General features: G+C 37.9%; 1 protein-coding gene and 1 long non-coding RNA gene across 14 annotated transcripts in view; one reads left to right on the top strand and one right to left on the bottom strand.

The window, feature by feature from the left end:
- The window catches only part of LOC138926863 (uncharacterized), an 11,696-nt gene extending 1,504 nt beyond the window's left edge, over positions 1–10,192 (top strand). For both annotated transcript variants that reach the window (XR_011443545.1, XR_011443544.1), the window contains one exon: positions 10,076–10,192. This is a non-coding gene — a long non-coding RNA (uncharacterized lncRNA). The remainder of the gene's footprint in view (positions 1–10,075) is intronic.
- Positions 10,193–48,609: 38,417 nt separating this feature from the next.
- On the bottom strand, positions 48,610–112,148 carry pan (transcription factor pangolin). 12 transcript variants are annotated; one of them, XM_043213391.2, is made up of 12 exons: positions 111,546–112,145; positions 106,079–106,401; positions 103,146–103,191; positions 100,610–100,707; positions 97,218–97,329; positions 90,557–90,644; positions 90,388–90,468; positions 86,473–86,619; positions 75,549–75,741; positions 75,210–75,375; positions 72,807–72,876; positions 48,610–54,141 (listed from the first exon to the last, which is right to left on the bottom strand). In XM_043213391.2, the coding sequence occupies exons 2-12, from the start codon at positions 106,241–106,243 to the stop codon at positions 53,076–53,078; spliced, it is 2,232 nt and encodes a 743-aa protein (XP_043069326.1). In that variant the 5' UTR covers positions 106,244–106,401; positions 111,546–112,145; the 3' UTR covers positions 48,610–53,075. The 12 variants fall into 12 exon arrangements, 11 of the variants coding, with proteins under 11 accessions (XP_043069326.1, XP_070138581.1, XP_043069327.1 ...); XM_070282480.1 differs by lacking the exon at positions 111,546–112,145 and adding an exon at positions 106,462–106,477; XM_043213397.2 differs by lacking the exons at positions 48,610–54,141; positions 75,210–75,375 and adding exons at positions 57,825–58,265; positions 73,424–73,574 and having other exon boundaries at positions 111,546–112,148.
- Positions 112,149–144,179: the final 32,031 nt, after the last annotated feature.

Here is a 144,179-nt window from a genome sequence, read left to right as displayed (position 1 = left end):
TATAGCTGCCATATAACTGAACGATCAGAAGTGACCCAACTTTCGTGTTTTTGAAGATAGAAAGCTGGAACTTGGTACAGATTCTATTCTATATTCCGGTTTTAACTGCAAGGGTATATCAACTTCGGCTCCGCCCGAAGTTAGCTTTCCTTTCTTGTTTAGTATATATTTAGGTTCTCAAGACTGAAAAGAGATGTTCTGAATGGAAACGCTTGCCGCAGTTTTATATCTTCGTATAAAAAAAAAAAACTATGTCGATACAGTTATAGTAGCCGCCAAATGCAAAATGATCGTTGATAAAACTACCATTAATCAATGCTGTTTTAAAACAAAAGAAAACATAGCAGACTAAAGGGTCTTCGAAACTTTTTTTAAAAAGCTCCAGAGGCTGCTCGATGGACTTCAGGACCCGGCTTTCCTATCCAGTCGTAGGGTGAATGGGCAGAAGCGTACGTGTCCATCAATGAACGAACGAATAAGATTGAATTCCAGAACGAACAAGATTCCAGTTTTTTGGACTGGAAGCGCTTATACAGAGCTGTGGCTAATTTCCTCTTATATATCGAGAAGCTACGTGCCAAATGCGGTGGCAAGCGCAGATTGAATTACCTCCAAGTTCAAGACTCAAAAAATCCTGTCTGCTTATCGCCCTAAACGTCTATTTGGATGCATCAAGTGTCATCCGCGTAAAAGGAGGAATGGATCAATTGAACCCAGCAGGTGATGTCATCGACTTATATCGAAGGGTATATAAACTTTGTCTCCGTCCGAAGTTAGCTTTCCTTTCTTGTTGAAGATTAAAGCTTGGGACATTTTAAAATTTTCATTAGTACCACAACTATCACATTTACCACAAACTAATTCCTGAATCATGCCTGACAAATGGGCTGATCCGAGCTGGTGGTTGGTTGTTGTCGGATGTCTCGGGTCGCCACTGCCAGATTTTCTTCAGGAAAATCTCTTGGCAGCAGTAATGACAGGAAGTATAAAGACTAAGGGATCGTAGAGGCGATCACCTACTGAAAGAAGGAACGTTTAGTAAAGGAGGCCGGAAAGTCAAATCAAACCTTGAAGCTATAGAAGTCCTCGTGTGGATCCAATACCGATTTAAGTGTATCGCTACGCTTAAAGTTGATTTCGTATTTCCAATACTCCATGAATAGTATTGTGACCATTTTGGACGTCGTTGACATATACTTCGTTTAATAAGACTGAAGTTGCTAATGGGTACCGATGTTCCTCGTCGTAAGCGAGTTGACGGAGCACGCATATGGCTGTAGCACGCACTGATGAAGCAGTGCCAATAGTGACGGTATTAAGGCTGTACTCGGCAATTTCGTTTCGATCAAATCTCCATAGAATGCGTTGAAATTAAACATCATCCTGGTGCATGCGATACAGCGATACATTTGTTGGATATCTTTGGTCGTCGTGCTGTCCTTCTTTACCAAAGCGTGGTGCAGGAGAGCACATGCTGAGAAATGCTGTTGACCTCTGAGTGATCCTGTGATGTCGAGCTTCTGCGGTGGTGACTTCGGAGAGTTGCCTAAGGTCAAAATATTCCTTATTTGTGGAGAGATATTGTTTTTTACTTATAACAATACAAGGACTTGTTCCTTGTCAAATTCAGTTGTTAACAGAAGCCGGACCAGAAATTTTCCATTGGGTTGTCTGGTGCAGGTACGCTGGAAATAATCTTTACACCATGGTTTAGTTCCATCAGTTTAGTCTGATAGCATCGAATGCGTACCACAACTCGAGGCTATCGCTTCGACCAGATGAATCCGGTAATCTGAGCTGCGACTCGGAGAAGTGGAAGTCCCAGTATTTGAGTGGCTCGTTTTGTGATTAACGTGCCCTTAAAGTAGTTGTGGGAAAACTCTCATTTTACATAGCACGCGTGTATAGGGTAGGAAGTTCTGCCGCAGCGCTGCCGGCACACTGAGCACTCTCAAATTTTTTTTAGAAGCTCCCTCATTTTGATTCATTCGACAGCCCAAATTAAGAATCAAAATTTTTCCACTGAGAAAAATTTTCTCAGAAATTGGTTTGGAAAAAGTTTTCTTAAAGACATGATCGATCAAGGCTCGACTAACTGCAGTTTGTTCGGTGTTATTATGTATTTGTACTAGAGCTGTGGCCAGCAAAATGGATCGATTTGCCTGCACGGCAGTGGTCATAAGCACTGTAGTGAAATCGGAAGGTTGAGTAGGATCGGAGCCTTTCATTAATGCGTTCTGAGCAGTCGGTTGACGGCTGGCATACATCGTGGGGAAGTGAAGCAGGGTATGGGAACGTTGTCCGCATTGGATGAGTGTTGCTGAGGCATTTTAGGTTTGCCTTTGTATGTTCGAAAATTTATTGGCGGCAAAGCAATTCTTGGACAAAAAGTTAGGGGATCGCCGAAAAATGTTGTGACCCTTACAAATTATGCAAGAGATGGGACCGCTGGTTCCTGTCGTGGTGTGGAAATTTATCGACTTGTTGATCGCAGAGTTGAGGCAATCGTTGAGGAAAATTTCCAAATCTATGAAACTCGGAACGTCGTTGATAGTCTAGCTATTAAATGATGAACTATCAGAATATAGTTTGAGGAGTTTGCTGCGGAGCCCCCTAGTGTTCTGATAGGTAAGTGTTAGTGACGATACTAGTTTTTTGGGTAAGTGGACGAAGAAGAGGTGGAATGTTGATCAGTTGCTCTAATGTGGGGGAGTTTCACTCCCACTGGTTTTAAAACTTTTTTCTTTACGGTACTGAGCTCATGTTCTTGGACGAAAATGTTCTCTGACCAAAAACTGTGTGAACAAATCGTCTTGAACATCAAAAAAAAACAAGAAAGCAAAGCTAACTTCGGGCGGAGCCGAAGTTGATATACCCTTGCAGTTAAAACCGGATATATATCGCAAACATCGGATATAGTTGGCCGATCCTTATGAGAATAGGAATATATAATCCAATTTATTACAATACAAAATCTAAAAAAAGTCCCAAACTTCTATCTTCAAAAATACGAAAGTTGATATTTCTACCAAATACCATTTCCGATCGTTCAGTTATATGGCAGCTATAGGATATAGTCGGCCGATCCTAATGAAATTTGGTAGGTCGGATCAACTGACCAAATATATAATCTGTACCAAGTTCCAGCTTTCTATCTTCAAAAACACGAAAGTTGGGTCATTTCCGATCGTTACATCGTTAGTTAGGATATAGTCGGCCGATCCGGGCCGTTCCGACTTATATACTGCGTGCAAAGGAAAGAAGGGTGTGTGCAAAGTTTCAAGACGATAGCTTTAAAACTGAGAGACTAGTTCGCGTAGAAACAGACAGACGGACAGACAGACGGACAGACGGACAGACGGACATGCTCATATCAACTCAGGAGGTGATCCTGATCAAGAATATATATACTTTATAGGGTCGGAGATGTCTCCTTCACTGCGTTGCACACTTTTGACCAAAATTATAATACCCTCTGCAAGGGTATAAAAAAACAAGAAAGCAAAGCTAACTTCGGGCGGAGCCGAAGTTGATATACCCTTGCAGTTAAAACTGGATATATATCGCAAACATCGGATATAGTTGGCCGAGCCTTATGAAATTTGGCATGTAATGTGTTGCCAAAAATAGCTCTCGTGTCAAATTTGAACTCTCTAACTTTAAAAACACCAAAGTTATACCATTTCCGATCAATCAGTTATATGGCAGCTATAGGATATAGTCGGCCGATCCCGTCTGTTCCGACTCATATACTGCGTGCAAACGAAAGAAGGGTGTGTGCAAAGTTTCAAAACTGAGAGACTAGTTTGCGTAGAAACAGACGGACGGACAGACAGACATGCTCATATCAACTCAGGAGGTGATCCTGATCAAGAATATATATACTTTATAGGGTCGGAGATGTCTCCTTCACTGCGTTGCACGCTTTTGGACAAAATTATAATACTCTCTGCAAGGGTATAAAAATGGTGGAATCACCTGTAAGGGGTGCCAGAGATATGAGCCGCTGCGTTAATTTCGGCTGAGCAGGCTGAGGCGGTTCACAAACAGCGGATTTCTTACGCTTACGCTTACTGAGGGTCAAGCGCACAGAGCTGGTCATTGATTTTACGAAAACCAGTGATAAAGTCTTTAAATCCATTCTTAGCCTGCCTCATGAACGATCTCATTTCGTCCTGAACAGCACGACAATAATAGCAACAATACTTTAGACCAGACCTATGGGAAATGGCATCAGAAACTGAGGCAGTGTACGACACTTGGCGTGTACGACGTTTTCAGATAGCCAGCAATGGATGGTAGGCTGGGACGAGGAGATTGTCTTGTTACAAGACTTCATTGAACAGACGAGCTTAAATTTCATTTTTAAAATGAAGAATTTAAAAATATATATATTAAAAGTTAAAAAACACTATACCTTGAACCACCAAGCAACAGCCAAAGCTGGAGTTTTGGAGAGAGCAAAGGAAAATTGCAGAAATAGAGATAAAACATCATTCCACACAAAAGAAAAGAACAAAAGACGGGAAAGAAGCAGAGCTGAGCTATGCTTGGAATTGAATTTAAACAAATTATTAATTCGCCTCAAATATACCACAGCACACGCAGCACAAAAAATTCGATTCTCAAGTAAGTAAATCGGTTTACCAATATTTATCATAAACGCAGTGCGCACGAGAAAAATCCCGGACGATCGCTTAAGAGGAAGAGAGAGAAGTGTCGTATTCGACATGATAAACAATTCCTACTATGCCACTTTATAAGTTCCTTCAATTTTTTTGGCACTGTGTAAATAGCGGTTTTGTAAATAAATGGAGCTTAATGCATTAACTCAGGCTAGTCGTTTGGATTTGAAAGTCCCCCGAGCAGAATTGTGCTCAACTATGACCATCCGCTCATTTTTGGTGGTCCATGAAGGGAACAATCCATACACGATACCAGAATCAATGGTCATCTCCGACAGTTTCATCGAAGTCTGTAATTGAAACCTTACCTCATCATTGATCCATTGTTCTCCATCTCAACTCTTTTCGACACAGAGGAAGCAAAAAGAACGCTATCCCATTGTCGCTCACTTTAAAAGACCATGCTTACATAAATATTAGTGCATACGGAAAATGAGCAAGCCCAAGCCAGCAAGCACTGCCAGTGCAGAATCTGGAACAATGGCAAAGGGTGACAACGCCAACAGTTTATTTTCCCTCCAGAAAGATCCACAATCAGCTCAACCAACTCCAAGTAAACTTCAAGAAAGACAGCACGTCTCGGAAAACTAAGCCCTATTTCAAACTGCGCCTTCCCAAACTCTACTTAATCAGCCAGCAATTCAAGAAAAATGATAAAAAGTACGTCAGCGCTGGCTACCCCCCACACAATTTATCTCAGCGTTCTGTTTGATATCCACTGATTCCGAAACACTTTTCCCTAGCCAGCTGCCAGCGCCGATCAACAAGCGGAGCGTGTTCCTAAAATACTCGGCCCTGGTGCGGCAGTCTAACTTCCAAAGTCGCCAGTACCAAACTTTTCTGTATAGTATACAGATGGGCAAGCTTTCCATGATCTGTTTATGCAGCTGTTTATGCAGGCATTGTCAAAAATTCAGCGGTTTCATTTCCTCAAGCAAGCACTGCCTAAGGCTTTGGCCACGCATCGAGCGATGAGCGACAGAGCGATCGCTTTGATTGAGGTGGCCACGCACTGGGCGACATTACTCGACAATAATTGTAAAAATGCCTTATCCTAAAAAGGTTATACGGTTAAATTTGTTGGCCGTTAGCAATTAAAAACAAGAAAGCAAAGCTAACTTCGGGCGGTGCCGAAGTTGATATACCCTTGCAGTTAAAACCGGATATGTCGGGCGGTGCCGAAGTTGATATACCCTTGCAGTTAAAACCGGATATATATCGCAAACATCGGATATAGTTGTCCGATCCTTATGAGAATATGATAATATAACCCAATTTATTATAATACAAAATTTAAAACAAGTCCCAAACTTCTATCTTTAACAATACCAATGTTGGTATTTCTTCCAAAAACCATTTCCGATCGTTCAGTTATATGACAGCTATAAATATAGTCGGCCGATCCTAATGAAATTTGGTTGGATCAACTGACCAAAAATATAATCTGTACCAAGTTCCAGCTTTCTATCTTCAAAAACACGAAAGTTGGGTCATTTCCGATCGTATTTTCGGTATTTCTTCCAAAAACCATTTCCGATCGTTCAGTTATATGGCAGCTATAGGATATAGTCGGCTGATCCTTATGAAATCTGGCATGTCGTAATGATTTGCCAAAAATAGCTGTCATGTCAAATTTGAACTCTCTAACTCTAAAAACACCAAAGTTATACCATTTCCGATCATTCAATTATATGGCAGCTATAGGATAAGTCGGCCGATCCGGGCCGTTCCGACTTATATACTGTGTGCAAAGGAAAGAAGAGTGTGTGCAAAGTTTCAAGACGATAGCTTTAAAACTGAGAGACTAGTTCGCGTAGAAACGGACAGACAGACGGACAGACGAACATGCTCATATCAACTCAGGAGGTGATCCTGATCAAGAATATATATACTTTATAGGGTCGGAGATGTCTCCTTCACTGCGTTGCACACTTTTGGACAAAATTATAATACCCTCTGCAAGGGTATAAAAATACAAAGGAGTCGGTTTGGCGTTCATCCAATAAATCGATTGGGAAATGAGTATGTCGAGTTTCATCACCTATACAGAAATCTTCAGAAACCGTCCAGATCGATTATGGCAATACTTACGCATGTCAATCGATTCATTTGATTTGCTGTTAAGAACAGTTGTAAATGAAATAAGTAAACCAAGATCAACAATTTCTGCTGAAAAACGATTGGTTTTATTATTAAGGTAGGTGAATGTAAGTGTTTGTAAATAAGCTTATTATAATACTAAGTTTATTATGATATACTAATGATAATGATTATAATATTAATGATATAAAATATATATGTAAGTAGTAGTTTAATGTAATATTTATTCCTTATTTTTATACCCTTGCAGAGGGTATTATAATTTTGTCCAAAAGTGTGCAACGCAGTGAAGGAGACATCTCCGACCCTATAAAGTATATATATTCTTGATCAGGATCACCTCCTGAGTTGATATGAGCATGTCCGTCTGTCCGTCTGTCCGTCTGTCCGTCTGTCTGTCTGTCTGTTTCTACGCGAACTAGTCTCTCAGTTTTAAAGCTATCGTCTTGAAACTTTGCACACACCCTTCTTTCCTTTGCACGCAGTATATAAGTCGGAACGACCGGGATCGGCCGACTATATCCTATAGCTGCCATATAACTGATTGATCGGAAATGGTATAACTTTGGTGTTTTTAGAGTTAGAGAGTTCAAATTTGACATGAGTGCTATATTTGGCAAAACATTACGACATGCCAAATTTCATAAGGATCGGCCGACTATATCTTATAGCTGCCATATAACTGAACGATCGGAAATGACCCAACTTTCGTTTTTTTGAAGATAGAAAGCTGAAATTTAATACAGATTCTATTTTTGGTCAGTTGATCCAACGTACCAAATTTCATAAGGATCGGCCGACTATATCCTATAGCTGGCATATAACTGAACGATCGGAAATGACCCAACTTTCGTGTTTTTGAAGATAGAAAGCTGGAACTTGGTACAGATTAAATTTTGATCCATCCTACCAAATTTCATAAGGATCGGCCAACTATATCCGATGTTTGCGATATATATCCGGTTTTAGCTGCAAGGGTATATAAACTTCGGCTCCGCCCGAAGTTAGCTTTCCTTTCTTGTTAATCTTAGCAATTATTATATTTTGTATATCATTTCTAATCTCCAACTTTTCTATGTCAGTAAATTTTTCAAAAAAAGCAAAAGTGATTTAAAAAATAATAAATCTTCATTTTGATTTTCTTCATCTATTTTTTTGTTCTTTTCCTAAGATTTCTAAACATTTCTAGTCGCTCATTTTCTATTTCCAAAAATTCGGTTTCAATATCAATTTTTCTTTTTCTTTGCGTAGATTTTCTGAAGCATATCTGAAAGCATTTCATTCATGCTTTCATTGTCCTGGAGCAACTGTCTTTTTTAAAGAAGACATCAGCTCCAAGTATGGCCATTTAACTTGAACAGTTTTAGCTTCGAATCCCGATGGTAGGCGTGGTAGTTTTATGCAATGTCCTTCTATATGTATCCTTTAAATTTTTCCATTAGGCCTTCGCTGCAGCTCCTAAAAATTTGATTATATATACATATGTATTTTGTTCATAACAATTAGTTTTTATACCCTTGCAGAGGGTATTATAATTTTGTCCAAAAGTGTGCAACGCAGTGAAGGAGACATCTCCAACCCTATAAAGTATATATATTCTTGATCAGGATCACCTCCGGAGTTGATATGAGCATGTCCGTCTGTCCGTCTGTCTGTCTGTCTGTTTCTACGCGAACTAGTCTCTCAGTTTTAAAGCTATCGTCTTGAAACTTTGCACACACCCTTCTTTCCTTTGCACGCAGTATATAAGTCGGAACGGGATCGGCCGACTATATCCTATAGCTGCCATATAACTGATTGATCGGAAATGGTATAACTTTGGTGTTTTTAGAGTTAGAGAGTTCAAATTTGACATGAGAGCTATTTTTGCAAAATATTACGACATGCCAAATATCATAAGGATCGGCTGACTATATCCTATAGCTGCCATATAACTGAACGATCGGAAATGACCCAACTTTCGTGTTTTTGAAGATAGAAAGCTGGAACTTGGTACAGATTCTATTTTTGGTCAGTTAATCCGACCTACATTAGGATCGGCCGACTATATCCTATAGCTGCCATATAACTGAACGATCGGAAATGACCCAACTTTCGTGTTTTTGATGATAGACAGCTGGCACTTGGTACACATTATATTTTTGGTCAGATAATCCGATCTACCAAATTTCATAAAGATCGGTTGACTATATCTTATAGCTGACATATAACTGTACGATCGGAAATGGTTTTTGGTAGAAATATCAACTTTCGTATTTTTGAAGATAGAAGCTTGGGACTTTTTTTTATACCCTTGCAGAGGGTATTATAATTTTGTCCAAAAGTGTGCAACGCAGTGAAGGAGACATCTCCGACCCTATAAAGTATATATATTCTTGATCAGGATCACCTCCTGAGTTGATATGAGCATGTCCGTCTGTCCGTCTGTCCGTCTGTCTGTTTCTACGCAAACTAGTCTCTCAGTTTTAAAGCTATCGACTTGAAACTTTGCACACACCCTTCTTTCCTTTGCACGCAGTATATAAGTCGGAACGGCCGGGATCGGCCGACTATATCCTATAGCTGCCATATAACTGATTGATCGGAAATGGTATAACTTTGGTGTTTTTAGAGTTAGAGAGTTCTATTTTGACATGAGAGCTATTTTTGGCAAAATATTACGACATGCCAAATTTCATAAGGATCGGCCGACTATATCCTATAGCTGCCATATAACTGAACGATCGGAAATGACCCAACTTTCGTGTTTTTGAAGATAGAAAACTGGAACTTGGTACACATTCTATTTTTAGTCAGTTAATCCGATCTACCAAATTTCATAACGATCGGTTGACTATATCTTATAGCTGACATATAACTGTACGATCGGAAATGGTTTTTGGTAGAAATATGAACTTTCATATTTTTGAAGATAGAAGCTTGGCACTTTTTTTTAGATTTTTTATTGTAATTAATTGGTTTTATTATGATGTAATCATAAGGATCGGCCAACTATATCCGATGTTTGCGATATATATCCGGTTTTAGCTGCAAGGGTATATCAACTTCGGCTCCGCCCGAAGTTAGCTTTGCTTTCTTGTTAGATTTTTTATTGTAATTAATTGGTTTTATTATGATGTAATCATAAGGATCGGCCAACTATATCCGATGTTTGCGATATATATCCGGTTTTAGCTGCAAGGGTATATCAACTTCGGCTCCGCCCGAAGTTAGCTTTGCTTTCTTGTTATTAATAATTTCATTTTTTTATATTAGTTTTATTTTGTTAGGCACTAATTTTTATTTTTAAGTACCTTGCTACAGGTCATTCATTTCGTGACTTGGAATTTGCTTATCAATTGGGAAGATGCACTGTTAGCAAGATTATATGCAAAACAAGCATTATAATTTGGAAATCATTCGTAAAGGAATATATGTCAACACCAACAACTGATATACTTCAAAAAGTTACGGAACATTATTATAGGCATTGCAAGTTTCCAAACTGTCTGGGTAGCATTGACAGAAAACATAGTCAAATTAAATGCCCAGATCATACTGGATCACATTATTTCAATTGTTTGCGATATTTTTCAATTGTTTTGCTGACAAGTACAATAAAAGATTACACAGTGCGACAGTGATTTGGAACTTTTGAAGAGACCTAGTAGGAATTGTTCATCAGGTCGAATATAGTATGAAGCCGTGTTTGAAATTTTTCTAACACCCTCAAAATCTTGATTTATTTAGAAAAAACGGGTTTTTGGGACTTTTTTGCTCTTAAAAATTCCTAAGCGCGTAATTCTAAACCGATTTAAAAATTATTTACGTTTTTCAATGGTTAAATGTTGTAGCTTTTAAAAAAAAATAGATCTTTAATTTATTTAAACAAAAAGGATACAATTTTTACGCAAGAAACTGACATTTTTGAATTTTTGTCGTGTTTTTCGGACTTTGACGCCATTTTTTCGGTACAACTTCCAAGAAATGGTATCATTTTTGACACATCAATATTGTCTCGTTAATTCTGAATAAAAAAAGACCAATTTCCAAGACCAAGTTGTAACGCTTTTCCCAAAACAAGTCTGTCCAATCTTGCTAGCATTCCCGAGCAATAGTGTTTCCTTTGTAGTATGAACATATATTGAATACCCACTGTACCGAGAGTACTTAAAGGGTGCGCACTGAAACACTTTGTTGCAGTGTTTACATAATCCAAAGTCCCGGTCATAAACCCTAAGTGGCCGAAATATGAACCGATCGTTATGGCTTAGCCCGCACACAGAAAGTGTTAGTGTCAGCATAATCGTAACAAACGGTCAGCATATGCATACCCCTCGCGCCTCCACTTGAGAGCGCATAACAACGTATATTATTATATTCCTTTATACATAAGTACATAGCCGTCCCTCTGCCGCCGCCTGCGAGCAGCGCTGCTACGAGACTTAGCCTTACTTAGACTTAAGAAATATTGTAAAAGAACAGAGACACTTTGATCGTTGGAGCGGCACCTCAGCTGCTCCTTCTAAATAAAAATCCAACTAAAACTTAACCCCTGGAGTTATCTTATGACACCTTCCATTTCGCTTATTCTTTTCTTTTTCACACTTTTACAAATCGGTTTTTAAAGTGGATAGTCTATCATTTAATCGCCAGACTATCAACAACGTTCCGAGTTCTTTTCTTTTACACACTTTTACAAATCGGTTTTAAAAGTGGATAGTCTATCATTTAATCGCTAGACTATCAACAACGTTCCGAGTTTTATAGATTTGGAAATTTTCCTCAACAATTGCCTCAACTCTGCGATCAACAATAATAAATAAATTATAAATTATCAACGGCAAAATGTGAAGCAAAAGGGATCCGTCTTTTACGTTCAGGGCAGCACGTTCCATACCACGACAGGATCCAGTGGTCCCATCTCTTGCATAATTTTTAAGGGTCCCCACATTTTGCGGCGATGCCCTAACTTTTTAACGCCCTAACCTATCTCAACATCGTCTTTGAACTCTATTATTTTGCTTTTATATTTTCTATTGAGCCCTTCAATATTTTTCAAATCGGACACTGTTTCAAGGTTTCATTTTTCCTTTTCAGAATTTCTATGTCATACGTAATCCTTGAGGTGCGTTATAGCCTCTTCAAGACTAGAGAAAAACTTATCCTGGCCAATATTTTTTTTAATTTTGTTCTTGACGGACTTAAATTTTGATAGCTTGCTATCGCTATAGCTTTTTATAAATAATAAACTTATAAAAGTTTTACAATCCCAAGTTGAACCAAATGATTTTGGTGCCTACTGGCTCTTTGCTTAATATTTTTCAATAATTCCCTATCCTCCTCTTAAGAGGAATTTTTTGCTAGCGCATTGATTTGCCAGGTGAGACGCACCGGGTCTTCAATAATAGCAAATTTTTTCCTTAATCGACATTTCGTAATAGTTTTTATACCCTTGCAGAGGGTATTATATTTTGGTCAAAAGTGTGCAACGCAGTGAAGGAGACATCTCCGACCCTATAAAGTATATAACTGTATGTCCGTCTGTCTGTTTTTCTTCGCAAACTAGTCGCTCAGTTTTAGAGCTATCGACTTGCACTCACCCTTTTTTCCTTTGCACGCAGTATATAATTCGGAACGGCCAAGATCGGCCGACTATATCCAATAGCTGCCATATAACTGATTGATCGGAAATGCTGTAGCTTTGTTGTTTTATGAGTTAGATATTTAGCAATCCTATAGCTATCATGTAACTGAACAATCGAAAATGACCCAACTTTCGTGTTTTTGAAGATGGAATGTTGTCCGTCCGATTTCTAGTTCTCTGCTAGATCAGTTCCGAAAAAATTTGAAAAAAATAGTTGCCAGAATATAATACAAAATTGAACTAGAGCGAACGCTCAAGCATTCATTGGCTGTCAAAGAACACGAGGCCTAGAAGTTCTTTTAGCCCATCGTCCGATCAGACCGTCAATGCCGCTCATAAATAAAGAGCATCGATTTATAAGCATTAGTTTTAATTCAAATAAGCACGGTAATGCAAGCCACAAATTCGAAAACAAACACTACGATCCCTGTGGATGGTTCCTTTTCTCAAATGAACAATAGTCATAGGGCGTGTTGTGTTTAATGCCTGAACACAGATCAACCAAAACTGTTTTGAAGCGTTGGGAGGGAGCAAAAGGCAAAAAGGTGAAAAACGGTTTTTGGCAGGGTCTTTTTGCCACCCCGTACTCAGATAAAAAAAAAACAACACAAAATTTGTGGAACATGGGGATGCCAAAACGCCCCAAAGATCGTTTTACAGGTTTTTTGACACATTTCAGTATCTTCTAGCCTTATAGGAACAAAATATTTTGATGCTTTTCTTGCTCGCAAAATTTCCGCAGCTAGCTCCCTGAGTTTGTGGGAGCGTTGTACCGAATTCATAGTTCGATGAGTTTGCCCGAGCCCAGAAATAACAAAAATAGCTTAGCTATGCTAGCTCTGGTACAAAAAAGAAAAATTCACTTTTATTGACTTTTTTAAAAAGGGCAACCTAGGGAACCTTTGAAGGGTCAAGGAATAAATCATTTTTGTCTGGATATTACCTAGCTTAGCTATATATTCAGAAATCCTATACTCCGTAGATCAATCAATGAAAAAATTGATCGAGTGACGACTTTACTGTGTGAGTTTGTGAAAAGTATTTTTGCAAGTGAAAAAATTCAAAGAGAGCAGAAGTATTTTTTAATAGTCCCAAATTTAAAGTGTGAGAAAGTAATTTTTACCAGTGGAAAGAAATTAAAGTGTGCCAAATTATTTTTACATATGAAGTGAAATTAAAAGTACGTTAATAACATGCTGAACATTGTTTTCAAGTGTGATTTTATATGCTATCATTCCTAAATTTTCTTTTTTTTTCATACAGCACTATAAAAAATGCCCGTATCACGGTTGAGCAATGCCGCCAAGCTGCTTAAGCCGAAGCAGAGCCCAACGGAATGCGTCCCAAATAAGACCTCGGAACTCTCAAAATATCGTCAATGTTCGAGACATCCTCCCTAACTTACGTGAGGAAAGTCGTGTTCAGGATTCCACAGAACGCGCGCAGCGGAGAAGAAGCGAAAGAGTTCGCAACCTTTAATGGATTAAACTCGTCGGGAGGAGCGCTGACAAGAGCAGTTTCGAAACACTGCTGATCATGCGTCTCGGAGAACTTATCCAGAAATCCGTTCTGTAGAGTGTATTCAGGATGCTGCAAGACACTCGAATCGTCGACAGGACCTAGACTATCGTTTCGAGTTCCTGAACGGATTGGGGATATGGATGCACGCGCGATCCGTCGAGAGGACCCCGAGGAGAGACGACGAGAGCAGTTGTGAAACACTGCTGAACACTTTACTCGGAGGGCTATTCGGGAGTACCAAAATCCTGAACGGGTTCGGGACGCCGCAGCGCGTGCTATTTGTCGAGAGGACACAGAGGAGCGGCGACAAGAGCAGGTGCAAAATACTGCTGACCATGCCTCTCGGAGAAACAATCCCGAATTTCGAATTTCAGAGCGGATTCGGGACGCTGCTGCGCGAGCTGCTCATCGCGAAGACTCAGAGGAACGAGCCAGAGAACAGGAAAGGAATACTAAAGAGCATCGAGAGCGACGAAGGGATTCTGAGGACTGACAGCTAGAACGGGAGAGGGACGCCAATAACCGGAGAGCAGCCAAAAGAAATCCAATCGAAAGAACACTGGAGCAACGGATAAACACATCACAACGCTGGGTAACACGACAACAGCGGAGGACTGGGAAGAACAAATTCGGCAAATGGAAGAGGATCGACTGTTAAACTTTAAGATGGACCCCCAAAATCGACTATATGCCTCCGACTGGATCGACGCAAGAGCTCAACTTTCGGAGGATGAACTGGAACAGGAACGAGAAAAATAGCGAAATAGGATTCGAGTATTAGCGAGGGATCTGTATCAGAGAGACATATGTAAAGGAAGGCCCAACGACTATTTTTATTTGCTGTGAAGGAACATGGTTCTGTTCGCAGGTAAGTGGTTTATACATCGTGTCTATCTCCTATAAATTTCCCCTCCTAGACGTTGGCAACGCTTTTTATTTGTCAAGGAAATTTCCTAGTCCGTCCGGTAAATATAACCTTTGCAACACTGTTCGTCGTGCCATTTTTTCTTGGCAAAATCCCATCACTCTGTCTTTCTAATGGGTTCGGCTTCCCAGAAATCCCTGAGTGCTTAAATGGAGTCACCTGCCTCAAAGAACGTCTATTTCGCCGAGAATCCCTTTTATAAGGATTATTTCCCTCTGCTTTGAAAGACAATGCGGAATCAGAAGGGCAGTGGAGAATGTTCACTTCCCGATATTGTGACTGCGCTTCCGCGCTCTTTCGACTGTACCCATGTCATCCAAGTCCATTTAAAAAGGAGACTATTGCACGCACACAATTTCTTTCGACCCATACTTAGTGAATACCGAACTCAAGGAATTAATGAAATTATTTTTATTGCGGATGAATCTGACCACGAAGCAGTAGAGCAACTTCTTCAGCAGCAACACCTATCCCAAAATGCTGTAGAGCTCGAAGAAAACTTTCCGGAAATCCCGGAGGCCATAAAATTGGAAAAATAATGATACTGCTATTCGGCGTATTGCGTTGGCACCGGAAAGGCCGTCGCCTAATTGGCATAACGCTTGACGAAGACGCAGAAAAACTTTCCTTTCCAACAATTTCTTGCGGGGAAATATTTAATAACCTATGCGAAAAAACTAGATCCCAAATCCGGTTTTACGACCGTTGTTGCGCTGTAGTTCCCAAAGTTTTATACATGTATAAAATATACATGTTTTTATACACGTATAAATAAATATTATACATGTTTTTATACACGTATAAATAAATATAAATTTTCCCATTTTAATTTTTTTTTTTTTTTTTTTTTTTGTAAAAACAGGGTAACGTTTATTTAAAACTGTCCATTAGGGACAACCATTAAATGTTAGCACATAAACTTCACTTATGGATAATTTTAAATATTAATATGGTAGAAATAAATTAGAGTAGTAAGGGGAGGTCCAGCGGTTGTGTCCTTTTTAATCTTCTGGGCTGCTCGCTGTTGTCCAGCAGGGAGCTGGCCAACCGGTTCGGGTGATTATGAAGCCTCTTCATGTAACGTGCGCTGCTTCTTTGTATCTCGTCCTTGACCCAAGGGAAATTGAGAACCTCGTGGATGGTGCGATTGTCATGATAGACGTGGGCCCCAGTGGCGATTCGAAGGGCTCTATTTTCGAAAGCTTGTATAGTTCGGACATTCGTCTTGCTCGCAGTGCCCCAGAGCTGTATGCCGTACGTCCAGATTGGGCGTATTATTGCCTTGTAAATGAGGAGTTTAGTGGAAGTTATCAGCTTCGATCTCCTACCCATAAGCCAGTAGAAGGATCGAAGTCTTTGATTAGCCTGTTTCCTCTTCTTAATCAGATGGGACTTCCAGGTGAGCCTTCTGTCTAGGGTGAATCCCAGGAACTTGGGATTGTCTTCCTGTGGGATTGGAGAGCCGTTAAGGTTAACTGGAGGGCAGTTGCCTTTGCAGAGAGAAAATGTGGTGGCAGTGCACTTCTAATTATTGACGGCAATGTTCCATCGCTTTTGCCAGTCGATAAGCAAGTCAAGCTGCAATTGCATCGTTTTGGCTGCCCTCAATGCGCTATCGGCGGTGGTAAGGAAGGCGGTGTCGTCTGCATAGGTTGCTGCGAGCAAGTCAGGCCTCTGAAGAACAAGGAGGTCGGTCGTGTAAGCATTGTACATCAACGGGCCAAGAATGCTGCCTTGGGGTACACCAGCGTGAGCTTCTCTTATACCGGAGATGGCCTCGCCACATCGAACAGCAAATTTACGGTCTTCCAAGAACGTCTTTAAGAACTGGAAGTATGGTCGGGGTAGGCCAGTCTTTAATTGATATAGAAGACCGGGATGCCAGACTCGGTGAAACGCCTGCTTCACGTCCAGCATGACGGCCATGCAGTACTTCTTGGTTTCATGCGCGTCCAGGATGCACTGCACTACCCAATGGTACTGCTCTGGCGTACCGTGTCGCCGCCTGAAGCCAAACTGGTGGTGAGGGATGAGTCCAGCCTCGTCAAATACTGGCAGTGCTCTGCTCAAAAACACTCGTTCCAGTATTTAAGAATGAAGTGGTAACAAACTTATTGGTCGGTAAAACGAAAGGTTCGCTTCAGGTTTCCCGGGCTTAGGTATCATACGTTACTTCCATGTGGACGGAAAGTACCCTATCTCCAAGCATCTATTATAGATCCTCGTAATTAGCTGAATGCTTGGAGGTGGTAACATTTTTAATGCAATTGCATTGATACCATCATCGCCCGGGGCCTTGTTGTTGCTCATGATGGTTATGAGCTCAGCTGTTTCCTCCTCAGTCACTGGTGGTATGGATCGGCGTCCCAGAAAGGCTCGGCTATCAGACGGGCAGTTTCAGCAGCATCCTCCGGTGAGCAGCGATCGAAAGGCGTAAAGACACCTTCGAGGTGTTCGGCGAAAGCGTTGGCCCTGTCCATCTCCGATCTGCACCAGCTGCCGTCGGTTCTTTGTACAGGTGGGATCCTTTTCAGCGGCTGTCTGATAGATTTGGTGACTCGCCATAAGTTATGTTGAGGGTCGCCTAGCTCAAGTTGTTCTTAGTCTTGCCAGCGTTTCTGTTAGACATTTGATCGCTCTATTGAAGGCGGTTTTGTCCAAAGGATTCCTCGAGAGTATCCACACTCTTCGGAGTCGTCGCTTTTCAAGTTTAAGTTCTTCGACTTCTGGGCTCCAAAAATGGATGTCCCTGTCAGTGGCTCTTGGGCGGTTGGAGGGCCTTGGTGCTGCTTCAGAAGCTGCCGCCTGAATATGGGCTGTTAACTCTTCTACAACGGTGTCGATGTCAACCGGGGAGTCAAGTGTCGGGCTGGGGTCGGTAACGTTGTTCAGGTAAGATTGGTACTTGTCAACGTCTGTTGTCTTGTAGATCAGCTTTTTGCGGGCTGACCTGAGAAAGGCTGGGGTGAAAAGTGACACGGCAAAGGCGCTGTGGTCCGAGAAGAGGTCTTCTACTTCTCTCGCTTGAATTCCGGCAGAATCCAGTCCTACGGAGATGCCGAAGTCTAGGACATCTGGGATTTTGTGGGGATCCGTAGGCCAGTATGTGGGTGCACCGGTTGCGTGACAGCTCAAGTTTCGGGACTGAATCTGCCTGTATAGGGCGGAGCCTTTGGGTTCGTAATCGTGGAGCCCCACCAGGGGTGTTTAGCATTAAAGTCCCCTCCGATTATGAACTTGGTGCCGAAGCAATCCAGTAGCAAGCCGAATTCCTGTTCGTGAATGTTGTGCCTGGGGGGGCAATATGCTGCAGCGATTGTTATGTCACCGTCGGTAGTGGAGATTTTAAATTGGGCACATTGCACCCAGTCTTCGCATATGGCTGGAAGTGCATTAGAATTGATGCAGCTCCGAATTAGGATGGTCGCGCCCCCGCGACCTCTCCCGTTCGGGTGAATAGTGGCAATGAGGTCGTATCCTCTAATAGTCAAGTATGATCTTTTGGTAAAATGCGTTTCTAATATGAGGAGAACGTCTGCTTGGTGGGTCCTGCAATACAGCTCGACCTCTGGCCTTCTTTTTACCAGGCCGTTAGCGTTCCATATGGTTATATCCAATCGCGTATGCATAAGGATTTACAAACGGTGGCCATCATTTGGGCTATTTGGCTCAAGACCTTCTCCATCATGCGCTCAAACATAGATTTCATCCTAGCCATTAGGGCGTCCATTGGATTACTTGGAAGACTGGGATCGGGATTGGGGTTGGAGTCAAACAGTGCTGCTCCGTTTTTGACTGCGCTAGCATATCTGATGTTAGGGTTAATTTTGCTGAATTGAGGTTGCTGGCGTCTTGGGGCAGTCTGCTTGGGGGCGAACGTGCTCTTTGCCTTTTTGTAGGCTGGACAGCCCTTGTAAGAGGCCGCGTGTGGTCCTCGCAGTGGAGGCAGACGTCTGGTTCACTGGCGATTTTGGTGCATTCGGACGATGGGTGCCTATCTCCACACTTTACGCATCTGTACTCCAGATGGCAGTACCGTTTCGTGTGACCGAAGCCCTGGCAGCGATGGCATTGGGGCACATCGTCGAATTGACACTCCCCCAGGAGGGTTGAAAGTGCGGGTCGAAGAAAGCGGACGTGCCGCGCGGGCGCTCCCCAGTGACGCGCCCAAGCAGTGCAGAATCTGGAAAAGGAGTGGGTAATGGGTGACTGGACAGCTGGGGACGGACTCACCTGCCGAGCGAACCATAACACTCCCTGGATAGGTCACTAGATGGCCTCCGTGAAGATTCGGATAGCCGCCAACCGCCGAGGTAAGATGCGCGAAGAGAGCTTTCTCTTATAGGAACTCTCTTTGCGACACCTTTCTCCTGAGTTGTAGCAAACGTGGCTGCCCCCACCAGAATTGCGCAGGTCATGGCAGCTGATCGTAATTAGCTGGCGGGCAGTGTTGGGTAACGCCCTAACAGTGTCTGCCGGTAGAGGGCGCTAGACCCGGATCAAGGGCACCAGGGGTGCCGAACGTCGCAATGACGCGACTACAGGAGCCCGCTAGAGGTCGCCAGCGACCCAAGGAAAAGGGTAGCATACTGCTGCCACAGGTCCTTTGACCAACATAAAGCGGAAGGGGCTAGAAAACTCTGGCCTGCCATGAGGTGACAAAGGTCATGGAGCTGACCAACTGCCAACCCCTCCGTTACGGCGGTTCACCCACAAAAGGGGCTCTGCCGACCGAGCAGGAGCGGTATAACTCCCATCCGTCCCGCCAGGAGGAAATTCCAGGCGCACCGATGGAAGGCAGTGCTGAAACCCCCTAACCACAGCATGCATTAGCCATGCTCTATCCACTTTCCCCATCCCCCCAACCCCCCCTATCGAAGAAGGCTAGCGCTCAGCTGAGCCCGAGAAAAAACCCTCGCAGCGTCTGTCCCACATTGGGCGGCTGCGAGGTCTGCGTCTGTACCAAAGTGGTCGGCAGCTTAGACAACTGGCAGTAGGTATAAAATGCGCAACCCCCCCCCCCCCCCCCCCCCCCCCTGGAATGTCGTCGAAAAACGAAATTACTCCAGGTGGCAGCCACAGAAGTGGAAATCCACCCGTGGGAGAGACCACGGCTAGGGCAAGGATTCTGGAGGCCCTAAACAACATCCCAATCATACCTGACAAGGCGGTGCCTCACTTGGCCGCCCTGGAAAGGAACACTACAAGTGCAGAAGAGCTAAAGAGTGCCAAAACGAGTGACCCGTTCAAAAAAAACAATAAAATGCGGCGCTCGCCGCTATTCGCGCCACAGGCTGGCAGCTCAGCCGGCACCGGCAGCCCAGCAGCGGTAGAGAAGGAAACGCCAAAGAGGCCACGGGAGATGCTTAGCCCGGACAAGGACTAGAGGGCAAAAAGCGAAGAATGCCTGACGGAGCTGGGCACGATAGTAAACGAGCTGCTATCGTGGGTCACGGAAAAAAATAAGAGGCATATTTCCGCAATGCAAAGGAGCCTGATAACCAGATTGAAGGACATCCACTCCATTCTGGTCGGAAGTGTTCTAGAGGAGCATGCGCGACCGGCCATCATGCCCAAGCCAGTGTGCCCCAGATGCGAGAGAGTCGGCATCGATACCGCGGAGAAGGAGCAGCAGACCCCTCCGACGGAGGTCTGGACCCAGGACCAGGCTGTGCAGACCGGCAGCATCCCGAACAGCACGGGCCCCAGGAGTGCACACCGGGACTCGGGGGCCAAAGTAGCAACGGCCAACACGGCGGCAAGGCCCAAGCCAGCTGTTGCAAACCCGGCTGCCGACAAAGGAAGCGACGGCGAAACAAGCAGGAGAACGTCTGAATGGACGAAGGCCAAGCCTAGAAATCCTGAGAGGAGACAAGCCAGACCCGACACCATAGTGATCCAAGCAGCAGGCATGACGTACAGTCAGATCCTAAGCATGGTAACTCGCAGGGAGGACAGGAAGCTAGACGACCTTGGCCCTTGCGTCAAGAAAGTGAGGAAGACAGCCAAGGGCGGGCTGCTACTGGAATTGGCCAGGAAGAAGGAGAACTCCACACAGGCCCTTAAAGGTTGCATCGAGGAGGTCCTAGGGAGCAAGGCAGAGGTGCGGGCGTACTCGGAGGAGACCAAGGAGTCACTCGTCGAGCTACGAGGACTCGACGCACTAGCTACTTCAGAGGACATCATCGGGGCTATCGCGCAGCAGGCAGCGGTGGACCAAGGCGCCTTGAAAGTAAAGAAGCTGAGAAGCAGTTATGGCGAGACGCAGACCGCTGTCGTGGCTTTCCCCGCGAGCCTTGCCAAGGCCATCATTGCTGTGGGCAAGGTGAAGGTTGGGTGGTCAGTATGCCATATGAGGGAAAAGGAGGCCGTGGCTCGCTGCTACAGGTGTCTTGGGATGGGGCACATCGCAAGCGCTTGCAAGAGCTCGGATGTGAGGCATCAGACTGGAAGCAGAAGTTGCCCCATGTCAGCGAAAGGAGGTGGACTTAGGACGACAGGATGTTAGTGCTTCAGCTGAACCTGAACCACTGTAGGGCGGCCCAAGATGTGCTGTCGCAGACTGCGAGGGAGACGAAGGCGGACATAGCGCTCCTAAGCGAGCCCCATAGGACTGGCTCAGACAACCGCTGGGCAGCTGACCTATCGGGGAAGGCTGCCATCTGGAGCTGCGGCGCAACCGGCGCGACAATGCACTCAGTGCACAGTGCGGAGCGATTTGTAAGGGCTCGGATAGGTGGGGCATGGCTGTACAGCTGCTACATGGCACCTAGCCTAACCACTAACGAGTTTGAGCGCATGATGGACTGCCTAGGAAATGACATCAGAGGCCGTTCTGACGTCCTTGTAGCAGGGGACTTCAACGCATGGACGCAGCACTGGGGCTGCCCGAGGACGAATGCGAGAGGGAGAGTGGTCAGAGAAACCTTCGCCTCACTCGATCGATCACCTTCAGCAGAGCCGGAGCAGGATCCATCATTGACCTGACGTTCGCGAGCCCCTCGCTAGCGACGGGCGCTAACTGGAGGATAAGCGGCAGCTTTACGGCCAGCGACCACGAAGCAATATTGTGCTCAATTGGTAGCCCTCAAGAACGACCGAGGGAACCGAACAGAGGGAACCAAGGCTACAGAGTCGGTACGCTCCAGGCGAGGAACTTCACCGAGGCAGCACGTGACATCGGCAGTGTCCCACCAAGCGGAGCCAACGAAATGGCTGACACCCTTGCAGCTAAGCTTGAGGCAGCGTGCATGGCGAGCATGCAGCGGAGAAGCCGCTACCGCAGAAACCACGCTCCTGTTTACTGGTGGAGCGAGGAGATTGGCTCCATCCGAGCTGAGTGCATGAGAGCAAGGAGGCTTATGCAGCGAGCGAGAGGCAGCGACGCCTTTGAGGAGCGGCACCAAGCCTTCAAGGACCGGCGCAAAGCACTGAAGGTGGCCATCAGAGACAGTAAAAGGAGATGCTTCCTGGAGTTGTGTGACTCGGCGGAGGAAAATCCATGGGGCAACGCGTACCGGATAGTGGTGAAGAGGCTGCGCGCAGGAAACCAGTCCCCCACGGACCCGAATGTGCTAAGGACCATAGTGCAAGCACTGTTCCCAGCCGTCAACCAGGCCACCCAGCTTCCCACCCCCCCAGCAGACAATGAAGCGACTGAGGAGGTAACGGAAGAGGAAGTACTGGCCATAGGGAGAGGCCTGGCCCCGAACAAAGCACCCGGCCCGGACTCGGTTCCTAACCGAGCCCTGAAGCTGGCTCTAGCTCTGCAGCCGGGCAGCTTTGCGAAGCTCTACAATAAATGTATCCGCGAAGGTACTTTTCCCACCAGGTGGAAGGTACAGAAGCTCCTGCTGCTCCTCAAACCAGGGAAACCAAGGGAGGAGGCCTCGTCCTATAGGCCAATCTGCCTGCTGGACACAACGGGCAAGGTCTTCGAGAGGGTGATCGCGGCGAGGCTCGAAGCTGCCATAGAAGAGGCGGGAGGGCTGTCTCCCAAGCAGTATGGGTTCCGGAAGGGAAGGTCTGTGGTGGATGCCATAGCAGAGGTGGTCGGCATTGCTCGCAACGCAATAGCGGGAACCAGGTGGAAAGGTGGCTCCAAGCAATACTGCCTGATAGTCACCCTGGACATCAGGAACGCCTTCAACACGATGGACTGGAGCAAAACACTGGCAGCCCTAAGGCGGTTCAACGTTCCTAGTCCCATAATGAACGTCGTCAGTAGCTACTTTAGCTGCAGAGTGCTACTGGTCGACACGGCGGGTGTGCCCCAAGGATCGGTCCTAGGACCGCTGCTGTGGAACGCCATGTATGATGGAATCCTGAGGCTGCAGCTCCCAGCGGGATGCGACGTCGTCGGCTTCGCAGACGACGTAGCGTTGGTGATTGTGGCCAAGCACAGGGAGGAAGCGGAGAGAGCGGCGAACAAGGCTATCGAGACAATGGAGATGTGGCTCCAAAATGCCGCTCTAAGCCTAGCCCCGCAAAAGACCGAAGCGGTGCTGGTCAGCAGCCGCAAGGTGCTGGAAACGGCGACAATCCGGGTTGGTGGTATGGCCATAACCTCCCAGCGGGCCATAAAATACCTGGGCGTGATGATCGACGCCCGGCTCTCCTTCCGCGAGCACCTAGATTATATCCAGGGCAAGGCTGCTGCCACTACCAGGGCCCTTGCCAGGATTCCTCTAAACACCACAGGCCCCAAGCAGAACAGGAGAAGGCTCCTCGTAAGCGTTGCCTCGGCGCAAATTTTATATGCAGCACCCATCTGGGCGGAGGCGATGAATACGCCCAGCTACAGGAGAGGGGTAGATGCAGTCTACAGGCTGGGTGCTATAAGAGTCGCGTCCGGCTTCAGGACAGTCTCCGACGACGCCATTCTGGTCATTGCGGGGATGGTCCCGCGCCGGCGGCACCCCCAATACAGCTGCAAAGAAGGACGCCAAGGAGAGGTCGCTCACAGCCTGGCAGGATTGCTGGGACGCGTCGACGAAGGGACGATGGACACACACCCTCATTCCTAACCTTAGAAGGTGGGTGCTGCGAAGCCACGGGCAGGTCGACTTTTACTTGACCCAGGTCTTGAGTGGACATGGCTGCTTCCGGCAATACCTGAAGCGTTTTGGCCACACGGAGGATGAATGGTGCCCGGAGTGCGGGAGTTCCATAATCGAGGACGCCAGGCACGTTGTCTTTGAGTGCCGCCGGTTTGCACGAGAGCGCCACCGACTGGAGACGACGGCGGGCCGATCAATCCACCCGGGAAACCTAGTGGATGTAATGCTGGAGAACCAGATGCTCTGGGACGCAGTAGCAAATTTTGCTGCAGCTTTAATGCAGAGGCTCAGGAGCATCGAGCAGGAGAGGCGGTAGGGTGGAGAGTTGGGGCCTGTGGCGGGCGAAGCAATGGCTAGCGGTCGTCCCGCCCGCTCTCAAGCCCTCACTATCCATCATCCATAAACAACCACCTTCCCCCCCCCTGATGATTTTCGCCGATTTGAAATATAAATTGATGATTTGAAAATATAAATTTTCCTATTTTAATTGCTTTACGCAAAAAGTCAGGAGCGGTTACCGCTGCGGGTTGACAGACTTCTGCAACATGATTGTTAACGGATTGTTACAATTTTAAATTTTTTGTTGAAATTGAATTGTATTTTTGAATTGTTAGTTTATAGTTAAATTTTTAGTTATTTAAATTTAGTATAAGATAGTTTAGGGCGGAGCGGGAGCGAAAGCTCATATTCGCTTTTATGCAAACTCACACCGCTTCGCCGCAAAAGATAATTTAGGCTTAAGATTAGAGCGAAATATAGACCGATTCCTAACGGATTCGTTATTTTTTAATATTTAGCAGCCACCATTATTTTAAATCTTTTTTTTGTGACAGATAAAATAATATCGTTAAACATTTTAGCGTCCTTGGGTAGACACTAGTGGTAAATTAAAAAAAAAAATTAGTTTTTAAAAACACAAAGTGACAGTGACACGGTGTTATTACACATATACATACAACATACATATACCAAAATTGTACATACTAAACTAAAGCAAAACAAACCCATTTAAATACACTAACCGCGTCATGAAAGCCAAGGATCATTGCATCACCGCCAGGAATACCATTGAGCCCATGTCCTGGACCTGCACGAGGAAAGTGAAAGCGGAATTAAAGGATCCTAACACAGAACCGCAGTTATTTGTGCAACAATTTGTTGAGAAAAAAGTGTTTATTTATTTACATTTATTTAATTATTTATTATAAATAAATAACATTTATTTTATTTATATAAAAATATATGTACATACATATTTAAGTGCATAAATAATTTGACGTTTTCGCTTCAATCGCTGCTATATATGTACGTATACGCATAAGTTTGGCGCATTTTATTTTAACGGAACGCCAAGTGACGCACTACCCTACAAATTAGTTGGGTATACTTCTTTTTCGGTGTCATTGGGAAACCAATAATTTTTTTGGATACTCAGTGGATTTTAATTATCAATATTATTCGACTACTAGTTAATTAATTATTTATTTTCATTTTTTCGCTAGATTATTATTTTTTTGTTTTTCACCAGATATTAAACTAAATATCGTTTTTCGTTTTTAATTTATTAATTGATTATTATTTAATTAATTAAATTATTAAAAATTATCTAAATAAAAAAGATCTTATATATTAAAAAATGTTTATTTTTTACTAATTAATACAATAAAATAAAAAATTGTATTTTATTGTATTAATTTTAAAAATAATACATTTAAAAAATTTGTATCGTTGTCTGTTTAATAATAAATAAATAAAATCAGAAAACAAAATCTGAAATTAAATAAGAAAATTAAATTAACGACTAAATTAACTATTAACGACTAAGGCAAGGGTTATGTCTTTATTAAATGCCTTCACTGTAGCTAAAGATTCCACACCAGCTTCTGCATATCTGCAGCCCTAACTCACGCTCGACTTCCCAGTTGGCATAGCCAAAATTCAATAAAAATTATTCGGAGTTTAAAAATTTTATAAGTCTCTTCGAGACATTAGTAAGCAAGGATGTGAACATTCCTGTTATCGAGAAATTTAATCATTTAATTTTTTGCCTCTCTGGTGAAGCCTTAGGAACTATCAAGGCATTCCAAGTCACCGAGAGTAATTATGACAAAGCTATTGCTGGTCTAAAATGAGTTTACGAATGTATCATCTTTGCGAACCAAATAAGCAAATTATTCAGCCTTCCGAAAGTTCCCCAGACATCTGCGTCGTCGTTGAGAGGTCTTATCGACACAGTGATTTACTGTGATCATCGATTTACGGTATTATGCATAGGAGATGACACTAAAATTGCAAACTCAATTATTATTTATTTAGTTTTGAATAGAGTAGATCCAGTGACTAGAGAAAAATGGGAAAAATCTGTGGATTATGAGGAATTGCCGCTTGTTCAAGCAATGAACACGATTGTATAGGTTAACTGAAGTTATCCGAGCAGTGGCAATGTCCGCTTATTTAAGAGCTCGCTCTGGCCAAACTGCTGACACAGCGTCTGGCCGGATGCCCATGCATAGCGGCAAGCACTGCACATTTGCGTGGCCGCTATGAAATACTTTTTGTTAACTTTAAGTTTCAGTTTGTGTCAGAGTCTCAATGAATAAAGAGCACTTGTAAAACCAAATTTCCGGCACAGCCGTTAAACAGTAAATTCATTTTGTTGACCGATTGGTCACCGCGCCTCAAGGCCCGTGACAACGGAGCAAGTGCTCCCATCGCAACTCCCGTCATAGAAGGGATTTCCCTCGGCAACCGCCAGAGATCTAAACATCGCTCGTCACCTGCAAGGAAGACCGCCAGGGGTAACCAACCTAACATATCTCCAACGTCTGCGACATCACTGACTGCAGCGAGGGATAATCAACTAAAACATAACATACCAAACCCATTTATATTTACTGACGCCCATCATAAAAAACCATGTAAGTGAGCACTTTTATTTACACAATACCCTCTAAGTCTGCATGAATATTTTTGCATACAAAAAAAAGACAAGAATAGTGAAATATTGTGCCTTACGCTAACAGCTAAAAAACTGCAGCCCCATCAACTTTTTCAATTTAATTAATTTCCATTGATTGGCTGACGGTTTAGCATTAACATTTTTTATCTATTATAAAATTTATAAACTATTTTTTTATAAACCAATTATTGTCCCAATATTGTTTTCATTTCTGTTTTTTATGAATAAATAAATGAATATTTCTATACAACACAAAAAGTGCGGAATACAAATTCCTAACCAAAACAAAAAATCGCTGGCAGAAAATTTTAAATTTCAATTGGAAATAATTTATATAATCGCTTTATTTAATTCAGCTTAATTAATTTATGTCTTTTTTGTTAGACAAGAATTCTTGGTATTAGCCGCGCAGTTTCGGTTATTTATTTTTCTTTTCCGCTTTGTTTCCCCACTCCATTTTCAAGAACAGGATACGGCCGCACATGCAGTGTGTGGCACTTTGTTGTTGTATTTTTTTTCTTTGTTTATAATAAGCGGAGGCTCAGTCCCCGCGCCCTCACCTTGTCTCTACTTGGCAAGGCAACAGCGCAGTTCGACGAGCTCGCACATATAACTGAAGCGGCGGCTCAGCCCCCCACCATACGGGCGGCTGTTCAACATGCTGTTCAAGAAGCCAATATCGAACACCAGCGTAGAGAAAACGAAATGCGCCTGGCTCTTCAAGAAGCCAAAACTGAAAACCAGGCAATACGCCTAGCAATACACCGGCTGACCGAACGGGTCGACGCAAAAGAAATCGCTCCCGCCCAAGCGGAGGCTCCCCAAATAAAAAAAATATGAACCTATAGATTTTAGGGACGACGTCAATGTGACGAGCCCCTAGCCCCTAGATTATTAGGAATAAAATAAGGGGCCCTGCCGATGCCGTACTGTCTTCGTTTGGCACTGTACTGAATTTCGACGCGATTATAAATCGACTCGACTTTACGTACAGTGATAAGCGTCAGATTCACGTTATCGAGCAAGAATTGGGTACTCTCAGGCAGGGAAATCTAACCCTCCTGCAATACTACGACGAGGTCGAGAAAAAACTCACCTTGCTCACCAACAAAGCTACCATGTCGTACGAAGCCTCGGCGGCAAAAGTTTTGTGTGACAAATTCCGGGATGACGCACTCCGAGTATTTATCTCGGGGCTTAAGCGCAGCCTCACGGATGTCCTTTTTTCGGCAAAGCCTAAAGATATGCCTTTAGCTTTCGCTTTGGCACAAGAAGTGGAATCTAACCGCGAAAGGTACTCCTTCGCGGCTTCATTTGCCAAAAGTCAGGAGAAAAAAGACAAAAAACAGCATCCAAAAGCGCAAGAATACCGACAGGCTTATGCGCAGGCAAATGCACAGACAAACGCTGACAAAAACCCGTACTACGCCAAACAACACAAGGCGCAGTTACACTCTGCTCCACGCAGTGCAAATACCCATGAACCCATGGACATCGACCCATCGCTGTCCAAGATTCTTAATCCATCTCAGGCCCCGTCATACCAAAACAGGGAGCCAACCGAGTCCGATCGATCGGGCCTAAACAACAAGCAGAAGGTTAACCACGTCGCGCAGAGCGCATACGGAACCGGGGAGAAAGATACAGCCGCAGCTTCAAGCACGGCTCAGGAAATTGACTACGACGTCATTCAAGATTATGATTCGGACGTCATTAACTTTTTAAAGGAATATCCCTGCTACACATCGGCCAACGACAAGAGGCCAGCCGACGGTGTTCAAACGGAATCGAATGACCCGAAATACGCGATACAGGATACGATTAAACACGCCCAGAATAAGTTCCGCGACAGAAAAAAACGCTTCCCGGCAAAACAGGGTTTTCGAAATTGGCGAAAAGATCCTAGTGTAGTCTAGCAGGCGACTGAGCAACAAACTGTCACCTTTGTTCGAGAAAGAACCCGTGGAAACGGACATGGGGACCACAGTCCTCAACAAGGGGAGGGTGGTCCACAAAGACAACCTTAGGTAGGCCGAGCGTGACTCAACCATCGCCCGCCTGATAATTTTTCCTTTTTTTATTGTCTTTTTTCCTAGCCACTTGGCATAAGTTGTTGCTTCCATTATTATTTTAATCATGCTTTAGTGGTGGGCTACCCAGTTTCAATTAAATTCACAGCACATCCAAATAACAGGTTTTCAACCATAACCCTGATTTTCCTTTTGGCTGCAACATCGGCACGCGTCTTGGACTATTCCAAAGCCAAATACATTTCCATCATTGATGGTCGAATCCTGATATGGGAGGAATTCGCCTTTATAAAGCACTCAGCGAATCTCTCGGAATATACCCGCGTCATTAAAGAAACTAATGGGATGACCGCCATGTTCCCGCAATCCCACATGCAGAAACTCCTAGTTTAGACTTCTTAGGGACTGCTCTAAAAGTGGTGGCAGGAACGCCGGACGCAGAAGATTTTGAAAGAATTAAATTTAAAGAATTCCAATTAACGAATGCATACAATAGGCAGGTTAACATTAACAACAAAGTACAAATTCAAATCAATAAAATTTCCGCTACCGTCAACCAACTTCTGAGGTCAGCAAAAAAGTCCCAAATTGATATTGGCACCTATTCGAGATGCTTTTAATTCGAGCGATTTACACCCCATCACTTATGTTGATGAAGGAATAGTAATTGTGAATGATCGCTCGGCCCACGTGTGTGTGGACAATGGCACCTGTGCCCATATAAAAGGCACATATCTCATCACGTTTGAGAAGAGTGTCATGGTCAACGAAACCCGATTGGTCAATCATGACACAGCCCAGAAGAAGGCTCCAGGAGTGGCCAGCTCACCTTCCCTGAACGTCACCATGGAACGTAACGTTCTCAGCCTTCCTTACGTTCACCGGCTGGGTGAACGTAATCTGGAGCACACTAAAGAGTTCGGGAAGAAGATTAACCACCATCAGTTACATCAGTTGGTGTTCATAGCGAGAGAAATATGCTGCGCTTTAATTTGCATCGGCTTGACCTATCGGCGAGTCACTCAGGCTCGAAGAACCGCGGCCCAACTGAAGGAGAGATTGCCCAAATAGGGTCGGCCGAGGGCGGCTTCATTCTTGAAGGGGGAGTAGTTAACTGAAGTTAACCGAGCAGCGGCAATGTCCGATTATTTAAGAGCTCGCTCTGGCCAAACTGCTGACACAGCGTCTGGCCGGGTGCCCATACATATCGACAAGCACTGCACATTTGCGTGACCGCTATGAAATACTTTTTGTTAGCTTTAAGTTTCAGTTTGTGTCAGAGTCTCAATGAATAAAGAGCACTTGTAAAACCAAATTTCCGGCACAGCCGTTAAACAGTAAATTCATTTTGTTGACCGATTGGTCACCGCGCCTCAAGGCCCGTGACAACGGAGCAAGTGCTCCCATCGTAACTTCCGTCACAGAAGGGATTTCCCTCGGCAACCGCCAGGGATCTAAACATCGCTCGTCACCTGCAAGGAAGAGCAACACCACGCTCGGCAACCGCCAGGGATCCAAACCACTACCTACAAGTAGTAGCAACCCCCTCCCGGCAACCGCCAGGGGTAACCAACCTCCAGCGTCTGCGACATCACTGACTGCAGCGAGGGATAATCAGCTAAAACATAACATCCCAAACCCATTTATATTTACTTATATACAAATTCTAAAGATAGAGTTTCAAGGGATCGGACCCATGGAAATACGAGACAAACAGCATGGTCTAAAACCGATCCCCTGCAGCCTAACACATATACATACATAAGTGGTGCGCTTATCGCACTTAAGAAAGGGTCGCATAGCAGGTCAGCGTGCAGTGCGTTGATCAGTAGTTTTAAATAGATTTAAGATTTTCATGTATATTTCTTATAAGAGAATTTTACAAAATAAAAACTGTTATCCAAAAGGAACTCATTGGAGTAAGACCAATTATTTGGGGCTCCTCTTAACACCGCTGTGGTCCGATTTTGAGAAAATATTAAATCCTAGGTACCAGCAACTGTCCACTGAAGAGACTGGAAAGCCAAAACAGGAGAAAACTGGGTTCGGGAAGCAGCACAATAGGAGTTCGTTGGCTTGCTCCGCTTTCAACAAACAAACTTGGTTAAAAAAAAAGATCGACACTGAGGTGAAGTCAACAATTAATGGTATTTTCGTTTGAGTTTCCGTTTGACTTTTGGATTTTGAGAAAAATTTCGGGTTATCTGATCAGTCAGTGAACGTAAAAGATTGGAAGCTAAGAACTTGCCTTTAGCAGACCCGTATTTTTACAAACCTCAGCGGATAGACATGTTAATTGAAGCTGAGTCATTTTTCGAACTATTGTCCTTTGCACAAATAAAACAAGGTCCGAACTATCCCATCCTCCAAAAAACTCTCCTTGGATGCAGCTACCGGGAAAATATAAGGCAAGAATACCTCAACTCCTCAACAGCCTGTCTCTAGCCTGAATTGCCAAGAAGAATTACTCGAGTCAATAGATGGCAATTTGAAAAAATTCTGGTCGTTGGAAAAAGTACCAACTTCTAAAAAGATTTTATCACCTGAACAAGAGTTATGTCGATTTAAACAGTACTGTTCTACTGCCTTCAGGTCGATTTAAAGTCCGGCTTCCATTTAAATCGGATCCAAGTATTTTGGAAAATTCGTTCGAGGTAGCCAAACGCCGCTTTTTGTCGCTCGAAATAAGATTATCTCGAGATTCGAATTTAAATAAAATGTATTTGGAATTTATGGAAAAATACGAATCCTTAGGTCATATGTCTCCTACAAGCAATGAAGTTCTTGCTACTCCACACTACGTTATACCCCATCAGTGTGTCTTACGGCCTCAAAGCACATCGACCAAATTACGAGTCGTGTTGGATGCGTCTTATAAGACATCAACAGAGTAATCAGCAGAGTAATAGTACATGAAGCCGATAGCCGATACCAGTTAATAGTGTGGAGGAAAGACCCATCAGAGTCCTTTGCAAGCTCATCATCTTTACATATGACACTGCGCCAGCCCCATTCCTGGCCATAAGGTGTTTGAAGAGGTTGAAAAATGTGAAAAATACATTCCCTCGAGCTGCCTCGCCCCAAGTTATTGGATCCGACTTTTACGTCGACGACATGTTAACGGGTGCTGGTTGCATTGAGGTGCTAAATACAATTAAATCTGAAGTAACTCAGATTCTTCAAAACGCTGGGTTTGAATTGAGCATGTGGTTTTCAAACTCGCCTGAAGTTACTGTACCCGAAAGCACGGTTAAGCCAATAACACTTTCGGACTCAGAACTGTCTAAAGCATTAGGAATTGCTTGGGTTCCTAAAGAAGATATATTTAAATTTGAAATTGATGCTTCAGTTATGGTCAAAGGGCGACCAAGCGGAACATTCTTTCGTTAACATCGAAGCTGCTTGGCCCCCTTGTTTTATTAAACCCTACATTTATAAAAGGAAAGATCATATTGCAGGAACTTTGGCTAAATAAGCTAGATTGGGATGAGTCAATTTCACTGCACTTAGAAACAGCGTGGAACAAAGTACAATTTGCCTTGTCGCAATTAGAGGACATCTCAATTCCAAGATTCGTGTTTACCGAGCCGATGTCACCGATTCAAAGTCATGCCTTTTTTTTGACGCATCCATGAGAACCTATGGAGCCTGCGTCTATATTCGTTGCGAATCTGCAGAAGGTATTAAAGTTTCGTTGTTGACTGCAAAGTCCAAAGTAAAGCCACTCAAGGCAAAGACGCTCCCCAGTCGTGAGTTATGTGCCGCTCACCTTCTCGCAGATCTTTGCCGCTAGATAAAGCCTCTAATAAAAGTTCCGATCGAACGAAGTGTATTTTGGTCGGATTCAGAAGTAACTCTTCATTGGATTCGTTCCCATCCATCGTCGTTGTCAACGTTCATATCGAATAGAGTAGCTGAAATTCAAGAGTGGTCAGATGATAGGACGTGGCGGGATGTACCAACTAAACAGAACCCGGCAGATATAGCGTCCAGAGGTGGAGACGTAAAGGAGACTGTAGAATCGATCTGGTTTAAAGGTCAATCGTTTTTAAAGGAACCGGAAGGTACCGGTTTAATCTTAACTGCAATCGTCTCTACCTCACATTTATTGAAAGTGATAAAAGGATATTCCTCTCTCCTAAAACTGCTCCAAGTGTTCGTTTATATGATCCGCTTTATAATTAAATCGAAGATATTTTTAGTGAATTCTTGTTCTCTCAACTTTCGAATATAATGAAGCCTTTAAGAAAATAGTCGAAATAGTCCAAGAGCATGAGTATCAAGATGACATAGAAAAGATCCGAAAAAATGTAATTGTTAGCCCTAGTCTACAAAAGCTAAATCCCTTTTTACACGAATCATAAGAGGCTTGGCTTACCTTTTCGTTGTTGCGGGTCGGGGAGCGACAAGCTAATGCTCCTTTATCGAATGATGCCAAGTTTCCAGTATTGTTGGCAAAACGCTCTCAATTTGTTCAATTTGCAAAGAGCTACGTCCGATACTTGCACCAATCAAATTTTCATGTGCGCAGAAAGTCTGCAGTCAGACAGTACGGTCATGCATACGCTGTTTTAAATGCAAGCCTCGTCTGATGACTCAAATCATGGGAGATTAACCCTTAGATAGAATTCGTGCTCTCCTTATTTGTTTACTTTGCGTCCAAGGCAGTTCATTTAGAAGTTGTTTCCGACCTTTCCGAACTGATTCCTTTTTGTTGGATTTTCAATGGTTCGTTGGGCGCCGAGGATGTCCGAAGATAGTGCACTGCGACAACGCGACGGACTTCGCCGCTCATAACCCCACCAGCACCACGGACCCCGGACCAGCAGGGTCTAACGTTCTTGTGGCGTTGGCGGCTTGGCTCGTCAATCAGGCAAATGTTTTGGCAGCGATGGTCCCAGGAATACGTCTTGGGCCTGCAGGCGCGGTCGAAGTTTCAGCTGGTCCTGATCGTGGAGGATCACCAGCCTCTGCAACAGTGACTCACCGGAAGGGCCAGAGCAACACACGCCGTCGCAGACGGAAGAGTCAGTGTCACCGACGTCAAGACTAGCTCTGGAGCGGAGTATAGGAGAGCAGTCCACAAGCTGACGCGGCTGCCAGTTAGTTGAAACCGGATGGAGGCCTTCAACGGAAGTTGTGTTTAAAATTGGATTGGTTCTTAATTTTGAAAGCTCATATTCGCTCTTGTGCGAATTCACCACCCCGCTTCGCCGCAATTGATAAGTTAGGCTTAAGATTAGAGCAAATTATACACCGATTTATAACGTTGTAGAAGCCACATCTAATCTTTCGTTTTCGTTATTTTTTTATATTTAGCAGCCACCTTTATATTCAATTTTTTATCGTTTTTTGTGGGAGGTAAAATAAGATAACAGGGCTTGTAGTTTTGTTTGAAAGAAGTATAAAGGTTTCTATCTTGCCTGTATTTGTAAAACATATTTGACTGTAAATAGCAATCTTAGATATCAATCAATGTCTAAATATTGTAATATTGAGGCTTCTATAGAATAATTACTTATAAATTGCCTGCACTTTACAGATTATTATTCGCTTGCCTCTTTTGCAGCTGCCCATTGTAGTTGTGTAGTTTTAGTTGTTGTTTCCACTGGCAGTTAGCCTCCCCCACACACTTGCCCCATTTGTAATCTCTGTTTACCGGGTTTGGCTTTGGCCTTTTGAATAGAGTGGGCTGGAGCTGTCTGGAGGGTCTGGAGACGAGGCTTTAAAATCGGCTTTCAACAAAATTCTGTAATTTGTTGTACGATGTCCAGCTGGACGGCACGATAAAGCGGCAAAGAAACCCGCAGGTGAACAAGTGGAGGCTAACCAGGCTTGAACACAGGGCATTCCCAAACTCATTCTTATTCTCATTTTCATTGGCATTGGCATTTCCGCATCTCGACATCGGCATCTTTACAAAATCAGCATCAATAGCCTGTCGAATGCTTTTTACTTTTGTACTTTCCGCCCCCGAAAGACCTTAGCCCTCAACTTTTTTGTTTGTACTTCCTTTGAGGAAGTACTACTTCCTTTCCTGCTTATTTGCATTACAAATAATGCTTATAATTCGATGCTATTTATTTAAATTGAGGGAAGCGGTCTGATCGGACGATGAGCTAAAAACAAATCCCAAATCGATGCTAAGCATTAATATTTTAATAATTAATATAATTATTTCATTCCGTGGTTTCACTTTTTATTTTCGTTATGCAACCATGGATATATTGCAAATGTTGGATATAGTTGTCCAACCAATATGAACCACAGCAGAATCGTACCAGCAAAAATTATTTCCAACGTAGACCTTTAACTGTGATATTTCTGACATGAGTCGAGCCAACAACTCGGCTTCCGATAACTCCAGCTTCGGCACAACTTGGGACTACGAGCAGAGAAAATAGCTTGCCGATCCTGCGCCCTTAGTCACGACATAAACGCCTCATTGCGGGCGTCAGATAATCCATGGATCTCCACCTCGGATTTTGATCTTAGCGCCCATCTAGGGAATTTAGCTGCTACAGATCATATTCCAGTCGCAGTGAAGAGCTTGAGGAAGACTTTCCTCCCAGGACAACTTCTCACAGCACAGCTTCTGGAGAAACATCTTCGCCTTTGCAATAACAGGCCGACAAGGCCTAATAGGTCAAAAACCAAGCGATTGAAGACAGAACGACGCGCCTAGATGTTGATGTTGACCTAATCCCTTCAAACGAAAATATCAAGTGGTCAGTTGCAGGATTCCAAGCGAGACCCAGATACTTTGGGAAATTACTGCCATCATCGAACCTTAGGAAAGACTCCCGATCTTCTTCAGGCACCTTATCCAGCACGTCAGCAAAATTGGAGCACCACTTCCTTAACGGAAATTGGACTTTGGCGAGGATCCCGGATGTTTGCTGTATTATGCTAATAGCTTCATCTTTAGAGTCGCCTCCGGAAAGTGAATCAATTTCGGACCCTTTTGGAAACATTGAATGCTCATCCTCTGCCAACTGATCCCGAACTGCCCGAACTGATAAAAATAAGGCGGGCTTCGTGCTATAGGTGAGAGTATCCAGCTTAAAACCTGCAATTCACCCTGAGTGGAATCCAGCCAAAAAATGCATTGAAGATAGCTGTCCTCAGGAAAAACCCTGACGCAACAATACATTTTGCAAATATCTATAGTTATGGCCACCCGATGACATCGGAACCTTAACAGAATATGCAGCAACTTTGTCTGAATAACTGGGTTAGACATCAACACGTCATTCAATGAATATCTAGAAGTGGTGACTGCAGATCCATCAAAAACAACCCTGAGCTTGGTTGTTGAACTGTCTTCTTTTAAAACACAATGGCTGTATGTTGCTCCTTCAATTGAGGACGGCGGCAGAGCTTCCTTTCGAGGGAGAGAAATCGTCGATTGGCTTGGAAGTAAAATTCTCCCAGCAGCTTAGAACTCTATTTCAACGAAAGCCTCACAGCATAATCCAGCGGAGCAACTTTGGGCGTCAGCCAAAGGATACAACAGGGGGACCTACACGCAAGCAATTGTGTGCCATAACTGTGTACACCGCTGGTAGTGCGACTATACTCTCCACGTGAAGGCGGCTGGAAACAGATCCCGCTAAGGTCATGTCTCTGCCGTGGATGCTAGCAAATTGTAGTCGGGCGGGGAGAAGAACACTCCCTTCCCAAAATCACCCCCAATCCAAGACGAAACAGCATATGACGAAGGATGCGTGTCCAGGGGGGGCCCGGACGCTAATATGCGAACTCTGGGGGGACCGGCCGACCTCCCAGTTTTAACCAGGCTTATCGTAACAAGCGGGCTAAGTCATGATGGACGAACCTCTTCCCGCTTACTCGTGGGACCAAAACATGAACAACATCGTACCAAACAAAAACCAAAGTGCAGAACGGAACTCCTTAAATAACTCCGGAAATGGGGTCAGTGTCCCCGTCAAACTCCCCCCACAAAGGGGCAACATCTGAAGGCGGGACGCGCCGGTGCGGAGGAGGATGCTAAGGCATCTTCTTTCAAAGTGGGGCTAGCCATGAGGCCACCGAACGCCGTGGACACAAAGACCCCAGGGTCAACCTCTAAACCAACCGGCGGGGCCCCTAAGGCGAACCCTGGTCTGGATGCGTCTCACTCGACGCAGCGGAAGGCCTCTTATAATGATAGGAGGAGAGCAGCCTTCATTCTAATGAGGGCGGACCCATCGGCCGAAGCCAACTCGGACCAGGCCGAGATTATTAAGTGGGCAAGGGAGGTCCTGCCCGCCTTCAAACCGGCGGGTGCGAGGCTGGGGCCGAGGAAGCTTGCTGGGTCAGATCCTGCCAAGGAGATCGCAAACAGTCAGAAATCAACGGAGGGAGGAGCCCCCCAAGCCAAGAAGAGGATGGCCAAGCCGCAGCCGTCCAACCGCTCGCTCGCCGAAGTGACGAAGGGAAGAACCTTTCGTCCTGGACAAGGGATCCTAAGATGGGCTCATCCCTAAGGAACTTCCTGCGAAGACGCAGGATGGTATCAAGGTAGCGTCAAGGGAATTGCCTGCCAAAGGGGCAGGTCGTCCTCACGCTCAACGAGGAGACCGTGAAAGCCCTGGAAAGGTCGGAGCACCGGATCCGAGCCGACCGAAGAGGGCACCCGGAAGGAATGTCAGATGAGGAGGAGGACATCCTGGAAGGGTACCCCTTAGAGGAGAGCGACTTGGCAAGGCCACTTAGAGGCGTCGGAGTGGAGAAGGACTCTCTGTTGACCTCCGAGTCGGAGGCAGAAGTTACTGTGGTGGATAATTTCAAGAATGTCTCTGACTATCATGCAGATAAACCTCCACCACAGTAAAGCGGCGTCAGCTGCCCTCCTACTCCACCTTGCCGAGAGTGGAGCTGATGTGACCCTCACCTAGGATCCTTGGAGACAGGATTCTTGGTTTGGTGGCGTCGGTGTATAGGCTCTGCAAAAAAAAAAAAAAACCCTTAACCTCTTCTTGGTACCTAATTTCAGTAATGAAGACCACGTAGCCGCAGCCATAGAGAGCCCAAAGCGTCCTCTAAAGGTGTGTTAGGCGTTTATGGGCTACGATCAGGAAGCCCTCCCCCCGCACCGGCTACTTAAATAGCTGGTGGAAGACAGCAGGAAGCATACGATCGACCTGATCATAGGTTGCGATGGCAACGCCCAATATCATCAGTTGCGAAGCACTGATACGAACGAAAGGGGTGAGTCAATCTTTAATTCCTAGTATAAAATTGAAGATTGAATCACCCCCTTTCGTTCGTTCGTACCAATCTTCTGGTGGGTAACAGGGGTACAGAACCAAGAACATAGTCAAACATATTCATAGTCAAGAACAGAAGGGAAGTACTTGAAATTTCTCTTTACTCTGACTCCCTAGCTGACAAAATTGCTAGATGGGAAGTCCTAGGGAAACACTCTTTTTTCGGACCATCGATACATAGAATTAGTGGTCAATTTTGAGATCTTCAATCGACTAACAGTACGCAACCCGATAATAGTAAGCTGGGAGTTATAAAAGAAAAATTAGAAAGATTCTTGAGGAAACCTCCAACAAGGGACGTTGACAGTAGGGAAAACCTGGATGCCATGGTGAACACGCTAACGGCGGCGTGCGCGAAGGCATTCAATAAAGCTTGTCCCAAAAGCCGATGGGGCAGTAGTAAGTCAAAGAAGCCACCATTGTAGTCGCAAGCACTTGCGCTTTTTAAGACTAGGGCCTGCAAAGACTTTAATTTCGCCAATAAGGCGAACACGGAGACAGCCTGGGAGACGTACAAAGAGAACCTTAGGCAGTACAACAAAGAACTGCGTCGGGCAAATAGGAATGCATGGACCAAGTTCTGCACGAACGTTCAACATCTTAGGACAGGGGAGGACAAACGCAGAGACAGGGGGACAGCCCCTTCCTCCCAGACCAACTCGAATACCTATTGAGTAATAGGTATCTTAGCTGGGCGATAAACAGCTTCAAGCTTTTCAAATCCCCAGGCCCAGATGGCATTGTCCCGGCTAGTTAAGGCCGGACCCAATCTGAGGTCTTGGGTCAGGAAAGCTTTCTCAGAACAGGCATCGTACCCGCAATGTGGTTGCGGACGAAGGTCGTATTCATACCCAAGGCGGGAAAACCATCGCACTGCACCCCTAAGGAATTCAGACGAATAAGCCTGTCGTCCTTCTTTCTCAAGACAATGGATAGACTAATCAGTCTCCACATTAATCTTACCATCAACCCAGATGATATCTCGGGATCACAGCATGCTTTCTATACGCATGCATGCTTTCTATACGGGCCGATCCACGGAGACGGCACTCTACGAGATCACTACTTTCAACGAGAAGGCACTTAGTGTCAAGGAATACGCACTCATTGCTTTTCTAGACATAGAAGGTGCGTTCAACAGCATCCTGCCATGCTCGATAATCAATGCGCTGACGGGACTAGGAATAGACGATCAATCCGTACGCCTTATAAAGCAGATTCTGGTAAGCAGGACTGTTAGGGCGTCATAAGGAGGAGAATCTATTCAAAGAAACGTCAGAAGAGGCACTCCGCAAGGAGGCGTACTCTCACCCCTACTGTGAAACGTGGCGGTTAATAGCCTACTACGATCCCTAGAAGGTGGTGGTTGCAAAGATATTGCTTATGCGGATGATGTCGCAATTGCCTTCTCTGGGAAATTTCCCCAGATTCTATGTAACCGCATGACGGACAAACTTAGGGTCCTCTCAACATGGGCAGTTAGGAATGGACTTGGTGCAAACCTATCCAAAACCGAGCTTGTCCTCTTCACCAGAAAGTACAAAATACCGAATTTAAGGCTTCCAAAACTATCAGGAGAAACACTCTCCATCAGCGGTAGCGCCAAGTATCTAGGGATTATGCTAGACAGGAAACTGGACTGGAAGTCAAACACTATGGATAGAGCTAACAAGGCAACAATCGCGCTCTATACATGCCGAAAAGCCATTGGCCTTAAATGGGGAATGTCCCCAAAGATAGTCAGATGCCTTTACACAGCGGTTATAAGACCCATCCTTTTCTACGGGGCTGTGGTCTGGTGGCCTGCTCTCACAAACTCCACATGTAAAGAGAGATTTAGGAAAACGCAAAGGCTGGCGGAGGTCTGTATCACAGGCACCCTACGAACCACACCGACATATTTACACAGACGGTTCAAAATTGAATGGCCTGGTGGGAGGCGGTTCCCATTGCAAGCAGCTGTGTCTAAATGAGTCCTTCAGACTCCCCGACCACTGTAGTGTGTTCCAAGCAGAAGTAATAGCTATCGGGGAAGCACTTAGATCCCCAGCACTTACTGGCAATCAAGACACAATCTGTATCTTCTCAGACAGTCAAGCGGCACTCAAAGCCCTTGACGGATTCTCATCCAACTCCAGGACAGTGAATGACTGTCGCAGATCTCTTAACGAGATGGCAGAACAGTATGACATCCACCTCATATGGGTGCCCGGACATAGGGACCCCGAGGGAAATTGCGCCGCCGACGTACTAACCAGGGCAGGTACTACCAATCCTCTCCTCCCAGAGAAGGAAATAGTAGGCATTCCCTTAGCTACGTGTAGACTAAGATTCAGGGATAACTTTGACCGCGTATTACAGAGGAAATGGAGAAATCTCCTAAACTGCAGGAATATGGTCTATCCGCTCTAGGAAAAGATCAATCAAGGTTATCGCCCTCAATAGGCAGGACTACAGTCTGGCAGTCAAGGCCATCACGGGACATTGGTTAATAGGAGCACACGCGGCTAGATTAGCGGTGCCACATTATGACTACTGCAGGAGCTGTGGGGATGTAGAAGAGGAAGAGACAGTCGCACACCTCCTTGTTCAATGCACTGCGCTGGAGCACAGCCGACTCCAATTCTTGGGCGCAGCTCCACGCAAACTCGTAGCCTTCAATTCGTAAATCAGAATGGGACCTCGAGCTGCCACAGGAAAGATAGCATAATCTTGTGCACATTAGTAGATAGGAGGGGGGAGATCCCCTTGTAGGACCTCTTTCCTGTGCAGTATCACAAAAAGCCTCAGCAGCACAAGAGGATGCGGGTGTCAGTGACTGGCCCCGCATCGCCGCCTCAACCTAATCTAACCATACTTTATCCACGAAATGCGCATCGCAATCTAACTTCTCCTTCGTCCGCTTCACAATAGGCTCGAAGCAGTCTTCGATTTCCAAGACAGGCGGAGCAGAAATGATCATCCAGCATAGTGGCCCTCTTCGGAACATTCTTGTGGGTAGTAGAAACGTGATCTTCTCCGGACTGGTGAACACCCCCCACACACGACCCATCCAAGTCGGGTTTTCTGCAGTCAGGCCGACTGAGAGCTGAATAGTCGACCGATCTCGATCGTTCCTACTTGTATACTGCGTGCAAAGGGTGTGTACAAAGTTTCAAGTCGATACCTTTAAAACTGAAAGACTAGTTCGCGTAGAAACAGACAGACAGACGGACATGCTCATATCAACTCAGGAGGTGATCCAGATGAAGAATATAAATACTTTATAGGGTCGGAGATGTCTCCTTCACTGCGTTGCACAGTTTTGACCACAATTATAATACCCTCTGCAAGGGTATAAAAAGACTGGCTCCGATAAGAAGATAGAGCTAGGCTGCAGTTCGGTGATATTAGCGGCGATGACGGCGTGAACCAGAGCAAAGTATTAGAGGCAGTGGGACCGCAACAGAACATTAACAGAGAATCCGTCTGTCGCAAAGCCAGTATCGCCCATACCGTCTAATATGATCTGCACCTCCGGAGCTGCAGCTAACCAGCCAGCCGGGAAGTGATCACGTGGACCTGCGATCCAGAATCCAACAGAGCTCGACAAGGAACAAGGTATCCAGCGCGACTACGAACAAGAACTCAGAGGCACTCACGCATGTGATGACCCGTTTGGAGACACTTCCAAGACCGGCTTCCCTAGCCTTACCAAGGCGGATCTAAAGGGGCACTGAAAGAAATCGGAGACATGCAGACATTTCATGGGACCATCTACCGCATAAAGTACAGGCAGAGGGAAGCGAATAAGTAACAATAAAAGATAATCTACTGTGATGTGCACCTCGACGCGTTCTACATTGCTGCTCCGAAAATTCGGCCATCGACTCCCAAGTAGGGATGGCGTCTGAAGTTGAGGAGTTTAGATTCTCTTCCCACTTAGCCTTGGTTGCTGTGTCCAACCTTTGAAGAAGCTCTTGGACGATGAAACAGCGGGCGATCTGATTTTGAGGAACCCAAATTCTTTAAGGCTCGCATATGGGCATTTAATTTTTCCGGAAGACCTTGAAGAGCTGCTATTGATCCACTTTCCAACAGACTGAGTCCCAGAATCTCGTTCACATGCGCCTGAAATATTAAGCGACAGTTATTAAATTGTTTCTCCAATAAATTCAATGCGACATCATAATTCTCGTCGGAGACTTTCAGAGAACGAACTGCTTCGAAAGCATCCTTTGCAGCTTTTCCACCTTACTCAGGCGATTCCGAGTATCCACCGCTGAAGGTAAGGAAAGGCAAAGGAGACAACGCCTTAAAACTTTGACTTAACCCTGGGTCGGCCAGCATGGTAAACATTCCATTGGCAAGGGTGGAGTGGGCAGCTATTCGAGAAGAGCGAAGGGTCGTCTCATTCTCGATTTCGGCCTGCATCGTCGCTACGAGCTTCGAGACAGTCCATCGGAGGTCACTACTGATCTGCGAAATGTCCAAATCCTCAAGTTCCCAGTGCACATTGGGATATAATGCCTTTATTTTGGCCATAACCGTAATTTAAAAGCTAGAATGTTGAAACTTGGAGAATTTGCTGCTTTGTGAATTATTTGTGAATTTCGGATTTTTTTCACTGCACTACAACCATGCCTTCTTTGCCGCCCACATAATAGAACTGCAGTATTTATAAAATGCATATTAATTATATTATACTTTCATATTAGTTATACTTTTCTCTTCATTTTTTTTTTGTTATCCAAAATTGTTAGAAAATTTTTATATTTTAATATTTAAAATAACATAGCTAAATTTCGAAAACTTAAAAAAAAGTAAATAAACTTGTATTAATATAAACGTTTTTCTAAATCAAAATAACAAAAAATAACACTATTTACTTGGGCTGCATCTTCCGGCTTTGGAGAAACTAAGAATGCAATAACTTCACTCTATAATGGGTGTGATTTTGAACGTATTTTTTAGCAGACATAGCAGCTGCTTCAACAAGTAAAAGTGTTAAATTTTCCTTTGCATGTTCGGAAGCAAATCTCTTTTTATGCCGTAAACTTCCTTCGTCATAAGACCCCCTAGGTCGTCCACCGAGATGACGATTACAACTACCTTTGAATAAAATATTAGCTCCGATGCAAGCTAGCATTTTCTTATTTGAAACGACGAATATTTCTGTGTGCTTTGTTCAGCTGTCTCTTAATTTGAACAATAAAGTTTTCTATTTTGTTTTTAATGACCTCTTTTAATCACAAATCGTTTTCCGGAAAATCGTTTGGAATTACTTAGACGCCAACCCAGTCAAAAGTAGCGTTGAAATTGCGATTTGCATCCATCCATTCTAGTGTCACGTCGACACTTCTAGTGTCACCCCGCAAATTATTTAAATGCTATCTGAATATACACATAATAACTCATACCACCACATAAGATGTTATTTGAATCCTGTTGTATCTTGCTAGATATGCTCCACGAAACACAAATATTTTCAGGTTAGAATCAACAAAACTACTGTTTACGTATTACATTAAAAACATGACAACACAAAAGCACATATAATTAAACACTTATACAAATATTTTCTACATACCATGCGAAACATTTTCCTTTTTAAGGTATTTTAATTGGTCAAACTGTTTAAAAATTCGAGAACGCCAAAATTTAGGAACTTCACTAATCAGCAAGCTTGCACGCACCACGTGGCATGAACAGCTTACTTTCAAGAGCTGGTGCAAGACGAGGGCTCCACAATAAAATCGAATTAAATATTTTCGATGTCTTGGGACTTTTCTTAGCTTGAAATAATTGTAACATTATTGATATATTAAAACGAACTTTTCAGGTTTTGGCCCAAATAAAGGCATTTCATCCCAATGTGCAGTGGATGGCCTTGAAGTCGCTGAACATGGCGCAATCTGGCCATGTCGCACGTCATCGTGGCATCATCCACCTTGGAAAGAGGCTGAAGATCCCCTTGGATCCTTTGTAAGACCTGGAGAATACCCAGGGCCTTGCACTTTAGAATAGCACTACGGGTTGGAGTGGATGCTGAAATTTTTCTAACACTCTCAAAATCTTGATTTATTTGGAAAAAACGGGTTTTCGGGACTTTTTTGTTCTAAAAAATTCCTAAACGCATAATTTTAAACCGATTTTAAAATGTTTGACGTTTTTCAATAATTAAAAGTTGTAGCTTTTGAAAAAGAAATAGATCTATAATTTATTTCAACAAAAAGGATAAAATTTTTCCGCAATTATAATATTTTATATTATAATTATAATTTTTCCGTATATTATAATTTTTTTATTATAAACAAATTATTATAAACAAACGTTTGGCTTATTAGCCATTAGAACATTAACGAATGAAAAATGTTCACAATACTATGTTTATGAAATTTTTGTTATTCACTTCATAGGGTTTTGCGGCTCTAGTTTGACTTTAGTAATTTGTTAAATATATTAACTATCACGTCAAGGATCACCAATGTTTGCTCATTGATAGTTTTTAATGCAGGTAAAAAAGTCAAAATGTAATTTTTAACGTTATAAAATTCTTTATTTGGCCACATATGAAATTGGGATTTTACAAAGGAAAACCAATTTAAGGTGCGACCGCAATGAGATAATGAACGTGACTGCGCCCCCCTTAGATAATAGGCTGAGAGGACGCTCGCTAGCTTGAGATGCCGAATAAGTTAAAGCCGGACGAAAGGATTCGGCTTGCGACCAACAATGCGCACATTATTATTAATTAAACCTAACAGTTATTTGTTGCCTGACCCAAAAAGGTTCTTAATTAAATATATAAAAAAAAACCTGCAGTAGTATAGATTTTTCAAGATATCTACTAGCTCGGTAAAAATTTACCGTGCATAACGCTGAATGTTACAGGAATAATATTCGCCGCGGCCGGATTCAATTTATTCAGGACCCGAAGCAGTTTTATAACTTTGTAAATACTAAGCGTAAAAATGAAACTTTTCTTTCTATGCTTATGTTTGAAAATTTATCTGCGAAATCTAAACAGGTCATTGCCGATCTGTAAGTAAAAGTTTTTTAAGCAACTTACTTAGCGTTATTTGTCAGCAAATCTTATTTTCTGTCCGTCTTTCTCCGAGAATAGATTCTTATCTTATCTTCTAATCTACCCGTTTATTCGCCAGGCCCCGATGGAGTACCAGACTATGTGCTAAAATACTCTACATAGAAGTTTCAACTAATCTTCTTAAATCTAGATTTTTTTCCTGTAAGGAATCTTTTATAATTCCCTTACATTAAAAAGGGAAAAAGTCCGATGCTGCCAACTACAGAGGCATCCCTAAACTGTCAGCCATTTTAAAGTTATTTAAAAAATTTATTACTCCTCATTGCAACACCTTTGCTCTTCGATAATCTCTCCTTGTTTGCATGTCTTCATGAAGCGTCGCTCCACCACCACTAATTTACTTAAGTTGACATCCTTTGTCATGGATGGCTCTCGAAAGGGATTTAAAGCTGATGTTCTTTTTACAGACTTCAGTAAAGCCTTCGATTCATTCCGTTTGAGTAAACTGAATCTTCTGGGATGTAGGAAATTCCTCCTAACCTGGATCTCCAGCTACTTAGATGGAAGAACACAAAGAGTCTCAGTTAAAAATAGACATTCACGCTGGTCTGCGCTACATGATGGCGGATGCTTATGTAGTTTTTCTACATAATGCACAAAAGGCATTAGTGCTTCTAGTAGGAATATTGAAATTTAAGCGTGTTAGTAAATTCTGGATATCTTGTAAGTTTTGTAGCCAGGCTTTGCGGTCGTAACACACAGTGGTTCGGGCTGTAAGAATGTAGTGTTGACGGATCATTGGGGTTACTTGGAGACATTTGGTCAAACTCGACCTATTTTGTCATAAACTTTATTTATGCTGACTTTAGAGCTTCGTCGCGTCTTAGTCTAAGCTCGAGATGTTTAAATTGACGCAGTGCCTCAACAAAGGAAGTTTATAATTTATCTGTTGGATTCTTGATCGGAAGGCGCACTTGTATTTGTCCACCCTTTGTTTCCTTAGTTGTACTGCGATAAAGTTGTTCACAGCGTACCTCCTTCTCCGTCCAGGTTTGGGGGAAGGTCGTGTATTCTTCAAGGTCCCAGAATTTATGTAAACTTGAGGACGTCGTGATCTTTGGCTATGTTGCATTGATATATTGCAGCAGAAACAGTACGTTTTAACAATGTACGTTTTACTTGCGACTATCCACCTAAAGGAGATATTTAGCCGTGATGGCATACCAGTACCAAGTTTGAACTTGCTTTTAAGAATGGCTTCTCTAAAAACCCTTTCTATGCTAATCAAAAAGCCGATTTTATTAGACTTATTAAGGTACGGATCTGCAAGTGTGATGGTATTTTCCAAGAACGTTGTTACGCACGTTGCGTACGGCTGGATTCCGCATATTTGTTTTATCACGTCGAAATCTGATGACCACTCAAATTAAGAAACTCTAGTTTTGATGATGGCATGAACGTTTTAATTGACTGTTTTTCTGTTTATTGCCAAACTAATTAATTGAATCATCTTGGTTTGTAATAACTGTAGTCGCATAGTAGTTTCTTCCGTTATTAGGTTGACTACCGAGCAGGAATTCAAAAGTGCTCGGACTACCTGTATCGTCATGTTCCATTCAGGATGTGTAGGAGTCCCAATTTGGATGTGTTTGCAATCAGAAACATATTTTGTAACAAAAATGTGGTGAAAATTGCTCTGGCTATCGACGTTGATACATGGGATGTGCAGCGCTGCTTGTGCCGACATTGTGGAAGTTAAGAAGAGTGTTATGAGCTGAATGGAACGTTTGGCATGTTCTTCAGTAGTGGTGCATGACCTACCTTCGAGGAATTGGAGAAACCAGTCTAGGAGCGGGATGGAAGGAGATAAGTCTGGGAAAGCACAGTTCAATTGCTCCACCGTCGTTTACAGTTAACACAGTTGGCGAAAGTAAGATTCTAGAATTTGGAGATGGTAATCCAGCAACTCTAAAATCAGTTGACTTGATTCAGATTCTGTGTCTATTGTTGAACTCAAAATTGTAATGTTTATAATGTTTCAACGATTATAAGTTTAGTGGTGCACGGCACTCTGTTTAGTAAAGAATCGAATTCCACTGAACTTCACAAATGTTTTAAGTCCTCGTGGCATTGGGTTTAACCCTATCTTCTCTACTGCAATAGATAATTGCTGGCCTTCTTGAACGAAAGAATACACTCACGATATAGAAAACAAACGTTTGTTAAAAACTTAACTAATATGCTCGAACAGCTGCCAAATAACTAAACGAGTAGAAATAACCCTAATTTCTAACTTATTAATTAAGGATCAGGATCAGCCGCCTAGAAGCAGAAAATTCGTAGAATTTAATTGAGTGAATGGGAGCGTGAAGCGGAATGGAAAGTTCGGGCATAACCGAAGAGATTTGAGTAACCGATTATGTTGAATTCCATTTCGAATTCCGTCGTTTCGTGGAAGCACGTGTTGGGGACGGAAGTGTATGAAGTACTATACACACACAATGCCCTATATTTTAGCAAGAACGCATTTTTATAAAGATACGAAAAAAAAAATTTTATCCTGCGAAATTTGGTAGCTCTGGAAGTCAGCTGTTTGTTGTTCACAAACGTTGGCTTTTTGGAGCGCTAAATAATAACACATTTTAAACTAAAATAGCGAAAGTAAAACCAAACGAAAGTGGAACAAAAGTAGATTGTTTGTGCTGGATTGTACAATAGTTGACATAAACCTTTATTGCTTGCTTGCAGTTAAGATCGTATAATTATACTTAACAAATATCAGATATAGTTGGCCGAACCTATGAGAATTTCATAATAAAATCAATTGGTGAAACTACTAATGTTGTGTCATTTCCGAACCATCAGTAATATGGCAGCAATAGAATATAGACGGCCCATCCTTATAAAATTAGATATTTGGGAAAAATAGAATCAATAGACAAATCCCAACTCACTCTACAAACACCAAAGGTATGCCATTTCCGATGAGTCAGTTTTATTGCAACGGGGTATAGTCGTCCGATCCCTTTATTTCCGACTTATACGAGGTGTGTTCAAAAAGTAAGCTGACTTTGTATTTTCAAGAAAAACTATTTTCAAGAAAAACAGGCGTCTGGAAAAGGCGCATAATGAATTGTACCCGTAAATAGCGGAGACAAGGAAATACGGCGTAGGCGGATCGGAACGAAGGAACCCGGATATAACTTTACTTTTTCGGCGAAGAACGGGTTTAGCCTCAATTTTTAACCGGTTTAACCACAGGCCGAGCCTGAAGCATACTGAGCACCACAGCAAACGAGAAGCCCATTAGGCCTAGGAAAACGGCGTATAATTTTTTCAATTCGAAGCAGTCGATAGATCATTCATTTGTTCAGTGTTCCGAAAAAGGGAAAATAGGGATATATATCACTAGAATAGACTCAACATTGCTTCAGTTTATTAGAGTACATTATTTTAGGTTTACATTTCGTACATTACTTTATTAACTATCTTAAATGGTAATTTTATTAGCTCGTATTATATTTATTTTTATTGAGACATCTTATTACCCTAAACATATGCTACTTAAGTTATCTAAACTAATGCACTAAGTTTTGTAATGCACAAAGGCTAAAAACCAATCAGTCAATCAATCGTTATAAATAAAATTGTGTCGTTTTTAAGACCCATATATATATTGTACGTTTTTTTTTTACAATATATGTACGTTTTTTTTTTAACTTTTGTTAATTTCAAATCAGGCAAAAAAGTAAATGAAGCCATTTTACGGACACGTGAACAATTTTTCAATTGAGGTATTTAATAACAAAAAAAATTCGCTAATAAATTATTATTCTTCTGATACTTAATATAGATAAAACTTTATTATGAAATTTAAGTTGCATTAATTTTGTTTTGATATTGATATTTTGTTTTTGATTTTCTTTTATTAAAATAAAAATATTGCAAACTGTTTTACTAATACATATTTTTGTCAACCACAAAAATGGAAGTCAATTTTAATTAAAAGCCTAAATCATTTAAAAAATAAATGATAAACTGTAAATTTGAAAATTTACATTTATTTATAGTAATTTTTATTTGACTATGATACTTTTATGTAACTGATATGTATATACACTTTTAAATTACGTAATGTCAGAAATTTTTTATTTTTCATTTTATTATTTATAGAGAGTATGCAAATATTTAAATCGTATGAATCTCGTAGGCTTTAAAGTCTAATACAATTCTATACAGTTGTTAATTTTTATTAAAGTCAAACATATATAATATGTGTAAAACAGTCTTTTATATTGGCAATGGCTTTACACATTGTTCAGAATATATATAAAATACCTTAATTAAATCCTATATTCTCGATTAATATTTTGACCTCTTTACTAACACAGATTTTTTGTCATATTATTCTCTTACATAAACTATCGTTACATATATACATGCATCCACATAAAAATACCTGACTAGAGCCCTACATAAATCGGTAGTTTTATTATCACAGCTACATATATTTCGATGTTTGTAAGCTTATTTGGTTTATATTCTTGTTTCGCTGTTAGGCATAGCAGACTTCGGCAATTTATCGAAATAATTAAATTGTGTTTGATCACAATGTAAATTCAGATATTTTATAATAATTTCAATGAAAACTTGAAAATGACAATAAAATATATTTGGTATGTATATGTAAAATAGAAAAAATTAAGCATCACTTTTAGACTCATTATAAACATGGATTTATTAATTTTAAAATATATCGCAATCTATCCCGAGTATAGCGTTCAAACAAAAAGATTCAAAGTTGTACGTTCGTTACTATTCAAATCTTTTCATTGAATTATATTTTTCAAAGCCACGCTATTCTAAAATTTAGCTAGGAATATTAACAAATAAGCTGTATATATATTTTCATTTTAGCAATAAATCTATAGATTTGTATAAGGCTCTAGTATATTTCGTATTAATTTATTCAGCTGAAGAAATCTATATTTATATGCATTATCCCACCGAAAACAGAGACAGTCTCATTTAAAAACCTAAATTTGCGACTGTGAGGGCTTTTATTGGAATCAAAACAAATGAATTTAGAATATAAACATTTACGATTTGACTAAAACTAATTATTTTTATACATATATGAAATTTGTTTTAATCCCTATTGTATAATACCATATTCAAGTGCTTAGCACTTTATACGATATGCGAGAAAATTTGACCATGTAAATCATATTAATGTAATTAATTTAATAACTGAATGAAGACTAGTATAGAAATACGTACAATCATAGTGTATTTAATATTAAAAACATTACCAACCAGCGAGTTTAACTTTGTCTGTATTTTTTAATCAGCACTTTTCTCTTAATAAAATAGTCGCTATCAGGTCTTATGGTGAATAAATTCGTAAGCATTATAAATACCTTCTTTTTAACCATGTTTTCTATTTACAAAATTAAAATGCTTAATCGTTTTCAAGATTTTTTCTTTCTTAAAAGTTAAAATGTTGTTTCAAACCTATGTTGATGTTGGCAAGATTTCCATTGAAAATTAACTTAAATATACACAAATACCAGTCATCCATACCTACATGTGTTCTGATCTTCTGACCAAAAAGTACTAAAAAAACAATGACGGTTAAAATTTTTAAAATGTCTTAAATTTTCACTTGTTGATATTCTTCGGATTATTACTGAACGAAAAACACCACAATTACAAAAAATTTTTACAAATACGTATGTACTTCTTGTTTCTATGTTTCTTAGCTATATAAATCCCGCATGTATAAAAGTTGAAAACGAATAAAAAAAAATAAACCCTGGCAGTTAAAACCGGATATATATCGGAAAAGTCGGATATAGTTGGCCAACCATTATGGGAATATCATAAAATAACCAATTTATTACAATAAAAACAAGAATGGAAAGCTAACTATAAGATAAACCCTTGCAGTTACAACCGGATATATATCGCAAACATCGGATATTGTTGTCCGATCCTTATGAGGATCCTTATGAATATCATAATAAAACCAATTAATTACAATAAAATATCTAAAAAAAAAAAAGTCCCAAGCTTCTATCTTTAAAAATACCAAAGTTGGTATTTCTACAAAATACAATTTCCGATCGTTCAGTTATATGGCCGCTATATGATATATTCGGCCGATCGTTATGAAATTGGGTAAGTCGGATCAACCGGACAACAAAAAAATCTGTATAGAGTTCCAACTTTCTATCTTCAAAAACACGAAAGTTTGGTAATTTCCGGTCATTCAGGTTTATGGCAGCTATAGGGTATAGTCGGTGAATCCTTATGAAATGGGTCTTTATAGGGTCGGAGATGTCTCCTTTACTGCGTTGCATACATTTGAACAAAATTATAGTACACTCTGCAAGGTTATACAAATTCTACCACTTCTGGTACATTTAATCCGAGAAATAAAGGAAAAAGAAATACGAATAATAGATACATTAGAAAAATTTATTTAAACAAGACAACCTTTACTATTTTTTTCTTTTGATGTGAGCTCTAAAATATAGTCGAAAAATTTATCTTTATCTTTTTTAACTATTTTAAATATTTTTTAATTTGACCAAAAAAAATAAAATGCTCATAAAAGCAAAGAAATAACTAACAAGAATGAAAAAAGCTAGCTTTGGGAGGATCCGAGTTAGGTATACCCTTCAAGTTAATTGGAATTTTATGTTTTAATATATTTTTTGGGATATAAATACGTATATTGCAAATATTGCATTAAGATGTCCGAGCCTGTCCGAATTAGTACATTTCGAAAAAGGTTTGTCGTCCTACGCTTCTGCATTGCCTACGTATCTGCATTACCATGCATAGCCGGCCGATCCTTATGAGATTTGGCAAATCGGATTAGATGTCCCAACCCTTTGCATTAAAATATACCAAAGTTTTGGCCTTTCCGATCAAGTAGTTGTATGACAGCTATTGGATAAAGTCGACTTATCGTGCCGTTCCGATATATATTCTGGGGCCAAAGAAAATAAGGTTTTGTGCCTAAATTGAAGTCGATATCTTTGCAACTAAGAGATTAGTTGGCGGGCAGACAGACGGACATACATGGATATATATATGGTCGGAGATGTTTCCTAACTGCGTTGCACACTTTTGACCAAAATAATAATACCCTCCGCAAGGGTATAACAAAATTTCCTTAATTTCGATCTTTCAAAATTTTTTTAATTATTTTCCATTACAAATACGACTTTATAGTGTTATTAAATAGGAATGCAAAAATGAAATAAACCTAATATATACATACACACGGATTTTAAATGGCCTTGTCGTTAAGGAACTTATTTCATGTATAAAAATGTTTTATATAACTGAACTGCACTTTTTGATCAGAACACCCAGTTATAAATTTTTCAGCGGTGTGGCAATAAAAAGATTCTTTAAAATTGGAAAAAAAAAATAATTTGGAAGTGTACGAGTGTTGTTTTCGAGAAAAAATTCCAAAAGCAATATATAACAATGCTTCTTATGTGATTTACAGTTAAAAAAATTAAAAAAAAAAAATGAAATGAATAAAATAATGAATTTAACTTAGTGAATATATAAAATCATTTTCTTTTTATATAGTTATATAATTGTCGTTTATGGATCTAGTAACATTAATTTGTTTCGTTGTCTCGAACGAACAAAAATAAAATTTAAGCCAACACATATGTTTGAATGCGAATGATAAAAAATAAATATGTTTAAAATTTGGCACATTTATGGCCACTTGTTTCAAGGGATGGCGATTGAATGCTCAGAATTTTTATTGCACGTTGGTTCATGTATGTATGAGTGTATTTTTATTCAAAGTTAATCAACTCCATTATCTTATAAAAATACTCCTATGATACGCTTATAACTCCAGTTTCGGTAGCGCCGGCGCTAGGTGTTATCGAAACATTAGCTTTTCCGTCCGTTTTTTTTTTACATTCGCCATTGTCAATAGTTTCACAAATCATTGAGGGTGTAATATTTTTTGATGTTCCAACAGAGCTACCAATTTGCTTCTGAAAGTTTTGATTTAAATTGCTACTTAAGAGAGTGTGGTTCACATGATAGTTATTAGTGGATACATGATGAATAAGAGAATTTGCGGCTTGAGCCACACTTGCCTCCGAATCAATAGTTTTAATAATTTCAAAATTTTTATTTTCACGTCTCTTAGTTAATTGATTAATGCTAAGGGGATTGTTTATATCTCTTGGATTTGCCCCAATTGGGCTTCGCAAAATATTTGATACCGGAGCTTTAGGTACTAACCCAGAATTCAAGCAATTACTATTAATAATTTTCGGCAACGTAGGGAATGTGTTATTAATTACTGTAGGGTGAGTGTGATAAAATGGTTCTGTTTGATTGTTAGTTGTATTAATTACAGGAGGGCTCAATCCCATTCCTAAGTGGCTAAACCGATTTCCTAGCATCATAGCGCGTTCATTAGCTGAAATCGGAGAAGGTCCCGTTGTACCTGTTACTGGCGAGACTGTACTTGAGGTATTCGGAGTGGTGCTTATGCTGCATGTTGACCCACTACTCGATCCTGATATGGAAACTGATTTAGTTCTCAGATTAGATGACTGCTCCGCACTGACGCAAGAAAATACAGCCGGAGCAATAGTATTTATATTAACAATTTGAGGGCTGGCTAGACTCGTTCTCGTCGATGGACTTTGTAAACTGCTAAGACAACCTGGGCTGGACAAGGATTGGTTTAAAGATTCTGCGTCGTCATCTAAAATTTTGTTGTTTTCATCGGCGCTTCCACAGCTTTCACCAAGTGGGTTATCATCATCATCATCATCGTCGTCGTCACTCAATTGGCTTCCATGATCTTCATGACCGCTGCCGTCTTCCATAGGACCATTTCCATTCATTGCCTCCATATAACGAACACATTTTTTTTTGCGTCTGGACAAAAAAAATGAATATAATATAAGTATTTTGTATAAATAAGTTACATTCAAAATATATATAAGTTAATCATTCCAAAATATATCAAATTCATGCTGGCATTATTTAATACCTAATGAAATGCACGGACAACGTTGTTTTACCTAATATGCCGTTACATGCATATAATATATGAAAAAATAAACTAATTTAATTGTTGTTGGATAATATTTTTGATTCAGAAAATGAAAATTTTTAAGAAAAAAATTATTTTTTAAGAAGTGTACATAAATATCTGTGAAACTGTCTCAATTAAAGGGTCTCATTTGAAGATTTAAAATTACTTCAAGAGCCCATACGGTTCTGGATTGGCCAGTGCCTTCAAATATTATCAAAAGGACTTCAATATCAGAACATCACAAAAAAAAGTTTTCGCAAATGTTATGTTAAAATTTTTAAATTCCAATCAATTTAACAATTTTTTTTAAATAAAATTTTGTAAGAATCTACATTTCTAATGTAGATATTAATCTAATGTAGATTTCTAATTAAAATAATGAAGATATTAATTAAGATGAATAGACCGTAATTATTTAAATATTTATTCATTTTGAATAAAAATATTTTTTTTAAATCAAATTACAATACAAATTTTCTTTAACAGTCATAAAATGCATAATCTACGAGACAATAAAAGAATTAAAAGTTTTTTTAAGATTGTCTTTTTAAAAAAGTTTGTATTCCAAATTTAATATTTAATAAATACAACAACTTTTGTGCAGTCCCTTAAAAAAACGAAAACCAAATAGTTTTTTTTAGCCCCCAATGCAAATTCAAATGCATAATAACAAAAACATCAATATAACACATAAACAAAACATAGCAAAGCTTCAATTCATTATCAACATTGACTATAAATTTTAAAACATTACATACATTCATACACACATCAATAATAATGTACATCAGGATTCTTTAGCATTAAATTTAAGATACTTGATATATTTTAAAAAATTTGTGTTCCCATAATTTGATCAATGGCTGGTAAATATATTTATGGGTAAAAAACTATCGTTGCAAACCAGTTATGATTTTTCTTTTCTATAGTACGGAAAATTTTCTTTTATGGACAAGAAATCGTGAATAGAAAAACGACCAGAAATTAACTATCAATAAACAAGGCATACAAAATCAAGAATATTTAACCTTCTTCTTCACCGCACTTTAGGAGCTGAAAAATGAGGTTACAGCTGAGCTGTTCAGCGGGCTGAAAATTTGGACGCGTAATTTGCAGCTTGGTTTCAAAAATTATCTTTTAAAATATTACTGTTATAGTTTGTATGTATAAGATTCGGGTACTTTCTGGTAATAATGTTTTACAATCTCTATCAAAATAAAAAAATAAATCTTGAAGCATTAAATGATCGATAAAATCAGCTAAGATAATGGTTTTGTGTATCCGCTCTTATTAAAGTCGTGTGTTTTTCTTTGAGTTTATTTGTTGTTTTTTCTTTTTCGTGTTTGCAAACTGACATGCGCACTTATAAGGTCATCTATTAGTTTCGCTTTCGACCGCCAGTGTTAGCGCGGCATTACTTAATAAAAACAACATATATTAAAATGTTAAAAATTTTAAGTAAATTTTACATAACATTTAAAACCTGATTATATACAAATTTTATACAAAATATTTTTTCAAGATATTTTATCAAACCAAGAATAGATATATTTAACAAATAACCAACCTATGGTAACATTGTATTGTTTGTTTCTCTAATCCATGTACTAATATTTGATTCATGAGACCCTTAAGGATCTGATTAGTTAAAATTCCGCGAGGAGTAAAACATAGATTTTGTATGCCTGTGCTTTTAAATTATGTTTAAAAATAATTATTTACTGAATTTTATGTTGTCCTTTCCATTCTAGGGGGTATTCTGGTCAAAGGGTAAAATTTGTGAACTATTTAATTTAAAATATATAGGAAAGTAAGAAATTGAAAATTTTGAGATAATGTCTAACCCATGACCCATAAAAAACATTCTTAAAACCTTTTTTTTTACAAAAAAATATAATGTTTACGTTTGAGGGTAAAGATTCCCTAAACATCAGTCATGAATTTTGAGAAATATAAGATAAAAAAAAGTTAAAAACAAGAAAGGAAAGCTAACTTCGGGCGGAGCCGAAGTTTATATACCCTTGCAGTTAAAACCGGATATATATCGCAAACATCGGATATAGTTGGCCGATCCTTATGAAAATATGATAATATAACCCAATTTAATATAATACAAAAACCAAACCTAAAAATATCCCAAACTTCTATCTTCAAAAACACAAAAGTTGGGTAATTTCCGATCGTTCAGTTATATGGCAGCTATAGGATATAGTCAGCCGATCCTTATGAAATTTACTAGGTTGGATCAACTGACCAAAAATAGAATCTGTACTAAATTCCACCTTTCTATCTTCAAAAACACGAAAGTTGGGTCATTTCCGATCGTTCAGTTATATGGCAGCTATAGGATATAGTCGGCCGATCCTTATGAAATTTGGCATGTCGTAATGTTTTGCCAAAAAATGCTCTCATGTCAAATTTGAACTCTCTAACTTTAAAAACGTCAAAGTTATACTATTTCCGATCAATCAGTTATATGGCAGCTATAGGATATAGTCGGCCGATCCGGGCCGTTCCGACTTATATACTGCGTGCAAAAGAAAGAAGGGTGTGTGCAAAGTTTCAAGACGATAGCTTTAAAACTGAGAGACTAGTTCGCGTAGAAACGGACAGACAGACAGACGGACAGACGGACAGATGGACAGACGGACATGCTCATATTAACTTCACTGCGTTGCACACTTTTGGACAAAATTATAATACCCTCTGCAAGGGTATAAAAAGGAAAGCTATATGGAATGCCAAAAGAATTTTCATTTTAAAACCCATACCCTATTAACAAAATTTTGAAAAAGCACAAAAATTTAAAAGTTTTTATGTTCAAGAAACAAAAGGGTTGACACTTCCGATCGTTCAGCTATATGGCCGCTATATGACGACATCGCCCTATCTTAATAAAATGTTGTACATCGGATCAGTTGACCAAGTTAAAGACCAAATAAAGTCGGAAGCTTTAAAACTGAGAGACAAGCGTAGAAACAGACAGAAAGACATAAAGAAAGGCAGTCATATGGACATGCTTATATTGAAACCCTTTGGTTTGATTTAAACATGTTTGGTAGCTGGTTATTTCCGGTGCCGTGTATTATTATTATGTGAGTTCAAGTTTTAATTATTTAATTTTGAAAGTTTCTTAAATGTATATTTAAAAAAATATTATGAAAGACTAAAAATATGGAAAACAAACATAACCCACTATCTTCAACCTAAAAAAAAATTATGAGTGAAAATTTATTTAATAAAAGGTAGGAAGCTCGCTTGTAATCGGTTTTATTTTTCTAGACCAGTGTACCCCCGTTATTTGATATTTTTTTTAAATCATGGCTCATTCTTGTACAATACTGTTATAAAACTAAAAAAAAATATATGTCATTTTTTAAAAAGTTTTAGATATGGGTATTTATAACTTCTTTTCATGCACATACATTATTATTATGTATGTATCTAATGTACGCCAAAGATTATTGCTAGGTAATAATAGACAAACCCTGATATGCATTAAAATAGTAGATTTAATCTAGTATTTACTAGTTCGCAGTTGAGGCACCTTGAAGTTTTTTATTTTGCTCATCTTTTCATTACTTTATTTTTATCCTTAATCATCAGATACTTTATTTTAAAGAGCATTTACAAGTTTACATATGTCGGTGGTGCTTGTGGCGACAACTGTTGAGAACATGCGCTCGCTGCACCACCTCCGCCTCCAGCGGTCAATGATATGCCATTCAAAGATGCAACTCCGTTTCCATTACTGCTAGCCATCAATTGTGCATGTGTATGGGAAGACGAGGTGGATGATGATGAAGAGGACGAAGATGAGGAGTTGGGTAACATTACGGTACCCCCTATTCCACTTACAATCGGCGCTAACATGCTAACACCAACGGTATTAGCTGATGCATTGCTGTTGATGCCAACGTTGCTGCTATTGTTGTTTACAGTTGAAATGACACTTAAGTTTGGACTATATTTGTTTCAAAGCGTATGTCAATAAAAAGTCCAAAAGTAATAAGGTCAAGTGTCAGCATTAAAAAGAAGAAAGTATAGTCAAATACGTGAGAAATAATTTAATATAATTTAAATACATTTTTGTAGGTGTACTTTATTTTATTCATTCATAAGTAAAATCGTTTCAGTCGGCTGATCCGACAAGGAGGTACCCGATACACCCGTTACTCTTAAAATAAAACATGAAAAGACATGAAAAATAAATAAATAAGATATAACTCAAGACAGAAAATAAATTTATATGTTATAAAGGTATAGTCTGCTGATTACCACGGACTTACAATATAGCCCGTGTATACTATAGTCACGTCTATATACCTTACCCATAAATAGCCTAATCGACCGATTTTGTTCGTTCAGGATCTCCGATCAATTACAGGTTATTAATCCAATTACAATAATGGGATTACGTGTTACGACATATTTATTTACATCGTTCAAACGAAAAACATGACAGATGAATATGCGATATTAACCCAGAGGTGGCCTTGCCTTACTGCGAAGGTATTCAAGGGTATACCTTGAATATAATATACCTTGTATATTGGTATATATACCAAAACACCTTGCTTTTTTTTCAATTTTAAAAATTTTCTGTAAATTATTTTTACATTTTTTAAATAGTGAGAGGAAACCACACTCATGTTTAAAAGAAGACAGGGGACAGGGGCCGAGGGACTCTGGCCGCATGACGGCTCGAATCGCGGGGATAGATTCGAAAGTAAAGTGTAAAGATTGTGTTCTTTAGAACATCTTTCAGTAAAACGAATCCCACCCTTTGCATTTTTAATCATGGTAGAAATATGGTCGAAAAATTTTATGTTTAAATCTGGGACTCCAAGATCCATTAAGCTTTAGTTAATTTTCAATTAAATCTCTATTTTAAAAGGTAACCAAATCGGATTGAATTTCAAATTGGGCACGTTTAAACTTATATTGAAGGCAACGCTTAACGTCATCGGCGTCCACAAGTATTAGTGAGTTAGTTAAATAAACGTTATTTAAAAGTGTAAAACGTAAGAGGCCAAGATGATTTTCTTTAGGGATACCAGATAAAATACGAACTTGGCTCGAGTAAACATCTCTTTCTCAAAAAAAATTAAATTTTATTAAAAGCTCAAAATTTTTGTATTTCTTACGTTTTCCTTAATTCTGTATGCGGAAAATGTACAGACTAACGGCATCTTTTGCCGTTCAGATTTTTGTACGGACCCTACGACTTGCACCATGGTGACAAGTTACCACCGACATGCCACCATTATTGGGTACCTCACCACCACACTTGGATCATAAAAAAACAAGAAAGGAAAGCTAACTTCGGGCGGAGCCGAAGTTGATATACCCTTGCAGTTAAAACCGGATATATATCGCAACCATCGGATTTAGTTGGCCGATCCTTATGAAATTTGGTAGGTCGGATAAACTGACTATAATCTGTACCAAGTTCCAGCTTTCTATCTTCAAAAACACGAAAGTTGGGTCATTTCCGATCGTTCAGTTATATGGCAGCTATAGGATATAGTCGGCCGATCCTTATGAAATTTGGCATGTCGTAATATTTTGCCAAAAATAGCTGTCATGTCAAATTTGAACTCTCTAACTCTAAAAACACCAAAGTTATACCATTTCCGATCAATCAGTTATATGGCAGCTATAGGATATAGTCGGCCGATCCCGGCCGTTTCGACTTATATACTGCGTGCAAAGGAAAGAAGGGTGTGTGCAAAGTTTCAAGACGATAGCTTTAAAACTGAGAGACTAGTTTGCGTAGAAACAGACAGACGGACAGACGGACATGCTCATATCAACTCAGGAGGTGATCCTGATCAAGAATATATAAACTTTATAGGGTCGGAGATGTGTCCTTCACTGCGTTGCACACTTTTGGACAAAATTATAATACCCTCTGCAAGGGTATAAAAACTATATATGGGCATTTCCTGGGGTCGCGAACGTACGTTCGTACGCAATTAGTGCCAAAAAATTAAAGAAAAAAACATTTTCTGATACTTTTTTTTTTTGTTTCCGATTTGGTAAGTTCTTTTCTTAGTGTAAATTATGATTCTAATGGATTTTTCATTTTCATAATATTGGCAAAAAACATGAGGTCGCGAACGTACGCGAAATGGAAGTCGGTTTTGGCTTGCTCTAGCAAAATCAATAAATCTGCGAATTGGAATGGAATATTTTAATGCAATAACTTTACTTCTAAAATAGAGGCATGAAGCTTTCTATCGAGTCTATTCCCAATTAAATATCTCCATTAGTTTTTTTTTAAATTAAATTAAGTACGGTTCGCGAACGTACGGGTAGGGGTATTTTTCCCCATATAAAATTTTTGTTTTTTTTTTTTACCATTTTTTTTTATAAATAAATTTATATTTTCTTAAAAAATCATTTTTCACCAAATTTTTTTTTTAAATGAAAAAATTGGATCAATTGTCAGTTTAAGTTTAATTACCGAACTGAGCGGAAGTGCTTTGTCCGAGCTCCGGGAAAACTGCACCATAATACAGCTAATCAAAAAACTAGGGTAACCCAATATAAGCGAAAAGACGCTGAACTATAATTTACTAAAAGCGACAGACAAGCTTTTTATAACAGTTGTGATGTGCTAAACCAAAACTAGTGCATTGTTAAAAAAAAAAAAAAAATAAGAGCCACGCAATAAGCTTATTGAGCAACGATCAAAAGAACGAGCGTAGAAGTTCAGTGAACCAAAGAAACGGCTTCTACTCTTACTTTTCAACCCGCGATACCGAAGTGGAAAAATCGGCGATTATAAGCAACCCGGCTTTCCTGACCGTTGAAACCCAAAGGGCACGGTCTTGCTCACCCGCTCTGCTCACTCCGACTCCCGCGTCATGGAGTTCGCAGTGTAAAACCCCCCCTCCAATATCGGAAACAAATTTCGCACCAACAACTAGCAGCGCTACAACTTCTGCAACAACAGCGAAAACCTCTGCAACTCAAAGTACCGCGACGTCAACGACTACAGCGAGTACAAAAACAACAACTTCGGAAAGTGCCAAAGCGGCAACGGCCAAACAGACTGGAATGGACCGCTACATCAAAATAAAGCGCAAGCTTAGCCGGCAGAGTAATCCGGCAGGCAATAAAACAAAAATTAACCGTGTCCTGAATATCGATAAAGAACCAGGCAGATCCACTACTAACAGATTTGCCCTACTGGCGGAGGTTGAGGAAAACCAACCAGCCCAAGACACCGCAAAAAAATCCAAGCCCCCTCCAATCTATATTAGGGAAAAAAGCTCGAGTGCCCTGGTCAACAAAATTGCGTCGTTGATCGGGAACGGTGACAACTTCCATATTGTTCCGCTTATCAAAGGGAACATCCATGAAACAAAGGTGCAAACCAAGACTGAAGAGCACTTCCGAATCGTGTCCAAATATCTGGACACTGTACAGAAAAACTATTACACGTACCAGCTAAAAAGCAGTAAGGGCCTACAAGTGGTAGTAAAGGGAATAGAACCTGATGTTACCGTCGCGGAAATAAAAACCGCCCTTAAAGTAAAGGGCTTCGCCGCCAAGAATGTTATTAACATTCTAAATAAAGATAAAAAGCCACAACCCCTCTTCAAGGTCGAGCTCGAGCCAGAAAGCAGGTCGCTGAAGAAGAACGAAGTCCACGAAGAGTATGGACACACAAGGTCTTACTGCACACTTCGGGCTGTTTGTGTAGTCTGCGGGGACGCCCACAAGTCCGTTTGCTGCACTACAAACAAGGACAGTACCGTGAAGAAATGTGGAAACTGCGGAGGCAGCCATACAGCAAACTATAGAGGATGTATGCTGTATAAGGAGTTAAAGAGTCGCATGCGTCAAGCGACCGCAACGCGCAACCAAAATCCACAGAATGCGTACATTGCGTCAAAAACTACGCCAGACGTCTTCTTCGCCAAAGTTGCGAGATCCTCATTCGGTCCACTAAACACCACCAACGACTTCTCCTATGCCGATGCTCTACGATCTGGAAGGGAAATTCCAATTCAGCCTAACTCTCAAAGCGCTCAACAGGCCCCAGAACAGCCACACAGCAAAACGGAAACTATGATGCTTACCCTCCAACAAAGTATGATGGAATAGGCGCTACGAATATCAATGTGGAACGCCAATGGTGTCTCACGGCATAAACTAGAATTATCACAATTCTTAACCGAAAACCATATTGACGTTATGCTACTGGTGGAAACGCATCTTACAAGCAAATACAACTTTCATATAAGAGGCTACTCAATCTACCGCACAGATCATCTAATCAGAGAACGCATTAAACACCATTTTCACAAAAGGTTTGCAACAAACTTTTTGCAGGCCACATCGATACAAATTCAGTCAAGCAACGGAATCCTTTCAATCGCTGCCGTTTACTGCCCTCCTTGTTTCTCAATCTCGAAAGGACAATTTATGGACTTCTACAATTCACTTGGGGATCGTTTTATAGCCGCAGGAGACTACAACGCCAAAGGAAGACAATTGTACAATGCAATTATAAATGTGAAAAATAAACTGGACTACGTTCTTCCTGGAAGTCCCACATACTGGCCAACAGACTCACGAAAACTCCCAGACCTTATTGATTTTGCAGTGACAAAAAACATACCTCGTAATCTAATAAGTGCCAAAGCAGTTTCGGACTTATCATCAGACCACTCGCCTGTGCTTCTAACGCTTCTTCAAAGCCCAGAAATAACCGAACACCCCTTCAGCCTGACGATGCCAAAAACGAACTGGCTAAAATACAAAAAGTACGTGAGTGCCCACGTAGAACTCGCCCCGGAATTTAACATGGAATCGGACATCGACTACACTACGAGCGCCCTGGAAGAAGTACTCGTTGCGGCAGCTAAAATCTCTACTCCTCATAGGAAAGATGTAGACCGAAACAAACACTTCAAATCTAATCAGCAAATCGAACAGCTCGTGCGAGAAAAGAGGCGCACGCGTCGTGATTGGCAAAACAGCAGATCACCAGCTTCAAAACAACGCCTTAAGGAAGCAACCCGATCACTCGACCAGGCTCTTCACCAACAGGAAGAAAATGCACAGCTGAGGTACATCCAGAATCTCTCGCCAACAAGCACAAAGTACCCCCTGTGGAGGGCCCACCCAAATCTTAGTGCCCCAATTGAAACGACCACCCCGATAAGAAACTCTTCGGGATGCTGGGCTCGCAGCAACGAAGACCGAGCTGAAACATTCGCCACACATCTCCAAAGTGTCTTCCAGCCAAACCCAGCCTCAAATTCATTCCTCCTGCCAGTAATTCAGGCAGAGTCCTCCCCTCAGCCAGCCGCACCTCCATTCCGGCCGAACGAAGTCGAAAAAGTCATAAGAGGGCTAAAACCAAAAAAGGCTCCCGGTGGTGACCTATTGACCCCAAAGATGCTGATCGAACTTCCAAAATGCGCTATAGAGGTCGTCTGCAAACTATTTAATGGAATCATTAATCTTGGCTATTTCCCAAAAAAGTGGAAGAAATCCATTATTATAATGATACCGAAGCCTGGAAAAGACCACACAATTCCGTCATCATACAGACCAATAAGCCTTCTATCTTGTTTGTCTAAACTGTTTGAAAAATGCTTGTTAACTCGCATAATACCACATCTGGAAGCTTGCAATATCATCCCGGCACACCAATTTGGCTTTCGAAGAAACCATGGAACCATCGAACAAGTGAACAGATTAACATCCGAAATACGCTCAGCCTTCGAACAACGAGAATACTGCAGCGCTATTTTCCTCGACGTATCTCAAGCTTTCGACCGAGTTTGGCTCATCGGACTCATGCACAAAATTAAAACGTATTTGCCAACATACACCCACAAGCTACTGGAATCATACCTCTTCAATAGGGTATTCTCAGTGAGATGCAACGCAGCTACTTCGGGCGACTACACCATCGAAGCTGGAGTTCCACAGGGAAGCGCACTCGGGCCGTGTCTATATGTTTTGTATACTGCGGATATTCCTACGAGCGCACAACTAACAACGTCAACGTTCGCCGATGATACCGCTATTCTTAGTCGCTCCAGATGCCCAACGCAGGCAACAACCCAACTGGCTAATCATCTCACAATAGTGGAAAGGTGGCTGTCCGACTGGCGCATTAAAATAAACGAACAAAAGTGTAAACATATAACGTTTACTCTTAATAGACAAACATGCCCTCCGCTTTTACTAAACGGTATGCAGATCCCTCAAGCTAACGACGTAACGTACCTTGGCGTTCACCTTGATAGACGACTTACCTGGCGTAAGCACATCGAATGCAAAAAGATGCATCTAAAACTGAAAGCCAGCAGCCTCCACTGGATCATAAACTCACGATCGCCACTGTGCCTGGACTACAAGCTACTACTGTACAATTCAGTCCTAAAGCCAATCTGGACGTATGGCTCCCAGCTGTGGGGGAACGCGAGCAGCAGCAACATAGACATCATACAGCGCGCACAATCAAAAATCCTGAGAACTATCACAGGGGCACCTTGGTATGTTCGCAACGAAAACATCCACCGGGATCTGGGCATCCTCGCAGTGAAAGACGAAATCCAGAAGCAAAAAGAGTCATACAAAGAAAAACTGTCTTCGCACCCAAATTTTCTCGCTCGGGGATTGAATCGGGTTTCTAGCGTATCCCGCCTTAGACGCAACGACCTCCCAACCCAGCAATCGATTTTTAGGGCCGTCTAACTCCGTATCAGTCAATATGACTGTTAGTTAAGTTAAAAATATAAGATTTGATACACCTCTTGTTAATCTCACAAAGAGAAGATTCAAGATATAAAAGCAACGTTAAAAAAAAAAAAAAAAAAAAAAAAAAATGGAAAAATAAATTTGAATTTTATTTTTAATTTTCATTTAATTTAATTTCAGTTGTTACTTCTTTTATCCATCTACAAATATTTTTAAGCTTGTTAAAAAAAAAAAAAAAATTTTTTTTTTAATAATATTATTTTTTATACGTACGTCATACATACGGTCGCAAACGTACGCCACTTTAAAATTCAATATAAAATAAAATTCTTGGAAAAGTCGTGATTTTTTTTTTAAAGAATAGTTTGCACTAAAACAGTGGTGGGCAAACTCTTATTTTACATAGCACGTATAGGGTAGGAAATTCTGCCGCTGCGCTGCCGGCACACTGACAGTGTGAGCACTCTCAAATTTTTTTTAGAAGCTCTCTCATTTGCTCTCATTTTGATTCATTTGACAACCCAAACTAAAAATCAAAAATTTTCCACTTAGAAAAATGTTCTCAGAAATTGGGTTGGAAAAAGTTTTCTTCATGGAGAATATAAATAGGGAAGCGTAGTTTTTCATTTGTTTAAGAAATGTTGCTAGCAAAGCTGTTTTTAAAATAAAATACTCAATTTTAGTGCCCATTCAAACTTTTGAAGTAACGAAAAATGAAATAAAAAAAAAACGTTTTTTTCGCTCAGTGAATTCTCTACTCTCATTGTTTTTCTCTGCTACGCACACCCTCAAATTTTAAACATGTGTTAGTTTTGCCCACCACTGCACTAAAATGACTTAACACATGAAGTTTCATCCACCTGTTTTCATTTGATGCGAAGCAATTACAATAAAATTATGTTTTGGGTCGCGAACGTACGATTAGAACATAGTTAAAAATCAAAATACAAATTAAGTGGTAATTGAACATTTTTTCGCCCTCTTTAAATTTTTCTCGTCTTATTAGATTGTTATTAAGAGATTTAGTACAAAAAGAGCAAACACATCATATCTTTTCCTTGAGAAATAAATAAACATAAAAATGTCTTTAAAAGTAAAAAAAAAAAGGTAAAATTACTTTTTTTGACTTTTCGGGCTTTTTTTTTTAAAAGCTGAGATATGCTATGAATCCAATAGATTATAAAAATTTTGATATATATTTATGAAAATACAAAAAAAGAATCGAGGAATATGGACATCTATTTTTTCGGTCCTGGTTGACCATCCGCCGGAATAGCCAAAACGCATGTTTAAAATTTGAGTGTATGCGCAACAGAGAAAAAAATGAAAGCAGAGCATTCACTGAGCGAAATAAACGTAGTTTTTATACCCTGGCAGAGGGTATTATAATTTTGTTCAAAAGTGTGCAACGCATTGAAGGAGACATCTCAGACCTTATAATGGATATATATTCTTTCTCAGGATCACCTCCTGAGTTGATATAAGCATGTCCGTCTGTCGGTTTCTACGTAAACTAGTCTCTCATTTTTAAAGCTATTGACTTAAATCTTTGCACCCACCATTCGTTCCTTATATATATATATATAGTCGGCCGATCCCAGTCGCAGTATATAAGTCGGAGCGACTGGGATCGGCCGACTATATCCTATAGCTGCCAGATAACTGATTGATCGGAAATGGTATAACTTTGGTGATTTTGAATAAAGCTGAAACTTAGTAAAGATTCTATTTTTGGTCAGTTGATCCAACCTACCAAATTTCATTAGGATCGGCCGACTATATCCTATAGCTGCCATATAACTGAACGATCGAAAATGGTATTTGGTAGAAATATCAACTTTCGTATTTTTGAAGATAGAAGCTTGATACTTAGTTTGAGCTTTATTTTTTATAAATTGGTTATATTGTGATATAAGTTGAAATACCCTTGCAGTTAAAACCGGATATATATCGCAAACATCGGATATAGTTGGCCGATCCTTATGAGAATATGATAATATAACACAATTTATTATAATATAAAATCTAAAAAAAAGTCCCAAACTTCTATCTTCAAAAATACCAATGTTGGCATTTCTACCAAAAACCATTTCCGATCGTTCAGTTATATGTCAGCTATAAGATATAGTCAGCCGATCGTTAAAAAATTTGGTAGGTTGGATCAACTGACCAAAAATAGAATCTGTACCAAGTTCCTGCTGTCTATCTTCAAAAACACGAAAGTTGGGTCATTTCCGATGGTTCAGTTATATGGCAGCTATAGGATATAGTATAGGATATAGTATAGCATGTCGTAATGTTTTGCCAAAAACATCTTCAATTTAGCTTTCATGTTAAATTTGAACTCTCTAACTCTAAAAACACCAAAGTTATACCATTTCCGATCAATCAGCTATAGAATATAGTCGACCGATCCCGGTCGTTCCGACTTATATGCTGCGTGCAAAGGAGAGAAGGATGTGCAAATTTTCAAGTCGATAGCTTTAAAACTGAGAGACTAGTTCGCGTAGAAACAGACAGACGGACAGACGGACATGCTCATATCAACTCAGGAGCTGATCCTGATCAAGAATATATATACTTTATAGGGTGGGAGATGTCTCCTTCACAGCGTTGCACACTTTTGGACAAAATTATAATACCCTCTGCAAGGGTAAAAAAATCGCGCGATCAAATGAAAATTGTTTTCAGGTCTATTTCGGGCTTTTACGGGCCTATTCCGGGTTTTTACGGGCCGGGCGTTTTTGATAACTCGATAAGTTCAAAGGTATATAGCAGTGGTCGGCACCCCAATACATTGATATGATTTTAACGCATTGTGTTAGTTCCGGATAGCAGAAAAAAGGCTGGGAGAATGACGTTTCACACATTTACTCTGTGTGTGTGTGTGGCAGAGCTCGGGCAGAGCCGACCTCTGGTATATAGTATTCGAGTGAATGTATGTATGTTACATGGAAAAGGAATCAAATCCGACAAATTCATTGGTATATTATGAAGATTTCTATGGAAGAAGCGCAGATTAAGTTTAAAACTTGTTATATGATGACTTCTGCCCTCATAGCTGAGATCCTGTTGAAGCGCCTGTTCAAAAAAGTTTTTGGAAAATATTTATTGTTTTTTTTTGTTAATGATAAGTGGAGAAGAAAAAGCTTAAATTTTTCAATGTGAATACCAAATATGAATATTATCAAGCTTACTTGCTTTATTTGAGGTACTGAAAGGTCGATTGAGGTCGATTTTAAAATCTTACAATGGTCCTGATGTTAAACTATTTTTAAAAGCAAACAAATATCCCCCCCCTAATATGTTAGGAATTGGTAAGATTGTTTCAAAACTATTTTTTGTACATACCAAAATGAAACTCTACTTTGCAGCTTTGCTTAAATTTATTATCCAAGTATCGAAAAAAGACCATGTTATAAATAAGGTATAAATAGATTTATATTGTTTTTTTTTTATATTGACAACTTTAACAAGTCTAATCCAAAATATTGACAAATCAAAAACAAAAATAAATAAATAAAAAACGAAAAAACGTCTTAGTTTTTTTTGTCCGTCTTTTTTAACTTGAAAAAAATAATAAAATAAAAAATAAAAAAGTCATTTATTAAATCTTTTTAATGAGATTGTAGGAAATTGATCGTATTCAAATAGATTTTTTGAATTCATGGTTAAGTCTTTATAAGTCCAAAAGTCGCCGTCTAAACATAAAAGGCAATAATAATATACAAAATTGGGAACGAAGGGTTACGGTAGTGAATCTATAGGGTTGCATAACGTGCATGTATTATTGGTGAAATTTTTGTTCACGTTTAGATGTCATAACGAACCCTAGAGCTGGGTGTTTTTGTGTATTTTTGTAGCTGTTCTAAATGTGCAGCATATGCAATAATTTTTCAAAATCCACGCAAGTGTAATACTTTAATGTAACTTTGAAAATGTTTAATAAAAAAAAAAACAAGAAAGGAAAGCTAACTTCGGGCGGAGCCGAAGTTGATATACCCTTGCAGTTAAAACTGGATATATATCGCAAACATCGGATATAGTTGGCCGATCCTTATGATTACATCATAATAAAACCAATTAATTACAATAAAAAATCTAAAAAAAAAAGTCCCAAGCTTCTATCTTCAAAAATACGAAAGTTGATATTTCTACCAAATACCATTTCCGATCGTTCAGTTATATGGCAGCTATAGGATATAGTCGGCCGATCCTAATGAAATTTGGTAGGTTGGATCAATTGACCGAAAATGGAATCTGCTCAGCTTTCTATTTTCAAAATCACGAAAACTGGGTCATTTTCGATCGTTCAGTTATATGGCAGCTATAAGATATAGTCGGCCGATCCTTATGAAATTTGGCATGTCGTAATGTTTTGAAAAATAGCTCTCGTGTCCAATTTGAAGTCTCTAACTTTAAAAACACCAAAGTTATACCATTTCCGATCAATCAGTTATATGGCAGCTATAGGATATAGTCGGCCGATCCCGGCCGTTTCGACTTATATACTGCGTGCAAAGGAAAGAAGGGTGTGTGCAAAGTTTCAAGACGATAGCTTTAAAACTGAGAGACTAGTTTGCGTAGAAACAGACAGACGCACAGACAGACGAACATGCTCATATCAACTCAGGAGGTGATCCTGATCAAGAATATATATACTTTATAGGGTCGGCGATGTCTCCTTCACTGCGTTGCACACTTTTGACCAAAATTATAATACCCTCTGCTAGGGTATAATTAGGAGTCATGATTATGTTAGTTTTTGTTAACTCTTTTCAATGGGAACTGTTTAAGATTAATATTAAAGATTACCGATCTACATTGGGAAAAAAAATTGGGTACCTGTTCAAAATTTAATTTTTAAATGCTCAGAACACATAAACGCATAAACTTAAATGGTAACGATTTATTTCTTTTAAGATTTATTCAATTCATACCAATTTATTGGAATTTTAAAAAGTCCTCGAAATTTAGGACTCTAGATTAAAATACCCCTAAAACTAAAATTGTTATACATATGTATATTAATTACACAGTGCGACAAAAAAAGAAAAATTGGAGGAACTTTTGAAGAGACCTAGTAGGAATTGTTCATTAGGTCGAGTATAGTATAAAACCATGTTTGAAATTTTTCAAACACCCTCTAAATCTTGATTTATTTGGAAAAATCGGTTTTTCGGGACTTTTTAGCTCTTAAAAATTCCTAAACGCGTAATTTTAAACAGATTTTAAAATTTTTTTTCGTTTTTCAATAGTTAAATGTTGGAGCTTTTGAAAAAAATGGTCTTTAATTTATTTCAACAAAAAGATACAATTTTTACGCAGGAAACTGACATTTTTGAATTTTTGTCGTGTTTTTCGGACTTTGACGCCATTTTTTCGGTACAACCAACTTCATTAGGAAATTATGAAAATTGTTGAAGTTATAACGATTTTCTCAAAACAAGTCAGTCCAATCTTGCTAGCGTTCCGGATTAATAGTGTGCCGTTCCACTTCCATTATTCCTTTATTTTACACACTTTTACTTCGGAGGGCTAGTAAAATTGCACTGACTTGTTTTGGGAAAAGCGTTATAACTTCAACAATTTTCATAATTTCCTAATGAAGTTGGTCTCGTTTTATTCAGAATTAACGAGACAATATTGATATGTGTCAAAAATGATACCATTTATTGGGAGTTGTACCGAAAAAATGGCGTCAAAGTCCGAAAAACACGACAAAAATTCAAAAATGTCAGTTTTTTCTTTACAAAAAACACGGAAGAATCACGTTCGACATGGTTTGATTTGCGAATCGGTAGCCATAAGGGGTCGGAAGGACCTAGTTACCTTTACCTCAGACATTGAAAAGGTTAAGAAAGGTAGGATATATGAGGCCCACTACGATTAAACGTCAATAGCCTACAGTTCCAACAGTTAAGAAAGAGAAATTATCAGAACCCCACAAAACGACTTCATCAAGGTCTAATTGCAAGTGACTGTGAAGGTAGTGATTGGAGAAGAAAAGCTCAACTTGATATCATCAACATACAGAAATAGCTGATCCTTTCAATTACATCGAGGATAGTGAGAGGATAGCATAGAATACAGAGCAGTGCCTAAAAATGCAACTAGAAACACTGTAAAGGCAATAAACATATCGACCAATCTTAGAATATCAAATTTAAACAAGAAAGGAAAGCTAACTTCGGGCGAAGCCAATGTTGATGTTCCCTTACAGTTAAAACCGGACCAAAAACTAAAAAAAAAACACCAAGCCTCTATCTTCGAATATACCAAAGTTGGTCTTTCGACCAAAAACCATTTCCGATCGTTCAGCTATGTGGCAGCTATAGAATATAGTTGGCCGATCCTTATGAAATTTGGTAGGTCAAATTAACTGACCAAAAATATAATCTGTACCAAGTTCCAGCTTTCTATCTTCAAACGTATTAAATATTGGTATTGAAAATGATTTTTAAAAATTTTTTTATATGGAATTAAAAGAAATTTTCGATAGGTAAAAAAAGGAGGGAAATCAAAGTATGAAAGTGACAACTCTACTTATTCCCTCTATTACGGAAAGTTGACCCAAAAATAAAAAAAAAGGGGTGAAACCCAAATGAATCGGCGGTGAAATTCTGTCTTTGCCTTCTTAAGAATGAAAAGTTAAGCCTGCAAGCATGAGACTATTTTTGTTTACAAATTCCTTAAAATTTATAAAAAACAAGAAAGGAAAGCTAACTTCGGACGAAGCCGAAGTTTATATACCCTTGCAGTCAAAACCGGATATATATCGCAAACATCGGATATAGTTGGCCGATCCTTGTGGGAATATGAATATATAATCCAATTTATTACAATACAAAATCGAAAAAGTGTCCCAAACTTCTATCTTCAAAAATACCAAAGTAGGTATTTCTACCAAAAACCATTTCCGATCGTTCAGTTATATGACATAGAATACAGAGCAGTGCCTAAAAATGCAACTAGAAACACTGTAAAGGCAATAAACATATCGACCAATCTTAGAATATCAAATTTAAACAAGAAAGGAAAGCTAACTTCGGGCGAAGCCAATGTTGATGTTCCCTTACAGTTAAAACCGGACCAAAAACTAAAAAAAAAACACCAAGCCTCTATCTTCGAATATACCAAAGTTGGTCTTTCGACCAAAAACCATTTCCGATCGTTCAGCTATGTGGCAGCTATAGAATATAGTCGGCCGATCCTTATGAAATTTGTTAGGTTGGATCAACTGACCAAAACTAAAATATGTACCAAGTTCCAGCTTTCTATCTTCAAAAACACCAAAGTTATACCATTTCCGATCGATCAGTTATATGACAGCTATAGGATATAGTCGGCCGATCCGGGCCGTTCCGACTTATATACTGCGTGCAAAGGAAAGAAGGGTGTGTGCAAAGTTTCAAGACGATAGCTTTAAAACTGAGACTAGTTTGCGTAGAAACAGACAGACGGACATGCTCATATCAACTCAGGAGGTGATCCTGATCAAGAATATATAAACTTTATAGGGTCGGAGATGTCTCTTTCACTGCGTTGCACACTTTTGACCAAAATTATAATACCCTCTGCAAGGGTATACAAATATTAAAAAAAAAAAAAAAAAATACAAAGGAATTGATAATATAAAATTTATACATTTGCATTGCGTGGATTACATCCTGTCTTATTTAAAATAAAATACGCTTGCGTGAATCTTGAAAAGCCCATTATTTAAACACTTTAATATTCAGTATAAAAATAATTTATCTCAATGGAAACATACCTGCATGGTTTACACCATTGGTTTTGTTGATCTAATCCAAATCGGGCTCGACATTTTTTCATATTATTTCCTAAAATTCAAAAAAAAATATATATGTACATATAACATTTATAATATATACTTATAAAATGGTCACATAATATAGAATAGATGAATGAAACTATATGAGTTATGAATTACATAAAGTGATCCGATAGTGGAACCTATAAACAAAATATATGTATATATTTAAATACAATCTAATAAAAACGTACATACGCATGCATAGGCCATCCAATATATTTTAAATGCGAAAACGAATAAAAATGGCATGCTTACATAATTTAATAAGCAGACAATTTTCTCTCATTTTTTTCTACAACTTTTTTGATAAATTTTGAATTTTGTTACTTTTTGTTAATATTAAAAAAATAATTTTTAATCAATATGTGTTTCAAATTGGTTTCTGATTTTAGAGCTTGCTCGTTATAATATATTTTTAAAATAAACTAGTTCATACATAGTAAACATTAATAATTTATTTATATCTGGATGTTTAACATTTTTCAAATTTTATTGATTTATGATCTTATTAAAAATAGTTTATATTGTACTAAAGTTAGGAAAATATGGCTAACCTCCGTCGTTGGCATCTTTCCTTTTCCGCTTTTTGCCACGGGAGGCGTTTGTACGAGAGCTCCAATCGGGATACATTTGCATATGTAGTTGACGTTCTCGTCGCGCCAATTCGTAATATTTGGCCTGTTCCTCACGCCCCAAGGCATGCCACTGGGTGTGGGATAACCATTTGGTTTCGCAAAAAACATTATATAATAAGGCAATAATTGGAATTATTGAAAATATACCCATCCAAATTATTAAATTGTAATTATGTATACTTTGATTAATCATAAAGACACATTTCATCAATTGTTGAAATTATTAAGATTTATGAGTTTATTAAAAAACCTATAATCTTATACCGAGGGGGGCATATAAGAATTATGCGTTACGAAAAAACGTGAAAAAAATTAAGTCACCACGAAAAATTTTGGCTATTTCAATATCAGCTTTTATTTATTAAAATTATATTTTCAAGTATGTAAAAATAGGTATCTCTATTGTGTTAATTGGATTAACGCTTTAGATATGCTTTTGATTTATATTTGTTAAACTAAAGGATAAGAAAGCAAACAAAATTAAATTAAACAAATATTTCGAATCTATGTATTTATTTTCTTTGGAAATGTTATTTATTAAAAGAATTTAAAATATTTATTTATAAAATATCATATTTCACATGGTAACCTAATAAAGTTCCATATTTGTCACATTTTAACTAGACAATAAAAAATTTAAAAAATTTTAAAAAGAAGGCCATTTACTCATTTTTGAAATAAGCGTTTTTTAATCTTTACTATTATATTCAATCCAAATTCCAAATAGTTTTAAAAAATTTTTGTATTCATCTATGTACATTGTCTTATCATTATAAATATGTTTCCAGCAAGAAACTGAAAAGCTGGGACTGATCGATCGATTCGGGTGCATGCTTTCGCCAATATAATGCCATACGCCCAATTTTAAATAGTTGTGGTAGTATTTATATTTTAGATTTTAAAATAAAAATGTTTTTTTTTTTTTAAATAAAACTATAAACCAAATATACCACTTTATATGTTTAAATTTAAGAAATTTTCATTTAAAAAAATTTTTTTTTTCATTTTTAGATTATTTTATTTTTATTTAAAGTTTTGATTGTGTTTGTGAAGTGTACATGAGTTTTTCATTTGTTTTTGAATTTTTTTTTATAACATTTTCACATGACTACAACAGTAAAAAAAACAACAATCATTTCTTCCTAGAAATTTAAAAAAAAAATACCATTGGAAATTTGTGGTCTACATAATTTTTATAGATTTACGTCCGAAATTACCCAACTTTCGTGTTTTTGCAGATAAAATGTTGGAACTTCCTACCAATTCTATTTTTGGTCAACTAATCCGATCTCAAGTTCAAAGGAATCGGCCAACTAAATCTGATATTTTTTGTTAATGAATATATTACGTTCTTAACCCAAAAACCTATTTTTTGGACACCTATTAAAATTAGAAAAAAAACGATTTAAAGAAATACCAAATTTAACATTATCTAAGCAATCTTCACAGCTACAAACTTAAAGGTTTAAATCTGCCAAGATCATTCTTACAGCCTGTTTAAGATTAATCTTATTTTTATATTTCAATTATATACACAAATTACTAAGACATATTTTTAATGTATCGATACTTCTAATAAATGTTAATTACTTGTGGATGTTAGAGGTGTGCTTGACAATGTACGTGTTAGTGATTTCATGAAACAATAAAATAGTAAAATGCAATTTAAATAAAAAAAGGTTATTTTGAGAATTTTGTGCAATACCTCCCGAATCCGTTGTCGATCTGTCTTTTTTACGCTTTTTCTTTTTTGACACATAACCGTAGTTATCTCGTGCGCTCCACCCCGGATATAATTCCATATGTAATTGCCGCTCTTGACGAGCTTTTTCGTAATATTTGCTTTGCTCTTCGCGGGAAAGTTCGTGCCACTATAATTAACAATGGAATTCATTAAAATCAATTTTCGAAATTGTATTAGTTCAATTGAACTGTTCAATATTGGTACTATTTATATTTCTTTACTTTCTTAATGAGGATTCGCTTTTTTTGGTAACTTACGTGATATATAGTAAAATAAAAAAATATTTGTTTATTTGCTTACCCGCCTCCCCAAAATTTGATTTATAGCTGCCGATTCTTTAAGTGTACATTCGGCAACTACTTTGGCTCGCATTTCCTTCATGTACAACATAAACGCATTCAAGGGTTTTTTAATATGTGGTTTTTTTTTGTCATTCGAAATATCTTTAGGGTCATTCGTTTGAGCACTTGATGAGTTTTTTGTATCCAGGTTCCTGGGAAAACGTTAAAAAGGAAATATATACAAATATAATAAAGCTATGTATGAAACAATATTATATTAACCTATAAAAGCTAAAACAAAAATTTTGAACTTCGTCTGGGGCCAAAGCTCATATACCCTGGCATATTTATGAATTTAACCCATGTATCAAATAAAAATGTATCCATATGGCATTTTTATACCTTCCCAGAGGGTGTTAAAATTTTTTTTAAACAAGAAAGGAAAGCTTTGGGCGGAGCCGCAGGTGATATACCCTTGAAGTTAAAACCGGATATATATCGCAAACATCGGATATAGTTGGCCGATCCTTATGAGAATATGATAATATAACCCAATTTATTATAATACAAAATCTAAAGAAAGTCCTAAACTTCTATCTTCAATAATACCAATGATGGTATTTCTACCAAAAACCATTTCCGATCGTTCAGTTATATGGCAGCTATAGGATATAGTCGGCCGATCCTTATGAAATTTGTTAGGTTGGATCAACTGACCAAAACTAAAATATGTACCAAGTTCCAGCTTTCTATCTTCAAAAACACAAAAGTTGGGTCACTTCCGATCGTTCAGTTATATGGCAGCTAAAGGACATAGTCGGCCGATCCTTATAAAATTTGGCATGTCGTATTATTTTGCCAAAAATAGCTTTCGTGTCAAATTTGAACTCTCTAACTCTAAATACACCAAAGTTATACCATTTCCGATCAATCAGTTATATGGCAGCTATAGGATATAGTCGCCCGATCTGGGCGAAAAGCTAACTTCGGGCGGAGACGAAGTTGATATACCCTTGAAGTTAAAACCGGATATATATCGCAAACATCGGATATAGTTGGCCGATCCTTATGAGAATATGATATTATAACCCAATTTATTACAATATAAAATCGAAAAAGTGTCCCAAACTTCTATCTCCAAAAATACGAAAGTTGATAATTCTACCAAAAACCATTTCCAATCGTTTAGTTATATGGCAGCTATAAGATATAGTCAGCCGATCGTTATGAAATTTGGTAGGTCAGATTAACTGACCAAAAATACAATCTGTATTAAGTTCCAGCTTTCTATCTTCAAAAACACCAAAGTTATACCATTTCCGATCGATCAGTTATATGACAGCTATAGGATATAGTCGGCCGATCCGGGCCGTTCCGACTTATATACTGCGTGCAAAGGAAAGAAGGGTGTGTGCCAAGTTTCAAGACGATAGCTTTAAAACTGAGAGACTAGTTTGCGCAGAAACGGACAGACAGACAGACGGACATGCTCATATCAACTCAGGAGGTGATCCTGATCAAGAATATATATACTTTATAGGGTCGGAGACGTCTCCTTCACTGCGTTGCACACTTTTGGACAAATTTATAATACCCTCTGCAAGGGTATAATATAAGGATTTTGGCGTCTTCTATAATTTTTTCAATCAATCCTGAAAAACAAAAAAGTTTTAATGCAATCATTAATGTTATATGGCAGCGTTATAGTACAATATTCAAACGCAATATGTATTTTAATGCGGCGGAATCAAAATTCCCAGAAAAAGCAAAAACAAAATTATACACCTAATACTTTAAACGTTTACGGACAGACTCAGACGAAATGACTCTCCTACATGTTGTCAAAATCGTTTAGAGTTCAATATATAAAAAACAACAAAGAATTATAAAATTACATGTTTTTTAGCTTGGTTCCGATAGTTAGATCATATGGGGCATCTAGTATGGGCAAACTTTCACATTCAGAACGTCCAACGTTTTTATCGCTTTTAGCACATGCAGCTTTTGTTAAGACGTTTAATTTAAAAATATTGTTAATAACCCGTTCTTGAACAGCAGTTACAGAATCCATTGTTGAAATCGGCTTTTTTGAGATATGTAGTGCGGTTTCGTCCAAATTTAGAATAGGCGTTATTTTTAAATTGTGAAAATATTTTTCATCCCCCATATTCGGTAAAATATTTGATTTAGAGGATTCTAAAGTTGGAATTTCAATGCGACGTGCAAATTTTGATTTCCTTCGATTTTGATTTATTCCGCGATTTCCGGAAAACGTATCTATCAAGCTGTCTTTATTATTGCTCGTAGATGTAGCAGATGTTACTGAAACTTGATCAATAAATTCAGAGTCCCTAATAAACGAAACATCAGAAAATTGTTTATTATTAATATTTAAAGAAACGGGAGACTGAACAATACTGTCTTCAACAGTGGCAGAAACATCGAACATTACGGTGGAGTACTTTGATGGTAAATTAGCATTCATATTTAGAAGTGCTGTAGAGGATGATAGAGAAGCAAACTCTAAAATAATTTCTGCTGCAGTGCTACATTGTTCAATTTCGTGTTGAGTTTCCGAACTTTTATTTTTTGGGTGCCAAATGCAAGATGGTGAAGAAGACTTTTTAAATTCACTTTTATCATTATCGTTTTGATTCCCAGACAGGTCACTGCCTGAGTAATATTGTTGATTATATACGGTGGAAGCAAATTGAAGTATAATATTTTCTATTTCAGTTAATGTTTTGGGCTTTCCTAAATTTGATACTAATTTTTGGTCAATTTTATAGTCATTTTTTTTCCAATCAACACAGTCAGACTTTATATCACTGTTTTTTGACGGTATCAAACATTCTTCAGACAATGCTATTGCAGCAAGAGCCATAATGGAATAAACTGTAGTTTTATAAGAACTTTTATCGGAGTTAAGTTCCAATCGTTGCATACTTCGAGTGTAAAAAAGCTCAGCTGTGCTCCATTGATTACAAAGTTGTTTTACTTTATCCAACATGCCCTCAATTGTTTTTAAGTTATCATTTAATTGTCTACGAACGTTTTTTTTAAGGGCTGTATCTACTTCATAATTTCGATCGATATGACCTTGACGAAATGCAGATGAAAGCAAGGATAGTTGCTCCAGTTTATTTCTGACATCAATTAGTATGTTTTTGTGTTCTCGGAAAAAGCTAAAATTTTCTTGTCGATCGCAAACGTTTGTGTATTTATTACAATTATTTAATTGATGAACCAATTTATCCTTATCGATTTCTTTTACTTTTGATTGTCTCAGATTGCTTAACATTTTGTGAAAGTTTGAAAATTCTGAAGGGGATTCATCCCATCGCAAACAACTATCAATTTTGTTAAGAGTTTCATTATTATTATTATTATTATTATTATCTTGCGAAGATGGAGTTGGTGGAAGATCCTCTTGACAAATATCAGATTTTTTTTTTGAAAAGTTAACCATATCGACCACTTTATCGTATGTTTTTCCAGATTCAGAATGGAACTCCGATAAGTGAGGCTGAAAAAGGTGAGCATAAAGAAGTTGTGTAGCCAGAAGCTGATGTTGCGAGCACCTTTGTTGGCTCATTATACTATGACTGTTTATGGAAGTATATAATTTTCACCTTGACTGCGGAATCCTATCTCCCGATTTAGTACCTTAAGCTCTCTTTAATTTGGTTGCAAATTTTTGAAATAAGATTATTTAATGTTGACTGATTTCGTGATTGCTTCCTTGGAAATGAGAACATAACCATCCATGGAGGCTATTGTTGGCGGGCACCAAGCAGACTATTTTTAGCCCGAAGTTGGTACTGAAAAGTTAGTATAAAAACAGTTTCAGTATAATTTTCAATATTTTGTGTTGCTTGTAATAAGATTTTTTATACATTTATGTTGTATTTTTATGTACATTTTAAGGAGTATTTTATGTTTTTATTTTTAGCTTGCTCTTCAAGCTAATTTTTTCCAATTTTTCATTTTTCCATAAAATGTTATTCGACAATAAATTCAGTTTGATCCTCAGAATATATCTATGGATCAGTTAATTATATACATTATTAAAATAAATTAATATAAAGATAATTTTTTCCTAGATTGTTATTAATTGTTAAGTTACGTTTATAAAATGGTTTGTATTGTTTAATGTTTTTATATGCATTTGTATTAATTAGTCTAATTTGAACGGATTAATATTTTTATAATAAAAGAAATTTAAACTGACAATTGTAACTACTAAGTGAATACTGTTTTACGAGTGTTTTTTTTTAATGAAACTTTTAAAGTTTTAGTGAGATATAATTACAAACAGTTTTGTTATTTATTTTATTTTTTATTTATTTTAGGTAAGTCTTTTTTTAAACTCTGGAAATTTATATTTATTGAGAGTTGCCTTTCTGGCTACGTTCGGGCTAAAGCTTATACTTATTCTTCAATAATTGCAACACTAATACAACACTATTTTTGCAACATTGTGTATTATTTTTTGTATGGTTTTTTTTACTTGCGTTAACAAAAATGGTAATGAGTACGTTACAATAATATCATTTCAATATTTTTTCCTATTTCAGATACTGAATTTTATCCATAATTTGTAATATTTTTTTGTCAGAACTTGTATGTGTTTTCACAAAATTATATATACTGCCTCAACAATATGTCACAATACTCTCTTTCGGTCTTTAAAGACAAGATTCAATGAAAATTTTCAACCACAGAGAGAGGCAAAGAGAGCATGCGAATTCAAGCCTGAAACGTCAGGAAACGAAAGATACCAAGTGCGCAGAAGTATGTTTTATAAGCTCTCTCAAATTACATACCTAAACTAATGCTGTACCATTAACCAAACGTAAAACCTATTATTTTATCTCAAAAACCTATTATTATCTATCCTTCGTCTGTAAACTTTATGTAAATGCAATTTAGACTTAAAAAAAGTTTTAAAAATTATAGCGTATAATTTTTATAGTGATATTTCGTTTTTAATGTTTTTTTAAGGGTATTAAATGATTGATTAGGAACAAAACTTTATTAATGAAAAAATATATGCTTGTTACTTGATAAACTTCTTAAGAAACTGACATGTTCTAAAAAATGTTATACGTATTTTACTTTTAACAAAGGTAGCATATTTTAAGTTACGGTTATAAATAAAGGGAAATTCTATTTATAAATTTTTGACTAGTGCAAAATGTGACCTTAGGACCATGTTAAGTTGGCTGCGCCATCTTGAGGCAAATTTAAGTCCATTCGATCCATGTTTTGCGCCCTCTTGTGTTTATGAATGGAGGTACAAATTTACAGTCTTGTAAGGTTGAAGATATCAAATTCCGTTGGCGGTGGTGAAGAATATAAAAAACTGTAATTTATTTTTCCCAATTACTTTTAAACTATTTTAGGTCGAATTCGTAAAAGGTTATACGACGAAGACAATTTCTGACCCACTTGCTTTGGGAGAAAAAAATGTTTCTGAACTTATAAAGTAGAAGTATTTTTGACAAGAATTAACAGACTTTTACGAATGTGTGGATTCGAAGACCATAAAAATATAAGAGTATAAAAAAGTATAAATTACACAGGCAACATGGCTGTTTTCGAATAACGACCTTCATTCTGGGAATAGAACAGGGATGATTCTGCAAATCGCAATTTGTACAAATATATAAAAAAAAATTTTAAATAAAATTATAATTGTATAAATATATTTATAAATTTTTATAAATATACGAATGTACAATATGATGTGTGTTATATAAAATTTTTATCCTCAAATTCTTGAAATTAAAAAAAATCGAATGAGGAAAGCTAATTTCGGGCGGAGGCGAAGTTAATATACCCTTGCAGTTAAAACCCTATATACCCTTGCGGATATATATCGCAAACATCGGATAAAGTTGGCCTATCCTTATAAGAATAGCCTAATAAAACCAATTAATTACAATAAAATATCTAAAAGAAAGTCCCAAGCTTCTTTGTTCAAAAATACAAAAGTTGATATTTCTACCAAATACCATTTCCGATCGTTCAGTTATATGGCAGCTATATGATACAGTCGGCCGATCCTTATGAAATTTGGCATGTCGTATTATTTTGCCAAAAATGGCTCTCATGTGAAATTTGAACTCCTGATCAAGATCAGGATCACCTCCTGAGTTGATATGAGCATGTCCGTCATGTGAAATTTGAACTCCTGATCAAGATCAGGATCACCTCCTGAGTTGATATGAGCATGTCCGTCTGTCCGTCTGTCTGTCTGTTTCTACGCGAACTAGTCTCTTAGTTTTAAAGCTATCGCCTTGAAACTTTGCACACACCCTTCTTTTCTTTGCACGCAGTATATAAGTCCGAACGGCCCGGATCGGCCGTCCTATAGCTGCCATATAACTGATTGATCGGAAATGGTATAACTTTGGTGTTTTTTAAGTAAGAGAGTTCAAATTTCACATGAGAGCCATTTTTGGCAAAATAATACGACATGCCAAATTCCGTAAGGGTCGGCCAACTATATCCTATAGCTGCCATATAACTGAACGATCGGAAACTTTCGTGTTTTTGAAGATAGAAAGCTGAAACTTGGCACAGATTATATTTTTGGTCAGTTGATCCAACCTACCAAATTTCGTAACGATCGGCCGACTATATCTTAAAGCTGCCATATAATTGAACGATCGGAAATGGTTTTTGGTAGAAATACAAACTTTGGTATGTTTGAAGATAGAAGTATGGGACTTTTTTGGGACTTTGTATTGTTATAAATAGGATTATATATTTATATTCCAATAAAGATCGGCCAACTAAATCCGATGTTTGCGACCGGAAATAGGTTTTAACTGCAAGGGTATATAAACTTCGGCTCCGCCCGAAGTTAGCTTTCCTTTCTTGTTTTGGTATCCGGTGGAATATGGTTCCAAATGGGAGGTCATTGACGCATACGAATCTCAAGGGGCCGTAAGGTTAAGACAACAAGGCAGGTGTTTTTTTTTGTTCTTTTTTTTTTTAAGAAAGGATTGAAAATTCCAAAAACTTTTTGAATTTTCTGTGTTTTGACTAACAAATATTGCACCAAATCAACATATTTTTGCACCAAAACACAGGCTATGGGTTGATCATTAAAATATCAGTTTTTCTTTTTCTTTAACAAAGAGTTCCAAGATGGTTTAATTGGTGCGGTTTAATTTAAGAGTGGGTTTAATTGTGTTATTGTAATTTATATGACAATACACTATTAATAAGGGAAAAATATTTATTCTCGTTGCAAAGAAACCAAGGGAGAAAGGGAAAAGATCGCTTCGTTACGTAGAAAGCTGGACAAAAAATTCAAATTCAATTGTTATGCCAAATTAAATTCAATGGCATAAAATATGAATTGAAGCCCAACCCAGAAAGGAAAGCTAACTTCGGGCGGAGCCGAAGTTGATATACCCTTGCAGTTAAAATCGGATGTATTTCGAATACATCAGATATAGTTGTCCGATCCTTATGAGAATATCATAATATAACCAATTTGTAAAAAATAAAGCTCAAACAAAGTATTAAGCTTCTGTCTTCAAAAATACAAAAGTTGGTATTTTTTTCAAAAAACCATTTCCGTTCGTTCAGTTATATGGCAGCTATAGGATATAGTCGGCCGATCCTTATGAAATTTGTCATATCGTATTATTCTACTAAAAACAGCTTTCGTGTAAAATTTGAACTCTCTTACTCTAAATACACCAAAGATATACCATTTCCGATCAATCAGTTATATGGCAGCTATAGGATATAGTCGCCCGATTACGGCCGTTTCGACTTATATACTGCGTGCAAAGAAAGGAAGGGTGTGTGCAAAGTTTCAAGTCGATAGCTTTAAAACTGAGACTAGTTCAGACGGACATGCCCATATCAACTCAGGAGGAGATGCCTCCTTCACTGCGTTGCACACTTTTGGACAAAATTATAATACCCTCTGCAAGGGTATAACAAAAAAGGAGAAAATCGAATGTGGTTTTTATGTTTTTTCAATCTGCACATTTCATTTATTTTTGAGTGAAAAAAATTTTAACGCTGAAATTATTATTATTTTATAATTTATTTATTATTTTTTTTATTTTTATACTGTCGGGTCTATACAGTTTATAGTTTATTTATTACGCTAAAGTATGGACATATAGCCTTAGTTGGTCGCAAGCCGACTCTTTATCGGCCACTCGACTTCAACGGGCCTATTTTAAGAGAGTTTTAGCTTCGCAATGTCTATGTCGTGCCGCACTCACTGTTCATATTATTATTCACTGCTTAACACCTTAAACTGGACGATCACAATTGTTGATCCCAGTTTCATCTGCCTGCAGAAATAAATAAATTATAACGTACAATTCTTAAATTCTACCTTTTTATTTTGGAGCGGATATACGTCATTGAAAACCATCCATGACCAAACATATACCCTTGCAGAGGGTATTCTAATTTTGGTCAAAAGTGTGCAACGCACTGAAGGATACTTCTCCGACCCTATAAAGTATATATATTCTTGATCAGGATCACCTCCTGAGTTGATATAAGCATGTCCGTCTGTCTGTCTATTTCTACGCAAACTTGTCTCTTAGTTTTGAAGCAACTTTGCACACACCCTTATTTTTTTTGCACGCAGTATATAAGTCGGAACGGCCGGGATCGGCCGACTGTATCCTATAGCTGCCATATACTTGATTCATCGGATATGCTATAACTTCGGTGTTTTAGAGTGAGGGAGTTCGGATTTTTACGAATGCTATTTTTGCCAAAATAATACAACCCACCATAAAGAAAATCGGGAAATTTCATAAGAATTGGCCGACTTTATCCCATAGCTGCCATGTAGCTGAAAAATCGAAAATGATCCAATTTCGTGTTTTTGAGAACAGATTTTATTTTGGCTTAGTTAATTCCAACTACCGAATTTCATAACGATCGCCCGACTATATCTTATAGCCGCCATATAACTGAACGATCGGAAATGGTTATTGGTAAAAATCTTCTTCTTGAAGATGGAAGTTTGGGAATTTTTTTATATTTTGTATTGTAATGAACTGGTTATATTATGATATTCTTATAAGGTTATTCGGTTTTAACTGCAATAATATGTACAAAGTTTTAACCTTCTATCTTCAAAAAAAAAACGAAAGTTGGGTGATTTCCAATCAATCAGTTATATGGCAGAGGACATAGTCGGCCTATTCCGGGCGTTTCGGCTTATACAATGCGTGCAAAAGAAAGAAAAATTTTAAAGTTTCAAGTCGATAGCTTTACAACTGAGAGTCTTGTTTGCGACACAACAAACGGAAGAACAGACATGCCTCATATCAAATCAGGAGGTGATCCTAATCAAGAATGTATATACTTGATATATATACTTTGCACACGTTTGGCTAAAATCATAATACCCTCTGCAAGGGAATAATTATATTCAGATCCTGTTTTGGGGGATTTTCGAATTTTGAAGCATAGGGGAAACGGATTTCGAATTCATATTGTTTTAGGGGTTGATTTACGTGCGCACGCGCCAGTTAAACGAGAGGGCCAATGAGAGAGTATATATATTTTGAAATCTGTCTATTTGTTCATAACAGCAGTGGTGTATGTAATTGTGTACTTTGAAGAAAGCCATTGGTAAATTAAAGATGGCGGCTGAAAATATCCTCATCCATAATAGAACACATACAAGCTTGATAAAATGTTCAATCAAAATGTTGAATTCAAATTTGAATTAAAAAAATTTTTAAACAAACGCGTATAAGAATTTAATAACAATAAATCGACTATACGAATGGTAGAACAAATTAATTTTCTTATTTTAGGCCTTTATGTATCGACATAATATCAAAAAATATTTTTTTTTCAATATATTTGTACTTTTATGTTGTTGGCCATTATGCATGTCCTTCTTACCCTTCCGCCCCACCTCCCTAACCAATCCCTAACCTACCGTTAAACCCTTTGTTTCGTAGGGATAGATTGGATAGTACGAAACATAAATACCCAAGAAATAAAAACCAAATGAAAAGAATGTTGGTACTTAATAATTGGAAATTGAATAGTAAGGATTACGGAATTTTTTACGTTTAAATCCGTTTAATAGAAACAGTATGTTTTGTGCTTGAAATCGAGTCAAGCGATTTAAAAAAAAATATATTTCAAGAAAACCCTTTTTAAAGTTTTGAGTTACAATGGAACTAGAAGAAGAGCGTAGCTTCTTTTTACTTTACCTCCAAAAGTATAGCTCGGTATGCGCTATAACTTGTAGGTTTAAAAAAAACAATTGTAGAATTAACAAAAACTTGTTTTCCCTAAAACACGTTAATATAAGAAAAGTAATATAGGATCTTGTCGGCCGATTTTTACAGTAGTCGATTATAACATAAATTGTATGACAAAGGAATTTCTATTCCTTCCAAAATCTCCAAAATCGGAAGACGACAGCTTTTAAAACCAAAATACTACTTTTCGTAAAATAGACGGATGGTAATTCTCGGCGATATAAGTTGATATAAGTCGGCGATATTCCCTGATCTTTTTTTTATTTCGTTGCACACTTTTAAAACAATTTTGTCAATCATTGGAAGGCATTTAGGTATACTTATTCATTATTTAAATGTTACCAAGCGATTCGAAAACAAATATTTGAAACAAGTGAATTTTTTTTATTTATTTGTCATGCCCACGGTTTTTATATCGTCATGCCCACTGTTACTTTGTTCAATTACTTAAACACTTAGTTCTCCCTGAATAAATTTTATTAAGAATACTAATACAGATATCTAATTTTAAACATATAATATTATTCACACTGCTTTGAAAAATTTTGTAGTCTCTATAACATGTCCGACAAAGTCAGGACTTAAAAATAAAAAAATATTTGTTGCCACAAAAAAAAAAAAAAAAAAAAAAAAAAAAAAAAAAAAAAAAAGTTATTGACTTACCTTGAAAATCTACTGTTCGTTGTATCTTGAGCTACACTGTCTTGTTTGGAACTTGCTCCCATTATAGATGGATGTGTATTTAATACATGGTGAGATGTAGCATGTACTGAAGGCAAAAGGCTTGGTGAAAATCGGAAAGGAAAATCGCTAAAATATATAAGAAATATATTATTGTATAAGTGTAGTTTAATATTGCGCTTCATGTTTTTATTAAAACATTTAATGATTTTGTTTGAAAAACTATGGAAAAACTTCAACAAAAATTTTGGATCAGACGTATATTGCAAACAACGGATTTAGTTGGCCCATCCTTTCTTTTAAGTAATTTGGGAGGGGAATTTAACCTTTAAACCAGGGATCGGCACCCCAATACATTGATATGATTTTACCGCATTAGTGTTAGTAACGAATAGCAGAAAGTAGGCTGTGTGCATGACGTTTCACACATGTATACTGTGTGTGTGTGGCAGAGCTCGGGCAGAGAAATTTCCTATGCCCCCGAGATAGGGCCGTGCCGACCTCTGCTTTAAACTAATTTCTAACTATACAAATTTTGAAAAAGCCCCAAGTTGCTATCTTCTAAAAAGCCAATGTTATGGGTGTTATGAATGTTAAGCCAATGTTATGAATAGGTAGAATTATGGTAGATCGGATCAGTAAGCAAAGTAGTCGATTTTCCCGACCCGACCATATCTCTTTCACCTAAAATTTAACTAACTAATTTTTATTTTTAAACACTTTAACGGTATGGATTCTCAGCAAAAAAATGTTGTAGCATACTTTTGCGCTTGGGCAAAACAACAAAAACTAACGTACTGGCATGCTACCAATTCAGTAGGGAAGTAGACTAAAAAGTCTACGAATCCTCTAAATATTATCCGATTTGGCTGATTTTTAGCAATTGGAGGTGTAGATTAGCAATTGGAACAGTTTGCCGTCAAAACATTTTCCAAAAACATTAACGAACTGGCGCTAACATTATATTCCTGTTTTGGAGGCGGACTCTATCTCTTGTAGTCTTCGAGATCGCACTTTTTTCAGATTTTTTTCATATATACATATATAAACTTTAGAAATAGTTTGTCATCAAAAGTTTTTCAAGAAACCGTTCTTTTCTGGCGATACAGACATTCGCGATTTTTGGGGGCTGGAGGGGGCGTGCCAAAATTTTAAAACGAACAAGAACTGCCTGGGTATTTTAGGAGTCTCCATGCCATATAGTCTCTAAATATAAAATCCATATCTCTTGTAGTCTCTAAGATCCTCGCGTTCATACCGACAGACGGGCATGGCTATATCAACTCGGCTGTTGATTCTGATCAAGAATGTATATACTAGAGGTGGGCACGGGCCGGGCTTTTTTTCGTGGCCCGCGGGCTTACAACCGCCATTTATCGTATTTTTATTGCTTATCGATGTTACTATCGATTTGCTTAAACAATATTTTACTTGTTTGCACACTACTATTTAAAATTTGGCGTCCTATTGTAAAATCCATAAACTTTGAAAAATAAAATAAAAATAAAAACATGAATTAGGATTAATAAATATGAACTTATATATATATGTATACATAAATAACATGTCTTTTAAATTTTGAAATATGTTTAAAAAGGTTTCGTGCCGGGTCGGGGTGGGCCCGGGCCTTGATGAAAAAGTTTCGTGTTCGGCCGGGCCGGGCCTCTCAAAAAAGATTTTGTTTTCGTGCGGGCACGGGCCCCAAAATACAGAACCGCGCCCACCTCTAGTATATACTTTATGGGGTCGGGAATAATTCCTTCTCTAAGTTACATATATTCACACGACTACAATATAAAAACAGGTTTAAAAACTCGGGAGGTGATCCTTATCAAGAATATAGTATATGTTTAACACTTTGAACCAAAATTATCGACCCTTAGAAATTTTATTAAAACTGAGGAACTAGTCGCGGAGAAACCTACAGATAGTAGACTACAGATACTACAAGTATAAAAACATACATTCAGTTAATAATTGCAACCTGTATAAGAATCAAGAAAAACTAAAAATAATGAAAATTGGATTTTTAGAAGAGACCGTCTTAAAATTTTGGAACAACATTCTAAAGATGTTTAAGTGTTTAATACAAAAATTGACAAAATTTGACTTTTTAAAAACGCAAAAACATTAATTTTTTTTAATATGCCCTTAAGGGTATTTTTTTTTTTACAATTTTTTTTTTTTGTACAATTTTTTTTTTTTTATTGTTATAAATGCTTTAAGGGGTTATATACAGTTGTGATATATGAAAAAATCGATTTTTTTTTATTGCATATTCTTTAAGTATATTCTATTGGGAATACTCTCACGAAAATTCATAATTATCGGAGCATTAGAACCGAAGCTGTAGCTATTTATATCGCACTATCTGCATATAAAACTTGAACAAACTTGAAACTTTAAACGCGATTATCTCAGAATCTTTTTTTGGGGAAATTACCTTTGCGGTGGACACGATTACTACTAAAACTAAAACGAAAAACTACTAATCGGATCAACACCAAATTTTGATCACTTATTTATTATGATATTAGCTAGTCCGTGAACGAGGGATTTTCAATTTTTTTGAAAACTACTTTTTTAAGGGGAGGGTAAGGTATTAAATTTTTTTTTTGTCATTTTTTTTTTATTTTTTAAATTGAATGCATAATATTTGAAGAATATTGTGTCAAAATTTCAAGTCAATTAAAGCAAAATTGACGAGGTTATTAGTTATTGACGAAGTTGCTTGCAAACGTTTTACACTGGATTTTTTTGTGTTTAAAACTTTAAAGCGTTTTTCCCACAACTCACTTTTTCAAAGTCGGTGCCCCTCATAACTTCAAAACTACTGCACCGATCCTTTTGAAATTTAAAACACTATTTCTGTACATATTTTACGAGGTAACGCTGTCGAGTTTTTTTTTTTTTGTTCATAATTTTGATTTTGCAATGACAAATTAACCGATTTTTTCCCAAAAAATTGAGTTTTTCACTTCAAAGTCTTCGAAAAAATTAAAAAATTGCTATTTTCAAAAAACCTTTACAGCGTTACCTGGGGCGAACTATTATCTAACGAATGAATTTTCATTTTTTGATTACAAATGATCCAGCACCGAGTTATGAGGGGCACCGCAATTCAACTTTTTTTGGCGACACGTCCGGACAATTGCTACCATTGCCATATTTTTAAATATTTTTTTGTAAAAATTTTATTAAACATTCTTCTAATGTCATACATTAATATACCGTTGGTTGAATAAATAAATTTTAACTGTGTCGTCAGGAAAAAAATCACAAAAACATGGCTTTTTTCGCATGATTTGACCTTACCCTCCCCTTAAAGCACAAAAAACGAAAATCTTATAACTTGAAAAAGTACATTTTTTGTTAAAAACGTCGCCATTTTTTTTTTAATCAAAATTTTAACAAATCCTCGTTCACGGACTAGACAATACAATATACTAACTAAACTTTTTTGAATTTTGGATTTCGGATGAACCGTTTTCGAGAAATCATGTCCACCGCAAGACACCATCAAAAAAAGACGATCCGGGAATTCGGCTATAACATTTTTGTTATGTAATATTTTTTTATGAAAAAATTTAATGAAGTACCCAGAAACATGTACTAAACAACGTCGTTAAAACATTTTTCATGAATATTTTCTATGGTGTCAAAAAAAAATCGATAAAAATCCATATATTTGCGCGGTACAACTGTATAAAACCCCTTAAATGACAAAAATATTGGCGTCGAATTCCAGATAAGATAGTTTGTCTATTCATTTTTGCCAAATGCTTTAAAATGGCTCTGCTGCTTTTTCTGGGAATTTCCAAAACAAGGCAGCGACATTTTTGAGAAATCTTTTGGTGATAGAAGTAATTAATGAATGTTTTAAATAAGAAAGATTACCTTGAAAGCGTTGAATTTATTGGCAATGAAGAAGGATATGGAGTTCTAAAACTCGATGCAGAGTATACAGACGGTGTATGCCTGTAAATAAACATAGGTATGGACAAAGAAGCATTTTTTGTATTAAATTGTCTTTGCCCTTAAGTCTTCAAACTATCAAAAATCATACCACGAAGCCACTTGAGATATGTCAGAACTCAGCATTGGGTATGGATATTGACCTGCGGCAAACGGATATATGGTGGGACGAGTTAGGCCTGAAAATACAATTTAAAAAATAAATGGTAAATAATTAAAATATTTATTGCGTTTTTTTTTTTTTGTAAAGAATAGGAACTTTAGAAACCATTATGATTGCCTTATTGGTTTGTAACGAAGTGGAATTAATACCTCCCATTATTTTTCAAAACACAAAAAAAAATTCCCATAATTCTGTAAAACTTACATCTAAAACTTTATAGTCAAAAGTTCTTGCGTCTGTCTCCTTCTACGCGAACTAGTCTCCGCGAAAATATCGAATTCAAAATATTAATAATTCCTTCTTTTCTTTGCCCGCAGTATATAGGTCGGAACAGTTGGGATTGGCATATAATCGATAGCTGCCATATAACTGACTGATCGGAAAAGATCGGTATCGGTCGGTATAACTTTGGTGTTTTTAGAGTTCAGATTTTGCATGAATGCTATTTTTGGCAAAATAATACGACATACCAAATTTCAAAGATATCGACCGATTATATTCGATTATATTTTCTTTAAAGTTAACGGTACAGTTTTTTTAATTATGCAATTTTGTATTTTTATCTCTTACTATATCCTATAGCTGCCATATAACTGATTGATCGGAAATGGTATAACTTTGGTGTTTTTTAAGTAAGAGAGATTACTTAAAAACTAATTTCACATGAGAGCCATTTTTGACAAAATAATACGACATGCCAAATTTCATAAGGATCTGTCGACTATATCCTATAGCTGCCATATAACTGAACGATCGGAAATGACCCAACCTTCGTGTTTTTGAAGATAGAAAACTTAGTAGAGATTATATTTTTGGTCATTTTTGAACGATCGGAAATGGTTTTTGGTAGAAATGTCAACTTTGGTATTTTTTAAGAAAAAAGTTTAGTACTTTTTTTTGATTTTGTATTTTAATAAATTGGGTTATATTATTATATTCTCATAAGGATCAGCCAACTATATCCGATTTTTGCGATATATATCCGGTTTTAACTGCAAGGGTATATAAACTTCGGCTCCGCCCGAAGTTAGCTTTCCTTCCTTGTTTATTATAATATTAGCTAGTCCGTGAACGAAGGATTTTCAATTTTTTTGAAAACTCCCTTTTTAGAGCATAAAAATCGAAAATCTTATACATTGAAACAGTACATTTTTTGTTAAAACCGTCGCCATTTTTTTTTAAATCAAACTTTTTACAAATCCGTTGTTCACGGACTAGGCAATACAATATACTAACGAAAGTTTTTTGAATTTTTGATTTCGGATGAACCGTTCTCGGGATAAAGGCGATCTTGGAATTCGGCTATAATATTTTTATTATTTAATATTTTTTTTATTAAAAAATTTAAGTAAGTACCCAGAAGCATGTACTAAACAACCTCGGTAAAACATTTTTAATAAATATTTTCTATGGTGTCAAAAAATTTCATTTTTTTGCACGGTACAACTGTATATAACCCCTTAAGGGGTTAAACTTGAAGTGAATCTAAAAGTTTACGGAAATAATATTGGTATTTTACTTTTTTTTTCACTTTTTGCTAAAAGACCTAATGATGTTAGACCTTTAAAAGACCGAATCGAATAGAACACCTTTAGATAAAAAAAACACTCAAAAGGTTCTGCAATCGAGTTTTTCCTTTTGATCGGATTCTTATGAGAATATCAAAATATGTCCAAGTTATTATACAAAATCTAAAAAAAAAACTCTTTTATAATAGTTTAAAAAAAAAAGCTTCTATCTTCAAAATACCAAAGTTGGTATTTTACCTATAATTTGGTATTTTAATATGGGAGCTGTAAGATGTATTCGGCCGATCGTTATGAAATTCAGTAGATCGGATCAACTGGACAAAAATAGAATCTGTACAAAGCTCAAACTTTCTATCTTCAAAAACACGAAAGTTGGGTAATTTCCGATTGTTCGGTTATATGGGAACTATAGTTGTCGGATAGTCGGCCGATCCTTATGAAATTGGGTATGTTAATCAAATAATCAAACAATTTTTTCCCCAATAATATCATTGTTACAAAATCAGCTATAGGATATAGTCGACCGATCCCGGCCGTTCCGACTTATATACTGCGTGCAAAGGAAAGAAGGGTGTGTGCAAAGTTTTAAGTCGATAGAATTAAAATTGAGACGCTAGGTTGTTTAGAAACAGACAGACAGATATCAACTCAGGAGGTAATCCTGAAAAATAATATATATTTTTTATAGGGTCAAAGATTTTTTTTTTTTGCTGTAGATGATTAGGACGTTTTTTCAAATTTTAATTTTAAGAGATTGTTTTTATGATAAAATTCCTAACTATAACCGATATTTTTGCTGTATATCCGAATTCTTAGTTGGAAGGGTATATCAACTACAGCATCGCTCGAAGTTACCTTTCCTTTCTTGCTTAAGTTGAATATTTGTTGTGCTTTCAATTTTGAAATTGTAGTTAGTTGTTGGCTCAAATATATTTTCTATTGTTGTCATTTTCAAGTTCAATTGTTATAAGATGCTTCTAAAATAGAAGTTAAGCGTGAAGGGTAATAGTACAGAACCCGCGGGCTATAATGTGTATTACAAAAAACGATTGAATGAATTAATCCAGCGACAAAAGGATGTCATTATTATGTGGTTGCGCAACATGTTTTATTCTTTTCGATTTTCTACCCTTTTTCCGTCCCATCTCCACAAACACAATGGTCATGTCCTATTAACAATGTTTTCCCTTAATCTTTATTTTCGTTTGCAGTGCAACCCTTAAATGCAACTATCCATATCATGTAAGGGAAGGATTTTCAGTGCGCTTTATGTGACAATTTGTTCATGTTCATTATTATTAAGAGAATTTTTTCCTAACACTTTGTAAACAAGAACGAAAATCTAACTTCAGGTGGGACCGAAGTTGATATACCCCTTAATTTAAGGTAGAATATACATATAAGCAAATATCGGATATAGTTGAGCGGTCCTTATAAAATGTCATTATAAATCAACTTATTATAACAGAAATACCAAATTACAAAGCAGATTTTGGTAGCGGTTCCGGCTTATATACTACGTGTAAAGAATAGAAAAATTGGGGTGTGCAGAAGGGTGTGTGCAACTATTCTGACGATAGCTTTAAAATTGAGAGACTAGTTCGTTTAAGGAAAACACAGATAGACGGCCAGACAGACATGCTTATAACGACTCAGGAGGTGATCCTGATCTAAAATCTGTATACTTTATAGGGTCAGAAATGTCTTTTTTCTTAGCTGTTGCACACTTTTGACGATAATTACCCTCTATAATACCCTCTGAAAGGTTGTAGGACAACCTTTGATAGATAATAAGCCTTTGTGTAAGTTATATACAATTTTTGTGATTCTGATTACTGAAAAAATTATATATTTTAAGCTGGCAGACAAATGGAAGAGATGCAAAAGTAGTCACTTGAAGAAAACAATAAGTCTGAACCATTTTTTTGTATTTGTTGGTAATAACATATTTTAGAAACTCGCAATCCCCTGTTACCATTACCACATATTTGAAATTATATTGGGCACGATCATACTCGGATTAGCGTATGCATTTCCACTCTTTCAAGCGCTTTACAAATTTGATTCTATCTCTTTTTGTTCATTTTTAAATGGATCGTATCATTTATATGATATCTGGGACAATTTTTGAGCAGCTCTGTAAATGGAAATAAGCACCCTGATATTCAAACGTATATGCATTAAGTTCACAAGGGTTGGTTTACGCAACTAATAGGTCATGTGCGACGGTCTTTTAACCACTTTGCCTTAGGGGCGGTTTCTCTTTAATCCTTATCAAAAGTACTACTATTTCTAATTACTTAGAAATTTGTAGAATGTGTAGTAGAAAAAAAAAATACAATAGAATAACAAAATTCGTCATTAAAAATGTTAAATAAACTAATTTATTTTTAAGTTTGCATATCCAATCTTTAAAGAATTTAGTTATTATACATACTTTATTCAATAAAGTATATAACATAAAAAAAAAATATATTCATAGTTTAACCACATCAGCACATCACCCTTATTTGTTTTCGTTACCCTCGATAATTCAAATTTTATTGTGTTGTTCAATTAATATTGTGAAGTCTTTGTAAAGATTCATAATGGCGTGTAATCCTGTGGACCTCTTAAGTGCGCGCCTTTTATTTATGCCGCCGGTATTTATTTGATCAGTGGGGTCGGCATTCAGTTTGGTTTCAATTTCTCCCTTCTACAATTTCATTTCAATGTGCACAAACTATGGGGGAAACTCAGCAGAATGAAAAGATCATTGGCATATAATACTATGCTCACAAATAAAATCGCATCATACGCAATCATTATTTCATAATTTGCTTGAGCGATTCAGTTTGGGTGAGAAAGTCAAGAATGATATGGTAAAATTATTTAAAACAAGAAAGGAAAGCTAACTTTGGACGTAGCGGAAGTTGATATACCCTTGCAGTTAAAACCGGACATATATCGCTAAAATCGGATACAGTTGGCCGATCCTTCTGAGAATATGATAATATAACCAATTTATTACAATACAAAATCTAAAAAAAGTCTCAAACTTTTATCTTCAAAAATATCAAAGTTGGTATTTCTACCAAAAACCATTTCCGATCGTTCAGTTATATGGCAGCTATAAGATATAGTCGGCCGATCGTTATGAAATTTGGTAGGTCGGATAAACTGACTGAAACTGAAAAATATAATCTGTACCAAGATCCAGCTTTCTATCTTCAAAAACACGAAAGTTGGGTCATTTCCGATCGTTCAGTTATATGGCAGCTATAGGATATAGTCGGCCGATCCTTTTGCCGTGTATATACTTGCCGATATATACTTTATAGGGTCGGAGATGTCTCCTTCACTGCGTTGCACAATTTTGACCAAAATTATAATACCCTCTGCAAGGGTATACAAATTGTTTAAATCTTTAAAATTTTAATTTAAAAATTATAACTTTCATATTCATAATTTTTATACCCTTGCATAGGGTATTATAATTTTGGTCAAAAGTGTGGAACGCAATGAAGGAGACATCTCCGACCCTATAAAGTACATATATTTTTGATCAGGATTACCTCCTCAGTTGATATGAGCATGTCCGTCTGACCGTCTGTTTGTTTCTACGCAAACTAGTCTCTCAGTCTCAGTGGAAACTTTGCACACCCCTTCTTGTCTTTGCACGCAGTATATAAGTCAGAAACGCCGGGATCGGCCTACTATATCCTGCTGCTGTAGAGCTATAGGAGCTATCACTGCGTTCCACACTTTTGACCAAAATTATATTACCCTCTGCAAGGATATAACAAAAATACAAAAAGTTGTAAACCAATATATAAATAGAACATTTTTTGAGTTATGCTGCGTGTCATTTTCAGAAAACTGAAGTTAGAAGATTCGCTGCTAAATAGAAGGACAGACTAACACGACATCCCAACATAAATTTGGTGGACAGCAGAACCACCATCAGAAGACTCAAGAGGAAGCATCCACTGGATATACTAAATTTACTTTTTAGATTCATACTTATTTATCAAACTCCTATTGTCAAGGTTCACTTACAAAATTTAATTATTGTTCCTAATTGAGGGCAGATTGTAAATAAAACTTTCAAATGTTACAAAAAAAAAAAAAAATTTGGAAAACGGCATTGGAATAAATAACATTTAAAACTTCAGCTGGGCCTACGGGCGCTGTCCCACATTAAATCAATGTGAACCGCAGTACACAAGGTGCCGAACTGCATGCGCGTAAAGACGCTATATATAGCCAAAGAAAAAAGTAGTTTTGTGCGTTTGATCTGAATAAATTATATAACAAATAAAAAGGTATGGTTTTCCTTATTCCACTTTTATCCAACATTATAAACCATCGTTTGGTTTGGGAGAAGTTTACGTAAATTTAAAATGATTATGATTCACTAAATTTGGGCAAGTAGGGACATTAGACAAAATATTCTCCTGACAAAATATTTTGATAACATTCTACTCATGAATGCGCGTCGATGGGCACCTCAACCCGGTCCGATATTGCATTCAAAAGATATTCAAGAAATTAAATTTTTCTACTTCCCAAATGAAAAGGTCCGAGATTGCATTCAAAAGATATTCAAGAAATTCGATTTTTCTACTTCCCAAATGAAAAAGACTTCTTCTTCTGAAAAAAATATTCTTATTTGGGACGTGCCACTAAAACAATATAACAAAGTAATGTGCCTCGTAAAAAAATGATGGATGTGCTTTTTATGATTTTTATACCTACAATTTTTTTGCTACTAAAATTGGTATCAAATATTTTGGTCGTGGCTTGCAGGTTTATCACTGGTATTTTATGTCGTCAAGAGGTTTTTTATTGTGGTGAACAAATTTGTCACTCCTATTTTTTTTTGCAATATTCTTAAATAGTTAAAGTATAAAAAAAATGTTTAATTTTTTTTTAATATTTTACTGTGGTGTTTCCTTTTAAAACTGGGACCAAGCCATTTTTTGAATATAGATAGATATAGCTACAGGAGCAATATGGTCGACTAATATATATCAAAGTATAGACTAGTAATATTATATTTAAAAATGAGATATACTCACTCATAGCCTTAGGGTCCAGTTGATATGGTGGTATGCCGCAATGCGCCGGCGGGGGTGTAGCTAAAGCGTCTGCATTATGACAGAAAAAAGGGGGAAGTCCAATTTTGTTGGTCTGGACATGAAATTAAGCAAATAGATAATGAAAAAATATTTTAGTTAACTTTAATAATAAAAAAAAGACAGTTTAAAATAAAAAAAATGTTGTATCCTCTTTTAAATAGTTTAAACCCGTTTAATATTTATATTAATTTTTAATATTACATATTTTTTTATTTCGCAAGAAAGTCTTGTTGGTTTTTACTTACTTATAAAAACTTACTTATACCAAATCTTTTTATTTGATACTTTACTGAAAACGTTTTTAGCTACCAGAGCTTTAGCTTTACCAAAAGCTAAAGTAAAGTAAAAGTTTATGGAAATCTTGTACCGTTTGCAAGGTTATGTTACAAATCGAATATTAACAAGAAAGGAAAGCTAACTTCGGGCGGAGCCGAAGTTTATATACCCTTGCAGTTAAAACCGGATATATATCGCAAACAACGGATATAGTTGGCCGATCCTTATGATCCAAGTTAGTTGGCCGATCCAAGCTTCTATCTTCAAAAATACGAAAGTTGATATTTCTACCAAGTACCATTTCCGATCGTTCAGTTATATGGCAGCTATAGGATATAGTCGACCGATCCTAATGAAATTTGGTAGGTCGGATCAACTGGCCAATAATAGAATCTGTTTCAGCTTTCTATCTTCAAAAACACGAAAGTAAGGTCATTTCCGATCGTTCAGTTATATGGCAGCTATAAGATATAGTCGGCCGATCCTTATGAAATTTGGCATGTCGTAATAATTTGCCAAAAATAGCTCTCGTGTCAAATTTGAACTCTCTAACTCTAAAAACACCAAAGTTATACCATTTCCGATCAATCAGTTATATGGCAGCTATAGGATATAGTCGGCCGATCCGGGCCGTTTCGACTTATATACTGCGTGCAAAGGAAAGAAGGGTGTGTGCAAAGTTTCAAGACGATAGCTTCAAAACTGAGAGACTAGTTCGCGTAGAAACGGACAGACAGACGGACAGACGGACATGCTCATATCAACTCAGGAGGGGATCCTGATCAAGAATATATATACTTTATAGGGTCGGAGATGTCTCCTTCACTGCGTTGCACACTTTTGGACAAAATTATAATACCCTCTGCAAGGGTATAAAAATTTGTAAAACAATTAAGTTTTAATTGTTATTCAAAAATTGTTATTCAACTTCTAAATTGATTGAATTTTTGAAATGCACCAGTTACAAATATGGGTACATTAATAGAAAATGCACTTTTCTAAAATCCAAACTTAAAAAAAAAAATGCTGACCATTTAGTTATTTTTTATAAATTAAACTGGCAGATTATAAAAGCTTTGTATCGCCCCCAAATAGTGTTCTATTCTTGTGCGTAGCTCTATTTTCTTTTTTATTGAAAAAAAATTTTTAAATCGGAGTACTTGGACTTGTAAACCATTTCTATAAAAAAAATTTCCCACTTTTGAGACTGTAAAACTAAATTTATTATTTAAAAATATTTTAATATTTTTGTGCAGATAGGTTTAAAAAGTTATTATTAATTTAAGCTTAACTATACAATGGACAATGTAACCATATCTCTAAATTCTATCTCTATCTTTAATATAAACTTTTCCATTTCAAACGAATTTTTTTTCCTTTTCGGGTTATATACATTTTTACTCGCTTATCTAACATTTGTATACTGTGTGTACTAGGTCTGGCAGCGTATAAACAATAATAACAAGCTACGTTAGCTACAGCGGCAAATGATTCAGTGAAACTGAAAAATTTTCTTTGATGTTGCCGCGGCTAAATGAATAAGAAACGTGCCGCTGGCATAGCCTTCCTTCCCCACACAGATCTACCCTCATTGACATCGAAATGTGATGTTGAATATATATTTGCTTTATTATACTTCCATGCTTTTTCACAATAAGAAAAAAATATATAAAAATTAAGCATATACATTAATAATTAAACATTTAAATAAATTCAAAAAAAACAAGAAAGGAAAGCTTACTTCGGGCGGAGCCTTAGTTGATATACCCTTGCGGTTAAAACCGGATATATGTATATCGCAAACATCAGATATAGTTGGCCGATCCTTATGAGAATATCATAATAAAACCAATTAATTACAATAAAATATCTAAAAAAAAGTCCCAAAAGTATTTGGTATTTCTACCAAAACCATTTCCGGCCGAGATCGGCCGACTATATCCTATAGCTGCCATAAAACTGATTGATCGGAAATGGTTTAACTGCGGTGTTTTTAGAGGTAGAGAGTTCGGGTTTGTACGAATTTGTACGAGTTTTACGAATGCTATTTTTTACAAAATAATACGACCCACCAAATTTCAATGGATCGGCCAACTATATCCAGAGCTGCCATTACCATTTTGATTGGTAAATAAAAACATTTTCCAAAAACAAATTGCCGCGTCCACGCATTCAAAATTTTAGCACATCTCCTCTAAGAATCTGCCGATTTGAATGAAATTTTTAGATATATATTAAGTTTTTCTTAATATGTACAAGTTTTTCAAAAACCTTTCAGTACTGGCGTTACAGAAATTCGCAATTCGTGCGGGCGGAAGGGGCGTGGCAAAAAATTTGAAACAATCTTGAGCTGCGTGGGCATTGTAGAAGTCTCCGTGCCAAATCCAATAGCTGTACCTCTTATAGATATATATATATAGATATATATTAAGTTTTTCTTAATATGTACAAGTTTTTCAAAAACCTTTCAGTACTGGCGCTACAGAAATTCGCAATTCGTGCGGACGGAAGGGGCGTGGCAAAAAATTTGAAACAATCTTGAGCTGCGTGGGCATTGTAGAAGTCTCCGTGCCAAATCCAATAGCTGTACCTCTTATCTCTGAGATCCACGCGTTCATACGGACAGACAAACATGACAATATTGATTTATGGGGTCTGTTCTGATACCTTCTCTATGTAAGAGAACATAGCGAACATAGCGGTAAAAAAAAACACCGAAAACCACAATCTTATGAAATTTCCGACCAACCGACCCCGGCCTTTTCGACTTACATATATACTGAAAAGAAAACCAAAGTACGATACGTTTAAAAGTGGGAGACTAGTTTACGTATCAACAGACCAACTAACATTCTTATTTAAATTCAGGAGGTGATCGTGATCAAGGATGTATACCCTATAGGGTAGGATATGTTCCTCTTTATATGCGTGTTACTCTTTTGACCAAATTACAAAACTCTCTACAAGGGTTTAAAAAGAACACAAACGGTCGCAGGTGTTATTTTGCCCTGGAGTGGATTGTCTGATTAGGTTTTATTTTGTATATATTTTCTTACCATTGTGACTGGTAATCCACTTGTGGACCCATTCGCATATGAATACGGCGAAACTAAATATCCCATATTAAAGCCTGGTGTGTGAGTATCAAGTTTATCTAAAATGTAAAGAATTAAACTTTATAAGTATGTAAAAAAAAAAAAACAAGAAAGGACAGCTATAGTCGAGTTTCCCGACTTTTTTATACCCGGTACTTATCTCTTCTACCCATAATTTAACTAGCCCTACAAGTTGAAACGTTAACGGTATGAATTCTCCGAAAAAATTGTTGTTGCATACTTTTGCGTTTGGCCAAAACGACAACTACGGCCATACTACCGATTCAGTAGGGAAGCAGACTAAAAAGTCTATAACTCCTTTATTTATTATAGGTGTTTATTAGCCATTGAAACAGTTTGGCATCAAAACATTTTCCAAAAACATTAACGAATTGGAGATTTAACGAAAACTTGGGTAACACAAATTTGACCGGCTGACACAAATGGTTGACACAAATTTGAAATTTTATTCGAAACTTAACTAATAATAGATTTTTATAATACCTTAATGTTTGGGATAACACAAGAAACATTTCAGAAAAAAGTAAAAATGTTGAATTTAACAGAAAATCAATGGGTCAAAATAATAGTAGTAAAATCTGCCAGCCTAAATAATTTTTCTAAAAATGTTTAAACAATTGATAATTATAAAGTAATGTTGAAAGAATTTTTTAGTATTTATTTGAACCGCCTGTGTTAGATCATAACGTCAGATCATAGATCAAAACGTTGTGAAGTGTTTTATCAAATAGTCTATCAAATTTTTTCGTAATTCAGGCTCAGGGTTTTATTTCTAGGACTAATCTCTTCAATTCACACCATAAGATCGCAATTGGGTTGAGATTAAGTAAAACAAGAAAGGAAAGCTAACTTCGGTCGGAGCCAAAGTTGATATACCCTTGCAGTTAAAACCGGATATATATCGCAAACATCGGATATAGTTGGCCGATCCTAATGAAATTTGGTAGGTTAGATGAACTGACCAAACCAAAACTAGAATCTGTACCAAGTTCCAGCTTTCTATCTTCAAAAACAAAAGTTGGGTCAATTCCGATCCTTCAGTTATATGGCAGCTATAGGATATAGTCGGCCGATCCTTATGAAATTTGGTAGATTGGATCAACTGACCAAAAATGGAATCTGTATTAAATTCCAGCTTTCTATTTTTAAAAACACGAAAGTTGGGTCATTTCCGATCGTTCAGTTATATGGCAGCTATAGGATATAGTCGGCCGATCCTTATGAATTCGTCGTATTATTTTGCCAAAAATAGCTTTCATGTTAAATTTGAACTCTCTTACTCTAAAAACACCAAAGTTATACCATTTCCGATCAATCAGTTATATGTCAGCTATAGGATATAGTCGACCGATCCCGGTCGTTCCGACTTATATACTGCGTGCAAAGAAAAATGGTGTGTGCAAAGTTTCAAGTCGATAGCTTTAAAACTGAGAGACTAGTTCGCGTAGAAACAGACAGACAGACAGATGGACAGACGGACAGAAGGACAGACGGACAGACGGACATGCTCATATCAACTCAGGAGGTGATCCTAATCAAGAATATATATACTTTATAGGGTCGGAGATGTCTCCTTCACTGCGTTGCACACTTTTGGACAAAATTATAATACCCTCTGCAAGGGTATAAAAATGGAGTGACTCAGTTCTTTCACAAAAAATACGGAAGTATCACTTCGCTTAAAATTTTTGAGTAATGGTGACGATCAGTGATGATTTTGAACCAATAAATGGTCGACCCTAATAGTATAAAAACTAAGTCAAATCAATTTCAAAAAAGTTTTTGAATTAATGTTACCTAATTTTTTATGTAACAATGTAAGAATTATTTTTTTTTTTTTTGTTGGAGGACTTTTATATTGAAAATATTTTTTCTAACTGTTCCGGCTTACTGACATTCTGGCTGCCCCACTAGACGGTTCGCTATCCTTTTTGACATATCTATCGCATTTTTTATGCTGGCTCATATTAATATAAGATTGATGATTTCTTCTCTACGTTACATACATTGTCACGACTGCTATATTGCTTTTAACTCTAGGAGTACCGGGTATAAAAATACCTATGTTTATATCTTTTAAACCGCCGAAGTTGCGGCATTTCTGATCGTTCAGTTATATTACAGCCAAGGAATGTAGTCCGCCCATATGGGGGAATGGGGTTAAATCGTGAAAAATAAAAATTTAAAATGAGCGTATTGGTTTTTTTGTTGAACTTGTTTCATTTTATTTATTGGAATTAATTGAATATTTAAATAAGATATTTAAAGAATGTTTATTTTTATACCCGGCACTCGAAAAGTACAAAGGTGTAAAAAAAGTCCCACAGAGAGAAGAGACGGGTATAACGTAAGATGATCAAATCTTAGGGATCAATATGGGTATAACGGCCCATTGACACCCATCAGTATGGGTGTAACGAGAAGTTGGTAAAATAATATAAAAACCAATAAAATTTTTAAATTACTATATACTTACTAAAAACTGGGCTGTGCTCCAGACGTACAGCTTTTTGGCCCTTGTCCTAAAACAAAAAAAATACAGAATGGATATACTTAATAATATAAGCTATATAAACATATTTACTTCTATATGAACAACATTTAATGTTATATTTTGTTGTGATAAAAAAGTCATTGAATCCAAACTCAATGTGTATTGTTCTTTTATTTAGTTTTATGACTGTAAGATATATCACTTCTCTTCCTTCGCTTAAGCGAACGGTCGTGTTTTTTGTGTTTTTTTTTATAATTCTTGCTGTAAACCGGGTTATACAAACCCTGCTTCTTCCTCTTCTTTTCTTGTGCAATAGAGGTTCCTATCTCTATTTCTTCATTTTCCTTTGCCCACTTGAATCGCTCTCTTCAAAGCTCCAGCGTTGGCTCTATTTGGCACTGTTCTTCAAGGTTTGTAAATTGTTTTTGAAACTTTTTATATTTTTAATAGTAAAATGTAATAAGAAAATCTCCTCATCCCTGCCTTCCATCCACTGCTGGCTATGTGAATACGTTGTACACGCCAAGTTTGCCGGGTTCACTGCCTCAGTTTCGGATGCAATTTCCCGTAGGTCTGGTTTCCAATATTGTCGTGCTTTCCAGGACGAAATGAGGTCGTTTATAAGACAGGCTAAGAATGGATTTTAAGAGTTGATCACTGGTTTTCGAAAAATCAATTGCCAGCTCTGCGCGCTTGACTCTCAGCTTAGGGTTCTTCAGCTAAATGCTAAAGGAGTCCCATAAGCGTAGGAGTGATGCGATGTTAGTGATCCGCTTCAGCCTGCTCTGCCAACAATGACAAAGCCGCTTATATCTCCAACTGCCGCAAGGGCTAAAACAAAGAACAATTCGCCGTCCGAATTTTTCAGTGGAAATGAGCAATTGGTCTTTCGTGGCATCAATTCAAGTGAAACCACAGATCCAATTGAACGAAACCCCCGTTAGAGTCACCCAATAGGGTAAACTACCAACCGGATTGCCGGTACCGAAAGATGTTGAAACATATATTTGTTTCTCGGCTTGTCCTGATACTACAGAGATTGATATGTCGGCTTTCATAACTAAAAGACATAACTAAACACATATTTATGTATATATATATAAGGCGCACGTCTTTTTTCAAGATTCATGATTTTTCATGATGCCCGCGATGATGTTTCAAAACGATTTGTTTACCCAGGAGTCCTTATTTTGGTAGACTCTAATCTCGCTTCTGAAGAGGTAGAATCACAAGAGTTTGGTGATATAGAATTTATTTTCATTAAAATCATTTTGTCCGGTAAATTCATATATTACCTGTTCATATATACCTCCTTCTAACCACCCACATAATGGCATAATTTGTCTGTCAATCAATCCTTTTTCAATCTTAATTCCGATTGTGACCAGATTTTACCTTTGTGTGACTTGAATATCCCAGAACTAAAGTGGTGTTATGCCGATAACTCGCCATCTTTATCACGTATCACGGGTAATAAAACGCACACATGTTTAACATTTGAGTTTGTTCATGAGAGCAAAAAAAACAAAGAGAGTATTCACTGAGCAAAAAAACGTAGTTTGTTAATTCAAAAGTTTTAATGGGCATTTAAATAGTGCCTTTTATATTTGAGAAAGTTTTTCTAGCAATTGTTGGTAAAGAAATGAAAAAGTGTGTTTCCCTAAATATAATTTATATGGAGAAAACTTATTCCTCCCAAATTTTGGATAGTATTTTTCTCAGAGAAAAAATTTTCTTTTTTAGTTTGTGAGTCAGGCAAAATGAGAGTCAATGAGAGAGCCAACAACTGATCAAAAACAATCATTATTCTCTAAAAATAATTAGTGGTTAATGAGTTATATTTTCTGAACATTTGACTGAAAATCTCCTTAGACCACATATGCAGGTACCATTTAGTACCATGTAATTTTCACTAACGTCCTTTCTTAACATTAACAAAACTAAACATGAAGAAATCATATTAATACCCTTGAAGAGGGTATTATAATTTTGGTCGAAAGTGTGCTTTGAGTTGATCTAAGTCGCACGTCTGTGTGCATGATGTGAAACTTTTCACACACCCTTCTTTCCTTTCCTTACGTATTATATAAGTCGGAACGTCCGGGATCGGCCGACTATATCCTACAGCTGCCATATAAATTGGTATACCAATACCAAAGTTGGTATTTTTACCAAATACCACTTCCGATCGTTCAGTCATATGGCAGCTATAAGATATCGTTATGAAGTTTGGTAGGTCGGATCAACTGACTAAATATAGAATATGTACGAAGTTCCAAATATCTGTCTTCAAACCCACGAACGTTTGGTCATTTCCGATCGTTCACTTATATGGCAGCTATAGGATATAGTCGGCCGATCCTTACGAAATTTAGCATGTCGTATTATTTTGCCAAAAATAGCTCTCATGTCAAATTTAAACTCTCTAACTCTAAAAACACCAAAGTTATACCATTTCCGATCAATCAGTTATATGGCAGCTATAGGATATAGTCGGCCGATCCTTACGAAATTTGATTTGAAGAGACTAGTTCGTGTAGAAAAAGACAGACAGAAGGATCGACGGACAGACGGACATGCTCATATCAACTCAGAAGGTGATCCTGATCAAAGACTTTATACTTTATAGGGTCGGAGATGTCTTCTTCACTGCGTTGCACACTTTTGACCAAAATTAGGGTATTCCCCATTGCAAGAGTATAACAATTTATAAAAATAAAAAATATAAAAAAAGTTACAAGCTTCTAACTTCAAAAATACTATGTTGGTATTTTTACCAAATAAAAAATACAATGTACCACCAAAAATACCACTGTATGTGGTTTGAGATGATTTCTTCTCTATGTTAATTACATGCACACGAATACAATATTCTCTTTTACTCTATAGGTACTGGCTAAAAAAGTATAACTTACCTCGCTTTCCGTTAGGTCTATCAAGCTTGATTTCTCTTCAACTAATAGATTTTCAGAAGATATTTTATCATCTTCACGATCCCCTTCGTCTTTGAATATTTTAACTTCATCAGTACTACATAAATCATCTCCAGATGATCCATGTCTGGTGTGTGTATGCGGCATGTTTTTACCCTTAAAATTTTAATGTGATGTCTAGAGTGTGCTAGATCTTGTTAGCTGCAACAAATATGGAATCTTCGAAAATTGTCGCCATAGCAATGTCCTTAGTCCTTAGTTCTGAATGTTGCCAGAATTAATACTTTTCGAACCGTTTGAGACATCTAAAAATGTAGATATTGTATTTAACAGTAAATGGGTTTTTATTTATCATTTATATTTACATTATCAAAAGAACATTATAACTTCGTCAAAAAAAAGATATTCATAAAGAAAATTCGAGACTTTTCAAGTAATAGTTAAAATTTTAAGTTTCTATTTACACGCAATATAAAAAAACACACAGAATAGGTGCAGATTGTTTGATAATACAGACCGACAAAAGTCAGTTTTTCATATTACCCTTGGGCTCCCCTGGACAAAAGTACAGAACAAACATAGATTTCATCACCCACAGTTTCCGTGGAATACCTAAGAGAAAAAATTTATCAAATTTTACCATATATTGAATTACGTATGCCGTGTAATTGCGTTGAACAGCGTTTTATAGTTCATAATAAAAAAAAATAAAATGATATGTATCATTTCCATATCTCCATATCATTTTTGAAATGTGTATTGATTTGAAATAATTTTTTTGCGGGAGTCAGCGGGGCAAAATTTTGAAACAAACTTGATCTGTGCGTGTATCATAAGAGTCCAAGTTCCAAATCACTTATTTTTTTAGTATATAAAAACAAGTGCAAAATTATTTCAAAGTATATGTTATAGAAAGATATCGTCTCAACTACTACGTGCAAAATAAAGAAGTTTATGTGCTTAATAATAAATATCAAAAATATACAAACGTAATTTGTTGTCGCGTCGTTTATACTCGTAGACAGAAACTATCAACTTTTTTTTTTTTTTTATACTCTTTTAGAGGGTCTTATAATTTTTGAAGGATAAATCTATAAATTTTATTTTTGGCCATCCGATCTGCCCAATTTTAACAGAATCGACCAACTATATGCTATCACTGCCTATATAATAGTTCTTTACAGCAATGGTATATTAACTTCCTATCCGCCCAAAGTTAGGTTTCCTTTCTTGTTCAGAATAATTTTTCATACATTTGGAGCAGTGGTCGGCACGGGCGAAATTTTAGGAAATTTCTCTGCCCGAGCTCTGCCACACACACACAGTATAAATGTCTGAAACTTCATGCTCAAAGCTTACTTTCTTCTATACGTTACTAATACTAATGTGTTAAAATTATATCAATGTATTGAGTGCCGACCACTGGCTTAGAGTACGTGTAATAATGAGTAAATACACATTTAATTAAAACAGACAAGAAAGAAAAGCAAACTTTGTTATATACCCTTGCAGTTGTATATACCCTTGCAACCCGAAGTTGTTATACCCTTGCAGTTACATCCGGATATATTTCCCAAAAATCGGATATAGTTGGCCGATACTTATGAGAATATATAATAGAATCAATTTATTACAATACAAAATCTAAAAAAATGTCCCAATCTACTATCTTCAAAAACACCAAAGTTGGTATTTTTACCAAATACCACTTCCGATCGTTCACTTATATGGCAGCTATAAGAAAAAGTCGGCCGATAGTTATGAAATTTGGTAGGTCGGATCAACTGACCAAATATAGAAGCTTTACAAAGTTCTATCTTCAAAAACACGAAAGTTGGGTCATTTCCGATCATTCAGATATATGGCTGCTATAGGATATAGTCGGCCGATTCCGGCCGTTCCGACTTATATACTGCGTGCAAAGGAAAGAAGGGTCGATAGTTTCAAAGTCGATAGCCTTAAAACTGAGAGACTAGTTCGCGTAGAAACAGACAGACAGACGGATATAGTCAATTCAGGAGGTGATTCTGATGAAGAGAATATATATACGTTGTAGGGTCCTTCACTGCGTTGCACACTTTTGGACAAAATTATAATACCCTCTGCAAGGGTATAAAAAGGAAAGGCAACTTCGGCCGAGGTTATTACACTATTGTATTTTCCTCAGTTATGGAAAGAATAAAGCCTTTAGAAGGTGGTGATGCATATCTGCATCATACCGTTAAAATGCCGTATTTCTTGATCGATCGGAAATGGTATTCGGTATAACTACCAACTTTGGTATTTTTAAAGATAGAAGCTTGGGACTTTTTTTTTTTTAGATATTTTGTTGTAATTAATTGGTTTTAATATGATATTCTCATAAGGATCGGCCAACTATATCCGATGTTTGCGACATAAATATATCAGGTTTAAACTGCAAGGGTATATAAACTTCGGCCCCGCCCGAAGTTAGCTTTCCGTTCTTGTTTTTTTTTTATAATTTTTGTGAGCTCCAAATATATGGTTTTTAAACAAATTGGTGATGTATGTTAATGGAATGTAAAAGTTATTTGACTTAAAATTTTTTTGATTCGTTAAGGTAACGTTGAAAAATAAAATAAAATTTATGAATTGAAAAACTTATAACTAATTAAAAAACGTTAGATCCAATAAAGCTATCTAAACATGCAATACTTCGTTGGAAAGGGATTTTTAATATCTATTGATCTTTCACTAAGAATAAATATCTAAACAGTCCGGAAAAATACACAAAGGCATTTTTTGAACAAATTTTTTATAATTGGCTCTAACGATTTGTTTTAATTTACTATTAAAGATAGTCCTTTAAATGACCCAACTTTTGATATATCGCCTGTATCTATAATAACCGTATTACTTAAGATATAATCTGATATATTTTGACTTCTCAACCTGACACTTAGTGTGTGTGTTATTTCGTTATCGTTAATGCAAAAATTCAAATGAGCACTAATATAGGGCCTTTGTATTTTTAGGAGAGATTTTCTAGCAACAAATCTAAAGAAAATTAGGCACTTCCCCATTCATGCTTTGTATGTGTTTTGGAGTTCTCGCTTATATTTCAAGAGTTCCGACTATGTGAATCGCTCATCAGAAAGAGAATACGTTTATTTCTTTATGAAATCATATTTCCTTTTTATACCCTTGCAGAGGGTATTATAATTTTGTCCAAAAGTGTGCAACGCAGTGAAGGAGACATTTCCGACCGTATAAAGTATGGTATATATATTCTTGATCAGGATCACCTTCTGAGTTGATATGAGCATGTCCGCCTGTCCGTCTGTCTCTTTCTACGCAAACTAGTCTCTCAGTTTTGAAGCTATCGACTTGCAACTTTGCACACACCCTTCTTTCCTTTGCACGCAGCATATAAGTCGGAACGGCCGACTATATCCTATAGCTGCCATAAAACTGATTGATCGGAAATGGTATAACTTTTTTGGCAAAATAATACGACATGCCAAATTTCATAAGCATCGGCCGACTATATCCTATAGCTGCCATATAACTGAACGATCGGAAATGACCCAACTCTCGTGTTTTTGAAGATAGAAAGATAGATAGATCTACCAAATTTCATAACGATCGGTCGACTATATCTTATAGCTGACATATAACTGAATGATGGGAAATGGTTTTTGGTAAAAATACCAACTTTGGTATTTTTGAAGATAGAAGCTTGGGACCTTTTTTTTTAAATATTTTATTGTAATTAATTGGTTTTATGATGATATTCTTATAAGGACCGGCAACCTTTATCCGATGTTAGCGATATACATCCGCTTTTAACTGCAAGGGTATATCAACTTCGGCTCCGCCCGAAGTTAGCTTTCCTTTCTTGTTAAAAATAAAATTACTAAATCTATATAAAAATAAATATACTTGCTTGGCCGATACAATAAAAAAAAAAAATTTCGTTTATATCTATAAACCAATATACGAGCTAAATTACCGGTGATGAACTCAGTGCCACGCCCAAAATATCTGATAAAAATTTTTGAGTCAACTCAAACTTCTCCCAAATGACATGTGGCCCAAATGACTAAATGTTTTTTATAAAAATGTACTACTGAAAACAACACCTTTCACTTGGTATATAACTCATTCATATCGAACACACACGGAAAATTGCCAAGTCTTCTGCTATATATGTATGTATAGTGTCCGGTCGCGCACTGTAAAGCTGCGGTAAAGCGGTTCGTCACCTTGTAGACTATCGTCTACAAAGGAAAATAAAAAAAATATTAATTTTCAATCTTCTCCTCTATAAAGAATTCTAAAAAGAAAATTAGTCCATTTGATATGGACGAAACAAATGCTGGTCAACGCAATTACACGGCTTACATAATTCAATACATATATGTACAAATGGTAAGATTAATGTCCTCTATGGTTTACGGTAAAATCATACATATGGTAAGATTTGATCAATTTCTTCCATTTATGTTCCGCAGACACTCTGGCTTATGGAATCTATGTTGGTTTTGGATTTTGGTTGAGGGGAGCCAGGTTATGAAATATATTGCTTCAAAGGTTATGAAGCAAGTAATATTATGCGTGGAATAAAAATAAATTAGATTTTGTTCCCTGTGTAGTCAGAACCATAAGTATAGAATTAAACATATACATATGTACATATATACATATATACATATAATTATATTTTGTAAGGCGAGTATCTTGGCCTGTCTGGGTCATTTTTGATAAACACTGTTCGGTTTGAAAGATTTTTAAATAATTCGGAGTATTACCCGAATACAATATCGTACTTTGCTACCTGTATGTCGGTTTCCTTAGATTTTAAAGCAAAGGGAAAGATAGGTAGTATGGTACTCGAAGAAGGAAATAACTTTATGTATGTACATAAATACATACATAGTTCAAGGTAAGACTTTACCTACAACAGCAGTGTCAACAACAACAAGCTACGCATCGGCGCAAGAATAATGACACAACGAGTTTCTATTTAGAGACCAGATTGTGGTATATCAACAGGTAGAGACCAAAATACGGCTTGGGCTATACAAAAATAAGAGTAAAACAGAATACAGAAAATTTTATTTTCAGCAAACAAATAAACAAACATCATGGTTTGGGTTGCTGGGTTACGCTGTCATTGTATGAGTGGTGAAGCCAAATCCAAAGACTCGAAACAGAGGATCTTCGGAAGAAGTATATATGAATGTATGTATCTACATAAAGCAAAATGACGCCTTTTACTACACTTGCGTTTAGAACTGTTTACATAAAAATTTTTTTATTTATTTTGCAAGTCGATTGTCCTTATGAAGAATTTGAAAAATATTTCAAAAGACAATATAATCTTATTATATTTTATTTTATTAAAATTTTCTTTTAATAATTAATATTATTTATTTAAATATAAATATATATGTTTTTATCAATATATAAATTAAATTTGACTTACATTTTTTACATGGGAAGACACAAATTAAAGCGGTAGAAAAATAATTTTCCGACGGCAAAACATGATTTTTAAAAGTTTGCTTTAACTTTCTTTTGAATAGGCCTAAAACATATTCCATGTGTTCCACAATTTCTATGTATGATTTTTCACTTTTTTATATAAATTTATACTTTTTACACACTTTCACAAATTTTTATTCTTGAATTGCAGTTGACGAGTACGCCGAACATTCATATGTATGGAGCTTGATCGCACTGTGTTCTGTTTGTATCTGCCAAAGCACGATACCGAGGTACATACATAAATATCCTAGATTTACATACACCTACACTACAACTGCATTAGTATGTATAGGTACGTACATATATAAATATATACTTGTCAAAGCAGATCGTAACACGATGGAAATATTGTTTTTCGCTTATTTATGTACAAATTTTTGTACTTAAAGTTAGGTGTCGGGCCCAGCTTAGCACTTCTGATCGAACAGGCACGAGGAACTTTAAAAATAAATTAACCTCCACACTTAAAAATATTCTTTAAACCAAATGAATCCGCTACCGCGATACGTCAGTAAAGAAATTCAAAATTAGAGTGGAGAAAAATATTCAAGCAACCATCGAATTAAACATCGTTTAATAACCTCAATATGTGGTCTCTAGCGATAATTTAGCCCATCACTTTTTGATTGCTTTCTGTCTCTCTCTCAACCGGTATAGCACGAACCGGGTAATAGGGGTGATAGAACTTCGATGAAAATAAATTATTATATTTTATACAATATATAAAATATCGATATTTTTATTTTTCAATAGCATTTTTTTTACCGTCTAATGTTTACATTTGAAAACTTTACAGCATGGTTAACACTTTTGTCGTTTGGTACAATCCAAATACAGTGCTGCAAAGTTATAAAATACATTTTTAATTTCTTATGAAAACAACGGAGTCTAATATATCCGCGCTTTCTAACACCAAAATTTGGTGCTTACATGCCCGCCCTTTGTGCGGTCTTTTAAATTCAATCGATTAATTTTTTATTGAAACAAAATAATACAAAATTTTTTTTTGTTGCGGACAATTTTCTGACATTTTTTAAAAATATTTTCTCAGGCGAACATATCGCGAACATTTTTATCGCGATATTGAAACATACGCACATACATCTAAAAAAAAAATTTAGGGGAACTTTTAAAGAGACCTAGTGGGAATTGTTTATTAGGTCGAATATAGTACAAAACCGTGTTTGAAATATTTTTAACACCCTCAAAATCTTGATTTATTTGGAAAACGTTTTCGTGACTATTGTGTGCTTAAAAATTCCTAAATGCTTAATTTTAAACCGATTTTAAAATTTCCTACGTTTTTCAATAGTTAAATGTTGTAGCTTTTGAAAAAAATATGTATCTTACATTATTTTAAACAAAAAAGATACAATTTTTACACAAGAAACTGACATTTTGGAATTTGGTTCGTGTTTTTCGGTCTTTGACACCATTTTTTCGGTATAACTTTCAAGGTATCATGATACAATTATATACATGATAATTATATAATATTACATATTATATTATATACATTATATACTAACTTCATGATACAGAAGTTGAAATTGACAAGATTAAATCAAGGGAGTTCGCTGCTAAGAATATGGAGGAGGCGGCTAGATATGAGAAGACAAAATTTGATAAAAAGATAAAAAAAATTTCTAAAAATGTATAAAAATGTATAAAATATAAATGATAAAAATTTAAGGCTAAAGTAATAAGGTTCTGTGTGGGGGACTTTGTGTTGCTTAAAAACACCGAGAGACAGCAAACGAAACTAGATCCTAAGTTCAGAGGACCCTTTTTGGTGGTCGAGGTATTGGAGGGAGATCGATACGTCTTAAAGTCTACACAGAACAGTAGACGTTACAAGTACCCACACGAAAGTTTGCGAAAGTCACCGGATGTGCAAATTCCAGAAGAGCTTGATGTAAATTACAAAGAACAAAGTCAGTTGGAAAAGTCTGTTGAAAAAGAGAATTCGTGAAGCCATGTGATTGGCGATGAACGAGAGTTGATCTAGAAATGTTTGATGAATTCGTGAAGCCAAGTGTTGGGCGATGGACGAGTAATATGTTTGATGAATTCGTGAAGCCAAGTGTTGGGCGATGGACGAGTGATATGTTTGATGAATTCGTGAAGCCATGTGTTGGGCGATGGACGAGTAATATGTTTGATGAATTCGTGAAGCCAAGTGTTGGGAGTTGGACGAGTGATATGTTTGATGAATTCGTGAAGCCATGTGATTGGCGATGGACGAGAGTTGCTTTAGAAGTCAAGTGTTGGGCGATGAACGAGTGATGTGTTTGATGAATTCGTGAAGCCAAGTTATGGGCAATGGACGAGTAATATGATTAATGAATTTGTAAAGCGATGTGTTTGGCGAAGAATTTAAAAGTTGCCTTGTACAAGTTAAGTTAAGTTATGTTAAGGAACATTATACGAATTTGAGATTAAAATTATAAAGTGGAATGAAATTCAGGTGTTTATTATAGACACGAGGACGTGTGTATGTCAGGGTGGCCGTGTCGTAGAGAAGACAATTCAGTCTCTCGTTAGACTGAGACTCTATGGTGTGACCATAGGTCGTGCAAGGATATATCATTTCTGGTATGATGGGGACTCAGTTGATGAATTGAGGCCGTGTGTGGTTTCGTTGTGTTGCTGGATCTGGTCTTTCTAATTTTCACTCGTTACTTCTATTCGTCTCGAGCTTTAGCGTGGTATCCTGTTGAGGACTGTTGAATAAGAGGCGGCTATGAGCAACAAAGGCAGCGAAGACTCGCAGCATCATCCAGGACTTGGAATGAAGGAGCAGCAAGCTAGTGATCAAGCGACTGATGAGAGTCGACGTGAAGAAGACTTCAATTCTCCGACATGCGAAGTGGGATTCGGCCCTAACCAAAATTTTTCTAGAGACGTATTCGAGACGGACCTGGTTAAGAAGCTACAGACGCCGGCAAGTGAGTTGCAACAGACTAGCGAGATTTTCCTGCCGAAATTTAATCCGGACGTTGTTGGGATGGATGCCACGCAGTGGTGCGCTACGATCGACACATCTTACGTGAAAAACCTAAAGTAACAGCGCTCTTATATAAGCGTTAAGTAAAGCTTTGGAAGGCACAGCGGCGCAATGGTTATCTCAAATATGTTACCCGGGAATAACTTGGCAACAGTTCCGGCAATTGTTTGAGCTGCGATACGAGACTTCAGAGACGCCAGCCGCCGTTATTGTAAATGTTCTTAATAGTCGTCCAGGCAACGGTGAAAGTCTGTCTGTTTTCGAAAGTCGCAGTGTGACGTCACTGTGCACTATTTGAATCCTGAATTTCCAAGTTTGCATCGCGCTGGTTCTTGGGCACATGGCTAATTTCGATCGGCGTCTGCAGCGAATGATACACACAACGCATGTTAACAATCGACGTGAACTGCAAGCGGAGCTGCAAGCATTCTCAGCGCTAAGGGAGCGCCCAAATTCAACAAACTGGGAACCAGAGACGAAGCGAGCTAAATCTGTGGAAATCAAATGTTATCAGTGTGGAAAACTAGGCCACAAAAAGCAAGACTGTAGATCTGAATCTCAGGGTTCGACAAATGTACATGTAAAAAAAAGTACAGAATGCTGGATTGGGGGTAAGAACGGAAAAAAGAGTGGAGCTATGCGCTATAGTGGAGCCTCAATCGAGTATGCTGGTCAATGGTGAGAGATTTCCAATTCCATTTGATTCGGGAGCTGAGTGCTCATTAATTAAGGGGAGGGTAAGGTATTAAATTTTTTTTTTTTTCATTTTTTTATTTTTTAAATTGAATGCATAATATCTGAAGAATATCAAGTCAATTCAAGTCAATTAAAGCAAAATTGACGAAGTTATTAGTTATTGACGAAGTTGCTTGCAAACGTTTTACATCGGATTTTTTTGTGTTTAAAACTTTAAAGCGTTTTTCCCACAACTCACGTTTTCAAAGTCGGTGCCCCTCATAACTTCAAAACTACTGCACCGATCCTTTTGAAATTTTAAACACCATTTCTGTACATATTTTACGAGGTAACGCTGTCGAGTTTTTTTTTTTTGTTCATAATTTTGATTTCGCAATGACAAATTAACCGATTTTTTCCCAAAAAATTGAGTTTTTCACTTCAAAGTCTTCGAAAAAATTAAAAAATTGCAATTTTCAAAAAACCTTTACAGCGTTACCTGGGGCAAACTATTATCCAACGAATGAATTTTCATTTTTTGATTACAAATGATCCAGCACCGAGTTATGAGGGGCACCGCAATTTAACTTTTTTTGGCGACACGTCCGGACAATTGCTACCATTGCCATATTTTTTAATATTTTTTTGTAAAAATTTGGTTAAAATTCTTCTAATGTCATACTTTAATAAACCGTTGGTTGAACAAATAAATTTTAACTGTGTCGTCAGGAAAAAAATCACAAAAACATGGCTTTTTTCGCATGATTTGACCTTACCCTCCCCTTAAGGAAAGCGTTTCTAAAAGTTAGTTGGTAAGAGAATTCATAACGTTATTTCTTTAAAGGGCCAATTTCTTTTAATGCCAATACCTACAGTACACCACAAGTCGAATCAAACATCATGATTGATGGCAACTCCTTGGTTGTTTTGTTTCATATAGTACCAGACTAATGTATGAAAAATAATATAGTAATCGGCAGAGAAATATTGGCTCAAGGGTTTTTAGTAGAAGTCTCCTATGATAATTTTAAAGTTGTTCAATCTAAAGTTGTAAACATTTGTGAAACCATTCAGCCTACTAATTTTGATAAAATTGAAACGGAGATGGTCGAAAATGAAAGAGAAATGTTAATATCATTGCTAAAGCAACATTCTCTATCTTTTATCGAAGGCACTCCGCAAACTCGTGTGAATACTGGGGAAATGCATATTCGTTTAATTCCTCACTTCCCTCTCTTTCTTTCAAGCGAACGGTCGTGTTTTTTTGTGCGCACTGCGTTTTTGATAAATATTGGTAAACCGGTGTTTACATACTTTGTGAATTAAATCTTGTGAATCATAACAATCTTAAAGCCTAAACCGTATCGCTTCGCGAGTGCTTTGGTATATTTGGAATCGAATAAATAATTTGTCTAAACTCTATTCCAAGCATAGCTCAGCTCTGCTTCTTCCCCGGCTTATCTATATTTTCAGCATTTCTCTTGTGCACTCTTTCAAAGCCCCCGCTTCGGCTTCTTGTTTGGCACAGTGGTTCAAGGTATTGTGTTTTTTAACTTTTTAAATATTAATTTTTGTCTTATTAAATTAAAAAAAAAAAAAATAATAAATAAAATGGAATTTAAACTGGTCTGTGCCATTAAGTCTTGCAACAAGACAATTTCCACATCCCAGCCTAGTATCCATTGCTGGTTATGTGAAAACGTCGTGCACGCCAAGTGTGCCGGTTTCACTGCATCAGTTTCGGATGCCATTTCCCGTAGGTCTGGGATACATTATTGTTGCGAAAATTGTCGTGCTGTGCAAGGCGAAATGAGGTCGTTCATGAGACAGACCAAAAATGGATTTAAAGAGCTTATCACTGGTTTTCGTAAAATCAATGAACAGCTCTGTGCGCTGGACACTCAGTTTAGTGGCCTTCAGCTGCTAAATGAGTCCCCTAAGCGTAAGAAATCCGCTGTTTCTGATCCGCCTCAGCCTGCTCAGCCGACATTAATGCAGCCGCTTAAATCTCTGGCCACCCCAAGGGCTAGAACTGAGAAAAATTCGTCCGAATTTCTCAGGGATAATGAGCAATTGTCCGATATGTCCGCCATGGCATCCCTTCAAGTGATGCCACAGCTCCTAGGGAACGAAACCCCTATTAGAGTCACTCAAAAGGGTATTCCACAGTCCGGACCACCGGCACCGACTGATGCTGCAGTTCTCGTACCTGCGACACCAAAACCCTTACAGGTGATTCCTCCATCGAAACATATATTTGTTTCTCGGCTTGCCCCTGATACTTCAGAGATTGATATCTCGGCTTATATCAAAGCCAAAACAAAAGCCGATATAAAGGTGGAGGACATAACTAAATTTAATTATAATTATACACGGCGCACGTCTTCTTTCAAGATTCGTGTGCCCGCGCTGATGTTCTCCCAGTTTTTGGCCAGAGAATCTTTTCGTCCAAGAACATCAGCCTAGTTCCGTGAAGAAAAAAGTTAAAAAACCAGTGGGAGTGAGACTTCCCAATATTGGAACCACTGACCAACCCTCCACCTCTTCTTTGGCTACTAACCCAAAAAACTAGTTTCCTCATTAACTCTTACCTATCAGAATACTAGGGGGCTACGTAGCAAACTCCCCAAGCTATATTCTGATAGTTCTTTCTTTGCATCCCATATAATAGCATTTACAGAAACTTGGTTAAATTCGGAGATCTTTAGCTCCCACTTTTAGACGGGATCGATCTCAGCGAAGAGGAGGTGGAGTCCTCATTTCGGTAGACTCTACTCTTGCTTCTGAAGAGGTGAAATCCCATGAGTTTGGTGACATAGAATTTATTTGCGTTAAAATCACTATGTCCGTTAAAGCTTTATACATTACATGTTCATATATACCTCCTATGTCTGAACCGCCTACATATTGGCAGCATTTGTCCGCCATTCGATACGTCTCTAATCTTATGACGGATCGTGACCAACTCGTAGCGGTGGGCGACTTTAATATCCCAGAATTAAAGTGGTCCAACGTCGATAACTCACCATCTTTGTCACTTATAACTTACCATGACTTCACCGCGGGCATGTTTGACATGTCCCTAGGTCAGATCACTCATGTTAGAAATTCGCTAGGTCGGCTCTTAGACTTATGTTTTGTATCTGATCCGGATGGTACCGCTCTCTCCAGAGCTTTTCCCCTTTCAGCCCCAGAGGGTCCATATCACCCCACGCTGGAGGTCTCAATCGAAACCACTCCTGGTATCGATCAGATGTCTCCGAGCGTGGTAAATAAGATTCGCTGTTTCCGTAAAGCTGATTTTCAGAAACTTAATAGCCTTATCGATACATTTGACTGGTCTGATATTCTGGCGTGCACTGATCTTAATGTCACTTTAGAAAAATTTTATTTTACTTTAAATACATTTTTTGACTCATGTGTGCCTTGGAAACATCCGTCCGCTTCAACAAATCCTCCTTGGTATACAAGGTGCCTCACTAACCTAAAAAATAAAAAAAATAAGCTTTTACTTAAATATAAAAAAACCTGCAGTAGTGTTGATTTCTCAAGATACCTACTAGCTCGGTCGAATTTTACCGTGCATAACGCTGAATGTTATAGGAATTATATTGACCGCTGCCGGATTCAATTTACTCAGGATCCAAAGCAGTTTTATAATTTTGTAAACACTAAGCGTAAACACGTATCTTTTTCACCTCTGCTTACGTTTGAAAATTCCTCTGCGACTTCGGATCAGGCCATTGCCGATCTATTCGCAGAATTTTTTCAAACAACTTATTCTCCTCCTAAATTGACTGATCAGCCTTATGCATATAACACTCAAGCAGCAAATCTTATTTTCTGTCCGTCTTTTTCTGTGAACAACTTATTATCTGGTCTTTTAAGGGTAAAACCCATTTATTCGACCAGGCTGTGTGCTAAAATACTGCGCCAGGGCTCTGTGCAAACCTCTTCTAAGACTTTTCAACTTATCTTTGGAAACCTCGATTTTTCCCCTTAAGTGGAAGGAATCATTTATAATTCCCCTACATAAAAAGGGGAAAAAGTCCGAGGCTGCCAACTACAGAGGCATCTCTAAGTTGTCGGCAATTCCAAAGTTATTTGAAAAATTAATTACCCCTCATTTGCAACACCTTTGCTCTTCGATCATCACTCCTTGTCAGCATGGCTTTATTAAGCGTCGCTCCACCACCACAAACTTATTGGAGTTGACATCCTTTGTCATAGACGGCTTTTGTAAGGGATATCAAACCGATGTAATTTACACAGACTTCAGCAAAGCATTTGATTCAGTTAATCACTCACTTTTGTTGAGCAAACTGAATATGCTGGGTTTTCCTAAAGACCTCTTAACGTGGATCTCCAGCTACCTAGATGGAAGGACACAAAGAGTCTTATTTAAAAACATACAGTCCCGTCTGGTCCGTGCTACATCCGGCGTCCCTCAAGGAAGTCATCTTGGCCCGTTATTATTTACGCTTTTTAAAAACGACTTGCCCCCTGCTTTAACGAACTCTCTAGTTCTTATGTATGCAGATGATGTAAAGCTTTGTCTTCAGTACAAATCCATCTCTGCCCAATGCAGTCTTCAGTCTGACCTTGATAACTTTCAAAAATGGTGTTTAGCTAATGATCTAATACTTAATGGATCTAAATGCAAGCATATGTCTTTTTATCGTTCTTGCCCTCTGCAAGCTACGTATTCCATTAATGGGATTGCCTTAGAAAAATTAACCCAGGTTAATGATCTCGGCATCCTATTAGACATAAAACTTAAATTTGCCGACCATATTTCCTTAATGGTTAATAAGGCTAAAGGAGTCATTGGTTTTATTAAAAGGTGGTCAAAAGAATTTAATGACCCCTATATAACCAAAACTTTATTCATTTCTTTGGTCCGTCCGATACTAGAGTACGGTTCATGTGTCTGGAGTCCCCAATATGGAGTACATAAGGACCGCATAGAATCCGTACAAAAGAACTTTTTAATATTTGCACTTAGAGGTCTATACTGGGGTGCAAATCTTCAGCTTCCATCCTACAGTAGCAGACTTTTACTTATTAACTTACCTAGCTTAACAAATCGTAGGACAATGCTCGGTGTAGTTTTTCTGCATAACCTTATTAACGGGGATGTAGATAGCCAGCATTTACTAACACGCTTAAATTTCAACATTCCTAATAGAAGGACTCGAAACTTTAGTCCTCTGTTCCTTAGCCGTTGTAGTTCGACATATGCACTGCATGACCCTTTTAGGGTATTATGTTCGAAATACAATGGTCTCTACTCTATTACATCTCTTTCCTGTCCCTCTAATTTAAAATATAGAATTTTAAATTTCCTTACTAACTCCTCTTAGCTTAATAATTAACAAATAACTTAATATACTCTAACAAATCGTTTCTTGAGCGCCCCTCGGTCGTCTGGGCCTCTAAGCTTTATGATGAATACAGGAATGCTAGCTGATGCTCTTATTGATGCACAAGCCATTTACAAATTCTGAAAGACCGCGCAAAAAACAAAAAAAAAAAAAAAAATTGAATTGACAACGACTGTGCAAAGGCGACCATACAGATTTAGTCCAAGCGAACGGGAGTTAGTACGTGCTAAATTAAAGAATTGATCGAATATAAAGTTATCAGACCTAGTAACTCAACATTTGCGAGCCCTGCATTGTTAGTAAAGAAGAAAGACGGCTCAGCGAGACTTTGCGTTGATTACAGGGAATTATATAGAAATACCGTAGCTGATAAATTTCCATTACCGTTAATATCAGATCAAATAGATAGACTTAGGGAAGCCAAATATTTTACTTCCCTTGACATGGCTAGCGGGTATTACCAGATTTCAGTTTGTTACCCCTGATGGACAATACGAATTTCTTGCGATGCCTTTTGGATTAAAAAACGCACCTTTAGTGTTTCAGAGAGCTGTATTAAAGGCGCTTGGCAGTCTTGCTCATTCGTTTGTAATTGTTTATATGGATGATTTATTAATTGTTTCAGAAACGAAGAAAGAAGCGTATGAACGTTTGAAACTTGTATTAGACGTTTTAGTAAAAGCAGGATTCTACTTTAACATGTCAAAGTGCTTTTTCATGAAAACTACAGTGCGCTATCTGGGCTATGAGATACAAGCGCGGGAGATACGTCCAAATTCTAACAAAATAGAGTCACTAGTGGCGTTGCCTCCACCAAAGTCAGTTGCTTCGTCAATTCATTCAGGGGTTTTCTCAGCTGATGAAGCCTTCATATTTTCTCACATCTGAAAAGACTAGTTTTGATTGGCAAACACAACATGAACAAATTCGCAGTAAAATCATAAGTGTATTATCAAATAAGTGATGGACGAGTAATGTGTTTGACGAATTCGTGAAGCCAAGTTTTGGGCGATGGACGAGTGATGTTTTTGATGAATTCGTGAAGCCAAGTGTTGGGCGATGGACGAGTGATGTGTTTGATGAATTCGTGAAGCCAAGTTTTGGGCGATGGACGAGTAATATAATTAATGAATTTGTAAAGCCATGTGCTCGGCAAAAAATTTAAAAGTTGGCTTGTAAAAGTTTAGTTAAGTTATGTTAGGGAACATTATACGAATTTGAGATTAGAATTATAAAGTGGAATGAAATTCAGATGTTTATTATAGACACGAGGACGTGTGTATGTCAGGATGGCCGTGTCGTAGAGAAGACAATTCAGTCTCTCGTTAGACCGAGACTCTATGGTGTGACCATAGGTCGTGCATTTCTGGTATGATGGGGACTCAGTTGATGAACTGAGGCCGTGTGTGGTATCCTGTTGAGGACTGTTGAATAAGAGGCGGCTATGAGCAACAAAGGCAGCGAAGACTCGCAGCAACATCCAGGACTTCGAATGAAGGAGCAGCAAGCTAGTGATCAAGCGACTGATGAGAGTCGACGTGGAGAAGACTTCAATTCTCCGACATGCGAAGTGGGATTCGGCCCTAATCAAAATTTTTCTAGAGACGTATTCGAGACGGACCTGGTTAAGAAGCTACAGACACCGGCAAGTGAGTTGCAACAGACTAGCGAGATTTTCCTGCCGAAATTTAATCCGGACGTTGTTGGTATGGATGCCACGCAGTGGTGCGCTACGATCGACATCATCTTACGTGAAAAACCATTAAGTAACAGCGCTCTTATATAAGCGTTAAGTAAAGCTTTGGAAGGCACAGCGGCGCAATGGTTATCTCAAATATGTTACCCGGGAATAACTTGGCAACAGTTCCGGCAATTGTTTGAGCTGCGATACGAGACTTCAGAGACGCCAGCCGCCGTTATTGTAAATGTTCTTAATAGTCGTCCAGGCAACGGTGAAAGTCTGTCTGTTTTCGAAAGTCGCAGTGTGACGTCACTGTGCACTATTTGAATCCTGAATTTCCAAATTTGCATCGCGCTGGTTTTTGGGCACATGGCTAATTTCGATCGGCGTCTGCAGCGAATGATACACACAACGCATGTTAACAATCATGTTAGCAAGCGGAGCTGCAAGCATTCTCAGCGCTAAGGGAGCGCCCAAATTCAACAAATCTAGTTGTTCAATCTCTAGTTGTAAACATTTGTGAAACCATTCAGCCTACTAATTTTGATAAAATTGAAACGGAGATGGTCGAAAATGAAAGAGAAATGTTAATATCATTGCTAAAGCAACATTCTCTATCTTTTATCGAAGGCACTCCGCAAACTCGTGTGAATACTGGGGAAATGCATATTCGTTTAATTGAATCGACAAAGACTGTGCAAAGGCGACCATACAGATTTAGTCCAAGCGAACGGGAGTTAGTACGTGCTAAATTAAAGAATTGATCGAATATAAAGTTATCAGACCTAGTAACTCACCATTTGCGAGCCCTGCATTGTTAGTAAAGAAGAAAGACGGCTCAGCGAGACTTTGCGTTGATTACAGGGAATTAAATAGAAATACCGTAGCTGATAAGTTTCCATTACCGTTAATATCAGATCAAATAGCTAGACTTAGGGAAGCCAAATATTTTACTTCTCTTGACATGGCTAGCGGGTATTACCAGATTTCTGTTTGTTACCCCTGATGGACAATACGAATTTCTTGCGATGCCTTTTGGATTAAAAAACGCACCTTTAGTGTTTCAAAGAGCTGTATTAAAGGCGCTTGGCAGTCTTGCTCATTCGTTTGTAATTGTTTATATGGATGATATATTAATTGTTTCAGAAACGAAGGGAGAAGCGTATGAACGTTTGAAACTTGTATTAGACGTTTTAGTAAAAGCAGGATTCTACTTTAACATGTCAAAGTGCTTTTTCATGAAAACTACAGTGCGCTATCTGGGCTATGAGATACAAGCGCGGGAGATACGTCCAAATTCTAACAAAATAGAGTCACTAGTGGCGTTGCCTCCACCAAAGTCAGTTGCTTCGTCAATTCATTCAGGGGTTTTCTCAGCTGATGAAGCCTTCATATTTTCTCACATCTGAAAAGACTAGTTTTGATTGGCAAACACAACATGAACAAATTCGCAGTAAAATCATAAGTGTATTATCAAATAAGTGATGGACGAGTAATGTGTTTGACGAATTCGTGAAGCCAAGTTTTGGGCGATGGACGAGTGATGTTTTTGATGAATTCGTGAAGCCAAGTGTTGGGCGATGGACGAGTGATGTGTTTGATGAATTCGTGAAGCCAAGTTTTGGGCGATGGACGAGTAATATAATTAATGAATTTGTAAAGCCATGTGCTCGGCAAAAAATTTAAAAGTTGGCTTGTAAAAGTTTAGTTAAGTTATGTTAGGGAACATTATACGAATTTGAGATTAGAATTATAAAGTGGAATGAAATTCAGATGTTTATTATAGACACGAGGACGTGTGTATGTCAGGATGGCCGTGTCGTAGAGAAGACAATTCAGTCTCTCGTTAGACCGAGACTCTATGGTGTGACCATAGGTCGTGCATTTCTGGTATGATGGGGACTCAGTTGATGAACTGAGGCCGTGTGTGGTATCCTGTTGAGGACTGTTGAATAAGAGGCGGCTATGAGCAACAAAGGCAGCGAAGACTCGCAGCAACATCCAGGACTTGGAATGAAGGAGCAGCAAGCTAGTGATCAAGCGACTGATGAGAGTCGACGTGGAGAAGACTTCAATTCTCCGACATGCGAAGTGGGATTCGGCCCTAACCAAAATTTTTCTAGAGACGTATTTGAGACGGACCTGGTTAAGAAGCTACAGACACCGGCAAGTGAGTTGCAACAGACTAGCGAGATTTTCCTGCCGAAATTTAATCCGGACGTTGTTGGTATGGATGCCACGCAGTGGTGCGCTACGATCGACATCATCTTACGTGAAAAACCATTAAGTAACAGCGCTCTTATATAAGCGTTAAGTAAAGCTTTGGAAGGCACAGCGGCGCAATGGTTATCTCAAATATGTTACCCGGGAATAACTTGGCAACAGTTCCGGCAATTGTTTGAGCTGCGATACGAGACTTCAGAGACGCCAGCCGCCGTTATTGTAAATGTTCTTAATAGTCGTCCAGGCAACGGTGAAAGTCTGTCTGTTTTCGAAAGTCGCAGTGTGACGTCACTGTGCACTATTTGAATCCTGAATTTCCAAATTTGCATCGCGCTGGTTTTTGGGCACATGGCTAATTTCGATCGGCGTCTGCAGCGAATGATACACACAACGCATGTTAACAATCATGTTAGCAAGCGGAGCTGCAAGCATTCTCAGCGCTAAGGGAGCGCCCAAATTCAACAAATCTAGTTGTTCAATCTCTAGTTGTAAACATTTGTGAAACCATTCAGCCTACTAATTTTGATAAAATTGAAACGGAGATGGTCGAAAATGAAAGAGAAATGTTAATATCATTGCTAAAGCAACATTCTCTATCTTTTATCGAAGGCACTCCGCAAACTCGTGTGAATACTGGGGAAATGCATATTCGTTTAATTGAATCGACAAAGACTGTGCAAAGGCGACCATACAGATTTAGTCCAAGCGAACGGGAGTTAGTACGTGCTAAATTAAAGAATTGATCGAATATAAAGTTATCAGACCTAGTAACTCACCATTTGCGAGCCCTGCATTGTTAGTAAAGAAGAAAGACGGCTCAGCGAGACTTTGCGTTGATTACAGGGAATTAAATAGAAATACCGTAGCTGATAAGTTTCCATTACCGTTAATATCAGATCAAATAGCTAGACTTAGGGAAGCCAAATATTTTACTTCTCTTGACATGGCTAGCGGGTATTACCAGATTTCTGTTTGTTACCCCTGATGGACAATACGAATTTCTTGCGATGCCTTTTGGATTAAAAAACGCACCTTTAGTGTTTCAGAGAGCTGTATTAAAGGCGCTTGGCAGTCTTGCTCATTCGTTTGTAATTGTTTATATGGATGATATATTAATTGTTTCAGAAACGAAGGGAGAAGCGTATGAACGTTTGAAACTTGTATTAGACGTTTTAGTAAAAGCAGGATTCTACTTTAACATGTCAAAGTGCTTTTTCATGAAAACTACAGTGCGCTATCTGGGCTATGAGATACAAGCGCGGGAGATACGTCCAAATTCTAACAAAATAGAGTCACTAGTGGCGTTGCCTCCACCAAAGTCAGTTGCTTCGTCAATTCATTCAGGGGTTTTCTCAGCTGATGAAGCCTTCATATTTTCTCACATCTGAAAAGACTAGTTTTGATTGGCAAACACAACATGAACAAATTCGCAGTAAAATCATAAGTGTATTATAAATAAGTGATGGACGAGTAATGTGTTTGACAAATTCGTGAAGCCAAGTGTTGGGCGATGGACAAGTGATATTTTTGAAGAATTCGTGAAGCCAAGTGTTGGGCGATGGACGAGTGATGTGTTTGATGAATTCGTGAAGCCAAGTTTTGGGCGATGGACGAGTAATATAATTAATGAATTTGTAAAGCCATGTGTTTGGCAAAAAATTTAAAAGTTGGCTTGTAAAAGTTTAGTTAAGTTATGTTAGGGAACATTATACGAATTTGAGATTAAAATTATAAAGTGGAATGAAATTCAGATGTTTATTATAGACACGAGGACGTGTTTATGTCAGGATGGCCGTATCGTAGAGAAGACAATTCAGTCTCTCGTTAGACCTCGGGACTAGACCTCTCGAGTCTCGGGACTCAGTTGATGAACTGAGGCCGTGTGTGGTATCCTGTTGAGGACTGTTGAATAAGAGGCGTCTATGAGCAACAAAGGCAGCGAAGACTCGCAGCATCATCCAGGACTTGGAATGAAGGAGCAGCAAGCTAGTGATCAAGCGACTGATGAGAGTCGACGTGAAGAAGACTTCAATTCTGCGACAAGTATATATGTAAAAGAAAGGAATAAGCGAAATGGAAGAACACACTATTGCTCCAGAACGCTAGCAGGATTGCACTGACTTGTGTTGGGAAATGCGTTATAACTTCAACGATTTTCATATTTTCCTAATGAAATTGGTTAACATAAATATGTGTCAAAAATAATACCATTTCTTGGAAGTTGTACCGAGAAAATGGCGTCAAAGTGCGAAAAACACGACAAAAATTCAAAAATGCCAGGTGTGTTATCCTATAAAGAAAATTTTATCCTTTTCTTTTTAATTAATTAAAGATCTGTTTTTTTTTTCAAAAGATACATCATTTAACTATTAAAGATCGTCAGAAATGTTAAAATCCGCTTAAAATTACGCGTTAAGGAATTTTTAAGAGCAAAAAAGTCCCAAAAACCCGTTTTTTTTAATAAATCAAGATTTTGAGGGTGTTAGAAATAGTTCAAACACGTTTTTTGTACCATATTCGACCTAATAAACAATTCCTACTAGGTCTCTTCATAAGTTCCAAATCTCTTTCGCGCTCTGTTATAAAAACTTAAGAACCAGTGATGCTACCAAAACGTACTTTATACCATTTGAGAGTTGTTTTAATTTTCCAATTTACTTTCCTAAACGATTTCCTGTGTAGCTTACATCGAGGATAACCCTTGGCCTGAAATTCCGCAAGTTATTTAATCAAAATTATAATTGTTCTTGAATAACTCTCAAAAAAATAAAACACAGGGGTATATAAAATTACATATTGGAAAATATTCTTATTCTTCACGTGCAAGAGAAACTAAACAAACTACAGACACGTGCCGTGTAAAAGTAGTTTTTATTTTTATTTATTTTACCTCATCAAGAGGTTTTTTATTTGATATGTGCATAAAATAAGTTAACACAATCTTACACAAGCCGGTTAAACACCGGCGGTAATATAATAATTACATATTTGGACCTATATAGGACCTGGGTAGTACTGAGGCAAGTTTTAGAGATAGGAACATTTTGGTACTTTGTTTTCGGTAGTATATCTAGCATAAGAGATAAGAACATTTCTGTTCCTAATTGAGTACATTTTTGAAGATCAGCGCTGGTCATCCCCTCGCAAGGTCATAATAAAAGTCTTAACTCACACAAACTACGTGGATAATAATTATAAAATTAATCGTGCACGCTAGACAGCAAACCGAATAAATAAAACGTGTTACCACAACTATAAACTAAAACTTCTTAATTTAAACATATGTAAAGGGTTTTTCAATAGGTGCGCTTTTTTCCAATAGGGACGACGAACGACGCCACGTTTTTCCTTGTTCTTTAGACATATGAAACTTTATTAGTATACTTTTCATAATGAAACGCTACACACTTGAACAGCGATTGCAAATTGTGCAAATGTTGTATCAAAATAATCGTTCTGTTGCTGCTGCTTTAAGAGCATTACGGCCATTTTACGGTCCATTTTACAAGCCAGCCAGTTCGACAATCGACCGTCTAGTGGCAAAATTTGAGTCGACGTCACCGAAAAAATCACTGTTTGGTGCGGATTACTACCGGCGGCATCATTGGGCCATATTTTTTCGTCGACGATAACGATCGCCACGTTACTGTGAATGGAAATCGCTACCGATTTCCGATCGCTATTCGATTTGATAAACGATTTTTGTTCACCGCAATTGGATGGAATGGAAGTGGATGACATTTATTTTCAAACGGGATGGGGCCACATGCCACACAGCACACGCTACAATCGCAATGTTGAAAACTAAGTTCGATAAGCGTGTTATTTCGCGAAATGGACCGGTTGAGTGGCCGCCGCGCTCGTGTGATTTGACACCTCTAGAGTCTAGACTATTTTCTTTCGGTTTACGTGAAGCCATTGGTCTATGCCAATAAGCCGGCGACGTTGCAAGAGCTCAGAGCCAATATTGAACGAGAAATTGCTGGAATTTTGACCAATTTATGCGAAAAAGTGGTTGAAAATTGGGTTCAACGATTGGACTTCGTAAAACGTGCACGCGGTGGTCTTGCGAAAGAAATCGAGTTTCATAATTAAATGTATATTTTCAAATTCGATAATAAAAAAAAAAAAAGTTATTTGAAAAGTCAAACCGTTTGTGTTTTATTTCTTCTTTTATTTATTTCTTCATTATTATTTATTAGTTGTGTCATATGGGGTTTGTTTCCGATAGCATTTGGTGAGTTCTTTTCTTAGTGTAATATTGGCAAAAAACATGGGGTCGCGAACGTACGCGAAATGGAAGTCGGTTTTGGCTTGCTCTAGCAAAATCAATAAATCTGCGAATTGGAATGGAATATTTTGATGCAATAACTTTACTTTTAAAATAGAGGCATGTAGCTTTCTATCGAGTCTATTCCCAGTTAAATATCTCCATTAGTTTTTTTTAAATTAAATTAAGTACGGGTCGCGAACGTACGATTTTTCCACATATAAAATTTTTTTTTTACCTCTGTTTTTATACCCTTGCAGAGGGTATTATAATTTTGGTCAAAAGTGTGCAACGCAGTGAAGGAGACATCTCCGACCCTATAAAGTATATATATTCTTGATCAGGATCACCTCCTGAGTTGATATGAGCATGTCCGTCTGTCTGTTTCTACGCAAACTAGTCTCTCAGTTTTAAAGCTATCGACTTGAAACTTTGCACACACCCTTCTTTTCTTTGCACGCAGTATATAAGTCGGAACGGCCGGGATCGGCCGACTATATCCTATAGCTGCCATATAACTGATTGATCGGAAATGGTATAACTTTGGTGTTTTTAAAGTTAGAGAGTTCAAATTTGACATGAGAGCTATTTTTGGCAAAATATTACGACGTGCCAAATTTCATAAGGATCGGCTGACTATATCCTATAGCTGCCATATAACTGAACGATCGGAAATGACCCAACTTTCGTGTTTTTGAAGATAGAAACCTGGAACTGGTACACATTCTATTTTTGGTCAGTTAATCCGATCTTCCAAATTTAATAACGATCGGTTGACTATATCTTATAGCTGACATATAACTGTACGATCGGAAATGGTTTTTGGTAGAAATATCAACTTTCGTATTTTTGAAGATAGAAGCTTGGGACTTTTTTTAGATTTTTTATTGTAATTAATTGGTTTTATTATGATGTAATCATAAGGATCGGCCAACTATATCCGATGTTTGCGATATATATCCGGTTTTAGCTGCAAGGGTATATCAACTTCGGCTCCGCCCGAAGTTAGCTTTGCTTTCTTGTTATAAATAAATTTATATTTTCTTAAAAAATCATGTTTCGCCAAATTTTTTTTTTTAGGTTTATTTTTAATTTTAATTTGATTTAATTTTAATTGTCCATTCTTTTATCCATCTACAAATATTTAAAAGCTTGTTAAACAAAAAAAAATTTTTTTTTTTTAAATAATATTATTTTTTATACGTACGTCATACATAGGTTCGCGAAGGTACGCTTTAAAGTTTAATATAAAAAAAATTTCTTGAAAAAGTCGGGATTTTTTTTTAAATTTCAATAGTTTACACTAAAATGACTTAACACATAAAGTTTCATCCACCTGCTTTCACTTAATGCGAAGCAATTACAATAAAATTATGTTTTGGGTCGCGAACGTACGATTAGAAAATAGTTAAAAATCAAAATACAAATTAAGAGGTAATTGAACATTTTTTCGCCCTCTTTGAATTTTTCTCGTCTTATTAGATTGTTATTAGGAGATTATTAGATTGTCTTATTAGATTGTTATTAAGAGATTTAATACAAAAAGAGCAAACACATCATATGTTTTCCTTGAGAAATGAATAAACATAAAAATGTCTTTAAAAGTAAGAAAAAGGTAAAAATTACATTTTTTGACTTTTCGAGCTTTTTCTTAAAAAAAAAAAAGGTGAGATATGCTATGAATCCAATAGATTATGAAAATTTGGATGGTCCTGGTTTACCATCTGCCGGAATAGCCGATATACATAGCTGCCATATAAAATCAAAAGCATTAATAAAATCAAAAGTTAGAGCATTTCCGATCAATCAGTTACATGGAAGCTATAGGATATAGTCGGCCGATCTCGGTCGATCCGACTTATATACTGCGTGCAAAGGAAAGTAACATAAACAAAACTTTTTTTCTTCAAAAATCTCTTGGCGAGACTAACAAGAGGTATATCAAATCTAATATTTATACCCTTGCAGAGGGTATTATAATTTTGGTCAAAAGTGTGCAACGCAGTGAAGGAGACATCTCCGACCCTATAAAGTATATATATTCTTGATCAGGATCACTTCCTGAGTTGATATGAGCATGTCCGTCTGTCCGTCTGTCCGTCAGTTTTAAAGCTATCGACTTGAAACTTTGCACACACCCTTCCTTCCTTTGCACGCAGTATATAAGTCGGAACGACCGGAATCGGCCGACTATATCCTATAGCTGCCATATAACTGAACGATCGGAATTGACCCAACTTTCGGGTTTTTGAAGATAGAAAGCTGGAACTTAGTACTGATTATATTTCAGATCAGATCATCCGACCTACCAAATTTTACATCGATCGGCCGACTATATCTTATAGCTGCCATATAACTGAACGATCGGAAATGGTTTTTGGTAGAAATACCAACTTTGGTATGTTTGAAGATAGAAGTTTGGGACTTTTTTTAGATTTTGTATTGTAATAAATTGGATTATATATTCATATTCCCGTAAGGATCGGCCAACTATATCCGATGTTTGCGATATATATCCGGTTTTAACTGCAAGGGTATATAAACTTCGGCTCCGCCCGAAGTTAGCTTTCCTTTCTTGTTTTAATTTAACTAACAGTCATATTGACTGATACAGAGTTAGACGGCCCTAAAAATTGCTGGGTTGGGAGGTCGTTGCGTCGCAGGTGGATTCCGCCAGAAAACCGAGTCAATCCTCGAGCGAGAAAATTTGGGTAGAAATGGCTTTTGCATCAATTAGAGCATCAGTTAGCATTCCTGTATTCATCATAAAGCTTAGAGGCCCAGACGACCGAAGGGCGCTCGAGAAACGATTTATATATGTTAAGCTATTTGTAGTTTATTAAGCTAGGAGGAGTTAGTAAGGAAATTTAAAATCCTATATTTTACATTTGATACTACTTTTATAGTTTTTTTTTCAGCCAGCGTTTACTTTATGGAGTAAATTTGTTTTAAATCGATGAAATTAATATAAATGTTAATTCAAAACGTGTTCTTTTAAATTTCATTCTGTTTTATTTGGAAATAAGACCTATACTTTAATATTCGATGAAATTAACAAAAATGTAGGCAAAAAAAATAAATTAAAAACTTTAATTATTGTTTAAACAAATCCTTAAAGAATTAAAAAAATAAATATACCCCTTTTCTTTTGCACGATAGCAAGGATCTGATCGTCCTGAAAGATTATGTTTGGGGCATGCGAAAGATGCTCCTTCATTGAGGGTAGAAGGTGACGATTCAGAACACCTTGGAACTTTTCCGCATTCACACTTCCATCAATTAATGCCAGATCACCAATGCCATAGTAAGAAAAGCATCCAAGGACCATTCGGTCGGTGACATTTCGCCGTAAGTAATTATTTTTGAAGCGTTTGTCGCGTTTGGGGCGCACCTAGCTCATACTATTGTAAGACAAATGGATTATTTTGTTGTCGTTACAAAAAACGTTTCGCCAATCATGTACAGTCCAAGATTCGTGCATTTTGACCCACTGTAGCCTTTTCTGAAGCATTTTTCCGATCAAGACTGGGTCTTTCGCTGTTCGCCGGCCATGAAGTCCTGCCTCCTCAATGTTCCTTCGAACGGTTGGAGTGCTTATTTCAACTCCTTTCAACTGGAAAAACTTACTTCTTCTTGTTTTGCTGATTTGAAACGATAAGACATTCTTAATCATGAAAGGATTCGATCCTCGTGGTAGTTGGTCTCCTTTTTCTTTCCTGATCCTGGCAAATGCTTTAGAGTTCTGGTTTTCTCAAAATTTTGTAGGAAATTCTCGAAAGAAGACTTAATAAATCAAACGTTACAGCTCATTCCTCGAAAGCTTAAGATTTTCGATTGTAAGGCCAATATGGCCCCTTGAAAATTTTCAGTCATAAAAAATATTTTTTTTTTAATATAAGAAATTTAATAATTTAAAAAATGCTTTCAGATCATGAAAGCTTAATACCTTCCGAATATAACGAAAAAATTTCAACTCGATATAATAAAATGCGCTCCTACCACACTAATGCAAAGTTCACATTTAGCGCAAGTGCTTAGGTTTCCGGATTTCATTGTCCGCTACTGTATGCTGGCTGTAAGGTTATGCAGAAAAACTACACCGAGCATTGTCCTACGATTTGTTAAGCTAGGTAAGTTTATTAGTAAGAGTCTACTATTATAAGATGGAAGGTGAAGATAGCATCCCAGTTAAGACCTTGTAACGTCCTGGTTCTGATCGGGAGCACGCACTGTCTGTTGCCGGCCTAGCTCAGGGCCAGAGGGAGGGTTCTTGTGCTTCCCCAAATCAGGGTTACCAAATAAAAGAAATCGACAGTGCTTAAGGGAAGGGAGTGGCCAAAGTGGTGGGGGAGAGAGAGAGAATGAGGATCTTAGCTTGGAGAACTCAGGTGTTATAGATCTCCTCTTTACCCGCCCTACCTTGTTGCACCATTATCATTGGGCAACCCATTTTACGTTAGCTTGTCTCGGGAAACCCCACAGAAATATTTAGACGCGGTTCATTATAATTTCATTACTCCATTATATTCAATATGTTTTTAAGTAGTTGGTTCATTATTTCTACTATAACAAATTCTAATCCTAATCCAACATCATTATTCAAAGGGTTTAACCTAACCTTAACATAAAATGATCTAGTATGATTTAAATTTTATGATTAACTTCGGCTCAAAGCTGAAAAAAGGGTGATCTTTACCAAATGTCTTTAGCATGAAAGGTCTCTACAGCGATTGTCCGCACTTTTTCTTTACTCGGACTTTTACTCCAACAGGCGCTAGCTTAGCGTTGAAATTCCCTGCGGCATTGCTTAGCTTAAAGTTTCTCTTTGTTACTATCTGGCCAATATTAAATGTCCGGTGATGGCTTCGCAAATCATAGGTACGTTTGTTGGTCTGATAGGCTTTCTGCATATGTTTTTGAATGTCCCCTCGAATATTGGAAAAGTTGTCTAATCGATTAAGGGTAGTGGATCCCTCATTAATTATTTCCAATTTTTCTAAAAGTTGGTAATCGTTACCATGAGTAATCATGTTTTGTCCAAAAACGGCTAAATATGGGGGCATTCCAATCGACTGATGTAGATTATTTCGCAAGGCGCTATTAATGCTACTCAAGTACTTGTCCCATTCCCTCTGATCAGACCGATTGTAAGATCTTAACGCCGCGTTAATAGATCTATTAACCCGTTCTGCAGCGTTGGACTGAGGAGCATATGCTGCTGTGCACCGGTGTTGGACTCCGTACCGATTCAAAAACGCAGAGAAGTCATTTCCCTTAAACTGTCTACCGTTGTCAGTAACTACTACCTGTGGAACTCCAAAGCAATCGAAAATATCCTCTTTAAGGATTTTAACTACAATCTCCCATGTAAATTTCTTTACAGCCTTCAAGAAGGTGAATTTTGAGAAGTGATCCAAAATTATGAATATTCCTATATTTCCTCGATTGGTTCTAGGAAAAGGACCGATGAAATCGAGATATAGTCTCTGAAAAGGTCTCTCGCTTTTAGTTTGCTGTCTCATTGGAATTTTCATTTTCTGTGTGGGATGTTTGCAAGTTTGACATACCTCACATTGGCGGATGTAATCGCGGACATTGATAACCATTCCTGGCCATGAGAAAGTTCTGCGGATTCTCTCTAAGCACTTTGCCATGCCACAATGCGAAGCGGATGGTTGATCATGGGCTGCTCTAATAACTTCTGTTCTCAATTGACTTGGGACTACCAACTTCCAGCACTGATCGTCTTTATCCAGATCGCCTCTGGAAAAGTTACGACGATGATAAAGCAAGTTGTCAACTACCTGATAGTCGGGCATGTTATTGGCAACTATTTTGTCGATCAGTTCTTTATATTCCGAAGACTGGAACGCATCGGAACTAAGATCTATTTCGGGCCATACTTCGATGTCTACATTGGCAACGTTCACATCTCCTTCGAAAGATCGAGAGATGGCATCGGGTACAACATTTTCACTTCCCTTTCGGTGTTCTATGGTCAACTGGTATCCTTGAAGTTTCATGGCCCATCTTTCTAGTCTACCTCTCAAGTCGTTCTTTTTCATTAACCAACTTAAACTAGCATGATCGGTGATTACTTTAAAGGGGTGTCCTTCGATGTACATTCTAAATCTTTCAATGGCTAAAACTACCGCTAAACACTCTAATTCGGTTACCGAATAATTTCGCTGAGCCTTGTTAAGCTTTTTGGACATATAACTGATTGGCCGCTCGTATCCGTCTTCGCCACACTGCGCCAATAATCCTCCTACTCCATAGATGGATGCATCGCACTGAATGATGAAAGGTTTGTCGTAATTGGGACTAATTAATACTGGCGATGAGCATAATTTGTCTTTAATGGCTTGAAAAGATTTCTGTGCATCGTCGTTCCACGTTAAGGATTTTCCTTTCAATAATTCTGTGAGTGGAAAAACTATTGTCGAATACTGTAGTATGAATCTCTGATACCAACTGATATGGTATAACCTGATCCATTAATCTGCACATTGTTTGGGGTGCATTACACAAACCAAAAGGCATGCGCTTAAACTGGTATAGCGGTCGATTTGGGACAACAAACGCGGTTTTTGGTCGAGATTTCTCTTCTAAAGCAATTTGCCAAAACGCGTCTTTTAAATCGATCTTTGAAACGCATCGAACTGCAGGATGTCTACTCAATAAACCTTCTAAGTGTGGCATAGGATATGTGTCCTTTGCGGTAACACTATTCAATTTTCTTGAATCCAGACAAAACCTTACCTTTCCTGGTTTTACTAATAGGACAATCGGTGAAGACCATTCCGATGGAGGTGCTTCTTCTATAATGTCTAACTCTAACATTCGGTCAATTTCGCTACACAAAAGTTTCTCTTTGGCTGGCGAAATAGGATAATAACGCTGTTTAACCGGACGCGTATCCTTTGTGTCGATTACGTGCTCTACCAACTTTGTTAAACCCAATCCGTCACATTCAGATGTAGGAAATAACTCAATGACGTTCTGTAACTTGCGGTTTTCTGTGGCTGATAATGCTAGTTTGTCGCTACTCGTTTCTATCGCATGTACTTCGGGAAGATTGGATTGATAGTTTATAGAAATTCCGAATTGATTCCAAAAGTCAACTCCACATATAATGTCTAAGGATATAGAAGGAACAATTAAAAACTCAAAATCGTTTTGAAGGTTGTTATATACCAATGATATTACTATTGCACCTGAAATTTCTTGACGTTTTCCGTCTGCTGTACAAACTCTTCCTTTTTGTTTTTGATATTGCTTTGAATCTACTATTGTTTTTGCTAATTCTCCACCTATGATGCTTTTGTTGGCACCACTATCTAATAATGCATAATAAAAATGTGAAGCTTAACAAATGGACGATTATCTTGAGCATTTTGTGAAAGGCTCGATACTGTATACGTTGTAGACTTCTTCAAACTGTTCCAAAATTTTCGCATTCGCCTAGATGATCGTGAATTATGGTATTTAATTGAAAACAAATCAGATCTTCTTGACTCGTATTCTTTAAGTCTTATGTGATACGGCTTCCTGATTTTATGACTAACTTCTTCATCTAACAGTTCTGGTTTATTTGGATTTGAAAGTATAATTAAATTTTCGCTTGAATTTAGTTGCGGACATCCCTCTTGTGTGAATTGCGGATGTCCTGTGGACCGTTTCCCGAATGCGGATTACATTTAACACATTTTGGTCGATAGGTATCTAAAGCTCCACATCCGTAACAAAACACGCGCCGAGGTTTAAGACAGTCCAAATACCTGTGCCCTGGATCATCACAATTCCAGCACTTCATGGAAGTCTTTATTGAAAACACCTTCTGGTTATCTGTCTCTAAGTCCGAAACTTCATCTTGTTGGTCCTCTAACGAGACGGCATTAATTGTACGTCTAAAATTGTTTTGTAAATTCCCTTGCTTATACTTATTGTTGCCAAAGAATGCCTCATGTTTGTGACACTCTCGTCTCAATGCTGACAATGATGGGGTATCTACATGCAAAAGTTCATGATATAACTCTGGTCTTAGATTGTTTCGAACTTCTGCTACGATTTCTTCATCAGACAATGGTTCTCGTAAGGCATCAGTAATAGCAACCATGGCATCTAAGAATTCATCGAAACTTTCGTTTCGACCCTGTTTTCGTCTACGTAAAGTATCTTTAATGTCCCTTTCTGTACGTTGATCTTTGTACCTTTCTCTTAAACGAGTGCATAGATCGAACCAGGTGGTTTCCTCATTAGATCTGTGACTACCGGCGAATTATTATTACGTCTGTTAAATTGATTGGATCGTGCTCCACTGTCTAAACTTATACGAGGATGGGCCAAGGGTGCAGGAAAATCCCATTCAAGTTGCGGTTCTTCTGGGTTTTCTCGTGGAATCCCGTTTAACGACAAGCTATTAAGGGTTGTACGAACTTCTTCGGACAAGGTTGCTGTCATGCTTATACGAAATGCCTCCATCGAACTTGCTATCAATTGTTGGATTCTTTCTTCACTAATACCATTGGAATCGGCAGTAGCCTGAGTATTTGTTATTTCCTGACGCGATGAAGCTCCTAGACTCGTTCGGGGGTTTACATTTGCATTCGGTCTTTGGTGTGATCGGGTATTAGGTCTATTTCTAGGAATAGTTCCTGTGGTTGAGCTATTGTTTCCACCAGCTCTGGTTGTCCTAGAGTGGGGAACGTTCGCTTCTGCATTAGTCGAAGTCTGGCTTTCAACCTGATCTCGCTGACAAACACTTCGACAAATCGGACAAGTTTCATTATTATCTAACCACGATAATATGCATTGGCGATAGAATTTGTGTTTACATGCTATCTCCACATATTCTCCTTGAATATTTGTATCATTGCATATAGTGCAGCTTATTGTAGTATCTCTCTCATTGGACATTCGTGCTACCAAGTTTTCTAGACTGCGTCTTACTGCCATTATTTATGTTTATATTTTATTTTTGCTTTGTTTGTCTTAAATATGTTTGGTTAGTGATTTATTTTTCATTTTTGTGGGGGTTTTACTCCGAGACAAGCTAACTTAACTATCAGCTAAGGTATCCCACATTCTCTTACTTTGGGTCTATTGCACTATTGTGGAAACTGTCAATGAAAAGAGAGTCTTGCCAAGAATGCTCAGCAAAAATAATCTCCAATTTTAATTGATTTCCGAAATTAATATTAGGAATTACATTCAGTTGGTGACGAACCGATTTAGACTCAGGACGAAAAATCCGAGACTGATATTGTAAAGCCTTATGGAATACACGAAATACGATATATGTATTTAATAAACGTGAGTCTTGGCCACTAGATTGGCTATTACCAAACTGTGTCATCCAAAGATCTCCTGATTTAAATTGTGAACTTTTAGCTATAATGGATTTTTGGGAACGGATGAAATTGTGAGGGAAAATATCTACATATCGTTCTTCACGTATGGTCATTCTGTACTATATACCTTGTAACCACGTTTACCACGATTGCCCACGTTGGCTTCACGGTTGACTCCAACGTCGGCTCCACGGTTGGGCGCCATTTTATCTGTAACGTCCTGGTTCTGATTGGGAGCACGCACTGTCTGTTGCTGGCCTAGCTCAGGGCCAGAGGGAGGGTTCTTGTGCTTCCCCAAATCAGGGTTACCAAATAAAAGAAATCGACAGTGCTTAAGGGAAGGGAGTGGCCAAAGTGGTGGGGGAGAGAGAGAGAATGAGGATCTTAGCTTGGAGAACTCAGGTGTTATAGATCTCCCCTTTACCCGCCCTACCTTGTTGCACCATTATCATTGGGCAACCCATTTTACGTTAGCTTGTCTCGGGAAACCCCACAGAAATATTTAGACGCGGTTCATTATAATTTCATTACTCCATTATATTCAATATGTTTTTAAGTAGTTGGTTCATTATTTCTACTATAACAAATTCTAATCCTAATCCAACATCATTATTCAAAGGGTTTAACTTAACCTTAACATAAAATGATTTAGTATGATTTAAATTTTATGATTAACTTAATGTATGTTGATTTGAATTTAGAAAATTAGGAAAATTACTCTACTTTTATTTAAATGACTTCACTTCATCCCAAATATTCATATACATATTTACATCTCTTTTCTATGTCATTCTAACAAATATTCGTTAGGTTGTTGCGGCTATGCCGTACTTACAGCTCGTCCCTCGAGGTCAGCAGGCCTGTCGACTTCCGATGCAGCTATGTATTTATAGGTGTTTTCTAAAGCTTACTTCATAATAATGTAGATATATATATATAGATATTAAAGGATGTAGTTCGTAATTAATTTAAAATAAGGCAAAATCTTTCAAAAAAAAACTTATTCTAGAAATTAACAAATATGATTCAAACTTCTTTACGGTTTTAAATTCCCTACAGTGGCAGATCAGCTACGCATCTTAAACTGTGGAGGTTACATGGTATTCGTTTTTCTGTTAATTCTCTTGGGGAAACAACGACTGCAGCGTGGTAGAAAGCAGAACACAAATCCGCGAGAGCTACTTTTATAGTAGGCGAGAGGAGAGGGGGTTGATTCCACGCTTCATGGAAACCTCGTGGTCCTTATGTAATGTCAGGAAACAGCGGAGGGGGTTTCATGAAGCTCCGTTACTTTTTCTCCAAAACGATCCTCGATAGCTCTAAATCCTCATCTCGGATTCCTGCGTTTCTGGCTTATATATAGTTTATATATGTGCTCGGCCGAAATACCAGGCCACCATGGCTCTGCGAAATTCATGGCCATTAGAACTTCCACAAGAATTGCAGTTTCTTTTTCTCACCTGATATTGGCCGACCCACAGGGAAAATTAAACAGCAACTCTCAATTGCACTTGAAACTCGCACTTGTTTGGTTGCAACTAGTTTCATAAATTCACTTTATTTCAAATATAAAGATTGCGGGACACGTGTAATTAGGTATTTCCACGTGTTTTATTCTTAAAAAGGTGAAATCTTAGGTCAATCCGCTTGAGTCAAAGAACGATTTGAAAGTGAAACTGGGCTTATCTTTGCAGCGAAAACGAACCTACTTGCACATGCCAGGGAGCTTTAACGGTTCTAAAAAAAAAAACGCATATGAAAGAAGGGGATGGCAAGTGTGCACTTTTGGAGACTACTGCAATCTGGACAATGGGACACAACTGAAATTGTTTGTCTTAAAATTTGCTCGTGAAAATCACCCTCACAACCTCTAAGTGAAAAAGTTAAGAAATTCTTTTTTACGGATTCTATGCGGTCCTGATGTACTCCATATTGAGGACTCCAGACACATGAACCGTACTCCAGAATCGGACGGACCAAAAAAATAAATAAGGTTTTAGTTATGTATGGGTCGTTAAATTCTTTTGACCACCTTTTAATAAAACCAAGGACCCCTTTAGCCTTATTAACCATTGAGGAAATATGGTTGGCAAATTTAAGTTTAATGTCTAATAGGACGCCGTGATCATTAACCTGAGTTAATTTCTCTAAGGCAATTCCATAAAGAGTAAACACAGCCAACAGAGGGCAGGAACCATAAAAAGACATAAGCTTGCATTTTGATCCAAGTTTGTAAGTTTTCAAGATCAAAAGTAGACTGCATTGGGCAGAGATGGATTTGTACTAAAGATAAAGCTTTACATCATTTGCATACATAAGAACTAGAGAGTTCGTTAAAGCAGGGGGCAAGTCGTTTATAAAAAGCGTAAACAATAACAGGCCAAGATGACTTCCTTGAGGGACGCCGGATGTAGCACGGACCAGACGGGACTGAATGTTTTTAAATAAAACTCTTTGTGTCCATTCATCTAGGTAGCTGGAGATCCACGTTAAGAGGTCTTTAGGAAAACCCAGCATATTCAGTTTACTCAACAAGAGTGAGTGATTAACTGAATCAAATGCTTTGCTGAAGTCTGTGTAAATTACATCGGTTTGATATCCCTTACAAAAGCCATCTATGACAAAGGATGTCAACTCCAATAAGTTTGTGGTGGTGGAGCGACGCTTAATAAAGCCATGCTGACATGGAGAAATTATCGAAGAGCAAAGGTTTTGCAAATGAGGAGTAATTAATTTTTCAAATAACTTTGGAATTGCCGACAATTTAGAGATGCCTCTGTAGTTGCAGCATCGGACTTTTTTCCTTTTTTATGTAGGGGAATTATAAAAGATTCCTTTTACGTAAAGGGAAAAATCGAGGTTTCCAAAGATAAGTTGAAAAGTCTTAGAAGAGGTTTGCACAGAGCCCTGGCGCAGTATTTTAGCACACAGACTGGTACTCCTTAGAAGATCAGATAATAAGCTATTTTCGGAGAAAAACAGACTGAAAATACTATTTTCTGATTAAATGTTGTCGTGAGGCTTCGTGAGGCTGATCTGTCAATGTAGGCAGAGAAATTGTGTAAAAAAATTGTGGGAATTGATCGGCAATGGCCTGATCCGAGGTCGGAGATGTACTTTCAAGCATAAGCAGGGGTGGAAAAGATACGTTTTTACGCTTAGTGTTTACAAAATTATAAAACTGCTTTGGATCCAGGGTAAATTGTACCCGGCAGCGGCGAATATAATTCCTGTAACATTCAGCGTTATGCACGGTAAAATTTGATTGAGCTACTAGATATTTTGAAAAATCTATACAACTGCATGTTTTTTTAAATTCAAGTAAGAGCCTATTTTTAGTATTTTTTAGGATAGTGAGGCACCTTGTAAACCAAGGAGGATTTGTTGAAGCGGACGGATATTTCCATGGCACACATGAGTCAAAAAATTTATTTAAAGTACAGTAAAATTTTTCTAAGGTAACATTAAGATCGGTGCATGCCAGAATATCGGACCATTCATATGTATCTATAAGGCTATTAAGATTTTGAAAACCAGCTTTACGGAAACAGCGAATCTTATTTGCCCCGCATGGAGACATCTGATCAATACCGATTTCGATTGAATGGAATGGTTTCGAATGAGACCTCCAGCGTGGGGTGATATGGATCCTCTGGGGTTGAAAAAGGAAAGCTCTGGAGAGAGCGGTACCATCAGAATCAGATACAACGCATAAGTCTTTAAGCCAACCTAACGAATTTATAACATTCGACCTAGGGACATGTCAAACTCGCACGCGGTTAAATCATGGAGCGTAATAAGTGATAAAGATGGCGAATTATCGACAATTCTGGGATATTAAAATCACCCACAGTTACAAGCTGGTCAATCATTAGGTTAAAAACGGATTGAATAGCGCATGAATGATGCCAATATGTGGGCGGTTCGGACGAAGGCGAAGCGGACAAAATGATTTTAATGTAAATAAATTCTATGTCACCAAACTCTTGTGATTTCACCTCTTCAGGAGCAAGTTGGGAGTCTACCGAAATGAGGACTCCCCCAAGTGAATTGTAGAAGTCCATAAATTGTCCTTCCGAGATTGAGAAGCGAGGAGCGCAGTAAACGGCAGCAATTGAAAGACTTCCGTTACTTGATTGAATTTGTATCTATGTGGCCTGCAAGAAGTTTGTGCAAACCTTTTGTGAAAATGGTGTTTGACGCGTTTTCTGATTAGAACTCCGATTAGAACTTAGTATAGCCTCTTATTTAAAAGTTGTATTTGCTTGTAAGATGTGTTTCAACCTGTAGCAAGAATTGTGACAATTCTTGTTTATGCCGTAAGACATCATTGGCGTTCCACTTGGTATTCGTAGAGTCTGTATAGATTATTTAGACTGTTATGCTACACTCAGAACAAGTGTTTGCATGGTCGTTTTCGTGTTTGACATAAGCTCCATCATACTTTGTTGGAGGGTAACCATCATAGTTTCCGTTTTGTTATGTGTCTTTGTAAGTTAGGCTGAATTGCATTTTCCATTTCAGAGCGTAAAGCATCGGCATAAGAGAAGCCGTTGGTGGTGTTTAGGGGACCGAATGAGCACCTCTTAGATTTAGCGACGACGTCTGGCGTAGCTTTTGACGCAATGTACACATTCTGTGGATTTTGATTGCGCGTTGCGGTCGCATGCGCCTCTTCAACTTCTTGTACACCACACATCCTCTATAGTTTGCCGTATGGTTACATCCAAAGTTTCCACATTACCTCACGGTACTGTCCTTGTTTGTAGTGCAAACAGGAACGTTGCGTTAATCTGGCTCTTTCCCTTTACTACCACTTGTATGCCCTTGCTACTTTTCAGCTGGTGCGTGAAATAGTTTTTCTGGGCATTGTCCAGATATTTGGACACGATTCGGAAGTGCTCTTCAGTCTTGGTTTGCACTTTTGTTTCATGGATGTTTCCTTTGATAAGCGGGACAAAATGAAAGTTTTTACCGTTCCCGATCAACGGCGCAATTCGGTTGACCAGGGCACTCGAGCTTTTCTCCCTGATAAAGATTGGAGAGGTCTTGGGTTTTTTTGCGGTGTCTTGCGGTGGTTGGTTTTCCTCAACCACTGCCAGTAGGGCAAATCTGTTACTACTGGATCTTCCTGGTTCTTCGTCGATCTTCTAGACGCGGTTAATTTTTGTTTCGATTCGATTGCGTGACCGAACTTCGAACTTCGATTGGTAGTTCGGCTGTCATGCAACAGCGATCGTGACCCCAAAAGCGAAGGATGAAAAGCTTGCGGGTCATAGGTTCTATCTGCTTCAAAGGGTGGATCTTTAGATCGACGCGAGCTTATTTTATGAGCTGCTCTGCGACCGAAAAAAACACTTGGGACCTGATTTGCCGGTGTTACAGAGCATACACCTCGGTGGGATTGTTTGTGGCGACGGTGATCAGCTCAGGTGTCGGCTCAAGGGGAGTAGGTCGTGTCTGGCAGTCGTCTATAATTTGGGGCAACTTAGACCAAGTCTGGAAAATCTAACCGAAGTATCATTTATGTCGTCACACTGCATTGCTACTGTTCAAACCCGCGCACTCACTCCTCCGTCACAATTTTATTCTATCAGCCAACTGCACTTTCTGTGTACTTTGTAAAGCGTAAAGGCATTATTGTTTTCGCCATTCTCTCTGATTTGAGCTCATTCTCGACTGATGGTCTACATTAGCTTAGATAACAAGAAAGCAAAGCTAACTTCGGGCGGAGCCGAAGTTGATATACCCTTGCAGCTAAAACCGGATATATATCGCAAACATCGAATATACTTGGCCGATCCTTATGATTACATCATAATAAAACCAATTAATTACAATAAAAAATCTAAAAAAAAGTCCCAAGCTTCTATCTTCAAAAATACGAAAGTTGATATTTCTACCAAAAACCATTTCCGATCGTACAGTTATATGTCAGCTATAGGATATAGTCAACCGATCGTTATGAAATTTGGTAGA

Source organism: Drosophila bipectinata, chromosome 4 (genome assembly GCF_030179905.1).
Source record: "Drosophila bipectinata strain 14024-0381.07 chromosome 4, DbipHiC1v2, whole genome shotgun sequence".
Classification (NCBI taxonomy): Eukaryota; Metazoa; Arthropoda; class Insecta; order Diptera; family Drosophilidae; genus Drosophila; species Drosophila bipectinata.
This window is presented reverse-complemented; position numbering and strand designations above follow the sequence as displayed.

Excerpts from the sequence above, each read along its gene's own strand:
- pan (XM_043213391.2), bottom strand. The coding sequence starts at position 106,243 with ATGCCGCATACACACACCAGACATGGATCATCTGGAGATGATTTATGT. Across the intron at positions 103,192-106,078 it reads TAGACCTAACGGAAAGCGAG|GACAAGGGCCAAAAAGCTGT; the intron begins GTAAGTTATACT and ends TTTTTGTTTTAG. Across the intron at positions 75,376-75,548 it reads ATCAAATTTTGGGGAGGCGG|TGGCACGAACTTTCCCGCGA; the intron begins GTAAGCAAATAA and ends TGTTAATTATAG.